This window comes from Drosophila miranda (assembly GCF_003369915.1).
Source record: "Drosophila miranda strain MSH22 chromosome Y unlocalized genomic scaffold, D.miranda_PacBio2.1 Contig_Y1_pilon, whole genome shotgun sequence".
Taxonomy (NCBI): Eukaryota; Metazoa; Arthropoda; class Insecta; order Diptera; family Drosophilidae; genus Drosophila; species Drosophila miranda.
This window is the reverse complement of record NW_022881603.1, coordinates 1,817,261-1,936,208: the sequence shown is the minus strand read 5'-3', so window position 1 is coordinate 1,936,208 and position 118,948 is coordinate 1,817,261. Positions and strand designations below refer to the sequence as shown.

Below are 118,948 nucleotides of genomic sequence, written 5' to 3'. Positions count from 1 at the left end.
ACACATAGACTTTGCAGGACCAATTAGAGGTTTTCATTTATTGGTTATTATAGATTCTTATACAAAATGGGCAGAAGTATTCAAAACGAAGGAAATAACTTCATTGTTTACTATCAACAAGCTTAGAGAAGTATTTTGTCGATATGGTTTACCAGACGTGTTAGTTAGTGACAATGGACGACAGTTTACTTCTGATGATTTTAAAACGTTTATGAAAAACAATGGTGTTAATCACATTTTTACTGCTCCAGGACATCCAGCGACTAATGGTCAAGCAGAAAATTTTGTAAAGACTGTTAAGAAATCACTATATGCAAACATAAAGGCTAATGAAAGACAAGATTTTAATACAATTTTAAATAGATTTTTGATCGATTACCGAAATACGATTCATTGTACTACGGGCGAATCTCCTGCTAAATTATTTTTTGGTCGTACACTAAAAACAAGATTTTCGTTGTTAAAACCACCTACGGTCGAAAGCATAATAAATAAAAAACAGACTGAGTGTGTTGTAAATCACAAAGGTAGACGAAGCACAGAATTTTTAAAGGGTCAAAAAGTTATGGTTAGGGACTACAAAAATCCTAACAAAGCAAGCTGGACTCAGGCAACTGTAAAACAACAACTGGGCCCGCGTTCGTATTGTTGTATTTTGGCGAACAATAACAGAGAAATAAAACGTCACCTGGATCAAATTAGAAACCAAAGCACTAACAATCATACATCGCCTAATGCGAAAACACCTGATGTCGAAAGCAATTGTTCAGTAGGTGACAATTCCAAAACCAACAATGAACAAATAGTTTCTCAACCAACACCCACCAGGAGAGAGTTGAGACCACGTGAGGCAGGGAAGGTAGTAAAGCGTATTTAACAATAAAATAATATAAAGAAAGGAATTATGAAATCAAATTATGTACAAATTAAACACTGAAACAAATATTAAACAGATTAAGAAGAAAGAAAAATACGAAATCACATAAATTTTATATACGCTAATTAGATTAAGTACACAAATCAAATTGTTATAAGAAAATAGATTTGTAAATGACATGTATATTAAACATCTAAGGAGAGGCGTGTTAGGTATTATATTAATATCTATATACGGTCACACCATCCAAGGGAGATAGAATAAAAGAGAATCTTGAAGAGAACGCGTGCTTAAGTCTGAGTGTCAATACACTACACTTAATATCCAACTCCATACCAGAATTTGCACAAAGCATCTACATCAACAATAACGTAACAAAAATTAAACCATTGTCTTATTTGCAAACCAAAGAAATCGTAATAGAAAATACGCGATTAAATAATGTATTACATGTAAGCTTAATACTACTATTTGTCATAATCATAATAGGATTAAGCTACAAATTGTTTAATCTAAGTAAAAGCAATAAGCCTAAAACCGACCCGCACATAGAAACACCTTCAGACGAAGACGAGGAATCCCCAGCAGGCACAGTTTTAGACGCACCCGAACTATAATCGCCTGAGGACAGGCTTAAATCTAACAATGGGGGAGTGACATATCTATAGTCCATGCTCCGCATACCCTTGTCTATGTCTATTACCCTGCACCCACAATACTATAAACAATACGACACCCTCAGCTTCGAACCCTCATAAACAATCTCACGCTCGAAATGGACCACGCGCAGCCGATTGCAGGCAATGTAAACAAACACCCTAAACTGGAAGTTGAACATAAAACAATAGATGCCGCCCTAGAACCCAGCCGCACTAGAATCCAGCCGCACTAGAATCCAGCCGCACCAGAATCACGCCACTCTTCAGAGATCAATTACGAATCGATTCTCAAGAATCACACCATCCTAGCTGACCAATCAGAGGCCCTATTCTCAGCCACCCCCAAGTAATGCAACACCGATCATACGCAGCGGAAGCCTTTCATTAAAAGCCGCCTTTCCCACATATCGATCGAGTCACGTACTCCATCTCCGAAGCCGAAGTCGAAGCCAACGCCTCCGAATCCAAATCCGAATCCCAAGCCGAGCATCATAATATAAATAGTCTGCATCTAAGAAGCCAACTCAGTTCTGTTCAAGACAAACGTCAATCGCGATACCTTCGGAGAATTCAACCAAAGTTAATTCCGTTCAAGACTTCAGACCTCAGTCATCGTCGGGGAAATAACTAATCAATGTACGCTAAAGTTTAAGTGAAGAATAAAACCTTTTTTAAATCGTAAACTGAAGTGTCGCATATTTAATTGGCGCAGCCGGTAGGATCTCAGTTAAAAGTGAATCCCTTTTTTTGAGACGATCGATTGGCGTAGTGACAGTTACAGTGCGTAATAACCTACAGTGATCAGAGAAAAAGTAACGCAAATACTAAAGAGATCCGCCAAAGAATCTACACACGATTGAAACTCAATTAATATTAGAAGAAAATAAATAAATAAAAAAGAAATCAACATGCCGCTAACAGAACTACACCTGAACCAAGCCTTGAAGTCAATCAGGCAAATTCCACCATACGACGGATGCCAAGAACGCCTAAGCTCGTTCATAAGTAGGATCGAGTACATCTCCGAATTGTACTCAACAGAAGACATCCGGCAACAAAGCATCATGTACGGAGCCACTGAGGGTCAACTGTGCGGACGAGCACAACTTTTATAACAAAGCCTTCAACCCAACACCTGGACCGATCTAAAAGCAGCCCTAATCAGCAAATTCAACAACCACACTCCATACGAAACGCTGCTACAACAATTACACGACACCAAATTCAATGGGAATATTCGTAAGTTCGTAGAGGAACTAGAAATTAAGTCAAATGTTATAGTAAGTAAACTAAATCTGGAGACTAGCCCAGAAAATAAAAAAACGCTCTGGCAAATGCCACCAGACATACCATAGAAGATGCTCTACCCAATAAACTGTTCATCATTTTAGCAAAGAAAGACATTTCTACTGGAGCTGCGCCAGCAGCAGTTCGAGGCAGCCCTCAAGCTGATGCAACGTGCCACGGCCATGCCCAAGCGGAAGGTGGCGTAACACGACGACTCGGAGACAGTGCAGTCGCGCCTCCACAGTTCCCTGTGGTCCATGTACGCCGATCTGGGGGAGTCCTTTGGCACCTTCAAGACCTGCAAGGCCGTCTACGAGAGCATCATCGACCTGAAGATGTGCACGCCGCAGGTTATCATCAACTATGGCATTTTCCTCGAAGAGCACAACTACTTCGAGGAGGCCTATCGGGCCTACGAGAAGGGCATTGCCCTGTTTAAGTGGCCGAATGTGTACGACATCTGGAACTCGTATCTAAGCAAGTTCCTCGCGCGCTACTGGGGCACAAAGCTGGAGCGGGCCCGCGACCTCTTCGAACAGTGCCTGGATCAGTGACCCGCTGAGCAAAACAAATACTTTTACCAGCTCTACGCGAAGCTGGAGGAGGAGCACGGCTTGGCCCGGCATGCCATGTCCGTCTACGATCGCGCCACGTCCGCCGTCAAGGAAGAGGAGATGTTCGACATGTACAACATATTCGTGAAGAAGGCCGCCGAGATCTACGGCCTGCCACGCACCAGGGAGATCTACGAGAAGGCCATCGAGGCTCTGCACGAGCAGCATATGCGCCACATGTGCGTCAAATTCGCCGAGCTGGAGACGAAGCTGGGCTAGGTGGATCGAGCCAGGGCCATCTACGCCCATTGCTCACAGGTGAGTCGACATTTAACCGTTGGATCGTCAATATTCTAAGCTCTCTTCTGCTTTGTCCCAACAGGTGTGCGATCCCCGCATCACGGCGGACTTCTGGCAGACCTGGAAGGAGTTCGAGGTGCGTCATGGCAACGAGGATACGATGCGTGAAATGCTGCGGATCAAACGTTCCATTCAGGCCACCTACAACACTCAGGTCAACATGATGGCTGCCCAGTTTGTCAACACGAACACGAATGGTGTGGCTGCCGATGCTGGTGCTGGCTCCGGACCGGATGCCATGCGGCTGCTCTAGGAGAAGGCCCGCCAGGCGACGGCCGAGGCCAAGCAGAAGCCCGCCGAGAAGGCTGCCTCCAATATCATGTTTGTGCGTGGCGAGACCCAGGGCGGGGCCAAGGGCAAGGAAAATACAGTCGTCAATCCGGATGAGATTGATATTGGCGACAGCGAGGACGACGACGACGATGAGGAGGAGGACCTGCAGCAGCCGAGTGGAGACCAGGCCGAGGCAGGCCAGGCCACAACCAAAACCGATGACGAGGGCCTCATCATGAAGAAAATGCGCTTCGAACAAAAGGCCATACCGGCCAAGGTCTTTGGCAGCCTCAAGCCGACAAATCAATCCGATTCCGATGAGGGATAAATCTTTTGTTTCTTTTGATTACGCGAAATATAAATGTATGTCTGTGGAATACTTCCCTCGATTTGAGACCTATTCTTCGGAGACCTATTCTTCGTTTTGTTCGGAAATTCATAAATTCCTCGAATCTCAGCAGGCGTTGGCAATGTTTCCCTGCCAGAGCTTGAGCCTTGGGATATCTCATTCCTTTCGAATCAGCTGTTGGAAGCACATCTATTCTCTCTATTTTTTAGATTTACATTTTTATACCCGATACTCAAAATGAGTATTGGGGTATATTAGATTTGTGGTAAAAGTGGATGTGTGTAACCTCCAGAAGGAATCGTTTCCGACCCCATAAAGTATATATATTTTTGATCAGCATCAATAGCCGAGTAGATTGAGCCCTGTCTGTCTGTCCGTCTGTCCGTCCGTCCGTCCGTCCGTCCGTCCGTCCGTCTGTCCGTCTGTCCGTCCCCTTCAGCGCCTAGTGCTCAAAGACTATAAGAGCTAGAGCAACGATGTTTTGGATCCAGACTTCTGTGATGTCACTGCTACAAAAATATTTCAAAACTTCGCCACGCCCACTTCCGCCCCCACAAAGGACGAAAATCTGTGGCATCCACATTTTTAAAGATACGATAAAACCAAAAACTCAAAGTCGTAGAAAATGACTATATGTTCTAGAGTGTAAAATCTCAACCAGATCGTATAATTATTATAGCCAGAATCAAGAAAACAATTTGATTCTTTCTCGCTGTCTCTCTCTAACACACAGGTTTCATGGCCGGTTTTGCCAATTGCAAAATATGAGCTCAAGGATCTCAGAACATATAAGAGCCAGAGCAACAAAATTTGGTATCCACACTCCTGTGATATCGGACCTTGACCGTTTCGTGTCCAAATTTCGCCACACCCCCTTCCGCCCCGCAAAGGACGAAAATCTGGGGCATCCACAAATCTCAGAGACTATTAAGGCTAGAGTAACCAAATTTGGTATCCGCACTTCTGTTAGATCTCACTATAAAACGTATATCTCAAAATTTCGCCCCACCCCCTTCCGCCCCCACAAAGGACGAAAATCTGTTGCATCCACAATATTGCACATTCGAGAAAACTAAAAACGCAGAATCATAGATAATGACCATATCTATCAGATTGCTGAATCTGGATCAGATCGGATCATTTTTGTAGCCAAAAGCAAGAAATCAATTTGCAGTGGCTACGCAGCGCCCGACGTCACGATCAGACTGATTTTCTGTCTCTCTCGCACGCATTCTTTGTCGTGTCGTTCAATATTAGCGGCGGCTGCCGGAGGAGAGCCATACTGACTAAGTATCGGGTATAACTGTAGAGTTGCGGTGTCCGCAGCAACTCACAACGTTCCCCCTCGTGTTTATTCGGAAAAAAGCAAAATTTGTCTGGAACTGTCTGAAAAATAAGAAAACTTTCGTAACCTGTCGCGAGGGACTGTCACTATCATTAAGCGATGAAGTCTACGCTTGATGCACGCCCTGTGCAGGCGTGTCCAGCACACATTCCTGGCCAGACGCAGAGATGTGGAACAGCGACGGCACTACGCCGAGAAATGTGACTCGGTGATCAAAGGCGTTGTGGTGGGCGTGTACGCCAAGGAGGGCGACCGCCAGCCCAAGATGACACCATCCGGCGAGAAGTTTGACGATCGCGTCCAGGGTAAGATCACTGATCTCATACGCGAGACGGGCCTGAGTGGCCAGCTGGGAAAAGGCCGTGTCTTTATGAACGTGGATGCGGAGTTCCGTGCGGTGGCCGTGGTCGGCGTGGGAGAGGAGGGGTCCGGCTTCAACGACCTGGAGATGATCGACGGGGAATGGAGAACGCTCGCGTCGCTGCCGGCGTGGGGGCTCGTGCCCTTTAACTGCAGGGCTGCACAGATGTCTTCGTGGAGTCGATGGAGTATGCGGAGCAGGCGGCCGAGGGGAGCGCCTTGGCCGTCTGGGGCTACAACACCAACAAGCGCACTCATTTCCAAACTGGAGCTGTACGACTCTCCCGACTCGGATGCCTGGATGCGGGGCCTGTTCAAGGCCGAATCGCAGAACCTGGCCCGTCGCCTGGCCGATACGCCGGCCAATCAGATGACGCCCACAATCTTCGCCCAGTCAACGGTGGATGCCCTGTGCGCCTGCGGGGTATCCGTGGAGGTACGCAGCATGGACTGGATCGAGTCCAAGATCTTGAACAGCTTCTTGATGGTGGCCAAGGGCAGCTGCGAGCCGCCGATCATCTTGGAAATCGCCTACTGCGGCACCGCACCCGAGGACAAGCCCATCCTCCTCCTGGGCAAGGGCATCACATTCAACAGCGGGGGCCTCTGCCTCCGTCCCAAGAACTGATTGTCCATGTACCGCGGCTGCATGTCCGGTGCAGCCGCCTGCGTGGGCTTCATCCGAGCCGCCGCCGGCCTATCGCTGCCCCTAAACATAACGGCACTGCTGCCGCTGTGCGAGAGTAGTTATTATATAGGCATTTGGCTATGGGACAGTGTTAGGTACACAAAGGAGGAATATAAATTATAGAGAAAGTAGAAAGGTTCAAGGGCATCGAATCCGTTTTTCAGGAAACACTTAAAAAATACCTCTAACTATCACATTAGATTCATTGCAAAGGGATGACCTACCTGTTTGAGGGTTGTTTGAATCGCAACACGGGACCAATCGTAAAAACAGGTTCATTGACAGTAAGAGGGAGGAGAGAGAATATAAATGAGCGAAGGATCGATTTGAGAGGATTTTACATGGTTGAGAAACAGGATTGAGATCGAAGTTAGTTCACATTATCACCGATAGGTGGCGCCAAGTAGTAAGGATAAGGGACGGCCGTATATTTAATATAAGTAGCTTTAATTAATTTGTATGTCTTCCTATTATAATTTTATTCTTTGTGTTTATTTTAAATGTTTGCTGTTTTACTTTTGATTGGTTGAATTTCACTTCCTCTTATTACAAGAGAATCATAGGATTCGTTTGAAACAGGTTTCTTCCAAGTGAGGATTACATAAAAAGAATAAGTGGATTTCAGGTAGAATACTGATGCTGTTGAATGAATTTATTGAGTCATTTTTACATCATATTATACTTAGTTGGTAAATTTATGTAAAGGTATTTATATTTAAAAACGCACAGATTATTTCATTTCTGAATATTTATTTTATATTTTTCGCTTTAATTCCATGTTATGCTTAAATAAAATATGCATATTGAAGTCAATTCTCAACCAAAACAGTTCAGTTCCTGGACATAAGTAACATCGATAAAATGATGATTTTGATTTTGAATAACTAAAGTTGTGGATTTTTAAGGTGTGTTTTTTCAGTTCATTGCGGGAACTAAAAGATGTTTTTAAATAGCACAACTCGCAATGAAATGTCCTCATTTCGAAGTAAAAGTGAACTAACCTATCTCAGTAACTTACAGTTCTTATATAGGAAGTGATCAGCATATAAACAAAAATTCTATGCATTTTGTTCTGTTTTATAATTTTTTCATGTTGACTGTTATATAAGACCAAAAATGTAAATATAATATTTCAACCAATATACAGCAGTGTATCCATAATTCATCCCTTATTACTCAACCACCAATCAGACTTAAGACATCTGGCCATTACAGCTTTAAAACCATTTACTTATTATCACTCAACTACCAATCTGCTCAGATCACATTTGTATAAAATTTAATTAATGAGAGTATAAAAGATCATGCAATCTTTCAAATAATTTAGTATAAAATCATTAGTAGTTTGAATAGTTACTATTACTATAATGGTATGTAAGAATATTTAAATCTCTATATAGAAAATGATAAGCACTTAATCAAATATATACCTAGGCTTTCTTAGAATTACTTAACGAGACAAAGCCGGCGGTTGGATACACAAAGGTTGAGGACCTGTGCATAGGATTTGAGTACAAGATCAATGGATGTAAAATTAAAAAAACATCATTTGGAAATAAAGTAGTCCTTTATTTAACTGATAAGGACAACGAACCGCTTTGGATATTTTTACCTAAAAGTTATGTAACCAAATTTTCCACAAAAACGCCCTTTAAGATGTTGAAGGAGCATGGAATCTCACATCTTATATATAAAGGAAAAGAGATGAATAGATATAGCACTGCCCATTTCCACTTTATATGTTAAGAGTAAATAAAGATTTCCCATTATATATATATGTAAGAGAAGAAGAGACAACTATACATGTAAAGACAAAAATAAACAAAAAGGTTGAGAATATACATATGTAAAAAAGAGATGGCTGGATATAGTACTTATCATTTCCAATACATGGGTAAAGAAAAATATAAGGGAAACAGAGCAAAGACGTGGATATAAAGAGTCCTGCTCTTTGAATCATTATCAGTAATAGAGTCAAGAAGACAGCTGCAAGATGCATGCCAAACAAATACAACTTTTTTTAGTGCAATTCGAGGAGATGATCTTCGAGGAGAACGTACAAATTCTTGAAAATTTGATGAGCATTTTGGAGGATCTGGAGTAAAAGGAGCTTCAGTACTCCAAGTTTGGCTTTCATTATAAGCTATGCCCCTGGAGTGATGACGATGCAACGGACGGACCTGACACATGCCTGTGTCATACCCTACCAAATAAGAAAGCAGAAGCTATAGACCTAATGTTAAAGTACTATAACTTAAATAAAAGATTGTATCCCAGCTCAAAAAATCAATAAACATCTTAAATGTCTCTGAAATAATATTGTGTTTTATTTTAAACGAATTTTCTTAAACATTTGTATTATTAACTTATCATTATAGTTAAAATCATTTTTCTTAAATTGTTTTAAAAAACAATTTAATGTTTTTTTGCTGCTTTTAAATATTCCATATAGGATACAGTAATGACCGCATGTATTTGAAAAATAACCTTGCAGTAGTTGTTTATTAAATGTAAACTTTGTGGAATTTTTCCTTAATATTTTTAAAAATTCTTTATTTTGGGGATATTGACCATATGAATCAAAAAATTCTGCTGAATATTTGTTTTCAAAGTAAAAAGCAACCCAATGAGTTCCTGAATGGCTTGAAGAATCTGTGTTTGCTATTATTAAAGCAGGATATTTCGAAATTACTTGAGGTAGCTGATCAGAGGGATAAACTCCTTTAAAAATTGTTTTTGTTTTTGAATGCTTGGAAAGCAACTTATCGATTTGCAATGTATTCATTTTTACAATAGAACACGAATATTTCTATGTTTATCAACATCAATCATTTAGTCATATTCACAGAATACCAGACAAGTAACTGCTTCTGTAAGAGGCTCCGAAAATCGTCCTTCAATTCGGATGGCTCCTTGTGATATTAAATTTGAGCATACAGTTGAATTGTGATGGTCTGCAGTTAGGTCAAATGCTAATATAAAACTATTTTTATCAAAAATTTCCTTTGTAATTTGTAAGCCTCGATCATAATGTTTTATTCCACTTGATCTGAATAGCATATTATATCCTCTAGAGCTTTGAGCATTTTCAGAGTTCGAGAAATCAAACTCAAGTGCCTGCGAAGGTACTTGTACTCCATTAACCAATTTTTGAATTTTTAAAATGATCAAAATGGAAGGGGTTTAATTCCCGATTTCCAGAATATGATTTGTTTTTTACCATGCAAAAAGCCAAAAAATTGGGAAGCTGTCCAATAACTGCATTGTAAATTGATAATGTATTATTTCCTGGATATATTGTAAATGATTTTACTTGAACTTTGCTGTATGGATAAATGGCATTTTTAGTTTGTAAAACATGATGATGAGCCAATAAAATGCTCGGATTAATAGTTATGTGGTTCATGAATAGTTGGGCCTCCAATATTTTAAGATTTGATTCAGTTTCAGATTCCATTAAATAAAATGCTGTTTTTTCAATGTTAAAAGTAATCCTCAAATCTACATTATTTATAAGCCGTTTTGGTTGATTAAATATATCTCCATGAACTTTTCCGAATAGTTCAACCTTATTACTGTTTTGAAAAATATTTTTGAGCATAATGGATCCATCGGTGTTAACGTATCTACCAGATATTAATTTACCATAATTAGGATAATAGCCTTGAGTGGCTAAGTGACTTTCACTGGCATCACTACCATAGTTTAAAATCGTTTGCAAATACGATCTATAATGATAGTTATTATCACTCTGAGAAACCAAAATATCATTGAAATATACGGACGAACTTCTAAACATTGAATGCAAAATATTATTCACTACTCCAACATCGTTTCCTTCAATGTTGGTATTATCACTTTTTCTTAGTTGCACAACAAGTCTTAAGTAAAAACTTGACAGGTCTCGATTCGCTTTTCATACATTCAATATGGGTGGTCATTTTGATTTAGAAAAAATGTCTCTTATAGTTAATTTCTTTGTTGATTTTTTTTTTTTGGGTCTCGACTTCGTATGTTTGCTTCCTTCTTTAGATGATAAATGAGATAGTTTTTTCCTAGACCTTCTCTTTTTATTCTTTTTACCTGCCACATTCTGGAATCGGGTTAACTTATTAATGGCTTTATTTGACAGGTTTTGCAAAGCAATTTTACTTTGTTCTTGGATAATAGTTCTTAAAGGTTTTCGACCAAACTCATTTATTACTGCCTTTCCAGTCTCAGAAGCTTGGTTTTTAATAGCGTTTATCCCCGAAAGGAATAGTGGTTTTATGTAATTAAAAAGACCATTAAAAAAATTCACAATTCCTCTACCTTGTTGGATAACTCTGGGTGAAACATAAAGACTTCCTATATGATTCAACCCTCCTCCACACTGATTTAATTAATATTGATGATAAGATTTCGTCATGGTTGTTATTTCTACTCTGAATAAATTTCCATCTTTACAGTATTATTTATAGCATTTCTTTTCGTTTTTTAAAGTGAAGGGTAACAAAAATTGGAATTGCTGAAGATTCAAATGGTACTTTATACCCTTTGGAATCGGTAATTAAGATCGAAATTTCTTTTGGAGACCATATTTCAATGGGATAATATTCAATATTGTTGAATTGTATAAGTTGCTCTTTTCCATTATAATGTAATACTCGAGGTCTTTTATTTCCAACACATCTTGGTTTGATAATGTCAGTGTAAACAAAAATCAACCCATTTTGAAACTGTTCAGACTCTATTGACTCATTTTCATATCGAAATGTTTCTCCATTTACTAAGCTAATAACGAATTCTGTTGTTTCTTCAGATGCGATTGAGGTATTCTCAGACCTGCTTTTTATACATTTATTTAGATATAAGTCTGTAATTCCTACTTCCCAGTCATCGTTCATGTTTTCAGGAATATTTACAATGTTTGTAAATGCACACTTAACGTTATCATGATATACATTTAACGAATCATTACTAACTACTGTCACGAAAAACTCTGTTACATTTACCATTTTTAGTTCTACGTTCTTTGCAGTTTATTAATTATAGGAAAACCAATTAATTTTGTTTTTTCCAATTTGCACGGCCTTACTGTTTCTAACAGCCCTCATCAACTTTTCTCGTCCACTTACGTATTTCAAGTCTTGAAATGGATTTGGTTCACTTTTATACCTCTTAAGTTTTACTCTTAGCTTTCGCTGTTTATCAGTAAGCTTCACTTTAGTCAATGCTGATTTTTTTGATGCTTGAGTGTCTAAAAATGAAGTATCCTCAACTTTACGCTTATTAGGTTTTGAGTTGAAAGATTTTTCGGTCAGAAAATCTTCATCATCGATGTCGTTGTGATAGAGAGTTCCTTTTTTGAGGACTCATTATTTGTATTGTTAAGAATGGAAGTGTTAGGTTTTACATCTAACCAAACTGACTCGTCTTGTGTTTGTATTCCAATGCTTTGAGGTGGTGAAAGTCGTTTGTTCTGCGTAGTTCGTATATCCATTGTCTTATTTCTTTTTTTATTTTGATAGTAACACAATTCTTGACGTATTTTAATCCATTTATTAAAGTCACTAGTTTTTTTATCATTTAAAATAGGCAAAAACGTTATATTTATTGAATCGTTTTTCTGGGCATTATTTACCAATTTTTGATATGCATTCGGATGAATTAAAATAACTTTGGTTAATTGATGCTTATTTTTAAGCATTGTTCAATATTTTTCCAAAAATCCCCGAAAGCAATGAACTTATTAAAACAGGTAAAAATCCTCCTTTTTGGATGAGAACTTTTCTCTTAGAATTTATTGACCGTTTTGGACATGAAATAAGACGTAATGCATTTTTATACTTTTTTAGAGCATATAGTTGCTTTTTTGATATCTTATGATTTCCTCGTAGAGTATTCAACACTATCTCCACTAATACTAACTCAATGTCACAATTACTTATAATTGCATTTCGAAGTTTATTATTTGCCCTTTTGAGCACATACAATAAATGTTTGTTCTCTTTCAGTCGATTTAGATTCTTTTTGTAAACCATTTTTATCTGAAAAGCAAACCGTATACTCAGAATTAAAAATATGTGTACGAAATCTAAGGAGATCATTTATTCCCTGAGTAAGATCAATAAGTAAATAACCATGTGGTTCATCTGTCACCTCCTTATATATTCTGAAGAGCTCCTGAGAATTTTCAGGATAAATTTGTCTTGCTAAGCATTGAAATTGTAGCTTATCTCTAGGATTTTTGAACGCAACGATGTATTTTGTGTTTAGTGAAGTATCTCGAGTATGTGATGATTTATGAAATATATTTTGTGTAACCACTATTACGGATAAATTCCTGTGGTGTGATCCTTTTGTAAATAGCTCACAGACATTTTTATTAAATGCACCCATCATTAAGTCATCTAGTATTAAAAGAATAGGCTCATGATTTTCATTTTCAATTGTTTCGGGAACTCCTTTATAGTATTCGATGGTATTAAAATTTGGCTTAGCATGCTCCTGTCCATAACACCAAATTATTCGATTAATTGAAATGCTCAGCAAATCATTCCTTTTGTTTATTAAATTTTCTAAAAACGTTGTCTTACCAGATCCTGAAGGTCCGCAAATAAGCATTGTAAAAGGATGTATAAATTGCTTAAACATTTTTGGGTTATGTTTTATTTATTAATATTTTATAAATGTTATCTAACATCTAAGATATTCTAATTACGCGTCTCCTGATCGCGCTTTTTGGGGCAGTTTTTTTCTAAGTGACTATCAGATCCGCAATAATTACAATAAACAACTTGTGTGTATCCGCTTTTGTGAGGATCCTTTTCAAACAAACGCTTAAATGAATCCATTTTAAACAACTAGTTACTACAAGTGCTGAATATAAACTGAAAATCTAAACATATGAGTCACTATTACAGTAGATAGCGTAGTTAGAATTTTCCAAGATAACAAATAGCTTAAATAAATTATTTAGAGCACATCTCAGAGGAATTTTTTTGTGGATTCTACAGTTTGTAAAAAAATTTGGATAAAATGTGAGACTTTTTCCTATATCGATATCAATAATATTATTTGTTAAATACTTAGATAACAACTTTTTTTTAATTTCACCACGTACAATAACGGTGCTAAATCTATTTAGTGGTGAAAGTATTTCACCTAAACTTAAATATGATTTTTCACCATCTGACCATTCCAATCCATTTATGGTTTGACGATTAATATTTTGTTGTTTAATTATTTCATTATCCAATTCATTCAGATGATATGGTGGTTTGAAATGAAAGAAGCTTGGTGTTACTGTTCCGGTTTGCATAAACGCCAATTCCTTAATAAAAAGTTGTTTATTATTTCCAAAGAGATATTGAAAATCAACTATAACGCTTGAATTCCTGTCGATTGTGTTCATGTTGGGCTGAGATTTTGTAATAAACTGAATGAGTCGTTGATTCCTATCTCCTTTATATACAGCCCAATTCAGTCAGAGTTCTTAGTTTAACAAAAGCATTCAACCCAAATGGACACGCTTCAATCAAAAAAAACCGATGACGAGGGCCTCATCATGAAGAAAATGCGCTTCGAACAAAAGGCCATACCGGCCAAGGTCTTTGGCAGCCTCAAGCCGACAAATCAATCCGATTCCGATGAGGGATAAATCTTTTGTTTCTTTTGATTACGCGAAATATAAATGTATGTCTGTGGAATACTTCCCTCGATTTGAGACCTATTCTTCGGAGACCTATTCTTCGTTTTGTTCGGAAATTCATAAATTCCTCGAATCTCAGCAGGCGTTGGCAATGTTTCCCTGCCAGAGCTTGAGCCTTGGGATATCTCATTCCTTTCGAATCAGCTGTTGGAAGCACATCTATTCTCTCTATTTTTTAGATTTACATTTTTATACCCGATACTCAAAATGAGTATTGGGGTATATTAGATTTGTGGTAAAAGTGGATGTGTGTAACCTCCAGAAGGAATCGTTTCCGACCCCATAAAGTATATATATTCTTGATCAGCATCAATAGCCGAGTAGATTGAGCCCTGTCTGTCTGTCCGTCTGTCCGTCCGTCCGTCCGTCCGTCCGTCCGTCTGTCCGTCTGTCCGTCCCCTTCAGCGCCTAGTGCTCAAAGACTATAAGAGCTAGAGCAACGATGTTTTGGATCCAGACTTCTGTGATGTCACTGCTACAAAAATATTTCAAAACTTCGCCACGCCCACTTCCGCCCCCACAAAGGACGAAAATCTGTGGCATCCACATTTTTAAAGATACGATAAAACCAAAAACGCAAAGTCGTAGAAAATGACTATATGTTCTAGAGTGTAAAATCTCAACCAGATCGTATAATTATTATAGCCAGAATCAAGAAAACAATTTCATTCTTTCTCGCTGTCTCTCTCTAACACACAGGTTTCATGGTCGGTTTTGGCAATTGCAAAATATGAGTTCAAGGATCTCAGAACATATAAGAGCCAGAGCAACAAAATTTGGTATCCACACTCCTGTGATATCGGACCTTGACCGTTTCGTGTCCAAATTTCGCCACACCCCCTTCCGCCCCCGCAAAGCACGAAAATCTGGGGCATCCACAAATCTCAGAGACTATTAAGGCTAAAGTAACCAAATTTGGTATCCGCACTTCTGTTAGATCTCACTATAAAACATATATCTCAAAATTTCGCCCCACCCCCTTCCGCCCCCACAAAGGACGAAAATCTGTTGCATCCACAATATTGGACATTCGAGAAAACTAAAAACGCAGAATCATAGATAATGACTATATCTATCAGATTGCTGAATCTGGATCAGATCGGATCATTTTTGTAGCCAAAAGCAAGAAATCAATTTGCAGTGGCTACGCAGCGCCCGACGTCACGATCAGACTGATTTTCTGTCTCTCTCGCACGCATTCTTTGTCGTGTCGTTCAATATTAGCGGCGGCTGCCGGAGGAGAGCCATACTGACTAAGTATCGGGTATAACTGTAGAGTTGCGGTGTCCGCAGCAACTCACAACGTTCCCCCTCGTGTTTATTCGGAAAAAAGCAAAATTTGTCTGGAACTGTCTGAAAAATAAGAGAACTTTCGTAACCTGTCGCGAGGGACTGTCACTATCATTAAGCGATGAAGTCTGTACGCTTGATGCACGCCCTGTGCAGGCGTGTCCAGCACACATTCCTGGCCAGACGCAGAGATGTGGAACAGCGACGGCACTACGCCGAGAAATGTGACTCGGTGATCAAAGGCGTTGTGGTGGGCGTGTACGCCAAGGAGGGCGACCGCCAGCCCAAGATGACACCATCCGGCGAGAAGTTTGACGATCGCGTCCAGGGTAAGATCACTGATCTCATACGCGAGACGGGCCTGAGTGGCCAGCTGGGAAAAGGCCGTGTCTTTATGAACGTGGATGCGGAGTTCCGTGCGGTTGCCGTGGTCGGCGTGGGACAGGAGGGGTCCGGCTTCAACGACCTGGAGATGATCGACGGGGAATGGAGAACGCTCGCGTCGCTGCCGGCGTGGGGGCTCGTGCCCTTCAACTGCAGGGCTGCACAGATATCTTCGTGGAGTCGATGGAGTATGCGGAGCAGGCGGCCGAGGGGAGCGCCTTGGCCGTCTGGCGCTACAACACCAACAAGCGCACTCATTTCCAAACTGGAGCTGTACGACTCTCCCGACTCGGATGCCTGGATGCGGTGCCTGTTCAAGGCCGAATCGCAGAACCTGGCCCGTCGCCTGGCCGATACGCCGGCCAATCAGATGACGCCCACAATCTTCGCCCAGTCAACGGTGGATGCCCTGTGCCCCTGCGGGGTATCCGTGGAGGTACGCAGCATGGACTGGATCGAGTCCAAGATCTTGAACAGCTTCTTGATGGTGGCCGATCATCTTGGAAATCGCCTACTGCGGCACCGCACCCGAGGACAAGCCCATCCTCCTGCTGGGCAAGGGCATCACATTCAACAGCGGGGGCCTCTGCCTCCGTCCCAAGAACTGATTGTCCATGCACCGCGGCTGCATGTCCGGTGCAGCCGCCTGCGTGGGCGTCATCCGAGCCGCCGCCGGCCTATCGCTGCCCCTAAACATAACGGCACTGCTGCCGCTGTGCGAGAGTAGTTATTATATAGGCATTTGGCTATGGGACAGTGTTAGGTACACAAAGGAGGAATATAAATTATAGAGAAAGTAGAAAGATTCAAGGGCATCGAATCCGTTTTTCAGGAAACACTTAAAAAATACCTCTAACTATCACATTAGATTCATTGCAAAGGGATGACCTACCTGTTTGAGGGTTGTTTGAATCGCAACCCGGGACCAATCGTAAAAACAGGTTCATTGACAGTAAGAGGGAGGAGAGAGAATATAAATGAGCGAAGGATCGATTTGAGAGGATTTTACATGGTTGAGAAACAGGATTGAGATCGAAGTTAGTTCACATTATCACCGATAGGTGGCGCCAAGTAGTAAGGATAAGGAACCGCCGTATATTTAATATAAGTAGTTTTAATTAATTTGTATGTCTTACTATTATAATTTTATTCTTTGTGTTTATTTTAAATGTTTGCTGTTTTACTTTTGATTGGTTGAATTTCACTTCCTCTTATTACAAGAGAATCATAGGATTCGTTTGATACAGGTTTCTTCCAAGTGAGGATTACATAAAAAGAATAAGTGGATTTCAGGTAGAATACTGATGCTGTTGAATGAATTTATTGAGTCATTTTTACATCATATTATACTTAGTTGGTAAATTTATGTAAAGGTATTTATATTTAAAAACGCACAGATTATTTCATTTCTGAATATTTATTTTATATTTTTCGCTTTAATTCCATGTTATGCTTAAATAAAATATGCATATTGAAGTCAATTCTCAACCAAAACAGTTCAGTTCCTGGACATAAGTAACATCGATAAAATGATGATTTTGATTTTGAATAACTAAAGTTGTGGATTTTTAAGGTGTGTTTTTTCAGTTCATTGCGGGAACTAAAAGATGTTTTTAAATAGCACAACTCGCAATGAAATGTCCTCATTTCGAAGTAAAAGTGAACTAACCTATCTCAGTAACTTACAGTTCTTATATAGGAAGTGATCAGCATATAAACAAAAATTCTATGCATTTTGTTCTGTTTTATAATTTTTTCATGTTGACTGTTATATAAGACCAAAAATGTAAATATAATATTTCAACCAATATACAGCAGTGTATCCATAATTCATCCCTTATTACTCAACCACCAATCAGACTTAAGACATCTGGCCATTACAGCTTTAAAACCATTTACTTATTATCACTCAACTACCAATCTGCTCAGATCACATTTGTATAAAATTTAATTAATGAGAGTATAAAAGATCATGCAATCTTTCAAATAATTTAGTATAAAATCATTAGTAGTTTGAATAGTTTCTATTACTATAATGGTATGTAAGAATATTTAAATCTCTATATAGAAAATGATAAGCACTTAATCAAATATATACCTAGGCTTTCTTAGAATTACTTAACGATACAAAGCCGGCGGTTGGATACACAAAGGCTGAGGACCTGTGCATAGGATTTGAGTACAAGATCAATGGATGTAAAATTAAAAAAACATCATTTGGAAATAAAGTAGTCCTTTATTTAACTGATAAGGACAACGAACCGCTTTGGATATTTTTACCTAAAAGTTATGTAACCAAATTTTCCACAAAAACGCCCTTTAAGATGTTGAAGGAGCATGGAATCTCACATCTTATATATAAAGGAAAAGAGATGAATAGATATAGCACTGCCCATTTCCAATTTATATGTTAAGAGTAAATAAAGATTTCCCATTATATATATATGTAAGAGAAGAAGAGACAACTATACATGTAAAGGCAAAAATAAACAAAAAGGTTGAGAATATACATATGTAAAAAAGAGATGGCTGGATATAGTACTTATCATTTCCAATACATGGGTAAAGAAAAATATAAGGGAAACAGAGCAAAGACGTGGATATAAAGAGTCCTGCTCTTTGAATCATTATCAGTAATAGAGTCAAGAAGACAGCTGCAAGATGCATGCCAAACAAATACAACTTTTTTTAGTGCAATTCGAGGAGATGATCTTCGAGGAGAACGTACAAATTCTTGAAAATTTGATGAGCATTTTGGAGGATCTGGAGTAAAAGGAGCTTCAGTACTCCAAGTTTGGCTTTCATTATAAGCTATGCCCCTGGAGTGATGACGATGCAACGGACGGACCTGACACATGCCTGTGTCATACCCTACCAAATAAGAAAGCAGAAGCTATAGACCTAATGTTAAAGTACTATAACTTAAATAAAAGATTGTATCCCAGCTCAAAAAATCAATAAACATCTTAAATGTCTCTGAAATAATATTGTGTTTTATTTTAAACGAATTTTCTTAAACATTTTTATTATTAACTTATCATTATAGTTAAAATCATTTTTCTTAAATTGTTTTAAAAAACAATTTAATGTTTTTTTGCTGCTTTTAAATATTCCATATAGGATACAGTAATGACCGCATGTATTTGAAAAATAACCTTGCAGTAGTTGTTTATTAAATGTAAACTTTGTGGAATTTTTCCTTAATATTTTTAAAAATTCTTTATTTTGGGGATATTGACCATATGAATCAAAAAATTCTGCTGAATATTTGTTTTCAAAGTAAAAAGCAACCCAATGAGTTCCTGAATGGCTTGAAGAATCTGTGTTTGCTATTATTAAAGCAGGATATTTCGAAATTACTTGAGGCAGCTGATCAGAGGGATAAACTCCTTTAAAAATTGTTTTTGTTTTTGAATGCTTGGAAAGCAACTTATCGATTTGCAATGTATTCATTTTTACAATAGAACACGAATATTTCTATGTTTATCAACATCAATCATTGAGTCATATTCACAGAATACCAGACAAGTAACTGCTTCTGTAAGAGGCTCCGAAAATCGTCCTTCAATTCGGATGGCTCCTTGTGATATTAAATTTGAGCATACAGTTGAATTGTGATGGTCTGCAGTTAGGTCAAATGCTAATATAAAACTATTTTTATCAAAAATTTCCTTTGTAATTTGTAAGCCTCGATCATAATGTTTTATTCCACTTGATCTGAATAGCATATTATATCCTCTAGAGCTTTGAGCATTTTCAGAGTTCGAGAAATCAAACTCAAGTGCCTGCGAAGGTACTTGTACTCCATTAACCAATTTTTGAATTTTTAAAATGATCAAAATGGAAGGGGTTTAATTCCCGATTTCCAGAATATGATTTGTTTTTTACCATGCAAAAAGCCAAAAAATTGGGAAGCTGTCCAATAACTGCATTGTAAATTGATAATGTATTATTTCCTGGATATATTGTAAATGATTTTACTTGAACTTTGCTGTATGGATAAATGGCATTTTTAGTTTGTAAAACATGATGATGAGCCAATAAAATGCTCGGATTAATAGTTATGTGGTTCATGAATAGTTGGGCCTCCAATATTTTAAGATTTGATTCAGTTTCAGATTCCATTAAATAAAATGCTGTTTTTTCAATGTTAAAAGTAATCCTCAAATCTACATTATTTATAAGCAGTTTTGGTTGATTAAATATATCTCCATGAACTTTTCCGAATAGTTCAACCTTATTACTGTTTTGAAAAATATTTTTGAGCATAATGGATCCATCGGTGTTAACGTATCTACCAGATATTAATTTACCATAATTAGGATAATAGCCTTGAGTGGCTAAGTGACTTTCACTGGCATCACTACCATAGTTTAAAATCGTTTGCAAATACGATCTATAATGATAGTTATTATCACTCTGAGAAACCAAAATATTATTTAAATATACGGACGAACTTCTAAACATTGAATGCAAAATATTATTCACTACTCCAACATCGTTTCCTTCAATGTTGGTATTATCACTTTTTCTTAGTTGCACAACAAGTCTTAAGTAAAAACTTGACAGGTCTCGATTCGCTTTTCATACATTCAATATGGGTGGTCATTTTGATTTAGAAAAAATGTCTCTTATAGTTAATTTCTTTGTTGATTTTTTTTTTTTGGGTCTCGACTTCGTATGTTTGCTTCCTTCTTTAGATGATAAATGAGATAGTTTTTTCCTAGACCTTCTCTTTTTATTCTTTTTACCTGCCACATTCTGGAATCGGGTTAACTTATTAATGGCTTTATTTGACAGGTTTTGCAAAGCAATTTTACTTTGTTCTTGGATAATAGTTCTTAAAGGTTTTCGACCAAACTCATTTATTACTGCCTTTCCAGTCTCAGAAGCTTGGTTTTTAATAGCGTTTATCCCCGAAAGGAATAGTGGTTTTATGTAATTAAAAAGACCATTAAAAAAATTCACAATTCCTCTACCTTGTTGGATAACTCTGGGTGAAACATAAAGACTTCCTATATGATTCAACCCTCCTCCACACTGATTTAAATAATATTGTTGATAAGATTTCGTCATGGTGGTTATTTCTACTCTGAATAAATTTCCATCTTTACAGTATTATTTATAGCATTTCTTTTCGTTTTTTAAAGTGAAGGGTAACAAAAATTGGAATTGCTGAAGATTCAAATGGTACTTTATACCCTTTGGAATCGGTAATTAAGATCGAAATTTCTTTTGGAGACCATATTTCAATGGGATAATATTCAATATTGTTGAATTGTATAAGTTGCTCTTTTCCATTATAATGTAATACTCGAAGACATCGAGGTCTTTTATTTCCAACACATCTTGGTTTGATAATGTCAGTGTAAACAAAAATCAACCCATTTTGAAACTGTTCAGACTCTATTGACTCATTTTCATATCGAGATGTTTCTCCATTTACTAAGCTAATAACGAATTCTGTTGTTTCTTCAGATGCGATTGAGGTATTCTCAGGCCTGCTTTTTATACATTTATTTAGATATAAGTCTGTAATTCCTACTTCCCAGTCATCGTTCATGTTTTCAGGAATATTTACAATGTTTGTAAATGCACACTTAACGTTATCATGATATACATTTAACGAATCATTACTAACTACTGTCACGAAAAACTCTGTTACATTTACCAAATTGGAATTGCTGAAGATTCAAATGGTACTTTGTACCCTTTGGAATCGGTAATTAAGATCGAAATTTCTTTTGGAGACCATATTTCAATGGGATAATATTCAATATTGTTGAATTGTATAAGTTGCTCTTTTCCATTATAATGTAATACTCGAAGACATCGAGGTCTTTTATTTCCAACACATCTTGGTTTGATAATGTTAGTGTAAACAAAAATCAACCCATTTTGAAACTGTTCAGACTCTATTGACTCATTTTCATATCGAATTGTTTCTCCATTTACTAAGCTAATAACCAATTCTGTTGTTTCTTCAGATGCGATTGAGGTATTCTCAGGCCTGCTTTTTATACATTTATTTAGATATAAGTCTGTAATTCCTACTTCCCAGTCATCGTTCATGTTTTCAGGAATATTTACAATGTTTGTAAGTGCACACTTAACGTTATCATGATATACATTTAACGAATCATTACTAACTACTGTCACGAAAAACTCTGTTACATTTACCATTTTTAGTTCTACGTTCTTTGCAGTTTATTAATTATAGGAAAACCAATTAATTTTGTTTTTTCCAATTTGCACGGCCTTACTGTTTCTAACAGCCCTCATCAACTTTTCTCGTCCACTTACGTATTTCAAGTCTTGAAATGGATTTGGTTCACTTTTATACCTCTTAAGTTTTACTCTTAGCTTTCGCTGTTTATCAGTAAGCTTCACTTTAGTCAATGCTGATTTTTTTGATGCTTGAGTGTCTAAAAATGAAGTATCCTCAACTTTACGCTTATTAGGTTTTGAGTTGAAAGATTTTTCGGTCAGAAAATCTTCATCATCGATGTCGTTGTGATAGAGAGTTCCTTTTTTGAGGACTCATTATTTGTATTGTTAAGAATGGAAGTGTTAGGTTTTACATCTAACCAAACTGACTCGTCTTGTGTTTGTATTCCAATGCTTTGAGGTGGTGAAAGTCGTTTGTTCTGCGTAGTTCGTATATCCATTGTCTTATTTCTTTTTTTATTTTGATAGTAACACAATTCTTGACGTATTTTAATCCATTTATTAAAGTCACTAGTTTTTTTATCATTTAAAATAGGCAAAAACGTTATATTTATTGAATCGTTTTTCTGGGCATTATTTACCAATTTTTGATATGCATTCGGATGAATTAAAATAACTTTGGTTAATTGATGCTTATTTTTAAGCATTGTTCAATATTTTTCCAAAAATCCCCGAAAGCAATGAACTTATTAAAACAGGTAAAAATCCTCCTTTTTGGATGAGAACTTTTCTCTTAGAATTTATTGACCGTTTTGGACATGAAATAAGACGTAATGCATTTTTATACTTTTTTAGAGCATATAGTTGCTTTTTTGATATCTTATGATTTCATCGTAGAGTATTCAACACTATCTCCACTAATACTAACTCAATGTCACAATTACTTATAATTGCATTTCGAAGTTTATTATTTGCCCTTTTGAGCACATACAATAAATTTTTGTTCGCTTTCAGTCGACTTAGATTCTTTTTGTAAACCATTTTCATCTGAAAAGCAAACCGTATACTCAGAATTAAAAATATGTGTACGAAATCTAAGGAGATCATTTATTCCCTGAGTAAGATCAATAAGTAAATAACCATGTGGTTCATCTGTCACCTCCTTATATATTCTGAAGAGCTCCTGAGAATTTTCAGGATAAATTTGTCTTGCTAAGCATTGAAATTGTAGCTTATCTCTAGGATTTTTGAACGCAACGATGTATTTTGTGTTTAGTGAAATATCTCGAGTATGTGATGATTTATGAAATATATTTTGTGTAACCACTATTACGGATAAATTCCTGTGGTGTGATCCTTTTGTAAATAGCTCACAGACATTTTTATTAAATGCACCCATCATTAAGTCATCTAGTATTAAAAGAATAGGCTCATGATTTTCATTTTCAATTGTTTCGGGAACTCCTTTATAGTATTCGATGGTATTAAAATTTGGCTTAGCATGCTCCTCTCCATAACACCAAATTATTCGATTAATTGAAATGCTCAGCAAATCATTCCTTTTGTTTATTAAATTTTCTAAAAACGTTGTCTTACCAGATCCTGAAGGTCCGCAAATAAGCATTGTAAAAGGATGTATAAATTGCTTAAACATTTTTGGGTTATGTTTTATTTATTAATATTTTATAAATGTTTTCTAACATCTAAGATATTCTAATTACGCGTCTCCTGATCGCGCTTTTTGGGGCAGTTTTTTTCTAAGTGAGTATCAGATCCGCAATAATTACAATAAACAACTTGTGTGTATCCGCTTTTGTGAGGATCCTTTTCAAACAAACGCTTAAATGAATCCATTTTAAACAACTAGTTACTACAAGTGCTGAATATAAACTGAAAATCTAAACATATGAGTCACTATTACAGTAGATAGCGTAGTTAGAATTTTCCAAGATAACAAATAGCTTAAATAAATTATTTAGAGCACATCTCAGAGGAATTTTTTTGTGGATTCTACAGTTTGTAAAAAAATTTGGTTAAAATGTGAGACTTTTTCCTATATCGATATCAATAATATTATTTGTTAAATACTTAGATAACAACTTTTTTTTAATTTCACCACGTACAATAACGGTGCTAAATCTATTTAGTGGTGAAAGTATTTCACCTAAACTTAAATATGATATTTCACCATCTGACCATTCCAATCCATTTATGGTTTGACGATTAATATTTTGTTGTTTAATTATTTCATTATCCGATTCATTCAGATGATATGGTGGTTTGAAATGAAAGAAGTTTGGTGTTACTGTTCCGGTTTGCATAAACGCCAATTCCTTAATAAAAAGGTGTTTATTATTTCCAAAGAGATATTGAAAATCAACTATAACGCTTGAATTCCTGTCGATTGTGTTCATGTTGGGCTGAGATTTTGTAATAAACTGAATGAGTCGTTGATTCCTATCTCCTTTATATACAGCCCAATTCAGTCAGAGTTCTTAGTTTAACAAAAGCATTCAACCCAAATGGACACGCTTCAATCAAAAAAAACCGATGACGAGGGCCTCATCATGAAGAAAATGCGCTTCGAACAAAAGGCCATACCGGCCAAGGTCTTTGGCAGCCTCAAGCCGACAAATCAATCCGATTCCGATGAGGGATAAATCTTTTGTTTCTTTTGATTACGCGAAATATAAATGTATGTCTGTGGAATACTTCCCTCGATTTGAGACCTATTCTTCGGAGACCTATTCTTCGTTTTGTTCGGAAATTCATAAATTCCTCGAATCTCAGCAGGCGTTGGCAATGTTTCCCTGCCAGAGCTTGAGCCTTGGGATATCTCATTCCTTTCGAATCAGCTGTTGGAAGCACATCTATTCTCTCTATTTTTTAGATTTACATTTTTATACCCGATACTCAAAATGAGTATTGGGGTATATTAGATTTGTGGTAAAAGTGGTATATGGATTTGTGGTATATATTCTTGATCAGCATCAATAGCCGAGTAGATTGAGCCCTGTCTGTCTGTCCGTCTGTCCGTCCGTCCGTCCGTCCGTCCGTCCGTCTGTCCGTCTGTCCGTCTCTTCAGCGCTTAGTGCTCAAAGACTATAAGAGCTAGAGCAACGATGTTTTGGATCCAGACTTCTGTGATGTCACTGCTACAAAAATATTTCAAAACTTCGCCACGCCCACTTCCGCCCCCACAAAGGACGAAAATCTGTGGCATCCACATTTTTAAAGATACGATAAAACCAAAAACGCAAAGTCGTAGAAAATGACTATATGTTCTAGAGTGTCAAATCTCAACCAGATCGTATAATTATTATAGCCAGAATCAAGAAAACAATTTCATTCTTTCTCGCTGTCTCTCTCTAACACACAGGTTTCATGGTCGGTTTTGCCAATTGCAAAATATGAGTTCAAGGATCTCAGAACATATAAGAGCCAGAGCAACAAAATTTGGTATCCACACTCCTGTGATATCGGACCTTGACCGTTTCGTGTCCAAATTTCGCCACACCCCCTTCCGCCCCCGCAAAGGACGAAAATCTGGGGCATCCACAAATCTCAGAGACTTAACGCTAGAGTAACCAAATTTGGTATCCGCACTTCTGTTAGATCTCACTATAAAACGTATATCTCAAAATTTCGCCCCACCCCCTTCCGCCCCCACAAAGGACGAAAATCTGTTGCATCCACAATATTGCACATTCGAGAAAACTAAAAACGCAGAATCATAGATAATGACCATATCTATCAGATTGCTGAATCTCGATCAGATCGGATCATTTTTGTAGCCAAAAGCAAGAAATCAATTTGCAGTGGCTACGCAGCGCCCGACGTCACGATCAGACTGATTTTCTGTCTCTCTCGCACGCATTCTTTGTCGTGTCGTTCAATATTAGCGGCGTCTGCCGGAGGAGAGCCATACTGACTTAGTATCGGGTATAACTGTAGAGTTGCGGTGTCCGCAGCAACTCACAACGTTCCCCCTCGTTGTTGTTGCTGTTGTTTCTGGTCAAGTGCTGTGAAGAGGTGGGGAATGAATGTTTATGTTTCCGACTAAAGTGCTTCTTTTGTAAATCACTTTCGAGCTCCAGAGCCATGCAAAGGCTGAGGTTGAAGGTTGAATTAAAATTCCTGCACTTATAATTATCTCCTGCTGTTGTCCTTTACGGACCCACATGTACATACATGTGTACATATGTACTTCCTTTCACCGCATGTATTTTCAAATGTCAATTAGTTGAGTTAATTGAGCGAAAGTGCAAAATGTGAACCGCAATATCGTTTATATAAATTTACGGAATTCACTCGCCTCTGTCAATCTTTTGGCTTCTATTGTCCCCTTGCCCCCCCTGGTCCTCGGTCTTTTGGCCTTTGTTGGGGCAGCAGAGCCCTTTTGCGAGGCCAGCTTTGCGCAGTTCGAGGAGCTGTCGTTGAACAAGCGCATGGAGGAGGTGGCCAAGAACGAGGAGGCCACCGAGGAGGACGACATCGATGTGGAGCTGCGCCTGTCGCGCTTCGAATACCTCATGGAGAGTCGTCTGCTGCGCCAGAATCCGCACAACGTTCACGAGTGGCACAAGCGGGTCAACCTGTACGAGGACAAGCCCACGGAGATCATCAACACCTACACCGAGGCCGTGCAGACAGTCCAGCCCAAGCTGGCGGTGGGAAAGCTGCACACCCTCTGGGTGGAGTTTGCCAAGTTCTACGAGTCCAATGGCCAGGTGGAGGACGCCCGCGTGGTCTTCGAGCGGGGCACCGAGGTGGAGTACGTCAAGGTGGCGGATCTGGCCGCCGTGTGGTGCGAGTGGGCGAAGATGGAGCTGCGCCAGCAGCTGTTCGAGGCAGCCCTCAAGCTGATGCAACGTGCCACGGCCATGCCCAAGCGGAAGGTGGCGTATCACGACGACTCGGAGACAGTGCAGTCGCGCCTCCACAGATCCCTGAAGGTGTGGTCCATGTACGCCGATCTGGAGGAGTCCTTTGGCACCTTCAAGACCTGCAAGGCCGTCTACGAGAGCATCATCGACCTGAAGATCTGCACGCCGCAGGTGATCATCAACTATGGCATGTTCCTCGAAGAGCACAACTACTTCGAGGAGGCCTATCGGGCCTACGAGAAGGGCATTGCCCTGTTTAAGTGGCCGAATGTGTACGACATCTGGAACTCGTATCTAAGCAAGTTCCTCGCGCGCTACGGGGACACAAAGCTGGAGCGGGCCCGCGACCTCTTCGAACAGTGCCTGGATCAGTGACCCGCTGAGCAATCCAAGTACTTTTACCAGCTCTACGCGAAGCTGGAGGAGGAGCACGGCCTGGCCCGGCATGCCATGTCCATCTACGATCGCGCCACGTCCGCCGTCAAGGAAGAGAAGATGTTCGACATGTACAACATATTCGTGAAGAAGGCCGCCGAGATCTACGGCCTGCCACGCACCAGGGAGATCTACGAGAAGGCCATCGAGGCTCTGCACGAGCAGCATATGCGCCACATGTGCGTCAAATTCGCCGAGCTGGAGACGAAGCTGGGCTAGGTGGATCGAGCCAGGGCCATCTACGCTCACAGGTGAGTCGACATTTAACCGTTGGATCGTCAATATTCTAAGCAGAAGAGCTTTGTCCCAACAGGTGTGCGATCCCCGCATCACGGCGGACTTCTGACAGACCTGGAAGGAGTTCGAGGTGCGTCATGGCAACGAGGATACGATGCGTGAAATGCTGCGGATCAAGCGTTCCATTCAGGCCACCTACAACACTCAGGTCAACATGATGGCTGCCCAGTTTGTCAACACGAACACGAATGGTGTGGCTGCCGATGCTGGTGCTGGCTCCGGACCGGATGCCATGCGGCTGCTCGAGGAGAAGGCCCGCCAGGCGGCGGCCGAGGCCAAGCAGAAGCCCGCCGAGAAGGCTGCCTCCAATATCATGTTTGTGCGCGGCGAGACCCAGGGCGGGGCCAAGGGCAAGGAAAATACAGTCGTCAATCCGGATGAGATTGATATTGGCGACAGCGAGGACGACGACGACGATGAGGAGGAGGACCCGCAGCAGCCGAGTGGAGACCAGGCCGAGGCAGGCCAGGCCACAACCAAAACCGATGACTAGGGCCTCATGAAGAAACTGCGCTTCGAACAAAAGGCCATACCGGCCAAGGTCTTTGGCAGCCTCAAGCCGACAAATCAATCCGATTCCGATGAGGGATAAATCTTTTGTTTCTTTTGATTACCCGAAATATAAATGTATGTCTGTGGAATACTTCCCTCGATTTGAGACCTATTCTTCGGAGACCTATTCTTCGTTTTGTTCGGAAATTCATAAATTCCTCGAATCTCAGCAGGCGTTGGCAATGTTTCCCTGCCAGAGTTTGAGCCTTGGGATATCTCATTCCTTTCGAATCAGCTGTTGGAAGCACATCTATTCTCTCTATTTTTTAGATTTACATTTTTTTTATTCGCAAAAAAAAGCAAAATTTGTCTGGAACTGTCTGAAAAATAAGAGAACTTTCGTAACCTGTCGCGAGGGACTGTCACTATCATTAAGCGATGAAGTCTGTACGCTTGATGCACGCCCTGTGCAGGCGTGTCCAGCACACATTCCTGGCCAGACGCAGAGATGTGGAACAGCGACGGCACTACGCCGAGAAATGTGACTCGGTGATCAAAGGCGTTGTGGTGGGCGTGTACGCCAAGGAGGGCGACCGCCAGCCCAAGATGACACCATCCGGCGAGAAGTTTGACGATCGCGTCCAGAGTAAGATCACTGATCTCATACGCGAGACGGGCCTGAGTGGCCAACTGGGAAAAGGCCGTGTCTTCATGAACGTGGATGCGGAGTTCCGTGCGGTGGCCGTGGTCGGCGTGGGACAGGAGGGGGCCGGCTTCAACGACCTGGAGATGATCGACGAGGGAATGGAGAACGCTCGCGTCGCTGCCGGCGTGGGGGCTCGTTCCCTTCAACTGCAGGGCTGCACAGATGTCTTCGTGGAGTCGATGGAGTATGCGGAGCAGGCGGCCGAAGGGAGCGCCTTGGCCGTCTGGCGCTACAACACCAACAAGCGCCGTCGGGACCGCACACTCATTCCCAAACTGGAGCTGTACGACTCTCCCGACTCGGATGCCTGGATGCGGGGCCTGTTCAAGGCCGAATCGCAGAACCTGGCCCGTCGCCTGGCCGATACGCCGGCCAATCAGATGACGCCCACAATCTTCGCCCAGTCAACGGTGGATGCCCTGTGCCCCTGCGGGGTATCCGTGGAGGTACGCAGCATGGACTGGATCGAGTCCAAGAGCTTGAACAGCTTCTTGATGGTGGCCAAGGGCAGCTGCGAGCCGCCGATCATCTTGGAAATCGCCTACTGCGGCACCGCACCCGAGGACAAGCCCATCCTCCTGCTGGGCAAGGGCATCACATTCAACAGCGGGGGCCTCTGCCTCCGTCCCAAGGACTGCTTGTCCATGTACCGCGGCTGCATGTCCGGTGCAGCCGCCTGCGTGGGCGTCATCCGAGCCGCCGCCGCCCTATCGCTGCCCCTAAACATAACGGCACTGCTGCCGCTGTGCGAGAACATGCCCTCCGGAATGGCTGCCAAGCCTGGCGACGTGGTGTCCCTCCTCAATGGCAAAACTCTCGGCTTCGTGGACGTCAGCAAGGCTGGTGTGATGGCCATGGCCGATCCCTTGCTCTACGCCCAGACGATCTACAAGCCGCGCATGGTCGTGGACATTGCTACAGTGGGCTACGCCGTCTGCCCAGCGCTGGGCGGAGCAGCAGCCGGGATTTTCAGCAATTCGAACTTCGTCTACAAGCAGTTCGAGAAGGCCGGTGCCCTTACGGGGGATCGCGTTTGGCGTCTGCCCCTGTGGCGCTACTTCAAGGAGCTGATCATGCCGAACGACACCTTTGACATCAGCAACCGCGGACGTGGCCCCGCCTCCAGCTGCATCGCTGCCGCCGTTCTGCACGAGCTGGTGCCGTGCGTCGAATGGGCCCACCTGGACATCCGCAACGTGGGCATGCTGACGCGCTACAATCCGCTCCCATATTTGCTGAAGGACCGCATGACTGGCCGTCCCACTCGCACCATCGTTCAGTTTCTGTTTCAGATGGCTTGCCCCGACGGCAAGTAATCTGATTATGTTCGTTACACAATTCCTTTGTTAATGTTCCGCGTTCCAAATTTGTTGTTAATTGAAGTACCCCCACACCCCACCCATGAGCTTCCATGCTGATTGAAGGATGAAAAGAACCACATAAAATATGCAAAAAGGTCGCCATTTTATTGTTGAGATTCATTATAAATCGAGAATATACATGACATATAGGGCAAATCTGGCCTAGGTGAGGTCTTTACAAATCGGGCTCGTTAAAAACCTCGAAAAACATTTTTGCAATACAAATGGTGGAGAAAATTCCCGCTTATTTTACTTTTCCTCTCTTCTGTTCATCATTTCACTTCAACGCTCAAGCATCTATACTTATGCTCATTATTGCGTTGCTATTGCTTACAGAGGCTTTACATAGAGCTCTCCCATGCACAGCCAAAAACCGCAACTGCACACACATGCACACGCATACAGCGATGCGTTCGGTTTTCGCATTGGGAGCGACGCATCGCGTGATCTTCTAATTCTCTTTCGCTCGCTTTCTTTTCGTTGAGTGGAGTTGCTTGGAAATTCCAGTTGCTGTACCGTTGCCTCTTAGCTGCGCCTTCCACTAACTTAAACCACTAATTTAATAGGATTATAAATACAATCAATGACCGTCTTTGGTGCTAAGTGCGTCTTGCGGGAAAAATTAGTGGATTATTCGCGCACAAAAAGAACCGAAAATGTTTATGTTTTTCTTTGCTGTACGATTATAGGCGATGAACTAAAAAGATATACAACAAAATACTAAAATACTATAAATACTAAAGGCAAACAGGACTATACAAATAACGAAAAATACCGAAAAAGTCAACTTCGGCTTATCTTAAAAGGTTTTCAGTTCAAAGCTAATGAAAATATATGCCTGTTGTTTTCTTTCAATTTAGAGAATAATATCGGGAGAAACGTTTATAAAAATGGGTTTAATTATTTATTCTCGTATATTGTTTTTTGACAGTGTATGCCTCGCCCTGACTCCCTTTATAATTGTGATTTTTATACCCGATACTCAAAATGAGTATTGGTACTCAAAATGAGTATATTAGATTTGTGGTAAAAGAGGATGTGTGTAACGTCCAGAAGGAATCGTGTCCGACCCCATAAAGTATAGATATTCTTGATCAGCATCAATAGCCGAGTCGATTGAGCCATGTCTGTCTGTCCGTCTGTCCGTCCGTCCGTCTGTCCGTCCGTCCGTCTGTCCGTTCCCTTCAGCGCCTAGTGCTCAAAGACTATAAGAGCGAGAGCAACGATGTTTTGGATCCAGACTTCTGTGATAAGTCACTGCTACAAGAAAATTTCAAAACTTTGCCCCGCCCACTTCCGCCCCCACAAAGGGCGAAAATCTGTGGCATCCACAATCCACATCCACAGCCATGCGGCTGCTCGAGGAGAAGGCCCGCCAGGCGGCGGCCGAGGCCAAGCAGAAGCCCGCCGAGAAGGCTGCCTCCAATATCATGTTTGTGCGCGGCGAGACCAAGGGCGGGGCCAAGGGCAAGGAAAATAAAGTCGTCAATCCGGATGAGATTGGTATTGGCGACAGCGAGGACGACGACGACGATGAGGAGGAGGACCCGCAGCAGCCGAGTGGAGACCAGGCCGAGGCAGGCCAGGCCACAACCAAAACCGATGACGAGGGCCTCATCATGAAGAAACTGCGCTTCGAACAAAAGGCCATACCGGCCAAGGTCTTTGGCAGCCTCAAGCCGACAAATCAATCCGATTCCGATGAGGGATAAATCTTTTGTTTCTTTTGATTACCCGAAATATAAATGTATGTCTGTGGAATACTTCCCTCGATTTGAGACCTATTCTTCGGAGACCTATTCTTCGTTTTGTTCGGAAATTCATAAATTCCTCGAATCTCAGCAGGCGTTGGCAATGTTTCCCTGCCAGAGTTTGAGCCTTGGGATATCTCATTCCTTTCGAATCAGCTGTTGGAAGCACATCTATTCTCTCTATTTTTTAGATTTACATTTTTTTTATTCGCAAAAAAAAGCAAAATTTGTCTGGAACTGTCTGAAAAATAAGAGAACTTTCGTAACCTGTCGCGAGGGACTGTCACTATCATTAAGCGATGAAGTCTGTACGCTTGATGCACGCCCTGTGCAGGCGTGTCTAGCACACATTCCTGGCCAGACGCAGAGATGTGGAACAGCGACGGCACTACGCCGAGAAATGTGACTCGGTGATCAAAGGCGTTGTGGAGGGCGTGTACGCCAAGGAGGGCGACCGCCAGCCCAAGATGACACCATCCGGCGAGAAGTTTGACGATCGCGTCCAGGGTAAGATCGCTGATCTCATACGCGAGACGGGCCTGAGTGGCCAGCTGGGAAAAGGCCGTGTCTTCATGAACGTGGATGCGGAGTTCCGTGCGGTGGCCGTGGTCGGCGTGGGACAGGAGGGGGCCGGCTTCAACGACCTGGAGATGATCGACGAGGGAATGGAGAACGCTCGCGTCGCTGCCGGCGTGGGGGCTCGTTCCCTTCATCTGCAGGGCTGCACAGATGTCTTCGTGGAGTCGATGGAGTATGCGGAGCAGGCGGCCGAGGGGAGCGCCTTGGCCGTCTGGCGCTACAACACCAACAAGCGCCGTCGGGACCGCACACTCATTCCCAAACTGGAGCTGTACGACTCTCCCGACTCGGATGCCTGGATGCGGGGCCTGTTCAAGGCCGAATCGCAGAACCTGGCCCGTCGCCTGGCCGATACGCCGGCCAATCAGATGACGCCCACAATCTTCGCCCAGTCAACGGTGGATGCCCTGTGCCCCTGCGGGGTATCCGTGGAGGTACGCAGCATGGACTGGATCGAGTCCAAGAGCTTGAACAGCTTCTTGATGGTGGCCAAGGGCAGCTGCGAGCCGCCGATCATCTTGGAAATCGCCTACTGCGGCACCGCACCCGAGGACAAGCCCATCCTCCTGCTGGGCAAGGGCATCACATTCAACAGTGGGGGCCTGCCTCCGTCCCAAGGACTGCTTGTCCATGTACCGCGGCTGCATGTCCGGTGCAGCCGCCTGCGTGGGCGTCATCCGAGCCGCCGCCGCCCTATCGCTGCCCCTAAACATAACGGCACTGCTGCCGCTGTGCGAGAACATGCCCTCCGGAATGGCTGCCAAGCCTGGCGACGTGGTGTCCCTCCTCAATGGCAAAACTCTCGGCTTCGTGGACGTCAGCAAGGCTGGTGTGATGGCCATGGCCGATCCCTTGCTCTACGCCCAGACGATCTACAAGCCGCGCATGGTCGTGGACATTGCTACAGTGGGCTACGCCGTCTGCCCAGCGCTGGGCGGAGCAGCAGCCGGGATTTTCAGCAATTCGAACTTCGTCTACAAGCAGTTCGAGAAGGCCGGTGCCCTTACGGGGGATCGCGTTTGGCGTCTGCCCCTGTGGCGCTACTTCAAGGAGCTGATCATGCCGAACGACACCTTTGACATCAGCAACCGCGGACGTGGCCCCGCCTCCAGCTGCATCGCTGCCGCCGTTCTGCACGAGCTGGTGCCGTGCGTCGACTGGGCCCACCTGGACATCCGCAACGTGGGCATGCTGACGCGCTACAATCCGCTGCCATATTTGCTGAAGAACCGCATGACTGGCGTCCCACTCGCACCATCGTTCAGTTTCTGTTTCAGATGGCTTGCCCCGACGGCAAGTAATCTGATTATGTTCGTTACACAATTCCTTTGTTAATGTTCCGCGTTCCAAATTTGTTAATTGAAGTACCCCCACACCCCACCCATGAGCTTCCATGCTGATTGAAGGATGAAAATAACCACATAAAATATGCAAAAAGGTCGCCATTTTATTGTTGAGATTCATTATAAGTCAAGAATAGGGCAAATCTGGCCTAGGTGAGGTCTTTACAAATCGGGCTCGTTAAAAACCTCGAAAAACATTTTTGCAATACAAATGTAGAAATTTAACGCTTATTTTACTTTTCCTCTCTTCTGTTCATCATTTCACTTCAACGCTCAAGCATCTATACTTATGCTCATTATTGCGTTGCTATTGCTTACAGAGGCTTTACATAGAGCTCTCCCATGCACAGCCAAAAACCGCAACTGCACACACATGCACACGCATACAGCGATGCGTTCGGTTTTCGCATTGGGAGCGACGCATCGCGTGATCTTCTAATTCTCTTTCGCTCGCTTTCTTTTCGTTGAGTGGAGTTGCTTGGAAATTCCAGTTGCTGTACCGTTGCCTCTTAGCTGCGCCTTCCACTAACTTAAACCACTAATTTAATAGGATTATAAATACAATCAATGACCGTCTTTGGTGCTAAGTGCGTCTTGCGGGAAAAATTAGTGGATTATTCGCGCACAAAAAGAACCGAAAATGTTTATGCTTTTCTTTGCTGTACGATTATAGGCGATGAACTAAAAAGATATACAACAAAATACTAAAATACTATAAATACTAAAGGCAAACAGGACTATACAAATAAAGAAAAATACCAAAAAAGTCAACTTCGGCTTATCTTAAAAGGTTTTCAGTTCAAAGCTAATGAAAATATATGCCTGTTGTTTTCTTTCAATTTAGAGAATAATATCGGGAGAAACGTTTATAAAAATGGGTTTAATTATTTATTCTCGTATATTGTTTTTTGACAGTGTATGCCTCGCCCTGACTCCCTTTATAATTGTGATTTTTATACCCGATACTCAAAATGAGTATTGGTACTCAAAATGAGTACATTAGATTTGTGGTAAAAGTGGATGTGTGTAACGTCCAGAAGGAATCGTTTCCGACCCCATAAAGTATAGATATTCTTGATCAGCATCAATAGCCGAGTCGATTGAGCCATGTCTGTCTGTCCGTCTGTCCGTCCGTCCGTCTGTCCGTCTGTCCGTCCGTCCGTCTGTCCGTTCCCTTCAGCGCCTAGTGCTCAAAGACTATAAGAGCGAGAGCAACGATGTTTTGCATCCAGACTTCTGTGATAAGTCACTGCTACAAGAAAATTTCAAAACTTTGCCCCGCCCACTTCCGCCCCCACAAAGGGCGAAAATCTGTGGCATCCACAATCCACATCCACAGCCATGCGGCTGCTCGAGGAGAAGGCCCGCCAGGCGGCGGCCGAGGCCAAGCAGAAGCCCGCCGAGAAGGCTGCCTCCAATATCATGTTTGTGCGCGGCGAGACCCAGGGCGGGGCCAAAGGCAAGGAAAATAAAGTCGTCAATCCGGATGAGATTGGTATTGGCGACAGCGAGGACGACGACGACGATGAGGAGGAGGACCCGCAGCAGCCGAGTGGAGACCAGGCCGAGGCAGGCCAGGCCACAACCAAAACCGATGACGAGGGCCTCATCATGAAGAAACTGCGCTTCGAACAAAAGGCCATACCGGCCAAGGTCTTTGGCAGCCTCAAGCCGACAAATCAATCCGATTCCGATGAGGGATAAATCATTAGTTTCTTTTGATTACGCGAAATATAAATGTATGTCTGTGGAATACTTCCCTCGATTTGAGACCTATTCTTCGGAGACCTATTCTTCGTTTTGTTCGGAAATTCATAAATTCCTCGAATCTCAGCAGGCGTTGGCAATGTTTCCCTGCCAGAGTTTGAGCCTTGGGATATCTCATTCCTTTCGAATCAGCTGTTGGAAGCACATCTATTCTCTCTATTTTTTAGATTTACATTTTTTTTATTCGCAAAAAAAAGCAAAATTTGTCTGGAACTGTCTGAAAAATAAGAACTTTCGTAACCTGTCGCGAGGGACTGTCACTATCATTAAGCGATGAAGTCTGTACGCTTGATGCACGCCCTGTGCAGGCGTGTCCAGCACACATTCCTGGCCAGACGCAGAGATGTGGAACAGCGACGGCACTACGCCGAGAAATGTGACTCGGTGATCAAAGGCGTTGTGGTGGGCGTGTACGCCAAGGAGGGCGACCGCCAGCCCAAGATGACACCATCCGGCGAGAAGTTTGACGATCGCGTCCAGGGTAAGATCACTGATCTCATACGCGAGACGGGCCTGAGTGGCCAGCTGGGAAAAGGCCGTGTCTTCATGAACGTGGATGCGGAGTTCCGTGCGGTGGCCGTGGTCGGCGTGGGACAGGAGGGGGCCGGCTTCAACGACCTGGAGATGATCGACGAGGGAATGGAGAACGCTCGCGTCGCTGCCGGCGTGGGGGCTCGTTCCCTTCATCTGCAGGGCTGCACAGATGTCTTCGTGGAGTCGATGGAGTATGCGGAGCAGGCGGCCGAGGGGAGCGCCTTGGCCGTCTGGCGCTACAACACCAACAAGCGCCGTCGGGACCGCACACTCATTCCCAAACTGGAGCTGTACGACTCTCCCGACTCGGATGCCTGGATGCGGGGCCTGTTCAAGGCCGAATCGCAGAACCTGGCCCGTCGCCTGGCCGATACGCCGGCCAATCAGATGACGCCCACAATCTTCGCCCAGTCAACGGTGGATGCCCTGTGCCCCTGCGGGGTATCCGTGGAGGTACGCAGCATGGACTGGATCGAGTCCAAGAGCTTGAACAGCTTCTTGATGGTGGCCAAGGGCAGCTGCGAGCCGCCGATCATCTTGGAAATCGCCTACTGCGGCACCGCACCCGAGGACAAGCCCATCCTCCTGCTGGGCAAGGGCATCACATTCAACAGCGGGGGCCTCTGCCTCCGTCCCAAGGACTGCTTGTCCATGTACCGCGGCTGCATGTCCGGTGCAGCCGCCTGCGTGGGCGTCATCCGAGCCGCCGCCGCCCTATCGCTGCCCCTAAACATAACGGCACTGCTGCCGCTGTGCGAGAACATGCCCTCCGGAATGGCTGCCAAGCCTGGCGACGTGGTGTCCCTCCTCAATGGCAAAACTCTCGGCTTCGTGGACGTCAGCAAGGCTGGTGTGATGGCCATGGCCGATCCCTTGCTCTACGCCCAGACGATCTACAAGCCGCGCATGGTCGTGGACATTGCTACAGTGGGCTACGCCGTCTGCCCAGCGCTGGGCGGAGCAGCAGCCGGGATTTTCAGCAATTCGAACTTCGTCTACAAGCAGTTCGAGAAGGCCGGTGCCCTTACGGGGGATCGCGTTTGGCGTCTGCCCCTGTGGCGCTACTTCAAGGAGCTGATCATGCCGAACGACACCTTTGACATCAGCAACCGCGGACGTGGCCCCGCCTCCAGCTGCATCGCTGCCGCCGTTCTGCACGAGCTGGTGCCGTGCGTCGACTGGGCCCACCTGGACATCCGCAACGTGGGCATGCTGACGCGCTACAATCCGCTGCCATATTTGCTGAAGAACCGCATGACTGGCCGTCCCACTCGCACCATCGTTCAGTTTCTGTTTCAGATGGCTTGCCCCGACGGCAAGTAATCTGATTATGTTCGTTACACAATTCCTTTGTTAATGTTCCGCGTTCCAAATTTGTTGTTAATTGAAGTACCCCCACACCCCACCCATGAGCTTCCATGCTGATTGAAGGATGAAAATAACCACATAAAATAATAAAATAAAACATAAAATTAAAAACCTCGAAAAACATTTTTGCAATATAAATGGAGAAATTTCCCGCTTATTTTACTTTTCCTCTCTTCTGTTCATCATTTCACTTCAACGCTCAAGCATCTATACTTATGCTCATTATTGCGTTGCTATTGCTTACATAGAGCTCTCCCATGCACAGCCAAAAACCGCAACTGCACACACATGCACACGCATACAGCGATGCGTTCGGTTTTCGCATTGGGAGCGACGCATGGCGTGATCTTCTAATTCTCTTTCGCTCGCTTTCTTTTCGTTGAGTGAAGTTGCTTGGAAATTCCAGTTGCTGTACCGTTGCCTCTTAGCTGCGCCTTCCACTAACTTAAACCACTAATTTAATAGGATTATAAATACAATCAATGACCGGAAAGAATTACATATATTTACATTAATATGTCAACGTGTCCCGTTTTTTTTTGGTGATCTCTTGTTGTTATTCGACCAAAAATTGCTGCCTTCTCGTTTCATTTGTTGTACCGCTGTAGCTGAGCGTCTTTGGTGCTAAGTGCGTCTTGCGGGAAAAATTAGTGGATTATTCGCGCACAAAAAGAACCGAAAATGTTTAGGTTTTTCTTTGCTGTACGATTATAGGCGATGAACTAAAAAGATATTTTTTTTTTTTTTTTTTTTTTTTCATGTGGAAAATTTGTATTTTATTGTAAACAAGTTTACTGCTACCTTTCGTGGCAACTTAATCTAGTTTTACATTTAAGGGGAAAAACAATTGATCACAGGAGATACATACTTAAACTTAATGTTACATATATGGAGTAGGTACATACATTATTTAGAATAAAAAAAAGATATACAACAAAATACTAAAATACTATAAATACTAAAGGCAAACAGGACTATACAAATAACGAAAAATACCGAAAAAGTCAACTTCGGCTTATCTTAAAAGGTTTTCAGTTCAAAGCTAATGAAAATATATGCCTGTTGTTTTCTTTCAATTTAGAGAATAATATCGGGACAAACGTTTATAAAAATGGGTTTAATTATTTATTCTCGTATATTGTTTTTTGACAGTGTATGCCTCGCCCTGACTCCCTTTATAATTGTGATTTTTATACCCGATACTCAAAATGAGTATTGGTACTCAAAATGAGTATATTAGATTTGTGGTAAAAGTGGATGTGTGTAACGTCCAGAAGGAATCGTTTCCGACCCCATAAAGTATAGATATTCTTGATCAGCATCAATAGCCGAGTCGATTGAGCCATGTCTGTCTGTCCGTCTGTCCGTCCGTCCGTCTGTCCGTCTGTCCGTCCGTCCGTCTGTCCGTCCCCGTCCCCGCCTAGTGCTCAAAGACTATAAGAGCGAGAGCAACGATGTTTTGGATCCAGACTTCTGTGATAAGTCACTGCTACAAGAAAATTTCAAAACTTTGCGAAAATCTGTGGCATCCACAATCCACATCCACAGCCATGCGGCTGCTCGAGGAGAAGGCCCGCCAGGCGGCGGCCGAGGCCAAGCAGAAGCCCGCCGAGAAGGCTGCCTCCAATATCATGTTTGTGCGCGGCGAGACCCAGGGCGGGGCCAAGGGCAAGGAAAATAAAGTCGTCAATCCGGATGAGATTGGTATTGGCGACAGCGAGGACGACGACGACGATGAGGAGGAGGACCCGCAGCAGCCGAGTGGAGACCAGGCCGAGGCAGGCCAGGCCACAACCAAAACCGATGACGAGGGCCTCATCATGAAGAAACTGCGCTTCGAACAAAAGGCCATACCGGCCAAGGTCTTTGGCAGCCTCAAGCCGACAAATCAATCCGATTCCGATGAGGGATAAATCTTTTGTTTCTTTTGATTACGCGAAATATAAATGTATGTCTGTGGAATACTTCCCTCGATTTGAGACCTATTCTTCGGAGACCTATTCTTCGTTTTGTTCGGAAATTCATAAATTCCTCGAATCTCAGCAGGCGCTGGCAATGTTTCCCTGCCAGAGTTTGAGCCTTGGGATATCTCATTCCTTTCGAATCAGCTGTTGGAAGCACATCTATTCTCTCTATTTTTTAGATTTACATTTTTTTTATTCGCAAAAAAAAGCAAAATTTGTCTGGAACTGTCTGAAAAATAAGAGAACTTTCGTAACCTGTCGCGAGGGACTGTCACTATCATTAAGCGATGAAGTCTGTACGCTTGATGCACGCCCTGTGCAGGCGTGTCCAGCACACATTCCTGGCCAGACGCAGAGATGTGGAACAGCGACTGCACTACGCCGAGAAATGTGACTCGGTGATCAAAGGCGTTGTGGTGGGCGTGTACGCCAAGGAGGGCGACCGCCAGCCCAAGATGACACCATCCGGCGAGAAGTTTGACGATCGCGTCCAGGGTAAGATCACTGATCTCATACGCGAGACGGGCCTGAGTGGCCAGCTGGGAAAAGGCCGTGTCTTCATGAACGTGGATGCGGAGTTCCGTGCGGTGGCCGTGGTCGGCGTGGGACAGGAGGGGGCCGGCTTCAACGACCTGGAGATGATCGACGAGGGAATGGAGAACGCTCGCGTCGCTGCCGGCGTGGGGGCTCGTTCCCTTCAACTGCAGGGCTGCACAGATGTCTTCGTGGAGTCGATGGAGTATGTGGAGCAGGCGGCCGAGGGGAGCGCCTTGGCCGTCTGGCGCTACAACACCAACAAGCGCCGTCGGGACCGCACACTCATTCCCAAACTGGAGCTGTACGACTCTCCCGACTCGGATGCCTGGATGCGGGGCCTGTTCAAGGCCGAATCGCAGAACCTGGCCCGTCGCCTGGCCGATACGCCGGCCAATCAGATGACGCCCACAATCTTCGCCCAGTCAACGGTGGATGCCCTGTGCCCCTGCGGGGTATCCGTGGAGGTACGCAGCATGGACTGGATCGAGTCCAAGAGCTTGAACAGCTTCTTGATGGTGGCCAAGGGCAGCTGCGAGCCGCCGATCATCTTGGAAATCGCCTACTGCGGCACCGCACCCGAGGACAAGCCCATCCTCCTGCTGGGCAAGGGCTTCACATTCAACAGCGGGGGCCTCTGCCTCCGTCCCAAGGACTGCTTGTCCATGTACCGCGGCTGCATGTCCGGTGCAGCCGCCTGCGTGGGCGTCATCCGAGCCGCCGCCGCCCTATCGCTGCCCCTAAACATAACGGCACTGCTGCCGCTGTGCGAGAACATGCCCTCCGGAATGGCTGCCAAGCCTGGCGACGTGGTGTCCCTCCTCAATGGCAAAACTCTCGGCTTCGTGGACGTCAGCAAGGCTGGTGTGATGGCCATGGCCGATCCCTTGCTCTACGCCCAGACGATCTACAAGCCGCGCATGGTCGTGGACATTGCTACAGTGGGCTACGCCGTCTGCCCAGCGCTGGGCGGAGCAGCAGCCGGGATTTTCAGCAATTCGAATTTCGTCTACAAGCAGTTCGAGAAGGCCGGTGCCCTTACGGGGGATCGCGTTTGGCGTCTGCCCCTGTGGCGCTACTTCCAGGAGCTGATCATGCCGAACGACACCTTTGACATCAGCAACCGCGGACGTGGCCCCGCCTCCAGCTGCATTGCTGCCGCCGTTCTGCACGAGCTGGTGCCGTGCGTCGACTGGGCCCACCTGGACATCCGCAACGTGGGCATGCTGACGCGCTACAATCCGCTGCCATATTTGCTGAAGAACCGCATGACTGGCCGTCCCACTCGCACCATCGTTCAGTTTCTGTTTCAGATGGCTTGCCCCGACGGCAAGTAATCTGATTATGTTCGTTACACAATTCCTTTGTTAATGTTCCGCGTTCCAAATTTGTTGTTAATTGAAGTACCCCCACACCCCACCCATGAGCTTCCATGCTGATTGAAGGATGAAAATAACCACATAAAATATGCAAAAAGGTCGCCATTTTATTGTTGAGATTCATTATAAATCGAGAATATACATGACATATAGGGCAAATCTGGCCTAGGTGAGGTCTTTACAAATCGGGCTCGTTAAAAACCTCGAAAAACATTTTTGCAATACAAATGGTGGAGAAATTTCCCGCTTATTTTACTTTTCCTCTCTTCTGTTCATCATTTCACTTCAACGCTCAAGCATCTATACTTATGCTCATTATTGCGTTGCTATTGCATACAGAGGCTTTACATAGAGCTCTCCCATGCACAGCCAAAAACCGCAACTGCACACACATGCACACGCATACAGCGATGCGTTCGGTTTTCGCATTGGAAGCGACGCATCGCGTGATCTTCTAATTCTCTTTCGCTCGCTTTCTTTTCGTTGAGTGGAGTTGCTTGGAAATTCCAGTTGCTGTACCGTTGCCTCTTAGCTGCGCCTTCCACTAACTTAAACCACTAATTTAATAGGATTATAAATACAATCAATGACCGGAAAGAATTACATATATTTACATTAATATGTCAACGTGTCCCGTTTTTTTTTGGTGATCTCTTGTTGTTATTCGACCAAAAATTGCTGCCTTCTCGTTTCATTTGTTGTACCGCTGTAGCTGAGCGTCTTTGGTGCTAAGTGCGTCTTGCGGGAAAAATTAGTGGATTATTCGCGCACAAAAAGAACCGAAAATGTTTATGTTTTTCTTTGCTGTACGATTATAGGCGATGAACTAAAAAGATATTTTTTTTTTTTTTTTTTTTTTTCATGTGGAAAATTTGTATTTTATTGTAAACAAGTTTACTGCTACCTTTCGTGGCAACTTAATCTAGTTTTACATTTAAGGGGAAAAACAATTGATCACAGGAGATACATACTTAAACTTAATGTTACATATATGGAGTAGGTACATACATTATTTAGAATAAAAAAAAGATATACAACAAAATACTAAAATACTATAAATACTAAAGGCAAACAGGACTATACAAATAACGAAAAATACCGAAAAAGTCAACTTCGGCTTATCTTAAAAGGTTTTCAGTTCAAAGCTAATGAAAATATATGCCTGTTGTTTTCTTTCAATTTAGAGAATAATATCGGGAGAAACGTTTATAAAAATGGGTTTAATTATTTATTCTCGTATATTGTTTTTTGACAGTGTATGCCTCGCCCTGACTCCCTTTATAATTGTGATTTTTATACCCGATACTCAAAATGAGTATTGGGGTATATTAGATTTGTGGTAAAAGTGGATGTGTGTAACGTCCAGAAGGAATCGTTTCCGACCCCATAAAGTATAGATATTCTTGATCAGCATCAATAGCCGAGTCGATTGAGCCATGTCTGTCTGTCCGTCTGTCCGTCCGTCCGTCTGTCCGTCCGTCCGTCTGTCCGTCCGTCCGTCTGTCCGTCCCCTTCAGCGCCTAGTGCTCAAAGACTATAAGAGCGAGAGCAACGATGTTTTGGATCCAGACTTCTGTGATAAGTCACTGCTACAAGAAAATTTCAAAACTTTGCGAAAATCTGTGGCATTCACAATCCACATCCACAGCCATGCGGCTGCTCGAGGAGAAGGCCCGCCAGGCGGCGGCCGAGGCCAAGCAGAAGCCCGCCGAGAAGGCTGCCTCCAATATCATGTTTGTGCGCGGCGAGACCCAGGGCGGGGCCAAGGGCAAGGAAAATAAAGTGAGATTGGTATTGGCGACAGCGAGGACGACGACGACGATGAGGAGGAGGACCCGCAGCAGCCGAGTGGAGACCAGGCCGAGGCAGGCCAGGCCACAACCAAAACCGATGACGAGGGCCTCATCATGAAGAAACTGCGCTTCGAACAAAAGGCCATACCGGCCAAGGTCTTTGGCAGCCTCAAGCCGACAAATCAATCCGATTCCGATGAGGGATAAATCTTTTGTTTCTTTTGATTACGCGAAATATAAATGTATGTCTGTGGAATACTTCCCTCGATTTGAGACCTATTCTTCGGAGACCTATTCTTCGTTTTGTTCGGAAATTCATAAATTCCTCGAATCTCAGCAGGCGTTGGCAATGTTTCCCTGCCAGAGTTTGAGCCTTGGGATATCTCATTCCTTTCGAATCAGCTGTTGGAAGCACATCTATTCTCTCTATTTTTTAGATTTACATTTTTTTTATTCGCAAAAAAAAGCAAAATTTGTCTGGAACTGTCTGAAAAACAAGAGAACTTTCGTAACCTGTCGCGAGGGACTGTCACTATCATTAAGCGATGAAGTCTGTACGCTTGATGCACGCCCTGTGCAGGCGTGTCCAGCACACATTCCTGGCCAGACGCAGAGATGTGGAACAGCGACGGCACTACGCCGAGAAATGTGACTCGGTGATCAAAGGCGTTGTGGTGGGCGTGTACGCCAAGGAGGGCGACCGCCAGCCCAAGATGACACCATCCGGCGAGAAGTTTGACGATCGCGTCCAGGGTAAGATCACTGATCTCATACGCGAGACGGGCCTGAGTGGACAGCTGGGAAAAGGCCGTGTCTTCATGAACGTGGATGCGGAGTTCCGTGCGGTGGCCGTGGTCGGCGTGGGACAGGAGGGGGCCGGCTTCAACGACCTGGAGATGATCGACGAGGGAATGGAGAACGCTCGCGTCGCTGCCGGCGTGGGGGCTCGTTCCCTTCAACTGCAGGGCTGCACAGATGTCTTCGTGGAGTCGATGGAGTATGCGGAGCAGGCGGACGAGGGGAGCGCCTTGGCCGTCTGGCGCTACAACACCAACAAGCGCCGTCGGGACCGCACACTCATTCCCAAACTGAAGCTGTACGACTCTCCCGACTCGGATGCCTGGATGCCTGTTCAAGGCCGAATCGCAGAACCTGGCCCGTCGCCTGGCCGATACGCCGGCCAATCAGATGACGCCCACAATCTTCGCCCAGTCAACGGTGGATGCCCTGTGCCCCTGCGGGGTATCCGTGGAGGTACGCAGCATGGACTGGATCGAGTCCAAGAGCTTGAACAGCTTCTTGATGGTGGCCAAGGGCAGCTGCGAGCCGCCGATCATCTTGGAAATCGCCTACTGCGGCACCGCACCCGAGGACAAGCCCATCCTCCTCCTGGGCAAGGGCATCACATTCAACAGCGGGGGCCTCTGCCTCCGTCCCAAGGACTGCTTGTCCATGTACCGCGGCTGCATGTCCGGTGCAGCCGCCTGCGTGGGCGTCATCCGAGCCGCCTCCGCCCTATCGCTGCCCCTAAACATAACGGCACTGCTGCCGCTGTGCGAGAACATGCCCTCCGGAATGGCTGCCAAGCCTGGCGACGTGGTGTCCCTCCTCAATGGCAACACTCTCGGCTTCGTGGACGTCAGCAAGGCTGGTGTGATGGCCATGGCCGATCCCTTGCTCTACGCCCAGACGATCTACAAGCCGCGCATGGTCGTGGACATTGCTACAGTGGGCTACGCCGTCTGCCCAGCGCTGGGCGGAGCAGCAGCCGGGATTTTCAGCAATTCGAATTTCGTCTACAAGCAGTTCGAGAAGGCCGGTGCCCTTACGGGAGATCGCGTTTGGCGTCTGCCCCTGTGGCGCTACTTCAAGGAGCTGATCATGGCGAACGACACCTTTGACATCAGCAACCGCGGACGTGGCCCCGCCTCCAGCTGCATTGCTGCCGCCGTTCTGCACGAGCTGCTGCCGTGCGTCGACTGGGCCCACCTGGACATCCGCAACGTGGGCATGCTGACGCGCTACAATCCGCTGCCATATTTGCTGAAGAACCGCATGACTGGCCGTCCCACTCGCACCATCGTTCAGTTTCTGTTTCAGATGGCTTGCCCCGACGGCAAGTAATCTGATTATGTTCGTTACACAATTCCTTTGTTAATGTTCCGCGTTCCAAATTTGTTGTTAATTGAAGTACCCCACACCCCACCCATGAGCTTCCATGCTGATTGAAGGATGAAAATAACCACATAAAATATGCAAAAAGGTCGCCATTTTATTGTTGAGATTCATTATAAATCGAGAATATACATCACATATAGGGCAAATCTGGCCTAGGTGAGGTCTTTACAAATCGGGCTCGTTAAAAACCTCGAAAAACATTTTTGCAATACAAATGGAGAAATTTCCCGCTTATTTTACTTTTCCTCTCTTCTGTTCATCATTTCACTTCAACGCTCAAGCATCTATACTTATGCTCATTATTGCGTTGCTATTGCTTACAGAGGCTTTACATAGAGCTCTCCCATGCACAGCCAAAAACCGCAACTGCACACACATGCACACGCATACAGCGATGCGTTCGGTTTTCGCATTGGGAGCGACGCATCGCGTGATCTTCTAATTCTCTTTCGCTCGCTTTCTTTTCGTTGAGTGGAGTTGCTTGGAAATTCCAGTTGCTGTACCGTTGCCTCTTAGCTGCGCCTTCCACTAACTTAAACCACTAATTTAATAGGATTATAAATACAATCAATGACCGGAAAGAATTACATATATTTACATTAATATGTCAACGTGTCCCGTTTTTTTTTGGTGATCTCTTGTTGTTATTCGACCAAAAATTGCTGCCTTCTCGTTTCATTTGTTGTACCGCTGTAGCTGAGCGTCTTTGGTGCTAAGTGCGTCTTGCGGGAAAAATTAGTGGATTATTCGCGCACAAAAAGAACCGAAAATGTTTATGTTTTTCTTTGCTGTACGATTATAGGCGATGAACTAAAAAGATATACAACAAAATACTAAAATACTATAAATACTAAAGGCAAACAGGACTATACAAATAACGAAAAATACCGAAAAAGTCAACTTCGGCTTATCTTAAAAGGTTTTCAGTTCAAAGCTAATGAAAATATATGCCTGTTGTTTTCTTTCAATTTAGAGAATAATATCGGGAGAAACGTTTATAAAAATGGGTTTAATTATTTATTCTCGTATATTGTTTTTTGACAGTGTATGCCTCGCCCTGACTCCCTTTATAATTGTGATTTTTATACCCGATACTCAAAATGAGTATTGGGGTATATTAGATTTGTGGTAAAAGTGGATGTGTGTAACGTCCAGAAGGAATCGTTTCCGACCCCATAAAGTATAGATATTCTTGATCAGCATCAATAGCCGAGTCGATTGAGCCATGTCTGTCTGTCCGTCTGTCCGTCCGTCCGTCTGTCCGTCCGTCCGTCTGTCCGTCCCCTTCAGCGCCTAGTGCTCAAAGACTATAAGAGCGAGAGCAACGATGTTTTGGATCCAGACTTCTGTGATAAGTCACTGCTACAAGAAAATTTCAAAACTTTGCGAAAATCTGTGGCATTCACAATCCACATCCACAGCCATGCGGCTGCTCGAGGAGAAGGCCCGCCAGGCGGCGGCCGAGGCCAAGCAGAAGCCCGCCGAGAAGGCTGCCTCCAATATCATGTTTGTGCGCGGCGAGACCCAGGGCGGGGCCAAGGGCAAGGAAAATAAAGTGAGATTGGTATTGGCGACAGCGAGGACGACGACGACGATGAGGAGGAGGACCCGCAGCAGCCGAGTGGAGACCAGGCCGAGGCAGGCCAGGCCACAACCAAAACCGATGACGAGGGCCTCATCATGAAGAAACTGCGCTTCGAACAAAAGGCCATACCGGCCAAGGTCTTTGGCAGCCTCAAGCCGACAAATCAATCCGATTCCGATGAGGGATAAATCTTTTGTTTCTTTTGATTACGCGAAATATAAATGTATGTCTGTGGAATACTTCCCTCGATTTGAGACCTATTCTTCGGAGACCTATTCTTCGTTTTGTTCGGAAATTCATAAATTCCTCGAATCTCAGCAGGCGTTGGCAATGTTTCCCTGCCAGAGTTTGAGCCTTGGGATATCTCATTCCTTTCGAATCAGCTGTTGGAAGCACATCTATTCTCTCTATTTTTTAGATTTACATTTTTTTTATTCGCAAAAAAAAGCAAAATTTGTCTGGAACTGTCTGAAAAACAAGAGAACTTTCGTAACCTGTCGCGAGGGACTGTCACTATCATTAAGCGATGAAGTCTGTACGCTTGATGCACGCCCTGTGCAGGCGTGTCCAGCACACATTCCTGGCCAGACGCAGAGATGTGGAACAGCGACGGCACTACTCCGAGAAATGTGACTCGGTGATCAAAGGCGTTGTGGTGGGCGTGTACGCCAAGGAGGGCGACCGCCAGCCCAAGATGACACCATCCGGCGAGAAGTTTGACGATCGCGTCCAGGGTAAGATCACTGATCTCATACGCGAGACGGGCCTGAGTGGCCAGCTGGGAAAAGGCCGTGTCTTCATGAACGTGGATGCGGAGTTCCGTGCGGTGGCCGTGGTCGGCGTGGGACAGGAGGGGGCCGGCTTCAACGACCTGGAGATGATCGACGAGGGAATGGAGAACGCTCGCGTCGCTGCCGGCGTGGGGGCTCGTTCCCTTCAACTGCAGGGCTGCACAGATGTCTTCGTGGAGTCGATGGAGTATGCGGAGCAGGCGGACGAGGGGAGCGCCTTGGCCGTCTGGCGCTACAACACCAACAAGCGCCGTCGGGACCGCACACTCATTCCCAAACTGAAGCTGTACGACTCTCCCGACTCGGATGCCTGGATGCCTGTTCAAGGCCGAATCGCAGAACCTGGCCCGTCGCCTGGCCGATACGCCGGCCAATCAGATGACGCCCACAATCTTCGCCCAGTCAACGGTGGATGCCCTGTGCCCCTGCGGGGTATCCGTGGAGGTACGCAGCATGGACTGGATCGAGTCCAAGAGCTTGAACAGCTTCTTGATGGTGGCCAAGGGCAGCTGCGAGCCGCCGATCATCTTGGAAATCGCCTACTGCGGCACCGCACCCGAGGACAAGCCCATCCTCCTCCTGGGCAAGGGCATCACATTCAACAGCGGGGGCCTCTGCCTCCGTCCCAAGGACTGCTTGTCCATGTACCGCGGCTGCATGTCCGGTGCAGCCGCCTGCGTGGGCGTCATCCGAGCCGCCTCCGCCCTATCGCTGCCCCTAAACATAACGGCACTGCTGCCGCTGTGCGAGAACATGCCCTCCGGAATGGCTGCCAAGCCTGGCGACGTGGTGTCCCTCCTCAATGGCAACACTCTCGGCTTCGTGGACGTCAGCAAGGCTGGTGTGATGGCCATGGCCGATCCCTTGCTCTACGCCCAGACGATCTACAAGCCGCGCATGGTCGTGGACATTGCTACAGTGGGCTACGCCGTCTGCCCAGCGCTGGGCGGAGCAGCAGCCGGGATTTTCAGCAATTCGAATTTCGTCTACAAGCAGTTCGAGAAGGCCGGTGCCCTTACGGGAGATCGCGTTTGGCGTCTGCCCCTGTGGCGCTACTTCAAGGAGCTGATCATGGCGAACGACACCTTTGACATCAGCAACCGCGGACGTGGCCCCGCCTCCAGCTGCATTGCTGCCGCCGTTCTGCACGAGCTGGTGCCGTGCGTCGACTGGGCCCACCTGGACATCCGCAACGTGGGCATGCTGACGCGCTACAATCCGCTGCCATATTTGCTGAAGAACCGCATGACTGGCCGTCCCACTCGCACCATCGTTCAGTTTCTGTTTCAGATGGCTTGCCCCGACGGCAAGTAATCTGATTATGTTCGTTACACAATTCCTTTGTTAATGTTCCGCGTTCCAAATTTGTTGTTAATTGAAGTACCCCCACACCCCACCCATGAGCTTCCATGCTGATTGAAGGATGAAAATAACCACATAAAATATGCAAAAAGGTCGCCATTTTATTGTTGAGATTCATTATAAATCGAGAATATACATCACATATAGAGCAAATCTGGCCTAGGTGAGGTCTTTACAAATCGGGCTCGTTAAAAACCTCGAAAAACATTTTTGCAATACAAATGGAGAAATTTCCCGCTTATTTTACTTTTCCTCTCTTCTGTTCATCATTTCACTTCAACGCTCAAGCATCTATACTTATGCTCATTATTGCGTTGCTATTGCTTACAGAGGCTTTACATAGAGCTCTCCCATGCACAGCCAAAAACCGCAACTGCACACACATGCACACGCATACAGCGATGCGTTCGGTTTTCGCATTGGGAGCGACGCATCGCGTGATCTTCTAATTCTCTTTCGCTCGCTTTCTTTTCGTTGAGTGGAGTTGCTTGGAAATTCCAGTTGCTGTACCGTTGCCTCTTAGCCGCGCCTTCCACTAACTTAAACCACTAATTTAAATTTAATTAAATTTAATTTAAAGAATTACATATATTTACATTATAATGTCAACGTGTTCCTTTTTTTTTTGGTGATCTGTTGTTGTTATTCGACCAAAAATTGCTGCCTTCTCGTTTCATTTGTTGTACCGCTGTAGCTGAGCGTCTTTGGTGCTAAGTGCGTCTTGCGGGAAAAATTTGTGGATTATTCGCGCACAAAAAGAACCGAAAATGTTTATGTTTTTCTTTGCTGTACGATTATAGGCGATGAACTAAAAAGATATACAACAAAATACTAAAATACTATAAATACTAAAGGCAAACAGGACTATACAAATAACGAAAAATAACGAAAAAGTCAACTTCGGCTTATCTTAAAAGGTTTTCAGTTCAAAGCTAATGAAAATATATGCCTGTTGTTTTCTTTCAATTTAGAGAATAATATCGGGAGAAACGTTTATAAAAATGGGTTTAATTATTTATTCTCGTATATTGTTTTTTGACAGTGTATGCCTCGCCCTGACTCCCTTTATAATTGTGATTTTTATACCCGATACTCAAAATGAGTATTGGGGTATATTAGATTTGTGGTAAAAGTGGATGTGTGTAACGTCCAGAAGGAATCGTTTCCGACCCCATAAAGTATAGATATTCTTGATCAGCATCAATAGCCGAGTCGATTGAGCCATGTCTGTCTGTCTGTCTGTCCGTCCGTCCGTCTGTCCGTCTGTCCGTCCGCCCGTCTGTCCGTCCCCTTCAGCGCCTAGTGCTCAAAGACTATAAGAGCGAGAGCAACGATGTTTTGGATCCAGACTTCTGTGATAAGTCACTGCTACAAGAAAATTTCAAACCTTTGCCCCGCCCACTTCCGCCCCCACAAAGGGCGAAAATCTGTGGCATCCACAATTTCGACGATACGAGAAAACCAAAAACGCAGAATCGTAGAAGATGACTATATCTTCTAGAGTGCAAAATCTGAACCAGATCGTATAATTATTATAGTCAGAATCAAGAAAACAATTTCATTCTTTCTCGCTCTGTCTCTCTCTAACACAGGTTTCATGGTCGGTTTTGCCAATTGCAAAATATGAGTTCAAGGATCTCAGAACCTATAAGAGCCAGAGCAACCAAATTTGGTATCCACACTCCTGTGATATCGGACCTTGACCGTTTTGTGTCAAAATTTCGCCACACCCCCTTCCGCCCCCGCAAAGGCCGAAAATATGGGGCATCCCCAAATCTCAGAGACTTAACTCTAGAGTAACCAAATTTAGTATCCGCACTCCTGTTAGATCTCACTATAAAACGTATATCTCAAAATTTCGCCCCACCTCCTTCCGCTCACACAAAGGTCGAAAATCTGTTGCATCCACAATATTGCAGATTCGAGAAAACTAAAAACGCAGAATCATAGATAATGACCATATCTATCAGATTGCTGAATCTGGATCAGATCAGATCATTTTTATAGCCAATAGGAACAAATCAATTTGCAGTGGCTACGCAGCGCCCGACGTCACGCTCAGATTGATTTTCTGTCTCTCTCGCACGCACTCTTTGTCGTGTCGTTCAATATTAGCGGCGTCTGCCGGAGGAGAGCCATACTGACTTAGTATCGGGTATAACTGTAGAGTTGCGGTGTCCGCAGCAACTCACAACGTTCCCCCTCGTTGTTGTTGCTGTTGTTTCTGGTCAAGTGCTGTGAAGATGTGGGGAATGAATGTTTATGTTTCCGACTAAAGTGCTTCTTTTGTAAATCACTTTCGAGCTCCAGAGCCATGCAAAGGCTGAGGTTGAAGGTTGAATTAAAATTCCTGCACTTATAATTATCTCCTGCTGTTGTCCTTTACGGACCCACATGTACATACATGTGTACATACATATGTACGTCCTTTCACCGCATGTATTTTCAAATGTCAATTAGTTGAGTTAATTGAGCGAAAGTGCAAAATGTGAACCGCAATATCGTTTATATAAATTTACGGAATTCACTCGCCTCTGTCCATCTTTTGGCTTCTATTGTCCCCTTGCCCCCCCTGGTCCTAGGTCTGTTGGCCTTTGTTGGGGCAGCAGAGCCCTTTTGCGAGGCCAGCTTTGCGCAGTTCGAGGAGCTGTCGTTGAACAAGCGCATGGAGGAGGTGGCCAAGAACGAGGAGGACACCGAGGAGGACGACATCGATGTGGAGCTGCGCCTGTCGCGCTTCGAATACCGCAAGGCCGTCTCGAGAGCATCATCGACCTGAAGATCTGCACGCCGCAGGTGATCATCAACTATGGCATGTTCCTCGAAGAGCACAACTACTTCGAGGAGGCCTATCGGGCCTACGAGGAGGGCATTGCCCTGTTTAAGTGGCCGAATGTGTACGACATCTGGAACTCGTATCTAAGCAAGTTATTACAAATGTTTCACAACAAAACGGACTCATCATGTCACCTAGTCAACACAAAAAAATCATTTTTATGGTTGAGCATGCATAAAAGAAATCGATGGATTTTTGCAACAAAGTCATCATTAAAGCTATCAGCGGTATGTGCAGATGGCATTTCGGATATTAAGCTACAACACTCAGGAATATTGATCGCCGATTTGATTATTATTGGTTTGAAGTCCTTTCGCGTCTCATTCGTCATTCTGTTCAGGATGCGCTCTAGACTTTCAAGCAGCACCTTTTGTTCTCCTCCTCAAATGAATAAATCAAATGAATCTGTTGATGTAGATTCACTTGATTTTGTGTGATTGTCAATATGACAATCGTATGCTGAAAATGTAAATTTGTATGCTACCGGTTCATGTACCAGTAACAAATGGTCGCCGCAATCGGTACTTGAACAAATTGGGCTTCGGAGATGTGAATACGTCAGAGTTTTCTTTCGTACTGATTTTATTTGGTAAAATGCAAGGTTTATATACAATTTCTATGAGTATGATTGTTTACTTAGGATCTTAGGTAAGGTTAATTAGCTCTGAGTATCATATTGCTAGGGAAATGTGTTATCTCTATTTAGGACTAAGCAATTACTACAAATCCAACAGTGGAATATTCCAAGGGTCATATTTATGACGGTCACAATGGTTATCATGCAGATGGTGTGTGATTTGACCACATGCAGGTCATCCAGAATGTGTTTTATGATAGTGCCGTAAATATCTTAACAGTGTATGTACACAAATGCATGCAGCTGTCCGTTGTATATTTATTTAGGTCAGTAGTGCATGTCACATATTTATATTTAGAGCATATTATCGTTTATTTCTTTAGGTGGCTGGGAAATCTTAACCTATTTATGGTTAGCTATTTGTCTAGGTCTAATCGTACAATTTTGTACTTTCGTTGAAATCGTACATCCTCCCGGCCGTTGAACATAGTATGCTCAACCATCATCAATATTGATTGTGAACGGATGCCTTGGTGCGTTTTCTTCACTAGCTGATGAGCTAAGTGTATGTCTCTGCTGAGAAGGGAGTCTTGTTGTGTACCACCTTTTAACCAGATGAATCATTACAATGATCATGATGAAGAGCAGTGCAATGTAGATGGCAATATGATGATGATCAATGGTTTCAAGATTGTGGGGTAACTTGAAACTTTTAGGTGGTAGCAGATTCGTTTCCATTTGATACAGCTCCTCGTAGTTCAGTTTTTCTTTGTTTCTTGAAACCTTCTTTGTAGAACGTTCAGTTGATGTTTCGTTGAGATCACTATCTCCAAACCGAGCGTATGATAACTGCAGAGTAGTTTCCAATGTGCTCTGACTTGTGACAGTCATTAGCGAATTCCGAATGATGCATCCAGGTTCGGCGATCAATATTCCTGAGTGTTGTAGCTTAATATCCGAAATGCCATCTGCACATACCGCTGATAGCTTTAATGATGACTTTGTTGCAAAAATCCATCGATTTCTTTTATGCATGCTCAACCATAAAAATGATTTTTTTGTGTTGACTAGGTGACATGATGAGTCCGTTTTGTTGTGAAACATTTGTAATAACTTGCTTAGATACGAGTTCCAGATGTCGTACACATTCGGCCACTTAAACAGGGCAATGCCCTCCTCGTAGGCCCGATAGGCCTCCTCGAAGTAGTTGTGCTCTTCGAGGAACATGCCATAGTTGATGATCACCTGCGGCGTGCAGATCTTCAGGTCGATGATGCTCTCGTAGACGGCCTTGCAGGTCTTGAAGGTGCCAAAGGACTCCTCCAGATCGGCGTACATGGACCACACCTTCAGGGATCTGTGGAGGCGCGACTGCACTGTCTCCGAGTCGTCGTGATACGCCACCTTCCGCTTGGGCATGGCCGTGGCACGTTGCATCAGCTTGAGGGCTGCCTCGAACTGCTGCTGGCGCAGCTCCATCTTCGCCCACTCGCACCACACGGCGGCCAGATCCGCCACCTTGACGTACTCCACCTCGGTGCCCCGCTCGAAGACCACGCGGGCGTCCTCCACCTGGCCATTGGACTCGTAGAACTTGGCAAACTCCACCCAGAGGGTGTGCAGCTTTCCCACCGCCAGCTTGGGCTGGACTGTCTGCACGGCCTCGGTGTAGGTGTTGATGATCTCCGTGGGCTTGTCCTCGTACAGGTTGACCCGCTTGTGCCACTCGTGAACGTTGTGCGGATTCTGGCGCAGCAGGACACTGTTCAGCAGCAGCAGACGCCTCTCCATGAGGTATTCGAAGCGCGACAGGCGCAGCTCCACATCGATGTCGTCCTCCTCGGTGGCCTCCTCGTTCTTGGCCACCTCCTCCATGCGCTTGTTCAACGACAGCTCCTCGAACTGCGCAAAGCTGGCCTCGCAAAAGGGCTCTGCTGCCCCAACAAAGGCCAACAGACCTAGGACCAGGGGGGCAAGGGGACAATAGAAGCCAAAAGATGGACAGAGGCGAGTGAATTCCGTAAATTTATATAAACGATATTGCGGTTCACATTTTGCACTTTCGCTCAATTAACTCAACTAATTGACATTTGAAAATACATGCGGTGAAAGGAAGTACATATGTATGTACACATGTATGTACATGTGGGTCCGTAAAGGACAACAGCAGGAGATAATTATAAGTGCAGGAATTTTAATTCAACCTTCAACCTCAGCATTTGCATGGCTCTGGAGCTCGAAAGTGATTTACAAAAGAAGCACTTTAGTCGGAAACATAAACATTCATTCCCCACATCTTCACAGCACTTGACCAGAAACAACAGCAACAACAACGAGGGGGAACGTTGTGAGTTGCTGCGGACACCGCAACTCTACAGTTATACCCGATACTAAGTCAGTATGGCTCTCCTCCGGCAGACGCCGCTAATATTGAACGACACGACAAAGAGTGCGTGCGAGAGAGACAGAAAATCAATCTGAGCGTGACGTCGGGCGCTGCGTAGCCACTGCAAATTGATTTGTTCCTATTGGCTATAAAAATGATCTGATCTGATCCAGATTCAGCAATCTGATAGATATGGGCATTATCTATGATTCTGCGTTTTTAGTTTTCTCGAATCTGCAATATTGTGGATGCAACAGATTTTCGACCTTTGTGTGAGCGGAAGGAGGTGGGGCGAAATTTTGAGATATACGTTTTATAGTGAGATCTAACAGGAGTGCGGATACTAAATTTGGTTACTCTAGCGTTAAGTCTCTGAGATTTGGGGATGCCCCATATTTTCGTCCTTTGCGGGGCGGAAGGGGGTGTGGCGAAATTTTGACACAAAACGGTCAAGGTCCGATATCACAGGAGTGTGGATACCAAATTTGGTTGCTCTGGCTCTTATAGGTTCTGAGATCCTTGAACTCATATTTTGCAATTGGCAAAACCGACCATGAAACCTGTGTTAGAGAGAGACAGAGCGAGAAAGAATGAAATTGTTTTCTTGATTCTGACTATAATAATTATACGATCTGGTTCAGATTTTGCACTCTAGAAGATATAGTCATCTTCTACGATTCTGCGTTTTTGGTTTTCTCGTATCGTCGAAATTGTGGATGCCACAGATTTTCGCCCTTTGTGGGGGCGGAAGTGGGCGGGGCAAAGTTTTGAAATTTTCTTGTAGCAGTGACTTATCACAGAAGTCTGGATCCAAAACATCGTTGCTCTCGCTCTTATAGTCTTTGAGCACTAGGCGCTGAAGGGGACGGACAGACGGACGGACGGACAGACGGACAGACGGACGGACGGACAGACAGACAGACAGACATGGCTCAATCGACTCGGCTATTGATGCTGATCAAGAATATCTATACTTTATGGGGTCGGAAACGATTCCTTCTGGACGTTACACACATCCACTTTTACCACAAATCTAATATACCCCAATACTCATTTTGAGTATCGGGTATAAAAATCACAATTATAAAGGGAGTCAGGGCGAGGCATACACTGTCAAAAAACAATATACGAGAATAAATAATTAAACCCATTTTTATAAACGTTTCTCCCGATATTATTCTCTAAATTGAAAGAAAACAACAGGCATATATTTTCATTAGCTTTGAACTGAAAATCTTTTAAGATAAGCCGAAGTTGACTTTTTCGGTATTTTTCGTTATTTGTATAGTCCTGTTTGCCTTTAGTATTTATAGTATTTTAGTATTTTGTTGTATATCTTTTTAGTTCATCGCCTATAATCGTACAGCAAAGAAAAACATAAACATTTTCGGTTCTTTTTGTGCGCGAATAATCCACTAATTTTTCCCGCAAGACGCACTTAGCACCAAAGACGCTCAGCTACAGCGGTACAACAAATGAAACGAGAAGGCAGCAATTTTTGGTCGAATAACAACAACAGATCACCAAAAAAAAAAAAGGAACACGTTGACATTATAATGTAAATATATGTAATTCTTTAAATTAAATTTAATTAAATTTAAATTAGTGGTTTAAGTTAGTGGAAGGCGCGGCTAAGAGGCAACGGTACAGCAACTGGAATTTCCAAGCAACTCCACTCAACGAAAAGAAAGCGAGCGAAAGAGAATTAGAAGATCACGCGATGCGTCGCTCCCAATGCGAAAACCGAACGCATCGCTGTATGCGTGTGCATGTGTGTGCAGTTGCGGTTTTTGGCTGTGCATGGGAGAGCTCTATGTAAAGCCTCTGTAAGCAATAGCAACGCAATAATGAGCATAAGTATAGATGCTTGAGCGTTGAAGTGAAATGATGAACAGAAGAGAGGAAAAGTAAAATAAGCGGGAAATTTCTCCATTTGTATTGCAAAAATGTTTTTCGAGGTTTTTAACGAGCCCGATTTGTAAAGACCTCACCTAGGCCAGATTTGCCCTATATGTGATGTATATTCTCGATTTATAATGAATCTCAACAATAAAATGGCGACCTTTTTGCATATTTTATGTGGTTATTTTCATCCTTCAATCAGCATGGAAGCTCATGGGTGGGTTGTGGGGGTACTTCAATTAACAACAAATTTGGAACGCGGAACATTAACAAAGGAATTGTGTAACGAACATAATCAGATTACTTGCCGTCGGGGCAAGCCATCTGAAACAGAAACTGAACGATGGTGCGAGTGGGACGGCCAGTCATGCGGTTCTTCAGCAAATATGGCAGCGGATTGTAGCGCGTCAGCATGCCCACGTTGCGGATGTCCAGGTGGGCCCAGTCGACGCACGGCACCAGCTCGTGCAGAACGGCGGCAGCAATGCAGCTGGAGGCGGGGCCACGTCCGCGGTTGCTGATGTCAAAGGTGTCGTTTGCCATGATCAGCTCCTTGAAGTAGCGCCACAGGGGCAGACGCCAAACGCGATCCCCCGTAAGGGCACCGGCCTTCTCGAACTGCTTGTAGACGAAATTCGAATTGCTGAAAATCCCGGCTGCTGCTCCGCCCAGCGCTGGGCAGACGGCGTAGCCCACTGTAGCAATGTCCACGACCATGCGCGGCTTGTAGATCGTCTGGGCGTAGAGCAAGGGATCGGCCATGGCCATCACACCAGCCTTGCTGACGTCCACGAAGCCGAGAGTGTTGCCATTGAGGAGGGACACCACGTCGCCAGGCTTGGCAGCCATTCCGGAGGGCATGTTCTCGCACAGCGGCAGCAGTGCCGTTATGTTTAGGGGCAGCGATAGGGCGGAGGCGGCTCGGATGACGCCCACGCAGGCGGCTGCACCGGACATGCAGCCGCGGTACATGGACAAGCAGTCCTTGGGACGGAGGCAGAGGCCCCCGCTGTTGAATGTGATGCCCTTGCCCAGGAGGAGGATGGGCTTGTCCTCGGGTGCGGTGCCGCAGTAGGCGATTTCCAAGATGATCGGCAGCTCGCAGCTGCCCTTGGCCACCATCAAGAAGCTGTTCAAACTCTTGGACTCGATCCAGTCCATGCTGCGTACCTCCACGGATACCCCGCAGGGGCACAGGGCATCCACCGTTGACTGGGCGAAGATTGTGGGCGTCATCTGATTGGCCGGCGTATCGGCCAGGCGACGGGCCAGGTTCTGCGATTCGGCCTTGAACAGGCCCCGCATCCAGGCATCCGAGTCGGGAGAGTCGTACAGCTCCAGTTTGGGAATGAGTGTGCGGTCCCGACGGCGCTTGTTGGTGTTGTAGCGCCAGACGGCCAAGGCGCTCCCCTCGTCCGCCTGCTCCGCATACTCCATCGACTCCACGAAGACATCTGTGCAGCCCTGCAGTTGAAGGGAACGAGCCCCCACGCCGGCAGCGACGCGAGCGTTCTCCATTCCCTCGTCGATCATCTCCAGGTCGTTGAAGCCGGCCCCCTCCTGTCCCACGCCGACCACGGCCACCGCACGGAACTCCGCATCCACGTTCATGAAGACACGGCCTTTTCCCAGCTGGCCACTCAGGCTCGTCTCGCGTATGAGATCAGTGATCTTACCCTGGACGCGATCGTCGAACTTCTCGCCGGATGGTGTCATCTTGGGCTGGCGGTCGCCCTTCTTGGCGTACACGCCCACCACAACGCCTTTGATCACCGAGTCACATTTCTCGGCGTAGTGCCGTCGCTGTTCCACATCTCTGCGTCGGGCCAGGAATGTGTGCTGGACACGCCTGCACAGGGCGTGCATCAAGCGTACAGACTTCATCGCTTAATGATAGTGACAGTCCCTCGCGACAGGTTACGAAAGTTCTCTTGTTTTTCAGACAGTTCCAGACAAATTTTGCTTTTTTTTGCGAATAAAAAAAATGTATATCTAAAAAATAGAGAGAATAGATGTGCTTCCAACAGCTGATTCGAAAGGAATGAGATATCCCAAGGCTCAAACTCTGGCAGGGAAACATTGCCAACGCCTGCTGAGATTCGAGGAATTTATGAATTTCCGAACAAAACGAAGAATAGGTCTCAAATCGAGGGAAGTATTCCACAGACATACATTTATATTTCGCGTAATCAAAAGAAACAAAAGATTTATCCGTCATCGGAATCGGATTGATTTGTCGGCTTGAGGCTGCCAAAGACCTTGGCCGGTATGGCCTTTTGTTCGAAGCGCAGTTTCTTCATGAGGGCCTCGTCATCGGTTTTGGTTGTGGCCTGGCCTGCCTCGGCCTGGTCTCCACTCGGCTGCTGCGGGTCCTCCTCCTCATCGTCGTCGTCGTCCTCGCTGTCGCCAATACCAATCTCATCCGGATTGACGACTGTATTTTCCTTGCCCTTGGCCCCGCCCTGGGTCTCGCCGCGCACAAACATGATATTGGAGGCAGCCTTCTCGGCGGGCTTCTGCTTGGCCTCGGCCGCCGCCTGGCGGGCCTTCTCCTCGAGCAGCCGCATGGCTGTGGATGTGGATTGTGGATGCCACAGATTTTCGCAAAGTTTTGAAATTTTCTTGTAGCAGTGACTTATCACAGAAGTCTGGATCCAAAACATCGTTGCTCTCGCTCTTATAGTCTTTGAGCACTAGGCGCTGAAGGGGACGGACAGACGGACGGACGGACAGACGGACGGACGGACAGACGGACAGACAGACATGGCTCAATCGACTCGGCTATTGATGCTGATCAAGAATATCTATACTTTATGGGGTCGGAAACGATTCCTTCTGGACGTTACACACATCCACTTTTAACACAAATCTAATATACCCCAATACTCATTTTGAGTATCGGGTATAAAAATCACAATTATAAAGGGAGTCAGTCAAATAATTAAACCCATTTTTATAAACGTTTCTCCCGATATTATTCTCTAAATTGAAAGAAAACAACAGGCATATATTTTCATTAGCTTTGAACTGAAAACCTTTTAAGATAAGCCGAAGTTGACTTTTTCGGTATTTTTCGTTATTTGTATAGTCCTGTTTGCCTTTAGTATTTATAGTATTTTAGTATTTTGTTGTATATCTTTTTAGTTCATCGCCTATAATCGTACAGCAAAGAAAAACATAAACATTTTCGGTTCTTTTTGTGCGCGAATAATCCACAAATTTTTCCCGCAAGACGCACTTAGCACCAAAGACGCTCAGCTACAGCGGTACAACAAATGAAACGAGAAGGCAGCAATTTTTGGTCGAATAACAACAAGAGATCACCAAAAAAAAAACGGGACACGTTGACATATTAATGTAAATATATGTAATTCTTTCCGGTCATTGATTGTATTTATAATCCTATTAAATTAGTGGTTTAAGTTAGTGGAAGGCGCAGCTAAGAGGCAACGGTACAGCAACTGGAATTTCCAAGCAACTCCACTCAACGAAAAGAAAGCGAGCGAAAGAGAATTAGAAGATCACGCGATGCGTCGCTCCCAATGCGAAAACCGAACGCATCGCTGTATGCGTGTGCATGTGTGTGCAGTTGCGGTTTTTGGCTGTGCATGGGAGAGCTCTATGTAAAGCCTCTGTAAGCAATAGCAACGCAATAATGAGCATAAGTATAGATGCTTGAGCGTTGAAGTGAAATGATGAACAGAAGAGAGGAAAAGTAAAATAAGCGGGAAATTTCTCCACCATTTGTATTGCAAAAATGTTTTTCGAGGTTTTTAACGAGCCCGATTTGTAAAGACCTCACCTAGGCCAGATTTGCCCCATACGTCATGTATATTCTCGATTTATAATGAATCTCAACAATAAAATGGCGACCTTTTTGCATATTTTATGTGGTTATTTTCATCCTTCAATCAGCATGGAAGCTCATGGGTGGGGTGTGGGGGTACTTCAATTAACAACAAATTTGGAACGCGGAACATTAACAAAGGAATTGTGTAACGAACATAATCAGATTACTTGCCGTCGGGGCAAGCCATCTGAAACAGAAACTGAACGATGGTGCGAGTGGGACGGCCAGTCATGCGGTTCTTCAGCAAATATGGCAGCGGATTGTAGCGCGTCAGCATGCCCACGTTGCGGATGTCCAGGTGGGCCCAGTCGACGCACGGCACCAGCTCGTGCAGAACGGCGGCAGCAATGCAGCTGGAGGCGGGGCCACGTCCGCGGTTGCTGATGTCAAAGGTGTCGTTCGGCATGATCAGCTCCTGGAAGTAGCGCCACAGGGGCAGACGCCAAACGCGATCCCCCGTAAGGGCACCGGCCTTCTCGAACTGCTTGTAGACGAAATTCGAATTGCTGAAAATCCCGGCTGCTGCTCCGCCCAGCGCTGAGCAGACGGCGTAGCCCACTGTAGCAATGTCCACGACCATGCGCGGCTTGTAGATCGTCTGGGCGTAGAGCAAGGGATCGGCCATGGCCATCACACCAGCCTTGCTGACGTCCACGAAGCCGAGAGTTTTGCCATTGAGGAGGGACACCACGTCGCCAGGCTTGGCAGCCATTCCGGAGGGCATGTTCTCGCACAGCGGCAGCAGTGCCGTTATGTTTAGGGGCAGCGATAGGGCGGCGGCGGCTCGGATGACGCCCACGCAGGCGGCTGCACCGGACATGCAGCCGCGGTACATGGACAAGCAGTCCTTGGGACGGAGGCAGAGGCCCCCGCTGTTGAATGTGATGCCCTTGCCCAGCAGGAGGATGGGCTTGTCCTCGGGTGCGGTGCCGCAGTAGGCGATTTCCAAGATGATCGGCGGCTCGCAGCTGCCCTTGGCCACCATCAAGAAGCTGTTCAAGCTCTTGGACTCGATCCAGTCCATGCTGCGTACCTCCACGGATACCCCGCAGGGGCACAGGGCATCCACCGTTGACTGGGCGAAGATTGTGGGCGTCATCTGATTGGCCGGCGTATCGGCCAGGCGACGGGCCAGGTTCTGCGATTCGGCCTTGAACAGGCCCCGCATCCAGGCATCCGAGTCGGGAGAGTCGTACAGCTCCAGTTTGGGAATGAGTGTGCGGTCCCGACGGCGCTTGTTGGTGTTGTAGCGCCAGACGGCCAAGGCGCTCCCCTCGGCCGCCTGCTCCACATACTCCATCGACTCCACGAAGACATCTGTGCAGCCCTGCAGTTGAAGGGAACGAGCCCCCACGCCGGCAGCGACGCGAGCGTTCTCCATTCCCTCGTCGATCATCTCCAGGTCGTTGAAGCCGGCCCCCTCCTGTCCCACGCCGACCACGGCCACCGCACGGAACTCCGCATCCACGTTCATGAAGACACGGCCTTTTCCCAGCTGGCCACTCAGGCCCGTCTCGCGTATGAGATCAGTGATCTTACCCTGGACGCGATCGTCAAACTTCTCGCCGGATGGTGTCATCTTGGGCTGGCGGTCGCCCTCCTTGGCGTACACGCCCACCACAACGCCTTTGATCACCGAGTCACATTTCTCGGCGTAGTGCCGTCGCTGTTCCACATCTCTGCGTCTGGCCAGGAATGTGTGCTGGACACGCCTGCACAGGGCGTGCATCAAGCGTACAGACTTCATCGCTTAATGATAGTGACAGTCCCTCGCGACAGGTTACGAAAGTTCTCTTATTTTTCAGACAGTTCCAGACAAATTTTGCTTTTTTTTGCGAACAAAAAAAATGTAAATCTAAAAAATAGAGAGAATAGATGTGCTTCCAACAGATGATTCGAAAGGAATGAGATATCCCAAGGCTCAAACTCTGGCAGGGAAACATTGCCAACGCCTGCTGAGATTCGAGGAATTTATGAATTTCCGAACAAAACGAAGAATAGGTCTCCGAAGAATAGGTCTCAAATCGAGGGAAGTATTCCACAGACATACATTTATATTTCGCGTAATCAAAAGAAACAAAAGATTTATCCGTCATCGGAATCGGATTGATTTGTCGGCTTGAGGCTGCCAAAGACCTTGGCCGGTATGGCCTTTTGTTCGAAGCGCAGTTTCTTCATGAGGGCCTCGTCATCGGTTTTGGTTGTGGCCTGGCCTGCCTCGGCCTGGTCTCCACTCGGCTGCTGCGGGTCCTCCTCCTCATCGTCGTCGTCGTCCTCCCTGTCGCCAATACCAATCTCATCCGGATTGACGACTGTATTTTCCTTGCCCTTGGCCCCGCCCTGGGTCTCGCCGCGCACAAACATGATATTGGAGGCAGCCTTCTCGGCGGGCTTCTGCTTGGCCTCGGCCGCCGCCTGGCGGGCCTTCTCCTCGAGCAGCCGCATGGCTGTGGATGTGGATTGTGGATGCCACAGATTTTCGCAAAGTTTTGAAATTTTCTTGTAGCAGTGACTTATCACAGAAGTCTGGATCCAAAACATCGTTGCTCTCGCTCTTATAGTCTTTGAGCACTAGGCGCTGAAGGGGACGGACAGACGGACGGACGGACAGACGGACGGACGGACAGACGGACAGACAGACATGGCTCAATCGACTCGGCTATTGTAGGCCGTCTAATCCGGGAATTGTAGTGACCAATATCGGTGCGTGAGTGAACTGTATAGGTATAAAAACACAAACCCGGTGATTTAATGTAACTCTTTTTTATTAGCTGCGCGTCCGTCTCTCACAATCGCCATTTACAAAGTGCTCTCACTCTCTTCTCCATGTTTCTTATCCGATAACTCACTATTGGTATTTCCCACCGAGTGTATCGATGGTGCGGTAACTACCAATGTGCGCTGTATGCTATTTTAAATACTAGTTGAATGCCTCACTAATTATTACCTTGCTACAATTCGGCCATCCTGACCGGAGTGCTCCTGAACTCCTTACATTTAATTTAGTTTCTAGATAGGTTGATTTATTACAGTTGGGTGTGGTTTACTCTTAATATTCTAAGTTTACGTGTTACAATCATTTTCTTCATTTTGATTCCCTGTGACATTTGCATTATTACCATTTTCAATCCACGGCTTCATATTTGCCACCGCCCAAACTCCTTTATACGGGATCCTTGATTGTTGAAACCCCTCTACATCTTCTAGCAAATACCTATCATTTTTTAACACCTTTGATATCTTATAAGGTCCTTTGAACTTCGGGATAAGCTTTTTAGACACCCCTGTATGAGTGTCGAAATTTCTCACCATAACTAGATCATTATCTACGTACACGTGTGGCTCCCTTCGCTTTGAATTTGTTGCTTGTTTGTTATAAGACTGTATTTTTTCCTGATGAGTGCCTGCTACTGCTCTAATCTTTTCTATATCCCTTGTTGCCCGCTGTTCGGTTAGTTCGTCTAGATGATCTTTTAGTAAATCTGAAACCTTTCCTTTTTGTACGACCCCAAACAACATTCTGCTCGGGTGTTCATTAATTGTTCTTTGAATTGTGTTGTTCATCGCGTGTTCTACTGTTTCCACTACCATATCCCAATGTAATCCTTTTTCCGGGTCAACAAGCTTTTCAATCATGGGTCCCAAACTTCTGTTCACCCTTTCTACCTGCCCGTTGGCCTGTGGCGACCCTGTTGCTATCTTTACGTGTTTAACATTGCTCTGTTCTAAGAATTCTTCAAACTCTTTTGACGTGAAACAGCTTCCTCTGTCTGACACAATGCATCTGGGTCTACTGTAAGCTCGGAAATAATCTTTCATTGCAATTACTGCTTCCTTTGTGCTAGTGGTTTTGGTCGTATAAAGTCTTACGAATTTGGTGAACGCGTCTATTACTACTAAAACATGTTTGTTGGCCCTGCCTTTGTCGACTGGCCCGAAATGGTCGATATGTACTACCTCGAATGGTCCTGACCCTTTTGGTATGTTGTGTAAAAACCCTTCCTCTTTTCCGTGTTTTGCTGAGTACGCTATGCATTTTAGACAGTTTTCAATGTGTCGCTTGGCTTTATACCTTACGTTTGAGATCCAGTAGCTTTTCGATATAGCGTCGGTCATCTTGTCTATACCGACGTGCCCTAGTTCATCGTGGTACTTATAGAGTACGTGGCCTTCCATTTCCTCGGGTACGCAGAATAGGATAGTATTGTTATCTTTTTTCCTGTATATTATTCCGTTTCTCATCTCATAATGTTTGTGTTCTGATTTCTGTAACGTTTCTCTCAGCTCCATCAGTTTGTTATCTCTGTTTTGGCATATAATTAAATTTTCTTCAAAGGTGTTTGTGTCTACCGTGAGTATCTGAACGGCTCTGCTTAGCGCATCTACGTGTTGCATTCTACTTCCTGACCTGTGTTCTAACTTGTAGTCATAATTTTGTAACTCTAACGCCCAGCGGGCAATGCGTGGATTGAGTTCTTTCTTGTTTAGAGTCATAGTTAGCGCGTTGCAGTCTGTCACTATTTTGAAGGGTATGCCTTGCACGTATACTCTAAACCGTTGTAGTGCATAAATTATCGCTAGTGTCTCCAGTTCAAAGCTGTGGTATTTTGCTTCGGTAATTGTTGTCCGCTTGGAGAAATAAAACACCGGGTGCATTCTGCCATCACCCTTCTTCTGCATTAGAATTGACCCGAAACCTAACGAACTTGCATCGCAATGTACTTCTGTCGGATCTCTGGGATTGTAAAGTGCCAAGATCGGTGCTTCCAACAAATTACTTTTGAGTTGTTCGAAACATTCTAGTTCTACGATACCGAATTCAAACTTCCTGTCTTTTTTGACCAAATCATAAAGGGGCTTAGCTTTCGTAGAAAAATCTTTTACGAACCGTCTAAAGTAAGAACATAACCCTAAGAAACTCTGCACTTCGTTCGTTTTCGTGGGGACTGGGAACCCTTTTACTGCCTGTAATCCCTTCGTATCTGGTTTAATTCCGTTACCCGATATGGAATAGCCCAGGTACTTAACTTCTGACTGTAAGAATTCGCATTTATCAATCCTTAATTCAAGTTTATTCTCTACCAATCGTCTCATCACTTCTTGTAAAATTTCCATGTGACTATCACTATCTTTTGTTGCTACCATAATATCGTCCATGTATATTATAACTTTGTCTTCCTTTACCATATCTGCAAAAATGTTGTTTGTGAATCTTTGAAACACCGCCGATGCATTTCGTAACCCGAACGGCATCCTCAACCATTCGTATTGTCCCATGGGGGTCGTGAACGATGTGTATTTAACTGAATCTTTATGCATAAATACGTGGAAGTATCCATTCTTCAGGTCTAACTTGGTGAAAAGTCTTTTCCCTGACAGTTTATCTAGTAGGTCGTCTATCAGAGGTGTTGGGTAATTGTCCTTTATCATACCTTTATTAAGTGTGCGATAATCGACGCACAGTCTCAACTCTCCCGAATTCTTTTTTACCAGTACTATAGGCGAAACGTATTCTGACTCACTGGTTCTGATGTAACCTTTTTCTGTGTATTCGTCTATCATTTTCTGTACTTGGGCTTTTTCGCTATACGACAGTCTTCTAGGTGGGCAATGAAACGGTTTTTCGTGTTCGAAATTCAACTTCATTTCCCACTTGGTTTGTGGTAAGTTTGGTCTTTCTGCGTTTACATACGCTGTCCTAAACATGTATTTAAGTCGTCCTGCGAGTTCTTGGCTACAATCTGTCCCTACTTTCAACTCCCAGTCGTTTTCTTTGTCTGGATACTGGCTTGGTAGTTCGTTGAAATTGGTTTTTACGCTCTCGCAGGTATCGCTGTCTTCCAGACACTCAACCATTGCAGAACACTCATTTTCTACCTTGCCTCCACTTTCTACTTCATGCTTATTCTCTTTATCACCCTCATCTTTAACTTCACATTCATATTCTCCTAAACACTCATTCTCTATTTTCCACTCATTTTTTTCTAAACACTCATTTTCTCCTAAACACTCATTTTCTTCTAAACACTCATTTTCTCCTAAACACTCATTTTCTTCTAAACACTCATTTTCTCCTAAACACTCATTTTCTTCTAAACACTCATTTTTTTCTAAACACTCATTTTTTATTTCACACTCGTTTTTTGTCTCACTCTCCTTCTCCTTGCAAATGTCACTTACAATTTTAAATTTGCATAAATTCATAAAATCCCTACCTAACACAGCCTCATAGCCCATCGACTCGTCTGCCACTACTAGTAATTCAAAGTTGATTCGATTTTTGTTAATAATTACAAAACTGGGTATTTTACCAAAGATGTTAAGTTTGCTATTATTTAGTCCAACATAAGCGTAATCCGCATTTTTATTCAAAATAAATTCAATTTCTCTGTTTTTCTTGTCTTTGTTAAACTTATATAAACTTAAATCATCTTCTTTGATTTCGTTCGAACTTAATCGTGAGCGCTCTTCCACTTTATTTAGGTTATTTTCCGACTGGTGCTCTAGACACGATAACTTCATAAAACTTATTGGGCTCCCTGAGTCGATGAGGCAATTTAAGGACAAGCATTTGTTATTGTAATTGCTAATGTATATATTAAATTTGTATATATAATCGTTATGTACCTTGTACTTCTTTTCGTCACAGTGTGACACCTGGTGACTCATGCTGCCGCATCCGTAGCACGCTCCTCTTTCGCGCTTGGGCTTGCGGCACTCCCCTGCCACGTGGCCCAAAGAGTTGCAGTTGTAGCAGCGAATGGGTGTTGGCGAGGCTCCAGTGTTTGCCCCTTCAGTTGAACCGTACTTCTTTGGCAGCATGATCTTCTCGAACGCCTTGAGTAGTTGATATGGAGCGCCAAAGCACTGCATGTGGGCTTGCCTACGCAGGCCTACATCTGGGATACCTTCGATGACTCCGTCAATAAACTCCTCGTCGTCAATGACTATGCGGGATGCCAGCGACACTTTGGCGTTGAAGTACATCGAGAACTCCTCGCCACGTGCCCATGAACGGGACTCGAACTTGCGACGGAGCAACAGTTTGCTTTCCTTGGGATGGAAAGTGTCTTCCATGACGTTCAACAATTGATCGATTGGCAGCGACATGTGCTCCGGACTCGAATGCAGCCACACCAATGCTTTGTCCTTAAGCTTCGACATTAGCAGCATTAGTAGCTTCTCATCCTTCAGTTTGTTCACTTTTGCGACGGCCTTAAACTGCGCGATCCAAGTTGTGACGTCATCGTTGTTTCCAGAAATGCTGCCATGATATGTTGGCAACATGTCTTTGGCGGCATTTAGCAACATGACGCCAGCGTCATTGCTGGCGGCTGGTGTTGTGTTCTCTCCTCTCCCTTCCTTCTCCCTCTCGCTCTGCAGCTTCAGCAGCACGATTTGCAGTTTTAACATTTCAACCTCTGCTCGATATTCGCCATGGTTGTTGTTGTGCCCAGGCGCTTGCGGTGCTTTTTCGTTCTTCTCTTTGCGTTCGCTCTTCGTCGAGTCTTGATCTGCGGCCGCCTCATCTTCCCTCTCGTTCTCGCATGTTTCGGCTGCCGGTGGTCCCTGTCCCCGCAGCTCTACTGGTATTTCGTTAAGTCTCGCTGCCATGGCAGCTTTGCTTCCACCTTTTGGTAGATTGAGGGACTCCAGCCATTCGCGCAGCCGGGCGGCCGAGAACTCCTCCGCGCCGACCAAGTCCGACATGTTTTTTTTTCAGCGATGGCGTCTTCGACGGACGAGATGATAAAAATTTTCGCTATTTTTCACTGGCGGCGATTGATCGTATCCCACTTCTGAAATTGTAGGCCGTCTAATCCGGGAATTGTAGTGACCAATATCGGTGCGTGAGTGAACTGTATAGGTATAAAAACACAAACCCGGTGATTTAATGTAACTCTTTTTTATTAGCTGCGCGTCCGTCTCTCACAATCGCCATTTACAAAGTGCTCTCACTCTCTTCTCCATGTTTCTTATCCGATAACTCACTATTGGTATTTCCCACCGAGTGTATCGATGGTGCGGTAAATACCAATGCGCGCTGTATGCTATTTTAAATACTAGTTGAATGCCTCACTAATTATTACCTTGCTACACTATTGATGCTGATCAAGAATATCTATACTTTATGGGGTCGGAAACGATTCCTTCTGGACGTTACACACATCCACTTTTACCACAAATCTAATATACCCCAATACTCATTTTGAGTATCGGGTATAAAAATCACAATTATAAAGGGAGTCAGGGCGAGGCATACACTGTCAAAAAACAATATACGAGAATAAATAATTAAACCCATTTTTATAAACGTTTCTCCCGATATTATTCTCTAAATTGAAAGAAAACAACAGGCATATATTTTCATTAGCTTTGAACTGAAAACCTTTTAAGATAAGCCGAAGTTGACTTTTTCGGTATTTTTCGTTATTTGTATAGTCCTGTTTGCCTTTAGTATTTATAGTATTTTAGTATTTTGTTGTATATCTTTTTAGTTCATCGCCTATAATCGTACAGCAAAGAAAAACATAAACATTTTCGGTTCTTTTTGTGCGCGAATAATCCACAAATTTTTCCCGCAAGACGCACTTAGCACCAAAGACGCTCAGCTACAGCGGTACAACAAATGAAACGAGAAGGCAGCAATTTTTGGTCGAATAACAACAAGAGATCACCAAAAAAAAAACGGGACACGTTGACATATTAATGTAAATATATGTAATTCTTTCCGGTCATTGATTGTATTTATAATCCTATTAAATTAGTGGTTTAAGTTAGTGGAAGGCGCAGCTAAGAGGCAACGGTACAGCAACTGGAATTTCCAAGCAACTCCACTCAACGAAAAGAAAGCGAGCGAAAGAGAATTAGAAGATCACGCGATGCGTCGCTCCCAATGCGAAAACCGAACGCATCGCTGTATGCGTGTGCATGTGTGTGCAGTTGCGGTTTTTGGCTGTGCATGGGAGAGCTCTATGTAAAGCCTCTGTAAGCAATAGCAACGCAATAATGAGCATAAGTATAGATGCTTGAGCGTTGAAGTGAAATGATGAACAGAAGAGAGGAAAAGTAAAATAAGCGGGAAATTTCTCCACCATTTGTATTGCAAAAATGTTTTTCGAGGTTTTTAACGAGCCCGATTTGTAAAGACCTCACCTAGGCCAGATTTGCCCCATACGTCATGTATATTCTCGATTTATAATGAATCTCAACAATAAAATGGCGACCTTTTTGCATATTTTATGTGGTTATTTTCATCCTTCAATCAGCATGGAAGCTCATGGGTGGGGTGTGGGGGTACTTCAATTAACAACAAATTTGGAACGCGGAACATTAACAAAGGAATTGTGTAACGAACATAATCAGATTACTTGCCGTCGGGGCAAGCCATCTGAAACAGAAACTGAACGATGGTGCGAGTGGGACGGCCAGTCATGCGGTTCTTCAGCAAATATGGCAGCGGATTGTAGCGCGTCAGCATGCCCACGTTGCGGATGTCCAGGTGGGCCCAGTCGACGCACGGCACCAGCTCGTGCAGAACGGCGGCAGCAATGCAGCTGGAGGCGGGGCCACGTCCGCGGTTGATGATGTCAAAGGTGTCGTTCGCATGATCAGCTCCTGGAAGTAGCGCCACAGGGGCAGACGCCAAACGCGATCCCCGTAAGGGCACCGGCCTTCTCGAACTGCTTGTAGACGAAATTCGAATTGCTGAAAATCCCGGCTGCTGCTCCGCCCAGCGCTGGGCAGACGGCGTAGCCCACTGTAGCAATGTCCACGACCATGCGCGGCTTGTAGATCGTCTGGGCGTAGAGCAAGGGATCGGCCATGGCCATCACACCAGCCTTGCTGACGTCCACGAAGCCGAGAGTTTTGCCATTGAGGAGGGACACCACGTCGCCAGGCTTGGCAGCCATTCCGGAGGGCATGTTCTCGCACAGCGGCAGCAGTGCCGTTATGTTTAGGGGCAGCGATAGGGCGGCGGCGGCTCGGATGACGCCCACGCAGGCGGCTGCACCGGACATGCAGCCGCGGTACATGGACAAGCAGTCCTTGGGACGGAGGCAGAGGCCCCCGCTGTTGAATGTGATGCCCTTGCCCAGCAGGAGGATGGGCTTGTCCTCGGGTGCGGTGCCGCAGTAGGCGATTTCCAAGATGATCGGCGGCTCGCAGCTGCCCTTGGCCACCATCAAGAAGCTGTTCAAGCTCTTGGACTCGATCCAGTCCATGCTGCGTACCTCCACGGATACCCCGCAGGGGCACAGGGCATCCACCGTTGACTGGGCGAAGATTGTGGGCGTCATCTGATTGGCCGGCGTATCGGCCAGGCGACGGGCCAGGTTCTGCGATTCGGCCTTGAACAGGCCCCGCATCCAGGCATCCGAGTCGGGAGAGTCGTACAGCTCCAGTTTGGGAATGAGTGTGCGGTCCCGACGGCGCTTGTTGGTGTTGTAGCGCCAGACGGCCAAGGCGCTCCCCTCGGCCGCCTGCTCCACATACTCCATCGACTCCACGAAGACATCTGTGCAGCCCTGCAGTTGAAGGGAACGAGCCCCCACGCCGGCAGCGACGCGAGCGTTCTCCATTCCCTCGTCGATCATCTCCAGGTCGTTGAAGCCGGCCCCCTCCTGTCCCACGCCGACCACGGCCACAGCACGGAACTCCGCATCCACGTTCATGAAGACACGGCCTTTTCCCAGCTGGCCACTCAGGCCCGTCTCGCGTATGAGATCAGTGATCTTACCCTGGACGCGATCGTCAAACTTCTCGCCGGATGGTGTCATCTTGGGCTGGCGGTCGCCCTCCTTGGCGTACACGCCCACCACAACGCCTTTGATCACCGAGTCACATTTCTCGGCGTAGTGCCGTCGCTGTTCCACATCTCTGCGTCTGGCCAGGAATGTGTGCTGGACACGCCTGCACAGGGCGTGCATCAAGCGTACAGACTTCATCGCTTAATGATAGTGACAGTCCCTCGCGACAGGTTACGAAAGTTCTCTTATTTTTCAGACAGTTCCAGACAAATTTTGCTTTTTTTTGCGAATAAAAAAAATGTAAATCTAAAAAATAGAGAGAATAGATGTGCTTCCAACAGCTGATTCGAAAGGAATGAGATATCCCAAGGCTCAAACTCTGGCAGGGAAACATTGCCAACGCCTGCTGAGATTCGAGGAATTTATGAATTTCCGAACAAAACGAAGAATAGGTCTCCGAAGAATAGGTCTCAAATCGAGGGAAGTATTCCACAGACATACATTTATATTTCGCGTAATCAAAAGAAACAAAAGATTTATCCCTCATCGGAATCGGATTGATTTGTCAGCTTGAGGCTGCCAAAGACCTTGGCCGGTATGGCCTTTTGTTCGAAGCGCAGTTTCTTCATGATGAGGCCCTCGTCATCGGTTTTGGTTGTGGCCTGGCCTGCCTCGGCCTGGTCTCCACTCGGCTGCTGCGGGTCCTCCTCCTCATCGTCGTCGTCGTCCTCGCTGTCGCCAATACCAATCTCATCCGGATTGACGACTTTATTTTCCTTGCCCTTGGCCCCGCCCTGGGTCTCGCCGCGCACAAACATGATATTGGAGGCAGCCTTCTCGGCGGGCTTCTGCTTGGCCTCGGCCGCCGCCTGGCGGGCCTTCTCCTCGAGCAGCCGCATGGCTGTGGATGTGGATTGTGGATGCTACAGATTTTCGCCCTTTGTGGGGGCGGAAGTGGGCGGGGCAAAGTTTTGAAATTTTCTTGTAGCAGTGACTTATCACAGAAGTCTGGATCCAAAACATCGTTGCTCTCGCTCTTATAGTCTTTGAGCACTAGGCGCTGAAGGGGACGGACAGACGGACGGACGGACAGACGGACGGACGGACAGACGGACAGACAGACATGGCTCAATCGACTCGGCTATTGATGCTGATCAAGAATATCTATACTTTATGGGGTCGGAAACGATTCCTTCTGGACGTTACACACATCCACTTTTACCACAAATCTAATATACTCATTTTGAGTACCAATACTCATTTTGAGTATCGGGTATAAAAATCACAATTATAAAGGGAGTCAGGGCGAGGCATACACTGTCAAAAAACAATATACGAGAATAAATAATTAAACCCATTTTTATAAACGTTTGTCCCGATATTATTCTCTAAATTGAAAGAAAACAACAGGCATATATTTTCATTAGCTTTGAACTGAAAACCTTTTAAGATAAGCCGAAGTTGACTTTTTCGGTATTTTTCGTTATTTGTATAGTCCTGTTTGCCTTTAGTATTTATAGTATTTTAGTATTTTGTTGTATATCTTTTTAGTTCATCGCCTATAATCGTACAGCAAAGAAAAACATAAACATTTTCGGTTCTTTTTGTGCGCGAATAATCCACTAATTTTTCCCGCAAGACGCACTTAGCACCAAAGACGGTCATTGATTGTATTTATAATCCTATTAAATTAGTGGTTTAAGTTAGTGGAAGGCGCAGCTAAGAGGCAACGGTACAGCAACTGGAATTTCCAAGCAACTCCACTCAACGAAAAGAAAGCGAGCGAAAGAGAATTAGAAGATCACGCGATGCGTCGCTCCCAATGCGAAAACCGAACGCATCGCTGTATGCGTGTGCATGTGTGTGCAGTTGCGGTTTTTGGCTGTGCATGGGAGAGCTCTATGTAAAGCCTCTGTAAGCAATAGCAACGCAATAATGAGCATAAGTATAGATGCTTGAGCGTTGAAGTGAAATGATGAACAGAAGAGAGGAAAAGTAAAATAAGCGGGAAATTTCTCCATTTGTATTGCAAAAATGTTTTTCGAGGTTTTTAACGAGCCCGATTTGTAAAGACCTCACCTAGGCCAGATTTGCCCTATATGTCATGTATATTCTTGACTTATAATGAATCTCAACAATAAAATGGCGACCTTTTTGCATATTTTATGTGGTTATTTTCATCCTTCAATCAGCATGGAAGCTCATGGGTGGGGTGTGGGGGTACTTCAATTAACAACAAATTTGGAACGCGGAACATTAACAAAGGAATTGTGTAACGAACATAATCAGATTACTTGCCGTCGGGGCAAGCCATCTGAAACAGAAACTGAACGATGGTGCGAGTGGGACGGCCAGTCATGCGGTTCTTCAGCAAATATGGCAGCGGATTGTAGCGCGTCAGCATGCCCACGTTGCGGATGTCCAGGTGGGCCCAGTCGACGCACGGCACCAGCTCGTGCAGAACGGCGGCAGCGATGCAGCTGGAGGCGGGGCCACGTCCGCGGTTGCTGATGTCAAAGGTGTCGTTCGCCATGATCAGCTCCTTGAAGTAGCGCCACAGGGGCAGACGCCAAACGCGATCCCCCGTAAGGGCACCGGCCTTCTCGAACTGCTTGTAGACGAAGTTCGAATTGCTGAAAATCCCGGCTGCTGCTCCGCCCAGCGCTGGGCAGACGGCGTAGCCCACTGTAGCAATGTCCACGACCATGCGCGGCTTGTAGATCGTCTGGGCGTAGAGCAAGGGATCGGCCATGGCCATCACACCAGCCTTGCTGACGTCCACGAAGCCGAGAGTTTTGCCATTGAGGAGGGACACCACGTCGCCAGGCTTGGCAGCCATTCCGGAGGGCATGTTCTCGCACAGCGGCAGCAGTGCCGTTATGTTTAGGGGCAGCGATAGGGCGGCGGCGGCTCGGATGACGCCCACGCAGGCGGCTGCACCGGACATGCAGCCGCGGTACATGGACAAGCAGTCCTTGGGACGGAGGCAGGCCCCCGCTGTTGAATGTGATGCCCTTGCCCAGCAGGAGGATGGGCTTGTCCTCGGGTGCGGTGCCGCAGTAGGCGATTTCCAAGATGATCGGCGGCTCGCAGCTGCCCTTGGCCACCATCAAGAAGCTGTTCAAGCTCTTGGACTCGATCCAGTCCATGCTGCGTACCTCCACGGATACCCCGCAGGGGCACAGGGCATCCACCGTTGACTGGGCGAAGATTGTGGGCGTCATCTGATTGGCCGGCGTATCGGCCAGGCGACGGGCCAGGTTCTGCGATTCGGCCTTGAACAGGCCCCGCATCCAGGCATCCGAGTCGGGAGAGTCGTACAGCTCCAGTTTGGGAATGAGTGTGCGGTCCCGACGGCGCTTGTTGGTGTTGTAGCGCCAGACGGCCAAGGCGCTCCCCTCGGCCGCCTGCTCCGCATCCTCCATCGACTCCACGAAGACATCTGTGCAGCCCTGCAGTTGAAGGGAACGAGCCCCCACGCCGGCAGCGACGCGAGCGTTCTCCATTCCCTCGTCGATCATCTCCAGGTCGTTGAAGCCGGCCCCCTCCTGTCCCACGCCGACCACGGCCACCGCACGGAACTCCGCATCCACGTTCATGAAGACACGGCCTTTTCCCAGCTGGCCACTCAGGCCCGTCTCGCGTATGAGATCAGTGATCTTACCCTGGACGCGATCGTCAAACTTCTCGCCGGATGGTGTCATCTTGGGCTGGCGGTCGCCCTCCTTGGCGTACACGCCCACCACAACGCCTTTGATCACCGAGTCACATTTCTCGGCGTAGTGCCGTCGCTGTTCCACATCTCTGCGTCTGGCCAGGAATGTGTGCTGGACACGCCTGCACAGGGCGTGCATCAAGCGTACAGACTTCATCGCTTAATGATAGTGACAGTCCCTCGCGACAGGTTACGAAAGTTCTCTTATTTTTCAGACAGTTCCAGACAAATTTTGCTTTTTTTTGCGAATAAAAAAAATGTAAATCTAAAAAATAGAGAGAATAGATGTGCTTCCAACAGCTGATTCGAAAGGAATGAGATATCCCAAGGCTCAAACTCTGGCAGGGAAACATTGCCAACGCCTGCTGAGATTCGAGGAATTTATGAATTTCCGAACAAAACGAAGAATAGGTCTCCGAAGAATAGGTCTCAAATCGAGGGAAGTATTCCACAGACATACATTTATATTTCGCGTAATCAAAAGAAACAAAAGATTTATCCCTCATCGGAATCGGATTGATTTGTCGGCTTGAGGCTGCCAAAGACCTTGGCCGGTATGGCCTTTTGTTCGAAGCGCAGTTTCTTCATGATGAGGCCCTCGTCATCGGTTTTGGTTGTGGCCTGGCCTGCCTCGGCCTGGTCTCCACTCGGCTGCTGCGGGTCCTCCTCCTCATCGTCGTCGTCGTCCTCGCTGTCGCCAATACCAATCTCATCCGGATTGACGACTTTATTTTCCTTGCCCTTGGCCCCGCCCTGGGTCTCGCCGCGCACAAACATGATATTGGAGGCAGCCTTCTCGGCGGGCTTCTGCTTGGCCTCGGCCGCCGCCTGGCGGGCCTTCTCCTCGAGCAGCCGCATGGCTGTGGATGTGGATTGTGGATGCCACAGATTTTCGCCCTTTGTGGGGGCGGAAGTGGGCGGGGCAAAGTTTTGAAATTTTCTTGTAGCAGTGACTTATCACAGAAGTCTGGATCCAAAACATCGTTGCTCTCGCTCTTATAGTCTTTGAGCACTAGGCGCTGAAGGGAACGGACAGACGGACGGACGGACAGACGGACAGACGGACGGACGGACAGACGGACAGACAGACATGGCTCAATCGACTCGGCTATTGATGCTGATCAAGAATATCTATACTTTATGGGGTCGGAAACGATTCCTTCTGGACGTTACACACATCCACTTTTACGACAAATCTAATATACTCATATTGAGTACCAATACTCATTTTGAGTATCGGGTATAAAAATCACAATTATAAAGGGAGTCAGGGCGAGGCATACACTGTCAAAAAACAATATACGAGAATAAATAATTAAACCCATTTTTATAAACGTTTCTCCCGATATTATTCTCTAAATTGAAAGAAAACAACAGGCATATATTTTCATTAGCTTTGAACTGAAAACCTTTTAAGATAAGCCGAAGTTGACTTTTTCGGTATTTTTCGTTATTTGTATAGTCCTGTTTGCCTTTAGTATTTATAGTATTTTAGTATTTTGTTGTATATCTTTTTAGTTCATCGCCTATAATCGTACAGCAAAGAAAAACATAAACATTTTCGGTTCTTTTTGTGCGCGAATAATCCACTAATTTTTCCCGCAAGACGCACTTAGCACCAAAGACGGTCATTGATTGTATTTATAATCCTATTAAATTAGTGGTTTAAGTTAGTGGAAGGCGCAGCTAAGAGGCAACGGTACAGCAACTGGAATTTCCAAGCAACTCCACTCAACGAAAAGAAAGCGAGCGAAAGAGAATTAGAAGATCACGCGATGCGTCGCTCCCAATGCGAAAACCGAACGCATCGCTTTATGCGTGTGCATGTGTGTGCAGTTGCGGTTTTTGGCTGTGCATGGGAGAGCTCTATGTAAAGCCTCTGTAAGCAATAGCAACGCAATAATGAGCATAAGTATAGATGCTTGAGCGTTGAAGTGAAATGATGAACAGAAGAGAGGAAAAGTAAAATAAGCGGGAATTTTCTCCACCATTTGTATTGCAAAAATGTTTTTCGAGGTTTTTAACGAGCCCGATTTGTAAAGACCTCACCTAGGCCAGATTTGCCCTATATGTCATGTATATTCTCGATTTATAATGAATCTCAACAATAAAATGGCGACCTTTTTGCATATTTTATGTGGTTCTTTTCATCCTTCAATCAGCATGGAAGCTCATGGGTGGGGTGTGAGGGTACTTCAATTAACAACAAATTTGGAACGCGGAACATTAACAAAGGAATTGTGTAACGAACATAATCAGATTACTTGCCGTCGGGGCAAGCCATCTGAAACAGAAACTGAACGATGGTGCGAGTGGGACGGCCAGTCATGCGGTCCTTCAGCAAATATGGGAGCGGATTGTAGCGCGTCAGCATGCCCACGTTGCGGATGTCCAGGTGGGCCCATTCGACGCACGGCACCAGCTCGTGCAGAACGGCGGCAGCGATGCAGCTGGAGGCGGGGCCACGTCCGCGGTTGCTGATGTCAAAGGTGTCGTTCGGCATGATCAGCTCCTTGAAGTAGCGCCACAGGGGCAGACGCCAAACGCGATCACCCGTAAGGGCACCGGCCTTCTCGAACTGCTTGTAGACGAAGTTCGAATTGCTGAAAATCCCGGCTGCTGCTCCGCCCAGCGCTGGGCAGACGGCGTAGCCCACTGTAGCAATGTCCACGACCATGCGCGGCTTGTAGATCGTCTGGGCGTAGAGCAAGGGATCGGCCATGGCCATCACACCAGCCTTGCTGACGTCCACGAAGCCGAGAGTTTTGCCATTGAGGAGGGACACCACGTCGCCAGGCTTGGCAGCCATTCCGGAGGGCATGTTCTCGCACAGCGGCAGCAGTGCCGTTATGTTTAGGGGCAGCGATAGGGCGGCGGCGGCTCGGATGACGCCCACGCAGGCGGCTGCACCGGACATGCAGCCGCGGTACATGGACAAGCAGTCCTTGGGACGGAGGCAGAGGCCCCCGCTGTTGAATGTGATGCCCTTGCCCAGCAGGAGGATGGGCTTGTCCTCGGGTGCGGTGCCGCAGTAGGCGATTTCCAAGATGATCGGCGGCTCGCAGCTGCCCTTGGCCACCATCAAGAAGCTGTTCAAGCTCTTGGACTCGATCCAGTCCATGCTGCGTACCTCCACGGATACCCCGCAGGGGCACAGGGCATCCACCGTTGACTGGGCGAAGATTGTGGGCGTCATCTGATTGGCCGGCGTATCGGCCAGGCGACGGGCCAGGTTCTGCGATTCGGCCTTGAACAGGCCCCGCATCCAGGCATCCGAGTCGGGAGAGTCGTACAGCTCCAGTTTGGGAATGAGTGTGCGGTCCCGACGGCGCTTGTTGGTGTTGTAGCGCCAGACGGCCAAGGCGCTCCCCTCGGCCGCCTGCTCCGCATACTCCATCGACTCCACGAAGACATCTGTGCAGCCCTGCAGTTGAAGGGAACGAGCCCCCACGCCGGCAGCGACGCGAGCGTTCTCCATTCCCTCGTCGATCATCTCCAGGTCGTTGAAGCCGGCCCCCTCCTGTCCCACGCCGACCACGGCCACCGCACGGAACTCCGCATCCACGTTCATGAAGACACGGCCTTTTCCCAGTTGGCCACTCAGGCCCGTCTCGCGTATGAGATCAGTGATCTTACCCTGGACGCGATCGTCAAACTTCTCGCCGGATGGTGTCATCTTGGGCTGGCGGTCGCCCTCCTTGGCGTACACGCCCACCACAACGCCTTTGATCACCGAGTCACATTTCTCGGCGTAGTGCCGTCGCTGTTCCACATCTCTGCGTCTGGCCAGGAATGTGTGCTGGACACGCCTGCACAGGGCGTGCATCAAGCGTACAGACTTCATCGCTTAATGATAGTGACAGTCCCTCGCGACAGGTTACGAAAGTTCTCTTATTTTTCAGACAGTTCCAGACAAATTTTGCTTTTTTTTGCGAATAAAAAAAATGTAAATCTAAAAAATAGAGAGAATAGATGTGCTTCCAACAGCTGATTCGAAAGGAATGAGATATCCCAAGGCTCAAACTCTGGCAGGGAAACATTGCCAACGCCTGCTGAGATTCGAGGAATTTATGAATTTCCGAACAAAACGAAGAATAGGTCTCCGAAGAATAGGTCTCAAATCGAGGGAAGTATTCCACAGACATACATTTATATTTCGCGTAATCAAAAGAAACAAAAGATTTATCCCTCATCGGAATCGGATTGATTTGTCGGCTTGAGGCTGCCAAAGACCTTGGCCGGGATGGCCTTTTGTTCGAAGCGCAGTTTCTTCATGAGGCCCTAGTCATCGGTTTTGGTTGTGGCCTGGCCTGCCTCGGCCTGGTCTCCACTCGGCTGCTGCGGGTCCTCCTCCTCATCGTCGTCGTCGTCCTCGCTGTCGCCAATATCAATCTCATCCGGATTGACGACTGTATTTTCCTTGCCCTTGGCCCCGCCCTGGGTCTCGCCGCGCACAAACATGATATTGGAGGCAGCCTTCTCGGTGGGCTTCTGCTTGGCCTCGGCCGCCGCCTGGCGGGCCTTCTCCTCGAGCAGCCGCATGGCATCCGGTCCGGAGCCAGCACCAGCATCGGCAGCCACACCATTCGTGTTCGTGTTGACAAACTGGGCAGCCATCATGTTGACCTGAGTGTTGTAGGTGGCCTGAATGGAATGCTTGATCCGCAGCATTTCACGCATCGTATCCTCGTTGCCATGACGCACCTCGAACTCCTTCCAGGTCTGTCAGAAGTCCGCCGTGATGCGGGGATCGCACACCTGTTGGGACAAAACTCTTCTGCTTAGAATATTGACGATCCAACGGTTAAATGTCGACTCACCTGTGAGCGTAGATGGCCCTGGCTCGATCCACCTAGCCCAGCTTCGTCTCCAGCTCGGCGAATTTGACGCACATGTGGCGCATATGCTGCTCGTGCAGAGCCTCGATGGCCTTCTCGTAGATCTCCCTGGTGCGTGGCAGGCCGTAGATCTCGGCGGCCTTCTTCACGAATATGTTGTACATGTCGAACATCTTCTCTTCCTTGACGGCGGACGTGGCGCGATCGTAGATGGACATGGCATGCCGGGCCAGGCCGTGCTCCTCCTCCAGCTTCGCGTAGAGCTGGTAAAAGTACTTGGATTGCTCAGCGGGTCACTGATCCAGGCACTGTTCGAAGAGGTCGCGGGCCCGCTCCAGCTTTGTGTCCCCGTAGCGCGCGAGGAACTTGCTTAGATACGAGTTCCAGATGTCGTACACATTCGGCCACTTAAACAGGGCAATGCCCTTCTCGTAGGCCCGATAGGCCTCCTCGAAGTAGTTGTGCTCTTCGAGGAACATGCCATAGTTGATGATCACCTGCGGCGTGCAGATCTTCAGGTCGATGATGCTCTCGTAGACGGCCTTGCAGGTCTTGAAGGTGCCAAAGGACTCCTCCAGATCGGCGTACATGGACCACACCTTCAGGGATCTGTGGAGGCGCGACTGCACTGTCTCCGAGTCGTCGTGATACGCCACCTTCCGCTTGGGCATGGCCGTGGCACGTTGCATCAGCTTGAGGGCTGCCTCGAACTGCTGCTGGCGCAGCTCCATCTTCGCCCACTCGCACCACACGGCGGCCAGATCCGCCACCTTGACGTACTCCACCTCGGTGCCCCGCTCGAAGACCACGCGGGCGTCCTCCACCTGGCCATTGGACTCGTAGAACTTGGCAAACTCCACCCAGAGGGTGTGCAGCTTTCCCACCGCCAGCTTGGGCTGGACTGTCTGCACGGCCTCGGTGTAGGTGTTGATGATCTCCGTGGGCTTGTCATCGTACAGGTTGACCCGCTTGTGCCACTCGTGAACGTTGTGCGGATTCTGGCGCAGCAGACGCCTCTCCATGAGGTATTCGAAGCGCGACAGGCGCAGCTCCACATCGATGTCGTCCTCCTCGGTGTCCTCCTCGTTCTTGGCCACCTCCTCCATGCGCTTGTTCAACGACAGCTCCTCGAACTGCGCAAAGCTGGCCTCGCAAAAGGGCTCTGCTGCCCCAACAAAGGCCAAAAGACTGTGGACCAGGGGGGGCAAGGGGACAATAGAAGCCAAAAGATTGACAGAGGCGAGTGAATTCCGTAAATTTATATAAACGATATTGCGGTTCACATTTTGCACTTTCGCTCAATTAACTCAACTAATTGACATTTGAAAATACATGCGGTGAAAGGAAGTACATATGTACACATGTATGTACATGTGGGTCCGTAAAGGACAACAGCAGGAGATAATTATAAGTGCAGGAATTTTAATTCAACCTTCAACCTCAGCCTTTGCATGGCTCTGGAGCTCGAAAGTGATTTACAAAAGAAGCACTTTAGTCGGAAACATAAACATTCATTCCCAACCTCTTCACAGCACTTGACCAGAAACAACAGCAACAACAACGAGGGGGAACGTTGTGAGTTGCTGCGGACACCGCAACTCTACAGTTATACCCGATACTAAGTCAGTATGGCTCTCCTCCGGCAGACGCCGCTTATATTGAACGACACGACAAAGAGTGCGTGCGAGAGAGACAGATAATCAGTCTGAGCGTGACGTCGGGCGCTGCGTAGCCACTGCAAATTGATTTGTTCCTATTGGCTATAAAAATGATCTGATCTGATCCAGATTCAGCAATCTGATAGATATGGTCATTATCTATGATTCTGCGTTTTTAGTTTTCTCGAATCTGCAATATTGTGGATGCAACAGATTTTCGACCTTTGTGTGGGCGGAAGGAGGTGGGGCGAAATTTTGAGATATACGTTTTATAGTGAGATCTAACAGGAGTGCGGATACTAAATTTGGTTACTCTAGCGTTAATAGTCTCTGAGATTTGGGGATGCCCCATATTTTCGTCCTTTGCGGGGGCGGAAGGGGGTGTGGCCAAATTTTGACACAAAACGGTCAAGGTCCGATATCACAGGAGTGTGGATACCAAATTTGGTTGCTCTGGCTCTTATAGGTTCTGAGATCCTTGAACTCATATTTTGCAATTGGCAAAACCGACCATGAAACCTGTGTTAGAGAGAGACAGAGCGAGAAAGAATGAAATTGTTTTCTTGATTCTGACTATAATAATTATACGATCTGGTTCAGATTTTGCACTCTAGAAGATATAGTCATCTTCTACGATTCTGCGTTTTTGGTTTTCTCGTATCGTCGAAATTGTGGATGCCACAGATTTTCGCCCTTTGTGGGGGCGGAAGTGGGCGGGGCAAAGTTTTGAAATTTTCTTGTAGCAGTGACTTATCACAGAAGTCTGGATCCAAAACATCGTTGCTCTAGCTCTTATAGTCTTTGAGCACTAGGCGCTGAAGGGGATGGACAGACGGACGGACGGACAGACGGACAGACGGACGGACGGACAGACAGACATGGCTCAATCGATTCGGAAACGATTCCTTCTGTACGTTACACAAATCCACTTTTACCACAAATCTAATATACCCCAATACTCATTTTGAGTATCGGGTATAAAAATCACAATTATAAAGGGAGTCAGGGCGAGGCATACACTGTCAAAAAACAATATACGAGAATAAATAATTAAACCCATTTTTATAAACGTTTCTCCCGATATTATTCTCTAAATTGAAAGAAAACAACAGGCATATATTTTCATTAGCTTTGAACTGAAAACCTTTTAAGATAAGCCGAAGTTGACTTTTTCGGTATTTTTCGTTATTTGTATAGTCCTGTTTGCCTTTAGTATTTATAGTATTTTAGTATTTTGTTGTATATCTTTTTAGTTCATCGCCTATAATCGTACAGCAAAGAAAAACATAAACATTTTCGGTTCTTTTTGTGCGCGAATAATCCACTAATTTTTCCCGCAAGACGCACTTAGCACCAAAGACGGTCATTGATTGTATTTATAATCCTATTAAATTAGTGGTTTAAGTTAGTGGAAGGCGCAGCTAAGAGGCAACGGTACAGCAACTGGAATTTCCAAGCAACTCCACTCAACGAAAAGAAAGCGAGCGAAAGAGAATTAGAAGATCACGCGATGCGTCGCTCCCAATGCGAAAACCGAACGCATCGCTGTATGCGTGTGCATGTGTGTGCAGTTGCGGTTTTTGGCTGTGCATGGGAGAGCTCTATGTAAAGCCTCTGTAAGCAATAGCAACGCAATAATGAGCATAAGTATAGATGCTTGAGCGTTGAAGTGAAATGATGAACAGAAGAGAGGAAAAGTAAAATAAGCGGGAATTTTCTCCACCATTTGTATTGCAAAAATGTTTTTCGAGGTTTTTAACGAGCCCGATTTGTAAAGACCTCACCTAGGCCAGATTTGCCCTATATGTCATGTATATTCTCGATTTATAATGAATCTCAACAATAAAATGGCGACCTTTTTGCATATTTTATGTGGTTCTTTTCATCCTTCAATCAGCATGGAAGCTCATGGGTGGGGTGTGAGGGTACTTCAATTAACAACAAATTTGGAACGCGGAACATTAACAAAGGAATTGTGTAACGAACATAATCAGATTACTTGCCGTCGGGGCAAGCCATCTGAAACAGAAACTGAACGATGGTGCGAGTGGGACGGCCAGTCATGCGGTCCTTCAGCAAATATGGGAGCGGATTGTAGCGCGTCAGCATGCCCACGTTGCGGATGTCCAGGTGGGCCCATTCGACGCACGGCACCAGCTCGTGCAGAACGGCGGCAGCGATGCAGCTGGAGGCGGGGCCACGTCCGCGGTTGCTGATGTCAAAGGTGTCGTTCGGCATGATCAGCTCCTTGAAGTAGCGCCACAGGGGCAGACGCCAAACGCGATCACCCGTAAGGGCACCGGCCTTCTCGAACTGCTTGTAGACGAAGTTCGAATTGCTGAAAATCCCGGCTGCTGCTCCGCCCAGCGCTGGGCAGACGGCGTAGCCCACTGTAGCAATGTCCACGACCATGCGCGGCTTGTAGATCGTCTGGGCGTAGAGCAAGGGATCGGCCATGGCCATCACACCAGCCTTGCTGACGTCCACGAAGCCGAGAGTTTTGCCATTGAGGAGGGACACCACGTCGCCAGGCTTGGCAGCCATTCCGGAGGGCATGTTCTCGCACAGCGGCAGCAGTGCCGTTATGTTTAGGGGCAGCGATAGGGCGGCGGCGGCTCGGATGACGCCCACGCAGGCGGCTGCACCGGACATGCAGCCGCGGTACATGGACAAGCAGTCCTTGGGACGGAGGCAGAGGCCCCCGCTGTTGAATGTGATGCCCTTGCCCAGCAGGAGGATGGGCTTGTCCTCGGGTGCGGTGCCGCAGTAGGCGATTTCCAAGATGATCGGCGGCTCGCAGCTGCCCTTGGCCACCATCAAGAAGCTGTTCAAGCTCTTGGACTCGATCCAGTCCATGCTGCGTACCTCCACGGATACCCCGCAGGGGCACAGGGCATCCACCGTTGACTGGGCGAAGATTGTGGGCGTCATCTGATTGGCCGGCGTATCGGCCAGGCGACGGGCCAGGTTCTGCGATTCGGCCTTGAACAGGCCCCGCATCCAGGCATCCGAGTCGGGAGAGTCGTACAGCTCCAGTTTGGGAATGAGTGTGCGGTCCCGACGGCGCTTGTTGGTGTTGTAGCGCCAGACGGCCAAGGCGCTCCCCTCGGCCGCCTGCTCCGCATACTCCATCGACTCCACGAAGACATCTGTGCAGCCCTGCAGTTGAAGGGAACGAGCCCCCACGCCGGCAGCGACGCGAGCGTTCTCCATTCCCTCGTCGATCATCTCCAGGTCGTTGAAGCCGGCCCCCTCCTGTCCCACGCCGACCACGGCCACCGCACGGAACTCCGCATCCACGTTCATGAAGACACGGCCTTTTCCCAGTTGGCCACTCAGGCCCGTCTCGCGTATGAGATCAGTGATCTTACCCTGGACGCGATCGTCAAACTTCTCGCCGGATGGTGTCATCTTGGGCTGGCGGTCGCCCTCCTTGGCGTACACGCCCACCACAACGCCTTTGATCACCGAGTCACATTTCTCGGCGTAAGGCCGTCGCTGTTCCACATCTCTGCGTCTGGCCAGGAATGTGTGCTGGACACGCCTGCACAGGGCGTGCATCAAGCGTACAGACTTCATCGCTTAATGATAGTGACAGTCCCTCGCGACAGGTTACGAAAGTTCTCTTATTTTTCAGACAGTTCCAGACCAATTTTGCTTTTTTTTTGCGAATAAAAAAAATGTAAATCTAAAAAATAGAGAGAATAGATGTGCTTCCAACAGCTGATTCGAAAGGAATGAGATATCCCAAGGCTCAAACTCTGGCAGGGAAACATTGCCAACGCCTGCTGAGATTCGAGGAATTTATGAATTTCCGAACAAAACGAAGAATAGGTCTCCGAAGAATAGGTCTCAAATCGAGGGAAGTATTCCACAGACATACATTTATATTTCGCGTAATCAAAAGAAACAAAAGATTTATCCCTCATCGGAATCGGATTGATTTGTCGGCTTGAGGCTGCCAAAGACCTTGGCCGGTATGGCCTTTTGTTCGAAGCGCAGTTTCTTCATGAGGCCCTAGTCATCGGTTTTGGTTGTGGCCTGGCCTGCCTCGGCCTGGTCTCCACTCGGCTGCTGCGGGTCCTCCTCCTCATCGTCGTCGTCGTCCTCGCTGTTGCCAATATCAATCTCATCCGGATTGACGACTGTATTTTCCTTGCCCTTGGCCCCGCCCTGGGTCTCGCCGCGCACAAACATGATATTGGAGGCAGCCTTCTCGGTGGGCTTCTGCTTGGCCTCGGCCGCCGCCTGGCGGGCCTTCTCCTCGAGCAGCCGCATGGCATCCGGTCCGGAGCCAGCACCAGCATCGGCAGCCACACCATTCGTGTTCGTGTTGACAAACTGGGCAGCCATCATGTTGACCTGAGTGTTGTAGGTGGCCTGAATGGAATGCTTGATCCGCAGCATTTCACGCATCGTATCCTCGTTGCCATGACGCACCTCGAACTCCTTCCAGGTCTGTCAGAAGTCCGCCGTGATGCGGGGATCGCACACCTGTTGGGACAAAACTCTTCTGCTTAGAATATTGACGATCCAACGGTTAAATGTCGACTCACCTGTGAGCGTAGATGGCCCTGGCTCGATCCACCTAGCCCAGCTTCGTCTCCAGCTCGGCGAATTTGACGCACATGTGGCGCATATGCTGCTCGTGCAGAGCCTCGATGGCCTTCTCGTAGATCTCCCTGGTGCGTGGCAGGCCGTAGATCTCGGCGGCCTTCTTCACGAATATGTTGTACATGTCGAACATCTTCTCTTCCTTGACGGCGGACGTGGCGCGATCGTAGATGGACATGGCATGCCGGGCCAGGCCGTGCTCCTCCTCCAGCTTCGCGTAGAGCTGGTAAAAGTACTTGGATTGCTCAGCGGGTCACTGATCCAGGCACTGTTCGAAGAGGTCGCGGGCCCGCTCCAGCTTTGTGTCCCCGTAGCGCGCGAGGAACTTGCTTAGATACGAGTTCCAGATGTCGTACACATTCGGCCACTTAAACAGGGCAATGCCCTTCTCGTAGGCCCGATAGGCCTCCTCGAAGTAGTTGTGCTCTTCGAGGAACATGCCATAGTTGATGATCACCTGCGGCGTGCAGATCTTCAGGTCGATGATGCTCTCGTAGACGGCCTTGCAGGTCTTGAAGGTGCCAAAGGACTCCTCCAGATCGGCGTACATGGACCACACCTTCAGGGATCTGTGGAGGCGCGACTGCACTGTCTCCGAGTCGTCGTGATACGCCACCTTCCGCTTGGGCATGGCCGTGGCACGTTGCATCAGCTTGAGGGCTGCCTCGAACTGCTGCTGGCGCAGCTCCATCTTCGCCCACTCGCACCACACGGCGGCCAGATCCGCCACCTTGACGTACTCCACCTCGGTGCCCCGCTCGAAGACCACGCGGGCGTCCTCCACCTGGCCATTGGACTCGTAGAACTTGGCAAACTCCACCCAGAGGGTGTGCAGCTTTCCCACCGCCAGCTTGGGCTGGACTGTCTGCACGGCCTCGGTGTAGGTGTTGATGATCTCCGTGGGCTTGTCATCGTACAGGTTGACCCGCTTGTGCCACTCGTGAACGTTGTGCGGATTCTGGCGCAGCAGACGCCTCTCCATGAGGTATTCGAAGCGCGACAGGCGCAGCTCCACATCGATGTCGTCCTCCTCGGTGTCCTCCTCGTTCTTGGCCACCTCCTCCATGCGCTTGTTCAACGACAGCTCCTCGAACTGCGCAAAGCTGGCCTCGCAAAAGGGCTCTGCTGCCCCAACAAAGGCCAAAAGACTGTGGACCAGGGGGGCAAGGGGACAATAGAAGCCAAAAGATTGACAGAGGCGAGTGAATTCCGTAAATTTATATAAACGATATTGCGGTTCACATTTTGCACTTTCGCTCAATTAACTCAACTAATTGACATTTGAAAATACATGCGGTGAAAGGAAGTACATATGTACACATGTATGTACATGTGGGTCCGTAAAGGACAACAGCAGGAGATAATTATAAGTGCAGGAATTTTAATTCAACCTTCAACCTCAGCCTTTGCATGGCTCTGGAGCTCGAAAGTGATTTACAAAAGAAGCACTTTAGTCGGAAACATAAACATTCATTCCCAACCTCTTCACAGCACTTGACCAGAAACAACAGCAACAACAACGAGGGGGAACGTTGTGAGTTGCTGCGGACACCGCAACTCTACAGTTATACCCGATACTAAGTCAGTATGGCTCTCCTCCGGCAGACGCCGCTTATATTGAACGACACGACAAAGAGTGCGTGCGAGAGAGACAGATAATCAGTCTGAGCGTGACGTCGGGCGCTGCGTAGCCACTGCAAATTGATTTGTTCCTATTGGCTATAAAAATGATCTGATCTGATCCAGATTCAGCAATCTGATAGATATGGTCATTATCTATGATTCTGCGTTTTTAGTTTTCTCGAATCTGCAATATTGTGGATGCAACAGATTTTCGACCTTTGTGTGGGCGGAAGGAGGTGGGGCGAAATTTTGAGATATACGTTTTATAGTGAGATCTAACAGGAGTGCGGATACTAAATTTGGTTACTCTAGCGTTAATAGTCTCTGAGATTTGGGGATGCCCCATATTTTCGTCCTTTGCGGGGGCGGAAGGGGGTGTGGCCAAATTTTGACACAAAACGGTCAAGGTCCGATATCACAGGAGTGTGGATACCAAATTTGGTTGCTCTGGCTCTTATAGGTTCTGAGATCCTTGAACTCATATTTTGCAATTGGCAAAACCGACCATGAAACCTGTGTTAGAGAGAGACAGAGCGAGAAAGAATGAAATTGTTTTCTTGATTCTGACTATAATAATTATACGATCTGGTTCAGATTTTGCACTCTAGAAGATATAGTCATCTTCTACGATTCTGCGTTTTTGGTTTTCTCGTATCGTCGAAATTGTGGATGCCACAGATTTTCGCCCTTTGTGGGGGCGGAAGTGGGCGGGGCAAAGTTTTGAAATTTTCTTGTAGCAGTGACTTATCACAGAAGTCTGGATCCAAAACATCGTTGCTCTAGCTCTTATAGTCTTTGAGCACTAGGCGCTGAAGGGGACGGACAGACGGACGGACGGACAGACGGACAGACGGACGGACGGACAGACAGACATGGCTCAATCGATTCGGAAACGATTCCTTCTGGACGTTACACAAATCCACTTTTACCACAAATCTAATATACCCCAATACTCATTTTGAGTATCGGGTATAAAAATCACAATTATAAAGGGAGTCAGGGCGAGGCATACACTGTCAAAAAACAATATACGAGAATAAATAATTAAACCCATTTTTATATACGTTTCTCCCGATATTATTCTCTAAATTGAAAGAAAACAACAGGCATATATTTTCATTAGCTTTGAACTGAAAACCTTTTAAGATAAGCCGAAGTTGACTTTTTCGGTATTTTTCGTTATTTTTATAGTCCTGTTTGCCTTTAGTATTTATAGTATTTTAGTATTTTGTTTTATATCTTTTTAGTTCATCGCCTATAATCGTACAGCAAAGAAAAACAAACATTTTCGGTTCTTTTTGTGCGCGAATAATCCACTAATTTTTCCCGCAAGACGCACTTAGCACCAAAGACGCTCAGCTACAGCGGTACAACAAATGAAGCGAGAAGGCAGCAATTTTTGGTCGAATAACAACAGATCACCAAAAAAAAACGGGACACGTTGACATATTAATGTAAATATATGTAATTCTTTAAATTAAATTTAAATTAGTGGTTTAAGTTAGTGGAAGGCGCGGCTAAGAGGCAACGGTACAGCAACTGGAATTTCCAAGCAACTCCACTCAACGAAAAGAAAGCGAGCGAAAGAGAATTAGAAGATCACGCGATGCGTCGCTCCCAATGCGAAAACCGAACGCATCGCTGTATGCGTGTGCATGTGTGTGCAGTTGCGGTTTTTGGCTGTGCATGGGAGAGCTCAATGTAAAGCCTCTGTAAGCAATAGCAACGCAATAATGAGCATAAGTATAGATGCTTGAGCGTTGAAGTGAAATGATGAACAGAAGAGAGGAAAAGTAAAATAAGCGGGAAATTTCTCCACCATTTGTATTGCAAAAATGTTTTTCAAGTTTTTTAACGAGCCCGATTTGTAAAGACCTCACCTAGGCCAGATTTGCCCTATATGTCATGTATATTCTCGATTTAAAATGAATCTCAACAATAAAATGGCGACCTTTTTGCAGATTTTATGTGGTTCTTTTCATCCTTCAATCAGCATGGAAGCTCATGGGTGGGGTGTGGGGGTACTTCAATTAACAACAAATTTGGAACGCGGAACATTAACAAAGGAATTGTGTAACGAACATAATCAGATTACTTGCCGTCGGGGCAAGCCATCTGAAACAGAAACTGAACGATGGTGCGAGTGGGACGGCCAGTCATGCGGTCCTTCAGCAAATATGGGAGCGGATTGTAGCGCGTCAGCATGCCCACGTTGCGGATGTCCAGGTGGGCCCAGTCGACGCACGGCACCAGCTCGTGCAGAACGGCGGCAGCGATGCAGCTGGAGGCGGGGCCACGTCCGCGGTTGCTGATGTCAAAGGTGTCGTTCGGCATGATCAGCTCCTTGAAGTAGCGCCACAGGGGCAGACGCCAAACGCGATCCCCCGTAAGGGCACCGGCCTTCTCGAACTGCTTGTAGACGAAGTTCGAATTGTTGAAAATCCCGGCTGCTGCTCCGCCCAGCGCTGGGCAGACGGCGTAGCCCACTGTAGCAATGTCCACGACCATGCGCGGCTTGTAGATCGTCTGGGCGTAGAGCAAGGGATCGGCCATGGCCATCACACCATCCTTGCCGACGTCCACGAAGCCGAGAGTTTTGCCATTGAGGAGAGACACCACGTCGCCAGGCTTGGCAGCCATTCCGGAGGGCATGTTCTCGCACAGCGGCAGCAGTGCCGTTATGTTTAGGGGCAGCGATAGGGCGGCGGCGGCTCGGATGACGCCCACGCAGGCGGCTGCACCGGACATGCAGCCGCGGTACATGGACAAGCAGTCCTTGGACGGAGGCAGAGGCCCCCGCTGTTGAATGTGATGCCCTTGCCCAGCAGGAGGATGGGCTTGTCCTCGGGTGCGGTGCCGCAGTAGGCGATTTCCAAGATGATCGGCGGCTCGCAGCTGCCCTTGGCCACCATCAAGAAGCTGTTCAAGCTCTTGGACTCGATCCAGTCCATGCTGCGTACCTCCACGGATACCCCGCAGGGGCACAGGGCATCCACCGTTGACTGGGCGAAGATTGTGGGCGTCATCTGATTGGCCGGCGTATCGGCCAGGCGACGGGCCAGGTTCTGCGATTCGGCCTTGAACAGGCCCCGCATCCAGGCATCCGAGTCGGGAGAGTCGTACAGCTCCAGTTTGGGAATGAGTGTGCGGTCCCGACGGCGCTTGTTGGTGTTGTAGCGCCAGACGGCCAAGGCGCTCCCTTCGGCCGCCTGCTCCGCATACTCCATCGACTCCACGAAGACATCTGTGCAGCCCTGCAGTTGAAGGGAACGAGCCCCCACGCCGGCAGCGACGCGAGCGTTCTCCATTCCCTCGTCGATCATCTCCAGGTCGTTGAAGCCGGCCCCCTCCTGTCCCACGCCGACCACGGCCACCGCACGGAACTCCGCATCCACGTTCATGAAGACACGGCCTTTTCCCAGTTGGCCACTCAGGCCCGTCTCGCGTATGAGATCAGTGATCTTACCCTGGACGCGATCGTCAAACTTCTCGCCGGATGGTGTCATCTTGGGCTGGCGGTCGCCCTCCTTGGCGTACACGCCCACCACAACGCCTTTGATCACCGAGTCACATTTATCGGCGTAGTGCCGTCGCTGTTCCACATCTCTGCGTCTGGCCAGGAATGTGTGCTGGACACGCCTGCACAGGGCGTGCATCAAGCGTACAGACTTCATCGCTTAATGATAGTGACAGTCCCTCGCGACAGGTTACGAAAGTTCTCTTATTTTTCAGACAGTTCCAGACAAATTTTGCTTTTTTTTGCGAATAAAAAAAATGTAAATCTAAAAAATAGAGAGAATAGATGTGCTTCCAACAGCTGATTCGAAAGGAATGAGATATCCCAAGGCTCAAACTCTGGCAGGGAAACATTGCCAACGCCTGCTGAGATTCGAGGAATTTATAAATTTCCGAACAAAACGAAGAATAGGTCTCCGAAGAATAGGTCTCAAATCGAGGGAAGTATTCCACAGACATACATTTATATTTCGCGTAATCAAAAGAAACAAAAGATTTATCCCTCATCGGAATCGGATTGATTTGTCGGCTTGAGGCTGCCAAAGACCTTGGCCGGTATGGCCTTTTGTTCGAAGCGCAGTTTCTTCATGAGGCCCTCGTCATCGGTTTTGGTTGTGGCCTGGCCTGCCTCGGCCTGGTCTCCACTCGGCTGCTGCGGGTCCTCCTCCTCATCGTCGTCGTCGTCCTCGCTGTCGCCAATATAAATCTTATCCGGATTGACGACTGTATTTTCCTTGCCCTTGGCCCCGCCCTGGGTCTCGCCGCGCACAAACATGATATTGGAGGCAGCCTTCTCGGCGGGCTTCTGCTTGGCCTCGGCCGCCGCCTGGCGGGCCTTCTCCTCGAGCAGCCGCATGGCATCCGGTCCGGAGCCAGCACCAGCATCGGCAGCCACACCATTCGTGTTCGTGTTGACAAACTGGGCAGCCATCATGTTGACCTGAGTGTTGTAGGTGGCCTGAATGGAACGCTTGATCCGCAGCATTTCACGCATCGTATCCTCGTTGCCATGACGCACCTCGAACTCCTTCCAGGTCTGTCAGAAGTCCGCCGTGATGCGGGGATCGCACACCTGTTGGGACAAAGCTCTTCTGCTTAGAATATTGACGATCCAACGGTTAAATGTCGACTCACCTGTGAGCGTAGATGGCCCTGGCTCGATCCACCTAGCCCAGCTTCGTCTCCAGCTCGGCGAATTTGACGCACATGTGGCGCATATGCTGCTCGTGCAGAGCCTCGATGGCCTTCTCGTAGATCTCCCTGGTGCGTGGCAGGCCGTAGATCTCGGCGGCCTTCTTCACGAATATGTTGTACATGTCGAACATCTTCTCTTCCTTGACGGCGGACGTGGCGCGATCGTAGATGGACATGGCATGCCGGGCCAGGCCGTGCTCCTCCTCCAGCTTCGCGTAGAGCTGGTAAAAGTACTTGGATTGCTCAGCGGGTCACTGATCCAGGCACTGTTCGAAGAGGTCGCGGGCCCGCTCCAGCTTTGTGTCCCCGTAGCGCGCGAGGAACTTGCTTAGATACGAGTTCCAGATGTCGTACACATTTGGCCACTTAAACAGGGCAATGCCCTTCTCGTAGGCCCGATAGGCCTACTCGAAGTAGTTGTGCTCTTCGAGGAACATGCCATAGTTGATGATCACCTGCGGCGTGGCAGATCTTCAGGTCGATGATGCTCTCGTAGACGGCCTTGCAGGTCTTGAAGGTGCCAAAGGACTCCTCCAGATCGGCGTACATGGACCACACCTTCAGGGATCTGTGGAGGCGCGACTGCACTGTCTCCGAGTCGTCGTGATACGCCACCTTCCGCTTGGGCATGGCCGTGGCACGTTGCATCAGCTTGAGGGCTGCCTCGAACTGCTGCTGGCGCAGCTCCATCTTCGCCCACTCGCACCACACGGCGGCCAGATCCGCCACCTTGACGTACTCCACCTCGGTGCCCCGCTCGAAGACCACGCGGGCGTCCTCCACCTGGCCATTGGACTCGTAGAACTTGGCAAACTCCACCCAGAGGGTGTGCAGCTTTCCCACCGCCAGCTTGGGCTGCACTGTCTGCACGGCCTCGGTGTAGGTGTTGATGATCTCCGTGGGCTTGTCCTCGTACAGGTTGACCCGCTTGTGCCACTCGTGAACGTTGTGCGGATTCTGGCGCAGCAGACGCCTCTCCATGAGGTATTCGAAGCGCGACAGGCGCAGCTCCACATCGATGTCGTCCTCCTCGGTGGCCTCCTCGTTCTTGGCCACCTCCTCCATGCGCTTGTTCAAAGACAGCTCCTCGAACTGCGCAAGGCTGGCCTCGCAAAAGGGCTCTGCTGCCCCAACAAAGGCCAAAAGACTGTGGACCAGGGGGGGCAAGGGGACAATAGAAGCCAAAAGATTGACAGAGGCGAGTGAATTCCGTAAATTTATATAAACGATATTGCGGTTCACATTTTGCACTTTCGCTCAATTAACTCAACTAATTGACATTTGAAAATACATGCGGTGAAAGGAAGTACATATGTACACATGTATGTACATGTGGGTCCGTAAAGGACAACAGCAGGAGATAATTATAAGTGCAGGAATTTTAATTCAACCTTCAACCTCAGCCTTTGCATGGCTCTGGAGCTCGAAAGTGATTTACAAAAGAAGCACTTTAGTCGGAAACATAAACATTCATTCCCCACCTCTTCACAGCACTTGACCAGAAACAACAGCAACAACAACGAGGGGGAACGTTGTGAGTTGCTGCGGACACCGCAACTCTACAGTTATACCCGATACTAAGTCAGTATGGCTCTCCTCCGGCAGACGCCGCTAATATTGAACGACACGACAAAGAGTGCGTGCGAGAGAGACAGATAATCAGTCTGAGCGTGACGTCGGGCGCTGCGTAGCCACTGCAAATTGATTTGTTCCTATTGGCTATAAAAATGATCTGATCTGATCCAGATTCAGCAATCTGATAGATATGGTCATTATCTATGATTCTGCGTCTTTAGTTTTCTCGAATCTGCAATATTGTGGATGCAACAGATTTTCGACCTTTGTGTGGGCGGAAGGAGGTGAGGCGAAATTTTGAGATATACGTTTTATAGTGAGATCTAACAGGAGTGCGGATACTAAATTTGGTTACTCTAGCGTTAATAGTCTCTGAGATTTGTGGATGCTCCATATTTTCGTCCTTTGCGGGGGCGGAAGGGGGTGTGGCGAAATTTTGACACAAAACGGTCAAGGTCCGATATCACAGGAGTGTGGATACCAAATTTGGTTGCTCTGGCTCTTATAGGTTCTGAGATCCTTGAACTCATATTTTGCAATTGGCAAAACCGACCATGAAACCTGTGTTAGAGAGAGACAGAGCGAGAAAGAATGAAATTGTTTTCTTGATTCTGACTATAATAATTATACGATCTGGTTCAGATTTTGCACTCTAGAAGATATAGTCATCTTCTACGATTCTGCGTTTTTGGTTTTCTCGTATCGTCGAAATTGTGGATGCCACAGTTTTTCGCCCTTTGTGGGGGCGGAAGTAGGCGGGGCAAAGTTTTGAAATTTTCTTGTAGCAGTGACTTATCACAGAAGTCTGGATCCAAAACATCGTTGCTCTAGCTCTTATAGTCTTTGAGCACTAGGCGCTGAAGGGGACAGACAGACGGACGGACGGACAGACGGACAGACGGAACCCCAATACTCATTTTGAGTATCGGGTATAAAAATCACAATTATAAAGGGAGTCAGGGCGAGGCATACACTGTCAAAAAACAATATACGAGAATAAATAATTAAACCCATTTTTATATACGTTTCTCCCGATATTATTCTCTAAATTGAAAGAAAACAACAGGCATATATTTTCATTAGCTTTGAACTGAAAACCTTTTAAGATAAGCCGAAGTTGACTTTTTCGGTATTTTTCGTTATTTTTATAGTCCTGTTTGCCTTTAGTATTTTTAGTATTTTAGTATTTTGTTTTATATCTTTTTAGTTCATCGCCTATAATCGTACAGCAAAGAAAAACATAAACATTTTCGGTTCTTTTTGTGCGCGAATAATCCACTAATTTTTCCCGCAAGACGCACTTAGCACCAAAGACGGTCATTGATTGTATTTATAATCCTATTAAATTAGTGGTTTAAGTTAGTGGAAGGCGCGGCTAAGAGGCAACGGTACAGCAACTGGAATTTCCAAGCAACTCCACTCAACGAAAAGAAAGCGAGCGAAAGAGAATTAGAAGATCACGCGATGCGTCGCTCCCAATGCGAAAACCGAACGCATCGCTGTATGCGTGTGCATGTGTGTGCAGTTGCGGTTTTTGGCTGCGCATGGGAGAGCTCTATGTAAAGCCTCTGTAAGCAATAGCAACGCAATAATGAGCATAAGTATAGATGCTTGAGCGTTGAAGTGAAATGATGAACAGAAGAGAGGAAAAGTAAAATAAGCGGGAAATTTCTCCACCATTTGTATTGCAAAAATGTTTTTCAAGTTTTTTAACGAGCCCGATTTGTAAAGACCTCACCTAGGCCAGATTTGCCCCATAGGTCATGTATATTCTCGATTTATAATGAATCTCAACAATAAAATGGCGACCTTTTTGCAGATTTTATGTGGTTCTTTTTATCCTTCAATCAGCATGGAAGCTCATGGGTGGGGTGTGGGGGTACTTCAATTAACAACAAATTTGGAACGCGGAACATTAACAAAGGAATTGTGTAACGAACAATCAGATTACTTGCCGTCGGGGCAAGCCATCTGAAACAGAAACTGAACGATGGTGCGAGTGGGACGGCCAGTCATGCGGTCCTTCAGCAAATATGGGAGCGGATTGTAGCGCGTCAGCATGCCCACGTTGCGGATGTCCAGGTGGGCCCAGTCGACGCACGGCGGGGCCACGTCCGCGGTTGCTGATGTCAAAGGTGTCGTTCGGCATGATCAGCTCCTTGAAGTAGCGCCACAGGGGCAGACGCCAAACGTGGGCACCGGCCTTCTCGAACTGCTTGTAGACGAAGTTCGAACTGCTGAAAATCCCGGCTGCTGCTCCGCCCAGCGCTGGGCAGACGGCGTAGCCCACTGTAGCAATGTCCACGCCCATGCGCGGCTTGTAGATCGTCTGGGCGTAGAGCAAGGGATCGGCCATGGCCATCACACCAGCCTTGCTGACGTCCACGAAGCCGAGAGTTTTGCCATTGAGGAGGGACACCACGTCGCCAAGCTTGGCAGCCATTCCGGAGGGCATGTTCTCGCACAGCGGCAGCAGTGCCGTTATGTTTAGGGGCAGCGATAGGGCGGCGGCGGCTCGGATGACGCCCACGCAGGCGGCTGCAACGGACATGCAGCCGCGGTACATGGACAAGCAGTCCTTGGGACGGAGGCAGAGGCCCCCGCTGTTGAGTGTGATGCCCTTGCCCAGCAGGAGGATGGGCTTGTCCTCGGGTGCGGTGCCGCAGTAGGCGATTTCCAAGATGATCGGCGGCTCGCAGCTGCCCTTGGCCACCATCAAGAAGCTGTTCAAGCTCTTGGACTCGATCCAGTCCATGCTGCGTACCTCCACGGATACCCCGCAGGGGCACAGGGCATCCACCGTTGACTGGGCGAAGATTGTGGGCGTCATCTGATTGGCCGGCGTATCGGCCAGGCGACGGGCCAGGTTCTGCGATTCGGCCTTGAACAGGCCCCGCATCCAGGCATCCGAGTCGGGAGAGTCGTACAGCTCCAGTTTGGGAATGAGTGTGCGGTCCCGACGGCGCTTGTTGGTGTTGTAGCGCCAGACGGCCAAGGCGCTCCCTTCGGCCGCCTGCTCCGCATACTCCATCGACTCCACGAAGACATCTGTGCAGCCCTGCAGTTGAAGGGAACGAGCCCCCACGCCGGCAGCGACGCGAGCGTTCTCCATTCCCTCGTCGATCATCTCCAGGTCGTTGAAGCCGGCCCCCTCCTGTCCCACGCCGACCACGGCCACCGCACGGAACTCCGCATCCACGTTCATGAAGACACGGTCTTTTCCCAGTTGGCCACTCAGGCCCGTCTCGCGTATGAGATCAGTGATCTTACCCTGGACGCGATCGTCAAACTTCTCGCCGGATGGTGTCATCTTGGGCTGGCGGACGCCCTCCTTGGCGTACACGCCCACCACAACGCCTTTGATCACCGAGTCACATTTATCGGCGTAGTGCCGTCGCTGTTCCACATCTCTGCGTCTGGCCAGGAATGTGTGCTGGACACGCCTGCACAGGGCGTGCATCAAGCGTACAGACTTCATCGCTTAATGATAGTGACAGTCCCTCGCGACAGGTTACGAAAGTTCTCTTATTTTTCAGACAGTTCCAGACAAATTTTGCTTTTTTTTGCGAATAAAAAAAATGTAAATCTAAAAAATAGAGAGAATAGATGTGCTTCCAACAGCTGATTCGAAAGGAATGAGATATCCCAAGGCTCAAACTCTGGCAGGGAAACATGCGCCTGCTGAGATTCGAGGAATTTATGAATTTCCGAACAAAACGAAGAATAGGTCTCCGAAGAATAGGTCTCAAATCGAGGGAAGTATTCCACAGACATACATTTATATTTCGCGTAATCAAAAGAAACAAAAGATTTATCCCTCATCGGAATCGGATTGATTTGTCGGCTTGAGGCTGCCAAAGACCTTGGCCGGTATGGCCTTTTGTTCGAAGCGCAGTTTTTTCATGAGGCCCTCGTCATCGGTTTTGGTTGTGGCCTGGCCTGCCTCGGCCTGGTCTCCACTCGGCTGCTGCGGGTCCTCCTCCTCATCGTCGTCGTCGTCCTCGCTGTCGCCAATATCAATCTTATCCGGATTGACGACTGTATTTTCCTTGCCCTTGGCCCCGCCCTGGGTCTCGCCGCGCACAAACATGATATTGGAGGCAGCCTTCTCGGCGGGCTTCTGCTTGGCCTCGGCCGCCGCCTGGCAGGCCTTCTTCTCGAGCAGCCGCATGGCATCCGGTCCGGAGCCAGCACCAGCATCGGCAGCCACACCATTCGTGTTCGTGTTGACAAACTGGGCAGCCATCATGTTGACCTGAGTGTTGTAGGTGGCCTGAATGGAACGCTTGATCCGCAGCATTTCACGCATCTTATCCTCGTTGCCATGACGCACCTCGAACTCCTTCCAGGTCTGTCAGAAGTCCGCCGTGATGCGGGGATCGCACACCTGTTGGGACAAAGCTCTTCTGCTTAGAATATTGACGATCCAACGGTTAAATGTCGACTCACCTGTGAGCGTAGATGGCCCTGGCTCGATCCACCTAGCCCAGCTTCGTCTCCAGCTCGGCGAATTTGACGCACATGTGGCGCATATGCTGCTCGTGCAGAGCCTCGATGGCCTTCTCGTAGATCTCCCTGGTGCGTGGCAGGCCGTAGATCTCGGCGGCCTTCTTCACGAATATGTTGTACATGTCGAACATCTTCTCTTCCTTGACGGCGGACGTGGCGCGATCGTAGATGGACATGGCATGCCGGGCCAGGCCGTGCTCCTCCTCCAGCTTCGCGTAGAGCTGGTAAAAGTACTTGGACTGCTCAGCGGGTCACTGATCCAGGCACTGTTCGAAGAGGTCGCGGGCCCGCTCCAGCTTTGTGTCCCCGTAGCGCGCGAGGAACTTGCTTAGATACGAGTTCCAGATGTCGTACACATTCGGCCACTTAAACAGGGCATGTGCTCTTCGAGGAACATGCCATAGTTGATGATCACCTGCGGCGTGCAGATCTTCAGGTCGATGATGCTCTCGTAGACGGCCTTGCAGGTCTTGAAGGTGCCAAAGGACTCCTCCAGATCGGCGTACATGGACCACACCTTCAGGGATCTGTGGAGGCGCGACTGCACTGTCTCCGAGTCGTCGTGATACGCCACCTTCCGCTTGGGCATGGCCGTGGCACGTTGCATCAGCTTGAGGGCTGCCTCGAACTGCTGCTGGCGCAGCTCCATCTTCGCCCACTCGCACCACACGGCGGCCAGATCCGCCACCTTGACGTACTCCACCTCGGTGCCCCGCTCGAAGACCACGCGGGCGTCCTCCACCTGGCCATTGGACTCGTAGAACTTGGCAAACTGCACCCAGAGGGTGTGCAGCTTTCCCACCGCCAGCTTGGGCTGGACTGTCTGCACGGCCTCGGTGTAGGTGTTGATGATCTCCGTGGGCTTGTCCTCGTACAGGTTGACCCGCTTGTGCCACTCGTGAACGTTGTGTGGATTCTGCCGCAGCAGGACACTGTTCAGCAGCAGCAGACGCCTCTCCATGAGGTATTCGAAGCGCGACAGGCGCAGCTCCACATCGATGTCGTCCTCCTCGGTGGCCTCCTCGTTCTTGGCCACCTCCTCCATGCGCTTGTTCAACGACAGCTCCTCGAACTGCGCAAAGCTGGCCTCGCAAAAGTGCTCTGCTGCCCCAACAAAGGCCAAAAGACCTAGGACCAGGGGGGGCAAGGGGACAATAGAAGCCAAAAGATTGACAGAGGCGAGTGAATTCCGTAAATTTATATAAACGATATTGCGGTTCACATTTTGCACTTTCGCTCAATTAACTCAACTAATTGACATTTGAAAATACATGCGGTGAAAGGAAGTACATATGTACACATGTATGTACATGTGGGTCCGTAAAGGACAACAGCAGGAGATAATTATAAGTGCAGGAATTTTAATTCAACCTTCAACCTCAGCCTTTGCATGGCTCTGGAGCTCGAAAGTGATTTACAAAATAAGCACTTTAGTCGGAAACATAAACATTCATTCCCCACATCTTCACAGCACTTGACCAGAAACAACAGCAACAACAACGAGGGGGAACGTTGTGAGTTGCTGCGGACACCGCAACTCTACAGTTATACCCGATACTAAGTCAGTATGGCTCTCCTCCGGCAGACGCCGCTAATATTGAACGGCACGACAAAGAGTGCGTGCGAGAGAGACAGAAAATCAGTCTGAGCGTGACGTCGGGCGCTGCGTAGCCACTGCAAATTGATTTGTTCCTATTGGCTATAAAAATGATCTGATCTGATCCAGATTCAGCAATCTGATAGATATGGTCATTATCTATTATTCTGCGTTTTTTGTTTTCTCGAATGTGCAATATTGTGGATGCAACAGATTTTCGACCTTTGTGTGGGCGGAAGGAGGTGGGGCGAAATTTTGAGATATTCGTTTTATAGTGAGATCTAACAGGAGTGCGGATACTAAATTTGGTTACTCTAGCGTTAAAAGTCTCTGAGATTTGTGGATGCCCCAGATTTTCGTCCTTTGCGGGGGCGGAAGGGGGTGTGGCGAAATTTTGACACAAAACGGTCAAGGTCCGATATCACAGGAGTGTGGATACCAAATTTGGTTGCTCTGGCTCTTATAGGTTCTGAGATCCTTGACCTCTCTAACCTGTGTTAGAGAGAGACAGAGCGAGAAAGAATGAAATTGTTTTCTTGATTCTGACTATAATAATTATACGGTCTGGTTCAGATTTTGCACTTTAGAAGATATAGTCCTCTTCTACGATTCTGCGTTTTTGGTTTTCTCGTATCGTCGAAATTGTGGATGCCACAGATTTTCGCCCTTTGTGGGGGCGGAAGTAGGCGGGGCAAAGTTTTGAAATTTTCTTGTAGCAGTGACTTATCACAGAAGTCTGGATCCAAAACATCGTTGCTCTAGCTCTTATAGTCTTTGAGCACTAGGCGCTGAAGGGGACGGACAGACGGACGGACGGACAGACGGACGGACAGACATGGCTCAATCGACTCGGCTATTGATGCTGATCAAGAATATATATACTTTATGGGGTCGGAAACGATTCCTTCTGGACGTTACACAAATCCACTTTTACCACAAATCTAATATACCCCAATACTCATTTTGAGTATCGGGTATAAAAATCACAAAGTATAAAGGGAGTCAGGGCGAGGCATACACTGTCAAAAAACAATATACGAGAATAAATAATTAAACCCATTTTTATATACGTTTCTCCCGATATTATTCTCTAAATTGAAAGAAAACAACAGGCATATATTTTCATTAGCTTTGAACTGAAAATCTTTTAATATTTATATATATTTTTATAGTCCTGTTTGCCTTTAGTATTTTTAGTATTTTGTTTTATATCTTTTTAGTTCATCGCCTATAATCGTACAGCAAAGAAAAACATAAACATTTTCGGCTCTTTTTGTGCGCGAATAATCCACTAATTTTTCCCGCAAGACGCACTTAGCACCAAAGACGCTCAGCTACAGCGGTACAACAAATGAAACGAGAAGGCAGCAATTTTTGGTCGAATAACAACAACAGATAACCAAAAAAAACGGGACACGTTGACATATATATGTGAATATATGTAATTCTTTCCGGCCATTGATTGTATTTATAATCCTATTAAATTAGTGGTTTAAGTTAGTGGAAGGCGCGGCTAAGAGGCAACGGTACAGCAACTGGAATTTCCAAGCAACTCCACTCAACGAAAAGAAAGCGTGCGAAAGAGAATTAGAAGATCACGCGATGCGTCGCTCCCAATGCGAAAACCGAACGCATCGCTGTATGCGTGCGCATGTGTGTGCAGTTGCGGTTTTTGGCTGTGCATGGGAGAGCTCTATGTAAAGCCTCTGTAAGCAATAGCAACGCAATAATGAGCATAAGTATAGATGCTTGAGCGTTGAAGTGAAATGATGAACAGAAGAGAGGAAAAGTAAAATAAGCGGCTAATTTCTCCACCATTTGTATTGCAAAAATGTTTTCCGAGGTTTTAAACGAGCCCGATTTGTAAAGACCTCACCTAGGCCAGATTTGCCCTATATGTCATGTATATTCTCGATTTATAATGAATCTCAACAATAAAATGGCGACCTTTTTGCATATTTTATGTGGTTCTTTTCATCCTTCAATCAGCATGGAAGCTCATGGGTGGGGTGTGGGGGTACTTCAATTAACAACAAATTTGGAACGCGGAACATTAACAAAGGAATTGTGTAACGAACATAATCAGATTACTTGCCGTCGGGGCAAGCCATCTGAAACAGAAACTGAACGATGGTGCGAGTGGGACGGCCAGTCATGCGGTCCTTCAGCAAATATGGGAGCGGATTGTAGCGCGTCAGCATGCCCACGTTGCGGATGTCCAGGTGGGCCCAGTCGACGCACGGCACCAGCTCGTGCAGAACGGCGGCAGCGATGCAGCTGGAGGCGGGGCCACGTCCGATGTTGCTGATGTCAAAGGTGTCGTTCGGCATGATCAGCTCCTTGAAGTAGCGCCACAGGGGCAGACGCCAAACGCGATCCCCCGTAAGGGCACCGGCCTTCTCGAACTGCTTGTAGACGAAGTTCGAATTGCTGAAAATCCCGGCTGCTGCTCCGCCCAGCGCTGGGCAGACGGCGTAGCCCACTGTAGCAATGTCCACGACCATGCGCGGCTTGTAGATCGTCTGGGCGTAGAGCAAGGGATCGGCCATGGCCATCACACCAGCCTTGCTGACGTCCACGAAGCCGAGAGTTTTGCCATTGAGGAGGGACACCACGTCGCCAGGCTTGGCAGCCATTCCGGAGGGCATGTTCTCGCACAGCGGCAGCAGTGCCGTTATGTTTAGGGGCAGCGATAGGGCGGCGGCGGCTCGGATGACGCCCACGCAGGCGGCTGCACCGGACATGCAGCCGCGGTACATGGACAAGCAGTCCTTGGGACGGAGGCAGAGGCCCCCGCTGTTGAATGTGATGCCCTTGCCCAGCAGGAGGATGGGCTTGTCCTCGGGTGCGGTGCCACAGTAGGCGATTTCCAAGATGATCGGCGGCTCGCAGCTGCCCTTGGCCACCATCAAGAAGCTGTTCAAGCTCTTGGACTCGATCCAGTCCATGCTGCGTACCTCCACGGATACCCCGCAGGGGCACAGGGCATCCACCGTTGACTGGGCGAAGATTGTGGGCGTCATCTGATTGGCCGGCGTATCGGCCAGGCGACGGGCCAGGTTCTGCGATTCGGCCTTGAACAGGCCCCGCATCCAGGCATCCGAGTCGGGAGAGTCGTACAGCTCCAGTTTGGGAATGAGTGTGCGGTCCCGACGGCGCTTGTTGGTGTTGTAGCGGCAGACGGCCAAGGCGCTCCCCTCGGCCGCCTGCTCCGCATACTACATCGACTCCACGAAGACATATGTGCAGCCCTGCAGTTGAAGGGAACGAGCCCCCACGCCGGCAGCGACTCGAGCGTTCTCCATTCCCTCGTCGATCATCTCCAGGTCGTTGAAGCCGGCCCCCTCCTGTCCCACGCCGACCACGGCCACCGCACGGAACTCCGCATCCACGTTCATGAAGACACGGCCTTTTCCCAGTTGGCCACTCAGGCCCGTCTCGCGTATGAGATCAGTGATCTTACCCTGGACGCGATCGTCAAACTTCTCGCCGGATGGTGTCATCTTGGGCTGGCGGTCGCCCTCCTTGGCGTACACGCCCACCACAACGCCTTTGATCACCGAGTCACATTTCTCGGCGTAGTGCCGTCGCTGTTCCACATCTCTGCGTCTGGCCAGGAATGTGTGCTGGACACGCCTGCACAGGGCGTGCATCAAGCGTACAGACTTCATCGCTTAATGATAGTGACAGTCCCTCGCGACAGGTTACGAAAGTTCTCTTATTTTTCAGACAGTACCAGACAAATTTTGCTTTTTTTTGCGAATAAAAAAAATGTAAATCTAAAAAATAGAGAGAATAGATGTGCTTCCAACAGCTGATTCGAAAGGAATGAGATATCCCAAGGCTCAAACTCTGGCAGGGAAACATTGCCAACGCCTGCTGAGATTCGAGGAATTTATGAATTTCCGAACAAAACGAAGAATAGGTCTCCGAAGAATAGGTCTCAAATCGAGGGAAGTATTCCACAGACATAAATTTATATTTCGCGTAATCAAAAGAAACAAAAGATTTATCCCTCATCGGAATCGGATTGATTTGTCGGCTTGAGGCTGCCAAAGACCTTGGCCGGTATGGCCTTTTGTTCGAAGCGCAGTTTCTTCATGATGAGGCCCTCGTCATCGGTTTTGGCTGTGGCCTGGCCTGCCTCGGCCTGGTCTCCACTCGGCTGCTGCGGGTCCTCCTCCTCATCGTCGTCGTCGTCCTCGCTGTTGCCAATATCAATCTCATCCGGATTGACGACTGTGTTTTCCTTGCCCTTGGCCCCGTCCTGGGTCTCGCCGCGCACAAACATGATATTGGAGGCAGCCTTCTCGGCGGGCTTCTGCTTGGCCTCGGCCGCCGCCTGGCGGGCCTTCTCCTCGAGCAGCCGCATGGCAGCACCAGCATCGGCAGCCACACCATTCGTGTTCGTGTTGACAAACTGGGCAGCCATCATGTTGACCTGAGTGTTGTAGGTGGCCTGAATGGAACGCTTGATCCGCAGCATTTCACGCATCGTATCCTCGTTGCCATGACGCACCTTGAACTCCTTCCAGGTCTGTCAGAAGTCCGCCGTGATGCGGGGATCGCACACCTGTTGGGACAAAGCCGAAGAGAGCTTAGAATATTGACGATCCAACGGTTAAATGTCGACTCACCTGTGAGCGTAGATGGCCCTGGCTCGATCCACCTAGCCCAGCTTCGTCTCCAGCTCGGCGAATTTGACGCACATGTGGCGCATATGCTGCTCGTGCAGAGCCTCGATGGCCTTCTCGTAGATCTCCCTGGTGCGGCGGCCTTCTTCACGAATATGTTGTACATGTCGAACATCTCCTCTTCCTTGACGGCGGACGTGGCGCGTTCGTAGACGGACATGGCATGCAGGGCCAGGCGGTGCTCCTCCTCCAGCTTCGCGGAGAGCCTCAGCGAGTCACTGATCCAGGCACTGTTCGAAGAGGTCGCGGGCCCGCTCCAGCTTTGTGCCCCCGTAGCGCGCGAGGAACTTGCTTAGATACGAGTTCCAGATGTCGTACACATTCGGCCACTTAAACAGGGCAATGCCCTCCTCGTAGGCCCGATAGGCCTCCTCGAAGTAGTTGTGCTCTTCGAGGAACATGCCATAGTTGATGATCACCTGCGGCGTGCAGATCTTCAGGTCGATGATGCTCTCGTAGACGGCCTTGCGGGTCTTGAAGGTGCCAAAGGACTTCTCCAGATCGGCGTACATGGACCACACCTTCAGGGATCTGTGGAGGCGCGACTGCACTGTCTCCGAGTCGTCGTGATACGCCACCTTCCGCTTGGGCATGGCCGTGGCACGTTGCATCAGCTTGAGGGCTGCCTCGAACTGCTGCTGGCGCAGCTCCATCTTCGCCCACTCGCACCACACGGCGGCCAGATCCGCCACCTTGACGTACTCCACCTCGGTGTCCCGCTCGAAGACCACGCGGGCGTCCTCCACCTGGCCATTGGACTCGTAGAACTTGGCAAACTTCACCCAGAGGGTGTGCAGCTTTCCCACCGCCAGCTTGGGCTGGACTGTCTGCACGGCCTCGGTGTAGGTGTTGATGATCTCCGTGGGCTTGTCCTCGTACAGGTTGACCCGCTTGTGCCACTCGTGAACGTTGTGCGGATTCTGGCGCAGCAGGACACTGTTCAGCAGCAGCAGACGCCTCTCCATGAGGTATTCGAAGCGCGACAGGCGCAGCTCCACATCGATGTCGTCCTCCTCGGTGGCCTCCTCGTTCTTGGCCACCTCCTCCATGCGCTTGTTCAACGACAGCTCCTCGAACTGCGCAAACCTGGCCTCGCAAAAGGGCTCTGCTGCCCCAACAAAGGCCAAAAGACTGTGGACCAGGGGGGGCAAGGGGACAATAGAAGCCAAAAGATTGACAGAGGCGAGTGAATTCCGTAAATTTATATAAACGATATTGCGGTTCACATTTTGCACTTTCGCTCAATTAACTCAACTAATTGACATTTGAAAATACATGCGGTGAAAGGAAGTACATATGTATGTACACATGTATGTACATGTGGGTCCGTAAAGGACAACAGCAGGAGATAATTATAAGTGCAGGAATTTTAATTCAACCTTCAACCTCAGCCGGCTGGCGAAAATCCTCTAGCTCAACCCTCCACGAGGGTGCCGGCTGGGCAATGGACACTGCATTACCCGGGACAAGGGTAATGCACTGTCGCTTGCTCTGTCCGGGGTAATGCAGTGTCTAGCTAAGGCTATGGTCCGGCGTCTTCCCGATTCAAAGTCGGGGGAACCGAACCAGGGCCATGGCTAGAGGTGCCTGGCGGTCAGGCCTAAAACGCTAGGGGGTGGTCCCCCCGAAAAATATTAACCAGTATGGACCCTCGGGCCAAATATGGAGGCGAAGAAGGAGAAAGCACGGGTTGGGATGTCAACCCAAACGTCGGTGGGAAGCGTGACTGCTACCACCGGCGGGCACGGGGAGGAGCAATCCTCTCTGCGTGTCGCCAGCGGTCACACCTCAGACTTGGCGGGAGCAGGCCAAGTCAGTTGTAAAGCTACTGCCACAACAACAACAACAAAAACAACTCACTCCGCAGCCTGCAAGTTGAGCCGCACAGATGCCGTAGTCGACACAGACACGGATCTGGAGAGCGTGCTCTCTATGAGCAGGACGGAGGAAGAGAGCCTTCTCCGCTCACCGGAACCAGGCACCAGCTCCCTGCGTAGGGAAGGGCCGAAGCGTTCCAAGGAGGGGATGAAGGCCAAAGCACAATACAAAGCGGCCCTCAATATCAAAAGCCGGCTGCAAGGTAAAGTAGACATCTCCCAGGAGGAGAAGGTCAAGCTAGCCTGGGCCGAGCAGCGAGTAGAGGAGGGCCGACTACATTACGCCCAGATGCCACAGATGAGGGCGTCGAATGGCGAATATGCCAATAAGGTGGAGGAGATGATGGCCACCAAGAGGCAACGCTCGACTGAGAGTGCCATTAAAGACACTCCGGCGAGCAAGCGGCAACGCGGGCCCAAGAGTGCAGCCCCTCCACCGAAAGTGGCCAAGAAGCCATCGAAATCGAACGCGAAGGTCAGCGATGTGACCAAACGACATTTGATCGTGGCACTCATCGACCGGAGCGAGGAAAACGGCAAGATGTCAGCGGCACAGTGGAAGCTTGTGCACGCGCGTCTCGTCGCAGCACTGTTTGAACACATGGAAGAAGACCCCGCGGCCCCTATGCCCACGTTCGATGGTGCTGGGTGGCTAAATGGGGTTAAGATCCTAAAGTGCAACGACGATCCAACCCTAAGGTGGCTGACGCGTACGGTCTGCCAACTGGAGGCGATGTGGGAGGGGGCCAAGCTGGAGGTTGTGGACCGGGAGCTTATCCCGTCCAAGCCTAAGGCGAAGGTACTCTTCCCCATCACAATCCAGGGAGACCGAGCGCTGAAGCTCCTTCAGCGGCAAAACGCGGACGTGCCAACGACCGATTGGAGGATCCTACACATTGGTAGCCCACTACCCAACGAGGGGGCCAATGTGTGATCCTCCAAATAAACAAGGAGGCAGAGGATCTGCTGTATCCCAAGTTCGGGAAGATGGCGTGGGGCATGGGTAGCGTCTACCTGCGCCTCAAAAAGCGCCACCCTGAGGACAAGGACGCGCATACCCTGCAGGTAGGCGAGGTGGAAATGACCTGACGGTTGTGATGCTGGAAAGCGAGGAAAAGCGCCTTCTGGTGGCTTCCTGCTACATGGCTCACGACAGACCCGCACCACCCGACGAACTCAGGAGCCTGTTCACAGAAGCCGGCACCAAAAACTATCAACTCGTCATCGGGACGGATGCCAATGCCCACCACAATGTGTGGGGAAGCACCGACATCAATGATAGAGGTGAGTCACTCTTAGACTTTATACTAGCAACTAATCTATATATAGCAAACGTCGGGGAGGAGCACACCTTCGTAGGTCCGACTTCATCCAACGTGCTAGACCTAACACTAGCAACGGGAAACAGTACTACGGTATCTAGCTGGAGGGTCCTTGAAAGACCCTCCTTTTCAGATCACAAGTACATTCAGTTTAAGTGCGACTTCAAACATTCTTAGAAGGTAATAGTCTATAGAAACCCCCGGAATACAAACTGGGAAAAGTTTAAAAAGACAGTTACTTCGAAGCTCGCGAGTCCGGGCACAGTGAAATCCGCGGAGGACATAGAGAAGTCTCTAGAGACCCTATCCAACGCGTTGCTGGGCGCCTACCACACATCGAGCAAACCCTCGAGGACGAAGAAGAGGTCCAAGCCACTCTGGTGGAGCCGGGATCTCTCTCTTCAAAGGGACAACCTCAAGGAATTCTTTAAGATCGCCAAACAAGCGAACGAAGGGATCGTCTATGAGGAATACAGACTCCTACTCAGGAGCTACAAGAAGGAAATACGTAAAGCACAACGGAACTCGTGGAGGACCTTCTGCTCCAACATCGAGAAAGTACCAGAAACCGCACGGCTACGGAAGCTGCTCTCTAAGCAGCCTACCATACAAAGCCAATTAAAGCTAGATGACGGACAGTGGACAGAGGGCAGTGACGAAGCCCTAACAGCACTAATGGAGGAACATTTCCCAGCACCAGGACCTAGCAACCGAGGAACAACACCCCCCAATAGATTTGTTAACCACCAAGCGAATCCACTGGGCAATAGACTCCTTTGCGGGCACAAAAGCACCAGGACTTGACGGGATATTCCCAGCCATGATGCAGGTGACCAAAGAGGCGATTACCCCATGGCTCTCCGCAATATTCACAGCTTGTATAAGTACTGGCTATATCCCTATCCAATGGAGAACCTCGAGAGTTGTCTTCCTCCCAAAGGCAGGAAAGTGCAGCCATGCGAGTCCCAAGCACTATAGACCGATAAGCCTTACCTCCTTTACATTAAAAACGCTAGAAAAGCTGCTGGATTTACACATCAGAAATGAGGTAGGGGGACTGATGTCAACCAACCAGCATGCCTATACTAAAGGGAAATCGGTGGAGACCGCACTACATTCGGTAGTAGCTACCATTGAGAAAGCCCTTCACAATAAAAAGTATGCACTGGGAGTATTCGTGGACATCTCCGGAGCATTCAACAACGTGGCTACGGAAGCAATAACAAATTGCCTGGTAGCAACTAATACACACCCAGCAATCAACCTGTGGATAAGGAACCTCCTAGGTTGCAGACGGGTGCAATCAGAGTGGGGCACCGCTTCCATGGTGAAAGAGGCACACAGAGGCACACCCCAGGGTGGAGTCCTGTCGCCCCTCCTGTGGAATCTGGTGGTCGACGACCTCATCAAGAGATACGAAAGGAAGGCCCCAATAATAACAGCTTATGCGGACGACATAAGCATACTTATTACGGGTGTTTGCCCATCGACCCTCAGCTCACTAATGCAACGAACACTCAGGGAGATACGCGAGTGGGCGGAAGAAGTAGGACTCAGTATCAACGCGGACAAGACGGACCTCATCCTCCTTACCAAGAGGTACAAGGTACCGATATGGACCCCCCCGAAGATCAATCAAACTAGGCTAACCCCAAAAACACAAGTCAAATACCTGGGCACAGTACTGGATAGTAAACTGGCATGGAAACCCAATGTATTGGAAAGGGTGAAGAAGGCCACCATTGCGCTTTATGCATCCAAGAAGATGCTCAGCAGCACATGGGGCCTATCTCCGGCTCTGATGCATTGGATTTACATCTCGGTGGTGCGACCAACTCTGCTGTATGGAGTCTTAGTGTGGTGGCAAGCTACTGGAAAGAAAACGTATCATAAGCTTATGGAAAGGACTCAGCGACAGGCTTTGCTCTGTATTACAGGGGCGCTGAGGTCAACCCCAACAAAAGCACTCGAAACCCTACTTGGAATCGAACCCCTAGACATCCACGCCCGTCTGACTGCAGGAAAGGCAGCACAACGCCTCATCGCTTCAGGAAATATGTCGCCACAAGAATACGGGCATAGTTCAATTGGAAGGGAAATGAACAGATCAACTGATTACATGACCCCCCAAACATGCCTCGACGTAAAAACAACTGCATCCTTGGGACCTGAAGACTGGAAAATCGGAAGAGACCAAACGGAGCACCTCAATATATATACGGACGGCTCCAAGATGGACGGAGGAGTAGGAGCGGGCCTATACTGTACAGACCCTGAGATAAGGCTGTCATATAAGCTACCGGACCATTGTAGCATATTCCAGGCAGAGGTTATTGCCATCAGGAAATCAGCGGAAGTCGCTCTTCTCACTGAAAGAGCACACGATGCGGTCAACCTATTCGTCGACAGCCAAGCGGCGATAAGATCCGTGCAGTCGTCCGCAGTCAGTTCCAGAAATGTCTTGGCGAGCAGGGAGGCACTAGATACCCTAAGCACGACAAAGTCAGTGCGGATCTACTGGATTCCCAGCCACCAGGGCATCGAAGGGAACGAGACGGCGGACGTACTAGCTAAGGAAGGCGTCGGGCTGGCGAATACGAGAACCGAGAACGTGCCTGTCTCCCTCAGAACGCTGCAAAGCGATCTAGAAAAGCAGGCCGGATCACAAACCGAATGTAGGGGGAGGAGTACCACCGCCTGCAGAACCTCGAAAATCATGTGCAAGGAACGCAATGACAAACTCAGCCACTACCTGCTGCACCTACCACGGAAGGACTGCAGATTATAAGTGAGAAAATTAACGGGCCATTGCCTGGCTGCGGCGCATGCAACAGAGCTAGGCATCACAAACAGAGACAGTTGTAGGAAATGTGACGAACCTGGGGCAACCGAAACCCTGGAACATCTCATCTGCAACTGTCCTGCTCTCTTAAGGGCAAGGAGGAAGTACCTGGGCGCCCCAGTGCTGGCATCACTGGAAGATGCCTCCAAGAGGACGCCACAGCAACTACTGGCCTATGCGAAAAATACCTCGATCCTCGAGGACTTCAAAACCCACTAAACACTGCCGCGACGGTTCATACCCCCCCCCCCCTATCCGGACAACTAAGGGCCATACTGGCCTATGTGGGGCCCCCTCTGAGGGCCGTCCGGGTCAACCTAACCTAAACTTCAACCTCAGCCTTTGCATGGCTCTGGAGCTCGAAAGTGATTTACAAAAGAAGCACTTTAGTCGGAAACATAAACATTCATTCCCCACCTCTTCACAGCACTTGACCAGAAACAACAGCAACAACAACGAGGGGGAACGTTGTGAGTTGCTGCGGACACCGCAACTCTACAGTTATACCCGATACTAAGTCAGTATGGCTCTCCTCCGGCAGACGCCGCTAATATTGAACGACACGACAAAGAGTGCGTGCGAGAGAGACAGAAAATCAGTCTGAGCGTGACGTCGGGCGCTGCGTAGCCACTGCAAATTGATTTGTTCCTATTGGCTATACAAATAATCTGATCTGATCCAGATTCAGCAATCTGATAGATATGGTCATTATCTATGATTCTGCGTTTTTAGTTTTCTCGAATCTGCAATATTGTGGATGCAACAGATTTTCGACCTTTGTGTGGGCGGAAGGAGGTGGGGCGAAATTTTGAGATATACGTTTTATAGTGAGATCTAACAGGAGTGCGGATACTAAATTTGGTTACTCTAGCGTTAATAGTCTCTGAGATTTGTGGATGCCCCATATTTTCGTCCTTTGCGGGGGCGGAAGGGGGTGTGGCGAAATTTTGACACAAAACGGTCAAGGTCCGATATCACAGGAGTGTGGATACCAAATTTGGTTGCTCTGGCTCTTATAGGTTCTGAGATCCTTGAACTCATATTTTGCGATTGGCAAAACCGACCATGAAACCTGTGTTAGAGAGAGACAGAGCGAGAAAGAATGAAATTGTTTTCTTGATTCTGACTATAATAATTATACGATCTGGTTCAGATTTTGCACTCTAGAAGATATAGTCAGAAGGGAGTCAGGGCGAGGCATACACTGTCAAAAAACAATATACGAGAATAAATAATTAAACCCATTTTTATAAACGTTTCTCCCGATATTATTCTCTAAATTGAAAGAAAACAACAGGCATATATTTTCATTAGCTTTGAACTGAAAACCTTTTAAGATAAGCCGAAGTTGACTTTTTCGGTATTTTTCGTTATTTGTATAGTCCTGTTTGCCTTTAGTATTTATAGTATTTTAGTATTTTGTTGTATATCTTTTTAGTTCATCGCCTATAATCGTACAGCAAAGAAAAACATAAACATTTTCGGTTCTTTTTGTGCGCGAATAATCCACTAATTTTTCCCGCAGACGCACTTAGCACCAAAGACGCTCAGCTACAGCGGTACAACAAATGAAGCGAGAAGGCAGCAATTTTTGGTCGAATAACAACAGATCACCAAAAAAAAACGGGACACGTTGACATATTAATGAAAATATATGTAATTCTTTAAATTAAATTTAAATTAGTGGTTTAAGTTAGTGGAAGGCGCGGCTAAGAGGCAACGGTACAGCAACTGGAATTTCCAAGCAACTCCACTCAACGAAAAGAAAGCGAGCGAAAGAGAATTAGAAGATCACGCGATGCGTCGCTCCCAATGCGAAAACCGAACGCATCGCTGTATGCGTGTGCATGTGTGTGCAGTTGCGGTTTTTGGCTGTGCATGGGAGAGCTCTATGTAAAGCCTCTGTAAGCAATAGCAACGCAATAATGAGCATAAGTATAGATGCTTGATCGTTGAAGTGAAATGATGAACAGAAGAGAGGAAAAGTAAAATAAGCGGCTAATTTGTCCACCATTTGTATTGCAAAAATGTTTCTCGAGGTTTTTAACGAGCCCGATTTGTAAAGACCTCACCTAGGCCAGATTTGCCCCATACGTCATGTATATTCTCGATTTATAATGAATCTCAACAATAAAATGGCGACCTTTTTGCATATTTTATGTGGTTATTTTCATCCTTCAATCAGCATGGAAGCTCATGGGTGGGGTGTGGGGGTACTTCAATTAACAACAAATTTGGAACGCGGAACATTAACAAAGGAATTGTGTAACGAACATAATCAGATTACTTGCCGTCGGGGCAAGCCATCTGAAACAGAAACTGAACGATGGTGCGAGTGGGACGGCCAGTCATGCGGTCCTTCAGCAAATATGGGAGCGGATTGTAGCGCGTCAGCATGCCCACGTTGCGGATGTCCAGGTGGGCCCAGTCGACGCACGGCACCAGCTCGTGCAGAACGGCGGCAGCGATGCAGCTGGAGGCGGGGCCACGTCCGATGTTGCTGATGTCAAAGGTGTCGTTCGGCATGATCAGCTCCTTGAAGTAGCGCCACAGGGGCAGACGCCAAACGCGATCCCCCGTAAGGGCACCGGCCTTCTCGAACTGCTTGTAGACGAAGTTCGAATTGCTGAAAATCCCGGCTGCTGCTCCGCCCAGCGCTGGGCAGACGGCGTAGCCCACTGTAGCAATGTCCACGACCATGCGCGGCTTGTAGATCATCTGGGCGTAGAGCAAGGGATCGGCCATGGCCATCACACCAGACTTGCTGACGTCCACGAAGCCGAGAGTTTTGCCATTGAGGAGGGACACCACGTCGCCAGGCTTGGCAGCCATTCCGGAGGGCATGTTCTCGCACAGCGGCAGCAGTGCCGTTATGTTTAGGGGCAGCGATAGGGCGGTGGCGGCTCGGATGACGCCCACGCAGGCGGCTGCACCGGACATGCAGCCGCGGTACATGGACAAGCAGTCCTTGGGACGGAGGCAGAGGCCCCCGCTGTTGAATGTGATGCCCTTGCCCAGCAGGAGGATGGGCTTGTCCTCGGGTGCGGTGCCACAGTAGGCGATTTCCAAGATGATCGGCGGCTCGCAGCTGCCCTTGGCCACCATCAAGAAGCTGTTCAAGCTCTTGGACTCGATCCAGTCCATGCTGCGTACCTCCACGGATACCCCGCAGGGGCACAGGGCATCCACCGTTGACTGGGCGAAGATTGTGGGCGTCATCTGATTGGCCGGCGTATCGGCCAGGCGACGGGCCAGGTTCTGCGATTCGGCCTTGAACAGGCCCCGCATCCAGGCATCCGAGTCGGGAGAGTCGTACAGCTCCAGTTTGGGAATGAGTGTGCGGTCCCGACGGCGCTTGTTGGTGTTGTAGCGCCAGACGGCCAAGGCGCTCCCCTCGGCCGCCTGCTCCGCATACTCCATCGACTCCACGAAGACATCTGTGCAGCCCTGCAGTTGAAGGGAACGAGCCCCCACGCCGGCAGCGACGCGAGCGTTCTCCATTCCCTCGTCGATCATCTCCAGGTCGTTGAAGCCGGCCCCCTCCTGTCCCACGCCGACCACGGCCACCGCACGGAACTCCGCATCCACGTTCATGAAGACACGGCCTTTTCCCAGCTGGCAACTCAGGCCAGTCTCGCGTATGAGATCAGTGATCTTACCCTGGACGCGATCGTCAAACTTCTCGCCGGATGGTATCATCTTGGGCTGGCGGTCGCCCTCCTTGGCGTACACGCCCACCACAACGCCTTTGATCACCGAGTCACATTTCTCGGCGTAGTGCCGTCGCTGTTCCACATCTCTGCGTCTGGCCAGGAATGTGTGCTGGACACGCCTGCACAGGGCGTGCATCAAGCGTACAGACTTCATTGCTTAATGATAGTGACAGTCCCTCGCGACAGGTTACGAAAGTTCTCTTATTTTTCAGACAGTTCCAGACAAATTTTGCTTTTTTTTGCGAATAAAAAAAATGTAAATCTAAAAAATAGAGAGAATAGATGTGCTTCCAACAGCTGATTCGAAAGGAATGAGATATCCCAAGGCTCAAACTCTGGCAGGGAAACATTGAAACGCCTGCTGAGATTCGAGGAATTTATGAATTTCCGAACAAAACGAAGAATAGGTCTCCGAAGAATAGGTCTCAAATCGAGGAAAGTATTCCACAGACATACATTTATATTTCGCGTAATCAAAAGAAACAAAAGATTTATCCCTCATCGGAATCAGATTGATTTGTCGGCTTGAGGCTGCCAAAGACCTTGGCCGGTATGGCCTTTTGTTCGAAGCGCAGTTTCTTCATGAGGCCCTCGTCATCGGTTTTGGTTGTGGCCTGGCCTGCCTCGGCCTGGTCTCCACTCGGCTGCTGCGGGTCCTCCTCCTCATCGTCGTCGTCGTCCTCGCTGTCGCCAATATCAATCTCATCCGGATTGACGACGGTATTTTCCTTGCCCTTGGCCCCGCCCTGGGTCTCGCCGCGCACAAACATGATATTGGAGGCAGCCTTCTCGGCGGGCTTCTGCTTGGCCTCGGCCGCCGCCTGGCAGGCCTTCTCCTCGAGCAGCCGCATGGCATCCGGTCCGGAGCCAGCACCAGCATCGGCAGCCACACCATTCGTGTTCGTGTTGACAAACTGGGCAGCCATCATGTTGACCTGAGTGTTGTAGGTGGCCTGAATGGAACGCTTGATCCGCAGCATTTCACGCATCGTATCCTCGTTGCCATGACGCACCTCGAACTCCTTCCAGGTCTGTCAGAAGTCCGCCGTGATGCGGGGATCGCACACCTGTTGGGACAAAGCAGAAGAGAGCTTAGAATATTGACGATCCAACGGTTAAATGTCGACTCACCTGTGAGCGTAGATGGCCCTGGCTCGATCCACCTAGCCCAGCTTCGTCTCCAGCTCGGCGAATTTGACGCACATGTGGCGCATATGCTGCTCGTGCAGAGCCTCGATGGCCTTCTCGTAGATCTCCCTGGTGCGTGGCAGGCCGTAGATCTCGGCGGCCTTCTTTACGAATATGTTGTACATGTCGAACATCTTCTCTTCCTTGACGGCGGACGTGGCGCGATCGTAGACGGACATGGCATGCCGGGCCAGGTAAAGAGCTGGTAAAAGTACTTGGATTGCTCAGCGGGTCACTGATCCCGGCACTGTTCGAAGAGGTCGCGGGCCCGCTCCAGCTTTGTGCCCCCGTAGCGCGCGAGGAACTTGCTTAGATACGAGTTCCAGATGTCGTACACATTCGGCCACTTAAACAGGGCAATGCCCTTCTCGTAGGCCCGATAGGCCTCCTCGAAGTAGTTGTGCTCTTCGAGGAACATGCCATAGTTGATGATCACCTGCGGCGTGCAGATCTCGTGATGCGTGATGCTCTCGTAGACGGCCTTGCAGGTCATGAAGGTGCCAAAGGACTCCTCCAGATCGGCGTACATGGACCACACCTTCAGGGATCTGTGGAGGCGCGACTGCACTGTCTCCGAGTCGTCGTGATACGCCACCTTCCGCTTGGGCATGGCCGTGGCACGTTGCATCAGCTTGAGGGCTGCCTCGAACTGCTGCTGGCGCAGCTCCATCTTCGCCCACTCGCACCACACGGCGGCCAGATCCGCCACCTTGACGTACTCCACCTCGGTGCCCCGCTCGAAGACCACGTGGGCGTCCTCCACCTGGCCATTGGACTCGTAGAACTTGGCAAACTCCACCCAGAGGGTGTGCAGCTTTCCCACCGCCAGCTTGGGCTGGACTGTCTGCACGGCCTCGGTGTAGGTGTTGATGATCTCCGTGGGCTTGTCCTCGTACAGGTTGACCCGCTTGTGCCACTCGTGAACGTTGTGCGGATTCTGGCGCAGCAGGACACTGTTCAGCAGCAGCAGACGCCTCTCCATGAGGTATTCGAAGCGCGACAGGCGCAGCTCCACATCGATGTCGTCCTCCTCGGTGGCCTCCTCGTTCTTGGCCACCTCCTCCATGCGCTTGTTCAACGACAGCTCCTCGAACTGCGCAAAGCTGGCCTCGCAAAAGGGCTCTGCTGCCCCAACAAAGGCCAAAAGACTGTGGACCAGGGGGGGCAAGGGGACAATAGAAGCCAAAAGATTGACAGAGGCGAGTGAATTCCGTAAATTTATATAAACGATATTGCGGTTCACATTTTGCACTTTCGCTCAATTAACTCAACTAATTGACATTTGAAAATACATGCGGTGAAAGGAAGTACATATGTATGTACACATGTATGTACATGTGGGTCCGTAAAGGACAACAGCAGGAGATAATTATAAGTGCAGGAATTTTAATTCAACCTTCAACCTCAGCCTTTGCATGGCTCTGGAGCTCGAAAGTGATTTACAAAAGAAGCACTTTAGTCGGAAACATAAACATTCATTCCCCACATCTTCACAGCACTTGACCAGAAACAACAGCAACAACAACGAGGGGGAATGTTGTGAGTTGCTGCGGACACCGCAACTCTACAGTTATACCCGATATTAAGTCAGTATGGCTCTCCTCCGGCAGACGCCGCTAATATTGAACGACACGACAAAGAGTGCGTGCGAGAGAGACAGAAAAAGCCACTGCAAATTGATTTGTTCCTATTGGCTATAAAAATGATCTGATCTGATCTGATCCAGATTCAGCAATCTGATAGATATGGTCATTATCTATGATTCTGCGTTTTTAGTTTTCTCGAATGTGCAATATTGTGGATGCAACAGATTTTCGACCTTTGTGTGAGCGGAAGGAGGTGGGGCGAAATTTTGAGATATACGTTTTATAGTGAGATCTAACAGGAGTGCGAATACTAAATTTGGTTACTCTAGCGTTAAGTCTCTGAGATTTGGGGATGCCCCATATTTTCGTCCTTTGCGAGGGCGGAAGGGGGTGTGGCGAAATTTTGACACAAAACGGTCAAGGTCCGATATCACAGGAATGTGGATACCAAATTTGGTTGCTCTGGCTCTTATAGGTTCTGAGGTCCTTGAACTCATATTTTGCAATTGACAAAACCGACCATGAAACCTGTGTTAGAGAGAGACAGAGCGAGAAAGAATGAAATTGTTTTCTTGATTCTGACTATAATAATTATACGATCTGGTTCAGATTTTGCACTGTAGAAGATATAGTCATCTTCTACGATTCTGCGTTTTTGGTTTTCTCGTATCGTCGAAATTGTGGATGCCACAGATTTTCGCCCTTTGTGGGGGCGGAAGTGGGCGGGGCAAAGTTTTGAAATTTTCTTGTAGCAGTGACTTATCACAGAAGTCTGGATCCAAAACATCGTTGCTCTCGCTCTTATAGTCTTTGAGCACTAGGCGCTGAAGGGGACGGACAGACGGACGGACGGACAGACGGACAGACGGACGGACGGACAGACGGACAGACAGACATGGCTCAATCGTCTCGGCTATTGATGCTGATCAAGAATATCTATACTTTATGGGGTCGGAAACGATTCCTTCTGGACGTTACACACATCCACTTTTACCACAAATCTAATATACCCCAATACTCATTTTGAGTATCGGGTATAAAAATCACAATTATAAAGGGAGTCAGGGCGAGGCATACACTGTCAAAAAACAATATACGAGAATAAATAATTAAACCCATTTTTATATACGTTTCTCCCGATATTATTCTCTAAATTGAAAGAAAACAACAGGCATATATTTTCATTAGCTTTG

At 47.4% G+C, this 118,948-nt stretch overlaps 12 protein-coding genes, 3 long non-coding RNA genes and 14 pseudogenes across 16 annotated transcripts; 12 read left to right on the top strand and 17 right to left on the bottom strand.

The window, feature by feature from the left end:
- Positions 1-2,919: 2,919 nt before the first annotated feature.
- Positions 2,920-4,399, top strand: LOC117191228 (pre-mRNA-splicing factor syf1 homolog). The gene is made up of 2 exons (XM_033396146.1): positions 2,920-3,695; positions 3,760-4,399. The coding sequence occupies exon 1, from the start codon at positions 3,081-3,083 to the stop codon at positions 3,375-3,377; it is 297 nt and encodes a 98-aa protein (XP_033252037.1). The 5' UTR covers positions 2,920-3,080; the 3' UTR covers positions 3,378-3,695; positions 3,760-4,399.
- Positions 4,400-5,792: 1,393 nt separating this feature from the next.
- Positions 5,793-16,742, top strand: LOC117191223 (cytosol aminopeptidase-like). Its single transcript, XM_033396142.1, has 2 exons — positions 5,793-6,590; positions 16,626-16,742. The coding sequence occupies exons 1-2, from the start codon at positions 5,820-5,822 to the stop codon at positions 16,725-16,727; spliced, it is 873 nt and encodes a 290-aa protein (XP_033252033.1). The 5' UTR covers positions 5,793-5,819; the 3' UTR covers positions 16,728-16,742.
- A 9,726-nt stretch (positions 16,743-26,468) lies between these two features.
- On the top strand, positions 26,469-28,513 carry LOC117190158 (annotated as a pseudogene).
- Positions 28,514-28,667: 154 nt separating this feature from the next.
- LOC117191201 (cytosol aminopeptidase-like) lies at positions 28,668-30,562 on the top strand. Its single transcript, XM_033396135.1, has one exon. It carries the CDS (start codon positions 28,836-28,838, stop codon positions 30,417-30,419), a length of 1,584 nt encoding a protein of 527 aa, XP_033252026.1. The 5' UTR covers positions 28,668-28,835; the 3' UTR covers positions 30,420-30,562.
- A 1,251-nt stretch (positions 30,563-31,813) lies between these two features.
- Positions 31,814-34,231, top strand: LOC117190157 (annotated as a pseudogene).
- A 1,790-nt stretch (positions 34,232-36,021) lies between these two features.
- On the top strand, positions 36,022-37,872 carry LOC117191208 (cytosol aminopeptidase-like). Its single transcript, XM_033396139.1, has one exon. It carries the CDS (start codon positions 36,178-36,180, stop codon positions 37,759-37,761), a length of 1,584 nt encoding a protein of 527 aa, XP_033252030.1. The 5' UTR covers positions 36,022-36,177; the 3' UTR covers positions 37,762-37,872.
- A 2,029-nt stretch (positions 37,873-39,901) lies between these two features.
- LOC117191207 (cytosol aminopeptidase-like) lies at positions 39,902-41,772 on the top strand. The gene has a single exon (XM_033396138.1). It carries the CDS (start codon positions 40,058-40,060, stop codon positions 41,639-41,641), a length of 1,584 nt encoding a protein of 527 aa, XP_033252029.1. The 5' UTR covers positions 39,902-40,057; the 3' UTR covers positions 41,642-41,772.
- A 2,087-nt stretch (positions 41,773-43,859) lies between these two features.
- LOC117191211 lies at positions 43,860-45,738 on the top strand (annotated as a pseudogene).
- Positions 45,739-47,631: 1,893 nt separating this feature from the next.
- On the top strand, positions 47,632-49,483 carry LOC117191210 (annotated as a pseudogene).
- Positions 49,484-57,254: 7,771 nt separating this feature from the next.
- On the bottom strand, positions 57,255-59,094 carry LOC117189902 (cytosol aminopeptidase-like). The gene has a single exon (XM_033394976.1). It carries the CDS (start codon positions 58,975-58,977, stop codon positions 57,394-57,396), a length of 1,584 nt encoding a protein of 527 aa, XP_033250867.1. The 5' UTR covers positions 58,978-59,094; the 3' UTR covers positions 57,255-57,393.
- Positions 59,095-60,967: 1,873 nt separating this feature from the next.
- LOC117189898 (cytosol aminopeptidase-like) lies at positions 60,968-62,818 on the bottom strand. Its single transcript, XM_033394973.1, has one exon. It carries the CDS (start codon positions 62,688-62,690, stop codon positions 61,107-61,109), a length of 1,584 nt encoding a protein of 527 aa, XP_033250864.1. The 5' UTR covers positions 62,691-62,818; the 3' UTR covers positions 60,968-61,106.
- A 4,449-nt stretch (positions 62,819-67,267) lies between these two features.
- LOC117189907 lies at positions 67,268-68,886 on the bottom strand. The gene is made up of 2 exons (XM_033394978.1): positions 67,571-68,886; positions 67,268-67,500 (listed from the first exon to the last, which is right to left on the bottom strand). Exons 1-2 carry the CDS (start codon positions 68,651-68,653, stop codon positions 67,471-67,473), a joined length of 1,113 nt encoding a protein of 370 aa, XP_033250869.1. The 5' UTR covers positions 68,654-68,886; the 3' UTR covers positions 67,268-67,470.
- Positions 68,887-70,179: 1,293 nt separating this feature from the next.
- LOC117189899 lies at positions 70,180-72,047 on the bottom strand (annotated as a pseudogene).
- Positions 72,048-73,077: 1,030 nt separating this feature from the next.
- Positions 73,078-73,463, top strand: LOC117189918. Its single transcript, XR_004473594.1, has 2 exons — positions 73,078-73,167; positions 73,246-73,463. It is a non-coding gene; the product is annotated as an uncharacterized LOC117189918 (long non-coding RNA).
- Positions 73,464-73,853: 390 nt separating this feature from the next.
- Positions 73,854-75,721, bottom strand: LOC117189897 (annotated as a pseudogene).
- A 1,806-nt stretch (positions 75,722-77,527) lies between these two features.
- LOC117189896 (cytosol aminopeptidase-like) lies at positions 77,528-79,407 on the bottom strand. Its single transcript, XM_033394972.1, has one exon. It carries the CDS (start codon positions 79,251-79,253, stop codon positions 77,670-77,672), a length of 1,584 nt encoding a protein of 527 aa, XP_033250863.1. The 5' UTR covers positions 79,254-79,407; the 3' UTR covers positions 77,528-77,669.
- LOC117190154 lies at positions 79,352-81,620 on the bottom strand (annotated as a pseudogene).
- A 2,108-nt stretch (positions 81,621-83,728) lies between these two features.
- LOC117189895 (cytosol aminopeptidase-like) lies at positions 83,729-85,581 on the bottom strand. Its single transcript, XM_033394971.1, has one exon. The coding sequence runs from the start codon at positions 85,482-85,484 to the stop codon at positions 83,901-83,903; it is 1,584 nt and encodes a 527-aa protein (XP_033250862.1). The 5' UTR covers positions 85,485-85,581; the 3' UTR covers positions 83,729-83,900.
- A 181-nt stretch (positions 85,582-85,762) lies between these two features.
- LOC117190153 lies at positions 85,763-87,851 on the bottom strand (annotated as a pseudogene).
- Positions 87,852-89,191: 1,340 nt separating this feature from the next.
- Positions 89,192-90,107, top strand: LOC117189917. Of its 2 annotated transcripts, none has more exons than XR_004473593.1 (3): positions 89,192-89,311; positions 89,390-89,596; positions 89,644-90,107. It is a non-coding gene; the product is annotated as an uncharacterized LOC117189917 (long non-coding RNA). The 2 variants fall into 2 exon arrangements; XR_004473592.1 differs by having other exon boundaries at positions 89,635-90,107.
- A 10-nt stretch (positions 90,108-90,117) lies between these two features.
- LOC117189903 lies at positions 90,118-91,974 on the bottom strand (annotated as a pseudogene).
- LOC117190151 lies at positions 91,915-94,184 on the bottom strand (annotated as a pseudogene).
- A 1,252-nt stretch (positions 94,185-95,436) lies between these two features.
- Positions 95,437-95,843, top strand: LOC117189919. The gene is made up of 2 exons (XR_004473595.1): positions 95,437-95,556; positions 95,635-95,843. It is a non-coding gene; the product is annotated as an uncharacterized LOC117189919 (long non-coding RNA).
- A 429-nt stretch (positions 95,844-96,272) lies between these two features.
- LOC117189905 (cytosol aminopeptidase-like) lies at positions 96,273-98,066 on the bottom strand. Its single transcript, XM_033394977.1, has one exon. The coding sequence runs from the start codon at positions 97,903-97,905 to the stop codon at positions 96,370-96,372; it is 1,536 nt and encodes a 511-aa protein (XP_033250868.1). The 5' UTR covers positions 97,906-98,066; the 3' UTR covers positions 96,273-96,369.
- On the bottom strand, positions 98,004-100,248 carry LOC117190145 (annotated as a pseudogene).
- A 2,229-nt stretch (positions 100,249-102,477) lies between these two features.
- Positions 102,478-104,286, bottom strand: LOC117189900 (annotated as a pseudogene).
- A 206-nt stretch (positions 104,287-104,492) lies between these two features.
- Positions 104,493-106,537, bottom strand: LOC117190144 (annotated as a pseudogene).
- A 6,871-nt stretch (positions 106,538-113,408) lies between these two features.
- LOC117189901 (cytosol aminopeptidase-like) lies at positions 113,409-115,307 on the bottom strand. The gene has a single exon (XM_033394975.1). The coding sequence runs from the start codon at positions 115,133-115,135 to the stop codon at positions 113,552-113,554; it is 1,584 nt and encodes a 527-aa protein (XP_033250866.1). The 5' UTR covers positions 115,136-115,307; the 3' UTR covers positions 113,409-113,551.
- A 104-nt stretch (positions 115,308-115,411) lies between these two features.
- On the bottom strand, positions 115,412-117,496 carry LOC117190143 (annotated as a pseudogene).
- Positions 117,497-118,948: the final 1,452 nt, after the last annotated feature.

Bases quoted from the DNA above. Each gene is read 5' to 3' on its own strand.
- LOC117191228 (XM_033396146.1), top strand. From the start codon at position 3,081: ATGTACGCCGATCTGGGGGAGTCCTTTGGCACCTTCAAGACCTGCAAG.
- LOC117189907 (XM_033394978.1), bottom strand. From the start codon at position 68,653: ATGTCGGACTTGGTCGGCGCGGAGGAGTTCTCGGCCGCCCGGCTGCGC. The intron at 67,501-67,570 runs GTACATAACGAT...GCTTGTCCTTAA, and splicing joins GTGACGAAAAGAAGTACAAG to ATTGCCTCATCGACTCAGGG.
- LOC117189896 (XM_033394972.1), bottom strand. From the start codon at position 79,253: ATGAAGTCTGTACGCTTGATGCACGCCCTGTGCAGGCGTGTCCAGCAC.
- LOC117189902 (XM_033394976.1), bottom strand. From the start codon at position 58,977: ATGAAGTCTGTACGCTTGATGCACGCCCTGTGCAGGCGTGTCCAGCAC.
- LOC117189895 (XM_033394971.1), bottom strand. From the start codon at position 85,484: ATGAAGTCTGTACGCTTGATGCACGCCCTGTGCAGGCGTGTCCAGCAC.
- LOC117191223 (XM_033396142.1), top strand. From the start codon at position 5,820: ATGCACGCCCTGTGCAGGCGTGTCCAGCACACATTCCTGGCCAGACGC. The intron at 6,591-16,625 runs ATCGCCTACTGC...ATCATCTTGGAA, and splicing joins AGCCGCCGATCATCTTGGAA to ATCGCCTACTGCGGCACCGC.
- LOC117191201 (XM_033396135.1), top strand. From the start codon at position 28,836: ATGAAGTCTGTACGCTTGATGCACGCCCTGTGCAGGCGTGTCCAGCAC.
- LOC117189901 (XM_033394975.1), bottom strand. From the start codon at position 115,135: ATGAAGTCTGTACGCTTGATGCACGCCCTGTGCAGGCGTGTCCAGCAC.
- LOC117191207 (XM_033396138.1), top strand. From the start codon at position 40,058: ATGAAGTCTGTACGCTTGATGCACGCCCTGTGCAGGCGTGTCCAGCAC.
- LOC117189905 (XM_033394977.1), bottom strand. From the start codon at position 97,905: ATGAAGTCTGTACGCTTGATGCACGCCCTGTGCAGGCGTGTCCAGCAC.
- LOC117191208 (XM_033396139.1), top strand. From the start codon at position 36,178: ATGAAGTCTGTACGCTTGATGCACGCCCTGTGCAGGCGTGTCCAGCAC.
- LOC117189898 (XM_033394973.1), bottom strand. From the start codon at position 62,690: ATGAAGTCTGTACGCTTGATGCACGCCCTGTGCAGGCGTGTCCAGCAC.